The 114719-nt window shown below is 33.6% G+C and overlaps 11 protein-coding genes, 1 long non-coding RNA gene and 4 pseudogenes across 14 annotated transcripts in view; 9 read left to right on the forward strand and 7 right to left on the reverse strand.

Moving 5' to 3' along the window:
- LOC120280487 (aluminum-activated malate transporter 12-like) overlaps window positions 1-2779 on the reverse strand; it is a 5978-nt gene extending 3199 nt beyond the window's left edge. Inside the window, exon 1 of the mRNA XM_039287347.1 lies at window positions 2688-2779. Within this exon, the coding sequence (XP_039143281.1) occupies window positions 2688-2779 (92 nt within the window). The remainder of the gene's footprint in view (window positions 1-2687) is intronic.
- A 20694-nt stretch (window positions 2780-23473) lies between these two features.
- On the forward strand, window positions 23474-32646 carry LOC120280348 (multicopper oxidase LPR1-like). Its single transcript, XM_039287161.1, has 3 exons — window positions 23474-23521; window positions 24154-25608; window positions 32521-32646. Exons 1-3 carry the CDS (start codon window positions 23504-23506, stop codon window positions 32572-32574), a joined length of 1527 nt encoding a protein of 508 aa, XP_039143095.1. The 5' UTR covers window positions 23474-23503; the 3' UTR covers window positions 32575-32646.
- A 346-nt stretch (window positions 32647-32992) lies between these two features.
- Window positions 32993-36025, reverse strand: LOC120280349 (protein AAR2 homolog). Its single transcript, XM_039287162.1, has 6 exons — window positions 35888-36025; window positions 35324-35406; window positions 35081-35138; window positions 34557-34616; window positions 34191-34320; window positions 32993-33320 (listed from the first exon to the last, which is right to left on the reverse strand). The coding sequence occupies exons 1-6, from the start codon at window positions 35999-36001 to the stop codon at window positions 33076-33078; spliced, it is 690 nt and encodes a 229-aa protein (XP_039143096.1). The 5' UTR covers window positions 36002-36025; the 3' UTR covers window positions 32993-33075.
- Window positions 36026-38447: 2422 nt separating this feature from the next.
- LOC120280347 lies at window positions 38448-42087 on the forward strand (annotated as a pseudogene).
- Window positions 42088-44754: 2667 nt separating this feature from the next.
- Window positions 44755-47435, forward strand: LOC120280488 (annotated as a pseudogene).
- Window positions 47436-53914: 6479 nt separating this feature from the next.
- Window positions 53915-58188, forward strand: LOC120280489 (annotated as a pseudogene).
- A 2777-nt stretch (window positions 58189-60965) lies between these two features.
- On the forward strand, window positions 60966-64047 carry LOC120280490 (annotated as a pseudogene).
- Window positions 64048-67128: 3081 nt separating this feature from the next.
- Window positions 67129-71888, reverse strand: LOC120280122 (pyridoxal kinase). The gene is made up of 12 exons (XM_039286860.1): window positions 71697-71888; window positions 71489-71582; window positions 71223-71327; window positions 70429-70512; window positions 70277-70350; window positions 69957-70021; window positions 69084-69147; window positions 68703-68768; window positions 68291-68347; window positions 68027-68071; window positions 67868-67921; window positions 67129-67471 (listed from the first exon to the last, which is right to left on the reverse strand). The coding sequence occupies exons 1-12, from the start codon at window positions 71880-71882 to the stop codon at window positions 67331-67333; spliced, it is 1035 nt and encodes a 344-aa protein (XP_039142794.1). The 5' UTR covers window positions 71883-71888; the 3' UTR covers window positions 67129-67330.
- Window positions 71889-73258: 1370 nt separating this feature from the next.
- LOC120280110 (uncharacterized lipoprotein syc1174_c-like) lies at window positions 73259-76393 on the forward strand. Its single transcript, XM_039286848.1, has 8 exons — window positions 73259-73633; window positions 73730-73846; window positions 73930-74058; window positions 74673-74849; window positions 75069-75209; window positions 75345-75530; window positions 75963-76034; window positions 76131-76393. The coding sequence occupies exons 1-8, from the start codon at window positions 73274-73276 to the stop codon at window positions 76308-76310; spliced, it is 1362 nt and encodes a 453-aa protein (XP_039142782.1). The 5' UTR covers window positions 73259-73273; the 3' UTR covers window positions 76311-76393.
- Window positions 76394-76918: 525 nt separating this feature from the next.
- On the forward strand, window positions 76919-77546 carry LOC120280863 (MYB-like transcription factor 4). Its single transcript, XM_039287820.1, has 2 exons — window positions 76919-77069; window positions 77176-77546. The coding sequence occupies exons 1-2, from the start codon at window positions 76957-76959 to the stop codon at window positions 77504-77506; spliced, it is 444 nt and encodes a 147-aa protein (XP_039143754.1). The 5' UTR covers window positions 76919-76956; the 3' UTR covers window positions 77507-77546.
- A 3895-nt stretch (window positions 77547-81441) lies between these two features.
- Window positions 81442-84532, forward strand: LOC120280362 (tetraketide alpha-pyrone reductase 2-like). The gene is made up of 5 exons (XM_039287183.1): window positions 81442-81764; window positions 81855-82043; window positions 82112-82274; window positions 83527-83722; window positions 83806-84532. Exons 1-5 carry the CDS (start codon window positions 81480-81482, stop codon window positions 83951-83953), a joined length of 981 nt encoding a protein of 326 aa, XP_039143117.1. The 5' UTR covers window positions 81442-81479; the 3' UTR covers window positions 83954-84532.
- LOC120280365 lies at window positions 84095-84814 on the reverse strand. Its single transcript, XR_005542326.1, has 2 exons — window positions 84702-84814; window positions 84095-84607 (listed from the first exon to the last, which is right to left on the reverse strand). It is a non-coding gene; the product is annotated as an uncharacterized LOC120280365 (long non-coding RNA).
- A 2894-nt stretch (window positions 84815-87708) lies between these two features.
- On the forward strand, window positions 87709-90494 carry LOC120280363 (tetraketide alpha-pyrone reductase 2-like). Its single transcript, XM_039287184.1, has 5 exons — window positions 87709-88067; window positions 88158-88346; window positions 88416-88578; window positions 89734-89929; window positions 90013-90494. Exons 1-5 carry the CDS (start codon window positions 87783-87785, stop codon window positions 90158-90160), a joined length of 981 nt encoding a protein of 326 aa, XP_039143118.1. The 5' UTR covers window positions 87709-87782; the 3' UTR covers window positions 90161-90494.
- Window positions 90277-91671, reverse strand: LOC120280364 (ethylene-responsive transcription factor CRF3-like). Of its 3 annotated transcripts, none has more exons than XM_039287188.1 (2): window positions 91487-91671; window positions 90277-91292 (listed from the first exon to the last, which is right to left on the reverse strand). In XM_039287188.1, exon 2 carries the CDS (start codon window positions 91275-91277, stop codon window positions 90504-90506), a length of 774 nt encoding a protein of 257 aa, XP_039143122.1. In that variant the 5' UTR covers window positions 91278-91292; window positions 91487-91671; the 3' UTR covers window positions 90277-90503. The 3 variants fall into 3 exon arrangements, with proteins under 3 accessions (XP_039143122.1, XP_039143121.1, XP_039143120.1); XM_039287187.1 differs by having other exon boundaries at window positions 90277-91301; XM_039287186.1 differs by having other exon boundaries at window positions 90277-91392; window positions 91487-91670.
- Window positions 91672-94658: 2987 nt separating this feature from the next.
- On the reverse strand, window positions 94659-95489 carry LOC120280173. The gene has a single exon (XM_039286919.1). It carries the CDS (start codon window positions 95359-95361, stop codon window positions 94816-94818), a length of 546 nt encoding a protein of 181 aa, XP_039142853.1. The 5' UTR covers window positions 95362-95489; the 3' UTR covers window positions 94659-94815.
- Window positions 95490-103611: 8122 nt separating this feature from the next.
- LOC120280864 lies at window positions 103612-104022 on the reverse strand. Its single transcript, XM_039287821.1, has one exon. It carries the CDS (start codon window positions 103982-103984, stop codon window positions 103616-103618), a length of 369 nt encoding a protein of 122 aa, XP_039143755.1. The 5' UTR covers window positions 103985-104022; the 3' UTR covers window positions 103612-103615.
- Between the last annotated feature and the right edge of the window lie 10697 nt (window positions 104023-114719).

The raw sequence follows: 114719 nt of genomic DNA on the forward strand, positions 1-114719 counted from the left end.
ACAAGCACCAAGGAAGATGAAGTTTGATCGGAGGAGGCGTCATTGAAGAAACCAAGAAACTAATCGAAAGCTGGTTTTCATAAGGGAGGAAAAAGTACCCTAATTGGATTACCCGACATAGTGCACAGTCAAGAAGAAGAATGGGTCAGTCGAATTTGTGTGGACTTGAGGGACTTAAACAAAGCATGTCCCAAAGATGATTTTCCACTACACAGTATGGAAATCATGATTGATAACACTTCCTCTTATGAGATGTTTTTCTTTCATGGATGGTTTCTCTGGGTACAACCAAATTAAGATGGACCCGGAGGATGAAAAAGCTATCTTGCGTTCCGGACACTAATAGGCATCTCTGCTATAAAGTTATGCCATTTGGACTCAAGAATGCTGAGGGCAACATATCAAAAGAGCTATAGCGAAGATTTTTGATGATTTGATTCACGCAAGTGGTAGAGTGCTATGTAGATGATTTGAGTGGTGAAGACGCAATCAAAAGATCAACACCTTAATGACTTAAGAGCGGTGTTCGATCGTGTTAGGAAATATAACTTGAAGATGAACCCTATGAAATGTGCATTTTGGGGTATTATGCAGGAAAAATTCCTTGGATTAAATACGTGAGGCACGAGGAATGAGATTGATCCTTCAAAATTAAAGAGCAATCATAGAAATGCCACCTCCAAAAGACATTTGAAGCAGCTGAGGTCCTTTCAAGGGACGTCTAGCCTATATCCGAAGATTCATCGCCAATCTTTCGACGGTGCAAAGCCGTTCTCAAAGTTGGTAAAAAGGATGCTCCCTTTAAGTGGGACAATGAATGCCAAATTGCTTTTGAAGAAATCAAGCGCTACTTACTGAATCCCCCAGTGTTAGCGGCACCAATTGCAGGAAAGCCATTGATTTTATACACAACGGCCTTGGATAGATCCCTTGGAGCTTTATTAGCCCAAGAGAATGAAGAAGGAAAGGAGAATGCCCTATACTACCTTAGTAGAATGTTGGTGGAGTCTTTGAGAAACAAATATACACCAATAGAAACACTGTCTCTCCTTGGTGTTTGCGATGAAAGCTTGGCATTATTTGCTCTCACATAAAGTTATTCTTATCTCAAGAATAGACCCACTCAAGTATTTGATGACCAGGCCACTACTTCTTTGGAAGATTGGCGAAATGGGCGTTGATACTCATGGAGTTTGACAGTAACTTATACTCCACAAAAAGCAATCAAAAGGTCAAGCATTGGCGGATTTTCTTTGCGGCGCATCCGCTGCCCGATGAATCTCGCTTGAGATGTGATCTCCACGATGAAGAGACTTTGGCAATTGAAGCGGGAAAACAATGTTGGCGGATGTACTTGATGGAGCTTCTCGATACTGACCCGAGCTATCGGACCAAAAATTCCTCAAGTTAGAGTTTGGTATTGGACTCATCTTCATTTTCTCTGAAGGTGGGATCTAAGATACTCTCTTTCTTTTATCAAAGCCATGTACTAACAATGAAGCAGAATATGAAGCTCTTCTTCTTTGGATTGGAGCTAGCCCGATCGATGTATAGGGGATTCAAAGCTGCATATATATGGCGATTCACAACTCATTACTCGTCGGGTTGAAGGAAGTTTCAAGACTCATAAGCTAGAACTCCTTGATATCATCGAGAAAGTTATTGAATTGTTGAAGCAAATTCACGATGTTAAAAAGGTGGAGAGAGTTTCGAGTCGATTAATGGAAGCGAGATAGTTTAGCCAAATTGGCAAAAAGAGTTGGGTGATCCGGATCAAGAGGAGATCAAGTCACCATTCGAAACAGGCGAGTGCTAAGTTCATGCTTTGATGAAGAATTCGAAAACAAGAAGCTCAAAAAAGAAGAAATTCTCACAGTGGTTGAAGATGATTGGAGAGAGCCTTTCATTAAATACTTGAAGTATGGCGAACTCCCGGATGAAAAAGTCTCGAGCCTACGTGAGTTAAAGAAAAGGCGATGAGGTTTACCCTTGTTAATGATGTTCTCTATCGAAGATCATATGATCAACTCACTGCTAAGATGTCTCTCGAAGGAGAGTCGAAGAGAAGTCATGCATGAAGTCCATTACAGGTATTTGTGGAGCTCACCGGTCGGGGACCCGAAGATCGCGGTTGAAGATTAAACATATTGGGTACTATTGGCCGAGGGCATGATTAACGATTGCCTACAATATGCAAGGCAGTGCAAACTATGCCAAGCCCATGGGGTTTCATTCATCAACACCCCAATCCTTTACACCCTACAATCTCTTCATGGCCTTTCGAGATGTGGGGGACTGATGTGATAGGTCCTATTGAGCCACCATCATCATGAGGGGCATCGCTTTTATATTGGTGCCAGCGACTATTTCTCACGGTGGGGCGGAAGCCATTCCTTTAAAAGGAAGTAAAAGGCGAGAAAACATCATCAAATTCTTCAAAGATCATGTGCTATATAAATTTGGGGCGCCTAGAAGGATCATCTCGACAATGGGCGAGCATTGAAAGTTTCAAAGGTTGGAAGGTTTGCTCGACATCACAAAATAGATTGGAGGTATTCCTCTATCTATAATGCTAGAGCAAATGGTCTCGTGAAGCATTCAATAAAACAATATCAAATTGTTAAAAAAGCGAGTTCGAAAAGTCAAAGGGATTGCACGAAAGGCTTCACGAAGTTTTATGGGCATACTCGGACAGCGTGTCGAACACCGACTCAATCAACACCATACTCGTTGGTATTTGAGTGCGAAAGCTGTTCTTCCACTTGAAGTCAAATTCCATCTTTAAATTGCCTTACAAAATGAACTCACAAATGAAGATAGAGGTTAAACTGGCGCTTGGATGAGCTTGATGCTTTAGATGAAAGAAGGCTAGAGGCCCAACAAAAATCTTGAAGTCTACAAAGCAAGGATGGCTCGAGAGCTTACAATAAGATGGCTCGTGTTGAACTTTCGAGAAAGGAGAGATGGTATGGGTGTTAAGAAGACCAATCATCACCAACAAACATGCTGGAGGCAAATTCAAGTCAAATTGGGAAGGCCCATATATTATAGAGGTCGTCTACGAAGGTGGAGCTTATCAGCTAGTCGACGCCGATGGAATGAGACCTATGCCACCCATCAATGCGCGTTTTTTGAAAAAATATTATCCCTGATGTACATGTAATGCATGATTTAAAAAAAAAAAGTAAAATAAAAAATAATATAAAAATAAATGAAGAACTTGTGTTTGCCTATGACGGAATGTCCAGTGCTCTTGTTTGAGCAAGTTGGTCAAGCATAGTATATGCTTCTCGAGGCAAATTACGAGTTCTATTATCTTGTTTCTCTTTTGAATAAAAGCGCATTGTAGAAGGAAAATTTGTGTTTGTCTATGATGGAACGTCCAATGCTCTTGTTTGAGCAAGATCGGTCGAGCGTGATAGATGCTTCTTGAGGCAAAACATAAATTCCATCATGTTGTTTTCTTTATCAAGTTGAATAAAGATATGATTTCATGAATTTTGAAATTATTTTTGCAAATCCTATAAAAAGGCTATAAGATCAGGTAAAAAGAGAAAGGAAAACCAAAAAAAAAAATACAAAAAAGAAAAAGAAAAAAAAATCTGCAGTTTTTCATACGAATGCTGTTTTGATCAAGTAGCTCATCAGGTATCCAGATCAACTCTGATCGTCATGAAATTTTAACTATATTATAAACACATGACAATAGTCAATGTGAACGGTTGAAATTAAATTTGGAGTTCTGATGATTTTTGAAGAATTCTATACTTCAAGCTAAAATTCAGGAAAATTATTTTCAAATGACCAGAGTTGATCATAACTTAATCGGACTACGATGACTTCTCTGATTAATCTGAAAATTTTATTGAAGCTGTGAGACATCATGATGTTTCCTGTGAACGGTCATGATTTTATTTTTAGTTCCAAAAAGTTCAAAACAAATTCGTGACTCACCAGTGAAATTCATTGATGATTGTCATGGAAATTGTTTGTCATCAAGTTGGAGATCAAATAATTAGAAGCTCCGGCATCTTCTTGGGAATATTTTTAACATGTAAAAGATGTCTTTATATTTAATATGTGCGGTGGAGATTGAGTTTGAGGTCCGTTTACCTCCCACAGAAATTCATAAGTTCAAATCAAATTTTGTTAAATATTGCGGTCTCCATTGTTGACTTTTAAGTTGATGATTGGGTGGTCGAATCTTTCTTGATACTTATGAAATTTTTTATCTACACTCATAGATTATTTTTATTTGAGTTGGACGGTCAAGATTATGTATGGAGTTTAGTGCATTCGTAAAGAAAAAAAAAATAATAAAAAAAAGACAAGTGTGGTCAAAAAGAAATTTTTTTTTTTTGTTATTATTAAAAAAAAAGAGGTTGAGAAGACATGAGCTACACCAAGGTAAGGCTTAATGAATAAAAATAGCTATGGCCTAAAACTAAGCAAGGGAAATAAGGTAAGCTAGATTCAGAAACTAAAAAAATAAGGATAAAAAATAAGCTAAGCCTAAAGTTGAGCTTTCGCTCTTTCAAAGTTGGCAAGAGCTTCTTCAGCTGACAATGAAGGTTGTGATCCATCGCCGTCATCTCCAAGTGCTTCAATTTGTTGACGAATATCATCAAGGGACTTCCTCACTTCTTCAATGGAAGGTGCGTCAGATAAGAGATTCATTCCCGAGGAGATGATTTCTTCTTTTTCGTCCTCTAGGGCTTTCAATTCTTGCAATTTCTTTCTTATTTGTATGAGCTCCATGTTAGCCTCATCCATATGTTGGGACATTGTTGTGAGGGACAATATGGTTTTCTCTAACTTCTCCTCTTTCGCCACTAATTCCTTCTTTTTTGCCACCTTTAAGTTGCTTTGTCCATTATTTGTGTCATGGGCAAGTTTAGCAATATCAAGTGCTTCATATATCTTGTCTCTTATGACCGAGATGTTAGCTCCATGTGCCTTCAAGTTCTTGTACAATTTTGTGGTTTCATCCCTCAAAGATTCATGTTCATGAGGGCACGATGACTTCACCTTTTTTATAAGCTTATTTACCCAAAAAGACCCTAAGCCTGTGTCTTTTCTCACAAGTTGAGGAAGGGATGAGCTCATAGATGCAACCTCTATAGCTTTTGGAGTAGAGTCTTCCTTTGCATGTTGAGGAGAAGGGATGACCTGTGGTAACTTTGAGGCTTCTTTTGAGAAAGGGCTCTCCACGGGAGGGTTAGCGTCAAGGATGGGCGTGTAGTTGTCATCGTATGCAAAGTCGGAAGACGAAGAGTCATGTGCGGAGGGGTTCATCTTTGGAGAAGAAGCTTCATGGGGACATGTAATAAAAGGAAATAAAAGGTTAAAATAAAAAAAGAGTGACAATTGAGAAGAGAAAGGTTTATTGAGTGGCCTACCTATTGGGTTGGATTCCGGTTTTGAGACACTAGCTTGATCTTCTTCGTGTTCACTTATGTTAGGAATGTCACCTAAGGAAAAATACATATTTAATAGGCTCATAATATAAAAAGGGAGAGTTTGAGATCTACTCAAAGTAGAGTCTGAGATCTACTCAAAGATGAGATTTTAAAAAATTCGAAAACAAAAGAAAGAGAGAGAGTTTGAGATCTACTCAAAGTAGAGTTTGAGATCTACTCGAGAGATGAGATTTGAAAATTCAAACAAGAAAAAGGGGAGAGTTTGAGATCTACTCAAAGTAGAGTTTGAGATCCACTCAAAGATGAGATTTGAAATGAAGAGGAGAGTTTGAGATGTAAAAAAATAACTAAATGAATGATTGCGAAATAAATTAACGAAAATAAATAAATAGATCACACACACAAAAGTCACGAACCTTGAGGTGGCAATTGATGATGTTCATGTAAAGGCATCGAATGAGTTCGTGATGATGAAGTGGTTCGAGCCCTCTTAGGAGAAATTCTTGATTCCTCCGGTAAGGGCATAGGGGGCGTAGAAGTTCCGACTTGGTCTTTTCCCAACTGGATGTCATGGGTCGCTTCGCTTTCTTTTTACGGGAGGAGCCTCCTTTTTTCGATTAGAGCTTTGTCTTTTAAGAGTTGTACCCGATCGACTTTGTTCATTAAGGAGAGTATCAGTCGACTTCAAAAGTCGTATGTACCCTAATTGACCCGAGTGCTGCATCTGGGTATAGAAGTTTTTCCTTGGCGCTTGTGAGATGGGATATAAAATTGTGCTCTGTTTTTTTCTCCTACTATGGTGGTGCCCGGTAGCCTATCGGAAGGCGGTAGTTTGGGGATGTTTTGGTACTTGGATCTCGTGGGAAATCCTTGGTCATAACCGAGATTATCAGCAAAGCGGTGAGGGATTGTCTTGTTGAGCATGAAGGGTATTGCCTGAGGCCAGGAGGAATGATGCTCTGTCAGAGTGAGACGAAAGTGATGCGCTTGGGTCGTCCCCAATTTATTTTTGTCGCTTGGTTCTTTATGATCTTCATACAAAGCCTCATTTTTTTGAAATCGGAACAAGTAAGCAGGCGCCACTTCAAATATTCTTCCATCCTCAATATGTTGCGTGCTCTTTTAAGGGTGAAGATGGAAGCTTTTACACCTGATATGTAAGCCAAGCTTGGAATTTCTCGTAGCCCATTTATATTTCTAATATGGTCATCTGGCTGGTTGAGTCGAGAATAGGTTCCTTCAAAGTGTGCGTCGATCCAGCCATAAAAGAAATGACACGGTAAATAGGTCAGGCGTGGCATGGCCCTTTGGGATGTAAAGGCCATTGCATCTAAACTAGTGTTGATATATCCCGATCAGTGAGGGGCTAAAGCAACCCTCATCCCGCTAGCTAGTTTGGTCGCCATTAGGAAAGTTTCTGGGCGAATTAGAGATCCTTTGCGTGGCATTATGAAGCAGCATAACCACAAGGATAAAAAAGCGGCAAGTTTGCATTCATCTGAAGCATGTGGTATGGGATGAGCTGCATCCCCTACAAACTTACCCTTTCCATGCGACTCTTTAAAGAAGAATTCCACCCATGAGGAAAAAGGGACTTTTTTAGTCTTTCCTGAAGCATAAAAGTGTATCCATTGGTAGATTTTGAGTAGATCTTGCAAAGTCGAAGAGTAAGTGTCCTTAGAATAAAGATTTTTGTTCGGTGGGACATATTCCTCATAAAACTCCCCTATGATTGGTAATCCCCCAATGCACCTCAGATCCCATAGAGAGATCCCAATTTCTCCGAAAAGGGGTGATGAGCGTGTTGGTGTTTGGACACCACGCTCGATAAGTCCCTTTCACGGTGATGGGTCGAAAATTATATGTTCGGTAGAAACTGCGATTGCCCCAAGAATACCGACTTGCTTAAGTGCATCTGATGACTTCTTTATAACTTCAAAGGCCCACTGTTCATAACCTCTTTGGATGGGGAGCATACTTGTAGAACGGAATTAGCCCGATCCATATAGTGGTTGTGGGGTCGACATTAACACAGTAGCCAAGTGTGTTTAAGTTGAGATTCGTTGCAACGGACTCACATGGATTTAATAACATCACTTGGTTTTCTCCGTTCCTTTCAAAGCCATTTGGTGTGAGTTTACCAAGGTCGTAGAACGCCTTTGGTATACTAGTCCATTCATTGAAGTCGCTTCCACTGTACTTAATTGGCTTTCCTGAATCCTTAATGGGGTAGTGTCGCGGAATTGGTAGTCCGTCAGGAGCTTTACCACGATCATCATATGGCCCATAAAGGGGTTCTACTAGTTTGTCTTTGGTGGTGGGAGCCATAAAAAAAACTGAAAAAAAAAGAAGGGAAGAGAAAATAATTAATGGTAAGTATTGGTAAAAAAGAAGAGGGGGGATTATTATTATTAAAAAAAAATAATAATAATGATGAAATAATTACTATAAAAAAAAAAAAAGAAAAAAAGGGATTGTGATAATTCTCAGGGAAGTTTGTGTAATTAAAGCAAGCTATCTATAATTTTTTCTCCTAAAAATAATAATAATATAAAATAAAACAAAAAGGGACGGATTTTGTTGCAAATCAAGGGGAATATTCAAAGAAAGTGACATATTATTCATGGGATTATGGAATGAGTTATCATACGGTCATGATTTCAAGAAAGGAAGATAAGAAAAAAAAGCCTAATAGCCTATGCATGGAGCTATTTAGGAGTTTTATTACATAAAAAAAATGATGAGAGGAAAATTCTATAAAAGGAAAAGACAAGAAAAGCACACATGGAGTGAGAATTTTTGGTTAAAAAAAAATAAAAAGATAAAAAATAAAAATAAAAAATAAAAAAATCATCCAATATAGGATAAAAAAAAAAAGAAGAAAAAGAAAAAAGAGGGATTATTACCTCAAGTGAGTTAAGAGCTTTTGGAAGTGTAAAAGTACTTGTACCTTCCTCTCTCAACTATGGTGTGTGAGGAAGCTACAAGGGGGGCACTTGTTTATATAGAAAATTATTATTCCTAATCCCATTAGAAAATTAGCATTGTGCTTTGAATTCATATCAAACAAAAAAAAGAAGAAGATAAACAAAAATCATAGTGATAAATCATATTCTCCTACTTCAAACAGGAGCAAAAAAAAGGAGTTAAGGGGCATTATCCTATTCCAAATAAAAGTAGGGGGGTAAATAAAAAATAATATAATAATAATAATAATAATGATATAAAAAAAAGAGAGGAGAGAGAATATATGTATATATATTTGAAGATATATATACATGTCGTTTGAAATTTAAAAAAAAAATATACATATATATTTTATAATAATGAATAAAATATAATAATAAAAAGGAGGGAAATTCAAATATATATGAAAATATATATTATGGATAAGATAGGAAGTTTTGAATTCAAAAAATAAAAAAAATAAAATAAAAAAAATAGAAAATAAAAAATAAAAAAAAAAATCTCCTGGGAGTTGGAGATTTTTTCGGGGTGTTGAGGATCTTCGGGGCCTAAGGAGAAGAAGGGCAGACAGAAGAAGGAGAGAAAGGAGAAGACGAAAAAAAGAAAGAAAACAAAAAAAGCTTTTCAAAGGAAGGAAGAACTGAGGACGGGGGAAGAGGAAGTCGGAAAAAGAAACAATAGGGAGAAGACGAAGAGAAATTGAAACCATAAAAAAAAAAAGGTATTATGTGCCTCGGACTATATACATATGCTCATATGTACCCTTTTGATCATGATTTTGTTATCATGTACATTTAAATTGATAAGATGCATTCATGCTTTCACATGCACCGGGCCCCACTTCCTTCCTCATATTTTACATGCGTTCTCTTCAAACCTCATGCATGTGTAGAACTCCATTTTCAATGATGAGCATGTGCCTATTGTTAAGATAAGATGCATGCATGATTTTATATGGGGTCCCACCAGCCCATGGTTATGTTGATGTTCTTAATAATTTAAAGGCACGTACATGCATCCATGATAAAAAAAATCAGCATGAATTTCCATTCTTTTCTCCCTCTCGTGTTGTCTTTTCTACCCGTGCTCTTTTTCTCTCTCTTCCTCATCTGCGAGAACCCGGCTCTCTTTCCTTTCTCTCTCTTGTTGTGAGCTCCTACCCATGCACGTACATGCTTTTCTCTCATTCTTACCAACTCAAGCGAAGAAGAAGAAGAAGAGGCATGGTGTTCTGTGCGGCGATGGCGAAGATGATCCATGCCGACGACTTTCCTCACCATCCTAGCTCTCATGTTCGACGCTTACCGCCTCATCTCTTCGATGTTTGTCTCGGACGAGCCGGAGCCGCAGCTGGTGCAACTGCCGTCGCCGCTGTCGCCACTGATGATGGTTTTGGACCAAATCCTCTCCTGAAGGACTTCGAGTTGACGGGTCAATTCGCGCTTTGCTGCAGCTTCAATGAGTACTGCTTACCAGAAGAAATGGCCACTTTGTCTTAGCACTAAAGATACAATTCTCAAGAAATATGATGGGAGATTTAGAGATATATTCCAAGAAGTGTATGGAGCTAAATGAAAAAAAAAAAAAGTTTGAAGCTGCTGGAATATGAATGATTTCTTAGCTCAAGGCTTTGAGTCCCTGGGGTTTGATGACATCAATATTGGCTTGCCCTGATAAAAAAACTATTGAAGCTTGAAGCTGCCTGCGTTGAATGCGTGGAATCTAGAAAAAATGACTAAAGATCTTGGCCTCCTCCTTTATGGATCCAAGGTGACCCGGAGACCAATATTTGAATACCGAGGAGTTCATTGATGATGTTGTTGCAGAATTGAAAGGAAGACTTCAGCGAAATTCAAAGCTATTTTTCGATCGTATGGTGATGATGATTGTAAAGAAAAAAAAAAGAATATTTGGAAGGATGAACCCTTTTATTGATGTTGGTGATTGGGTAAGAAAAAGGAACATTTTTCATTTGAAAAAAATAGAGAAGGAGTTTATTAGTGAGGGGTACTTTTTGCATGAAGAAAAAAATGAAGGGTGAGTACAAAGAGAGGAAAAAAAATGGAAGGGTGAGTAAAAAGAAAAAAGAGAAGGGAAAAAAATGTAAAAAAAATAGAAGGGTGAGTAAAAAAAAGAGAGGAAGGAAAATATGAAGGATGAGGGGTAAAAAAGAGAAGAAATGAAGAATGAAAAAAAGAGACAAAAAAAAATGAGAAAAAAAAAATGATGAATGAATGAAGGATGAATGTGAGTGGGGGTATTTTGGTAATTTTTCTTCGCGGGCTTCTTCTAGAAAAATCCTAATGAAATTTCTCTAATTCCACCTTGACTTTCTTGGGGTAACGAGACTTTTCATAAAATTTTCTCTAATTCCACCTTGAGCTTTGGCTTTCTTGGGGTAACGAGAAAATTTTCATATTTTCTCTAATTCCACCATGAGCTTTGGCTTTCTTGGGGTAACGAGACTTTTCATAAAATTTTCTCTAATTCCACCTTGACTTTCTTGGGAGTAACGAGACTTTTTCATAAAAATTTTTCTCTAATTCCACCTTGAGCTTTGGCTTTTCTTGGGGAATCTGAGAAAATTTTTCATATTTTTCTCTAATTCCACCATGAGCTTTGGCTTTCTTGGGGTAACGAGACTTTTCATAAAATTTTCTCTAATTCCACCTTGACTTTCTTGGGGTAACGAGACTTTTCATAAAATTTTCTCTAATTCCACCTTGAGCTTTGGCTTTTCTTGGGAGTAACGAGAAAATTTTTCATATTTTCTCTAATTCCACCATGAGCTTTGGCTTTCTTGGGGTAACGAGACTTTTCATAAAATTTTCTCTAATTCCACCTTGACTTTCTTGGGGTAACGAGACTTTTCATAAAATTTTCTCTAATTCCACCTTGAGCTTTGGCTTTCTTGGGGTAACGAGAAAATTTTCATATTTTCTCTAATTCCACCATGAGCTTTGGCTTTCTTGGGGTAACGAGACTTTTCATAAAATTTTCTCTAATTCCACCTTGACTTTCTTGGGGTAACGAGAAATTTTCCATGAAATTTCTCTCATCCCACCTTGAAGTCTCGATTTTCTAGGGGGTAACGAGAAATTTTTTTTTCATAATTTTCTCTAATTCCACCTTAAAGTTTTGACACTTTTGGGGTAAAGAGAAATTTTTCATAAAGAAAAATCAAACCATTTCTTCAAGCTCACTTTGAGGTCTTTTGACACTCATTGGAGTAAAAAAGTGAAATAAAATAAAAAAATAAAAAAAATTTCCTTGAAGTGATAGAAAAAAAAATGAATGAAAAAAAAATTTACAAAAAAATATCTCTCGTCAACACTCATAAAAAAAAAGAGAAGAGTTGACAAAGATTTTTTTGAAACTCACTTGGATGTCTTTTGACACCCGTTGGAGTGAAAGGAGATGTAATAAAAAAAATGGAAAATCTTTTCTTGAAATGAAAGGAAGAGTAAAAAATGAAAATTTCACAGAGAGAAAAATGATGATGAATAAAAAAGAATGAAAATTTTCACAAAAAAAAATAAAAAAAATAAAAATGTTTCTCGTCAACACTCATTGAAAAAGTTAAGTTGGCAAAGATTTTCCTAAGCTCATTATGAGGTCTCTTTCAAAAAAAAAAAGATGAGTATGAGGTCCATTTTAAAATCAAGTCAAAATTATTAAGTTAATGACCTAACCATGTTAAAGGTCACGACTTAAAAAAAAAAAAAAAATCAAATGGTAAAGGCTCAAAAGCATTGAAGAGCTAAGACCTAAATGCATCAAGTAAACGACAAATGCAACTCTGAAGTTTTAAAGCACCAAGAAGCCAAAGACTTGAGGAGTTTCACAAGTCCAGGAGCTGGAGATTTTTTACAAGCGCAAAGAGCCAAAGTCTTCAGTGATAAAAGAAGCAAAAGTAATCAAGTAGGCAACTCGTAAATGTAGAGTGGCCGCAGCTTGGACTAAGCTATGTTTCAAAACACAAACCCATATAAAAAAAAGAAATTGAGGAGAGCTACATCCATAAAGCTAAAAGGATCTTCTGACACACTTTCAGTATAGGAGTTAAGAGCGCCAGCTAAAAATAAATTTTGAAGGGGCATGATAGGAATAGCTCCTTCTAAAAAAATCTCTTGTTAAGCTCTCTTAGAGAATAGCTCTATTCTTTTGTATTCTTGTCTATGATCATGTATTCGCATGCATCTTTGAAATTAAATATAAAAAAAAAATTATTATCATGTTTATTCAGTTACTTCTCATTCACACTTGTTTCTTAATCGGAGGTCCCCATGACATTGTCTGGGGTAATTAATATTAGGGGCTTGCCCCTAATAGGAGTTATGAACCCGCAATCATCTGAAATATAAAAAAAAAATTAATTTTGATTTGTGATCCATGCTTTTCAACCGGTCATACCCTAATTAAAGGCCGGGTGGAAAGAAAGGAGCCCACACTTATGTTTCATTTACTATATTATTATCGGTACATTATAATTAATTATATATTTAATTGGGAAGGTGAAAATCCACTTTTGTTAGCTTAACTCCATCACAAAAATTTGGGTTGACTGGTCGAGTTGAAAGAAATTAAAGTGAAAATTAAAATTTTAAATTATTGATTATAAATGCTTGATTGATTATGAATACAATTAAATTTAAAGGTAGGTTATAGTTACTTATACATCGATATTATCAACGATCATGTTTGTGGATTTTTTTAATTAATTAATTAATTAATTAATTAATTAATGTATTTGAAAAATGCGAGATATTGAACCATGAAGACAATGCCATGATGAGGCCACTGAAACTCCAACCATAGAGATCATCATCATCGAGCATCTATTGTACTCGTGATTGATATTTTGGGTTAATGATGTGTGTGAGTGTGTTCAAAGTGAAAACATATTTAAGCATTTTAAGCCACAATGGTTCCGTTGTTTGACATCCTTTACATATATCTAGAAAAAAAATAATAATGTTTTATATATCTATATTCGTGGTTTTTTTTTAATTTGATGTGATTTATTTATTTTTTTATATTTTTTACTGTATACAATTATACAAATGTTTATTATTATAGGTGTTAGCGCATGTTTTCTAGATGTATTCTTCCCTGATGCTAAGACGGAAAAACTCCATCCATTTTATGGGCAGTAGGCTGTGAAGGAGATGACAACCTTGAAAAAACTTGTACTTTAGCCACTCTATTAGAGTACACACACCCCAAATTAGCCCTAAACCCAACCAACCAACCTCCAAAAGATGGACTTATTAGGCCACCCACACCAACACTTCCTAGATAACCCTTTGTAGCGCCATTAGTGTTAAGCTTGACGAACCCCTCCATTTATGGCCACCATTGAGTAATGAATAATTCCTTCTTAGATCCTGTATTTTCAAGAAAGGCCTTTGCAACCAATGACCAAGTGGTTTATTAGTAACCTGATCCCTATTAAAATCCTTTACAAGTGGCCAATAACCAAATGGTCTATTGGTATGATCACCGATAGAGCTTTTCACCAAATAGTGAGAGTTCGATTCTCGGCTGAGGGCATATATATGGGAGATGTGAGCGGTGGTTGTGTGCGAGTGGTCTTAACGCCCATGCGTGCGCTGGCCCTGTCCCCACTTGCTCCACCGAGACTTGTGCACGTCTCTGAAGGTTTAGCAGGATCTTTGGGTTGTCTGTTTCTTTTGTCAAAAAAAAAAAAAATCCTTTACAAGTGATGAGAGTTCCAATCATGGATAGAGCACATTTTTAAGAGTATGAGTAGTAGTTGTATTGTGAGAGGTCCCAGCGCCCATGTGTGTGCCGGCCCCGCTCCCACCTGCTTCGTCTAGATTTGTGCATGTTTCTATCTTTTTTAACGGCCTAGCCGCTCATCTCGCAAAAAAAACTAACTTTGCAATTATCAAGCCACTTGCCCATAATTATTCATTTGTTGCACATCAACACAAGCATCAACTTATTCAAGAACTACATTGCACCTGTTTGTCTAAAGCCTTCAAGTAATCAACATAAATTAAGACACCCACTGGTCACCTCCCAATTTTGAAACAAATCTCTTACCTTATATGTTTCACAACCAACTAGTGTGATAGGAGCAGTTCAAAAAACTCTAACCATTTGTTAGAACTAATCAAACTCTCTCGAAGTCCATTTTGTGAAAGAATAGTCCTTTAAAATCATTGAGCATGTAATATGTAATATGCACTCTACGGAACCACTACAAAGCAGTAACAAATGATTGTGGTATGTCCATGTAGAGTCCACATAATTGTCCCTTAACTGCTAATTTATTAGCAGTTAGCTTATAACACAGAGCATTAGTTGGCAAATGATTGTGGAATACTAGCCAAAGCAAGTGCAGCCCCCGTTAATTGAATTTTACTTTATAAACTAACTTTGAAGTAAAGTGTTCGTGTGATCTAGATTGTACCAATAAATATTATCGTATCGCTAGATTTTTCTTTTCATGCATTCATTAAAAAAAAAAAAAAAATAGAGTAACATTTTTATTTTTATTTTTTTGAAAAAATAGATAAATCATTACTTTATTGAAAAAAAAAAGGAACACACCAAGAATACAACCAATAAAGAAAACAAAACAAAGATTTGTTGTACCCGGTCCAAATTTGGACCTACGATCTTCTCTTATTTTTGTGAATACATTAGGGTAAAATAGTCATTTTGTATTAGTAGATTTTTACTGGATTGCATAGTAGGATATGTGCGAAAATCCTGCCAAAATCCGGGGGCAATTCCGTCATTTGGATCCATTCTCTATTATTTTCTATTAGGAGGGCAATTAGGTCATTTTTTATTAAAAAAAAAAAAAAGAAAAAAGAAAATGAATGAGTGAAACAAACCACCTGGAACCTTCTTCTTCATTTTCCTTTTCCTTGCTTCTTTGTTCGGCCGATCCTTAACCCTAGAAGAAAAAAATTTTTCCGCGAGAATTTCCCAGCAAACTTAAATACCAAACTTATTCCTCTCTCAATCCCGAATCCGGTAAGCCTAAGATTCAATGTTTTTGTTTTGTATTTCTTCCGTATTTCCTTGTTTTTAGAATTGTATAAAAACTTTGATTTCTTCATGGATATGATGATTCATAGGCTTAAATTGAAGCCAATGATTTATAATGCATGTATGAGAATGTTGTAGAAGAAAAATTTTTTTGATTTAGAGTTGTAAATTGGGAGAAAACCATAGCATAAGGTTCGGGGTTTCATCGTAGCAATTCGAAAGTTACTCTGATAGACCGAAAAATTTTTGAGTCTTTTCTCGGTATTTCTTTTGGTTCACATTGAAGCTCTTCATACCCTCGAACTCATTGGAACTAGTTTTTACTCTATTCCGAGATCGTTTGGATCCAAAAATGACGATGTTTTTGCCCTAAAAACCCTAATGTTTTTGTATTAGACATGTATAATTGTATTTTTTTATACATTTTTCTTGTGATTATCATTATTATGTTTATTAGAATTTGGATTCCCCTGCTTGTATCTAGGTGGCGAAGCATCCTCCAAGGGAAGGAAACCGCTAATCGGTGTCTGGCGTCTCCACGCGAGGCAACATGTTCCGTGAGTGGGTTATGTTGAGTGCACAATTCTAATTGAGTATCGAAAAATATTTTTATTTGTTTTTTTCCGAAATGATTTCCATGGCTTTATCATGTTTTTCAAATCACCGGCTATAGGAGAAAAGAAAGTGTAGATGACCACTAGAGACTATGGTTTATTTAAAATGACTTGTGGTTTACTCTCTGAAAAATCATGAGAAAGCTTGTTAATGTTGTACTATGCGTTAGTTGAGATTGAACTTGAGGATATACATGCTTGGTGGATGAATGGAAATTGCTCGATTATTACAACAAGTTCATGGAGCTTATGGGTTATAAGTAAAATTGATTATGTATGTTCAATGGATTATTTAATCTTCCTAATGATGCATAATTTCGAAGTTTTTGAGGCATGATGTGATAAACATGGTACATGGAACCTGATGAAGTCTTGAATGCTAAGGTATATGACTACACTAGTATATTGGAATTGGAATAACTTGTGGAACCTTATATATGATTTTTGGCTAGTCGATGAGATTTATGCTAATATATTCTTTGTAATATCCCGAGAACCATGGGTGACATAATTACACTTATGTTGTAGGATTCTCACAAATTGATGAGGTTTGTTCTTGTGAGCATAGTGTAGGGTGCTTAATTGTAGTTTGATCATATCGGGATATACATATGTATATATATACATATATATATCGGGTGGATGCCAATGATTATGATTATTATTCTAAATGGAATTTATTTAGAAGGTTGATGATGAATAGCTTGAGCTATATATGTGACAAGTGTTGAATTGCAAAAGACCCGAATATTCCCGTGAATTTTTTTAATAATAGTTTGATTTAATACATCCTTAGAGGAGATAGTCAACTTGTGAGTATTTTTGACAATGAAATTATTATAGATGAAGTAAATATTAATGTTGAGGTAGTGGCACTATGATAAGGATCTAAGACATTGTTGAGTATAAGAGAGGCTCGAATAGTAAAAGGCTTGTGAAAGTAAATACCTAATGATGTGTAAAGTAGGATTTAATCAATGTATATTGGTAGGTGTAAATATATGTGATGAGATGAACATATTTTTCATGACTTGTAAAAGTATTTAGAGGTTGTGATAGACTAGACCTTGGGGATTAATCTTGTATTTGGAGGAAAACTTAGTGAGTCGAAGAAAGAAAAAAAGCTAGAATGATCCTAAGTAACTTGAGGTTTAACTAGAACAAAAGTTATGCTTGTTTTGATGCCTTTTATTGTATTTCAAAACTTAATGTTTCTTTTCTACACTGTTGGCATCAACTTTTAGAAATGGTTTGTAAAACCTTTCACTTGTATAAGCATGCTTTTGATATTTATGGTTATGAAAACAAAAGGGTTTTTATTTCTGAATGGCATGTTCTTCTAGATTGTGGATATTATAATGCATTTAATATTGGCTGGTTTTATTGTCTAAAGCAATGCTTCAAAGTTTCGCATATTATTGTGTTATTCTTGGCATTTGGACAGAAATGTTTTTGAATGTATTGGCATCGGGATTGGAATATTTTTTTGAAAGTTTACATGCATGGTTATGCTTTGGCTTTGAACTTGTGGAAATAATGTTTATTCCCGATATGTGAATGCTTGTCCTGGATAAGGACCCTGTGACATGAGTGATTCAGATTGTATTATTGCTACAGCTATATGTTGGTTTGGATGGTGACGGCGGGCTAAGGCCCGACTACTGCAGTAGTGGGTCCCAACGGGCCAGCCTTTAGAGGTGGCGTTGTGGACCTGGGTGTTGATTTGTCCAGATCAGGTGGGAGCGTAGAGCCCTGATTGGATGATACATCGGGATCCCGGAGTCACCACACGGGACCGGTGGGCCAACGTTAAGGGTGCGAAGACCTTGACGGCTCTCAACTTAGTCGCGACGGCGGCTAAAGTTAGAGAGAGTGTTTTTAGGCCATTGTTTATTTGATCGAGATGAAATTTCAATATTTGAAGAAAAAAAAAATTCTATTTTCTTGCAATTGGTATATTCGAAGTGTGATCTTTCACATAGCATGTTTGATATCTTAATGCTTTTCGAACATGTATCATGCAGAATTGAGGATTTGTGATTATCGAGGATTTTATTTATTTAAGTTGGTTTTTCTACTCATTTTGGGAACTTATATCCAAGCATTTGTTTTATACATGTTGATGTTTTGTCTATACTCGTGAGAATTTATGTTTTGGTTTATAAATACCGAGGTTTCTTATTCTGTATTTTCATTATGTTGCAAATGTGAACGTTCCAGTTCATTTATGTTATTGTAGAATGTGTTTATTGGAATTTCATCGATTTGTTTTGATATTCTGTTAGATTTGTGCTAACCCATTCACTGAGTGACTATGGTTACTCACCCCCTTATCCCTTTCAGGTTTTAGTGGTTTGGGTCGTCATAGCGAGGCGAAGTGTTAGCAGTTTGCATTCCAAGTCAGGTTGTTTATTTACTGTTAATCAGATTGCATTGTATGATTGCAGTGGATCCACTGGTGTTCTTAACTCTGTAACTGTGATTTGTATATCTTTCACTTTACGGTTGACTCTTCGAGTGAAAGTTTTGCTTTTGGTACCTTTATTATTGTGGTGTTGTTTAGCAGGAGTTTGTGAGCCTTGCGATGACTCGAGGGTTGAGTGGTGTGTGTCCCTCCTCGGGATCGTCGCGGCGGTTGTCACGTGGCGGGCCCGCGGGTCGGGACGTGACAAGATTCCTCTATTTTTATTAAATAAAAAGTTATAATTAAATAAAAAATTATAATAAAGTAACATTTTTATTAAGTAAAAAGTTATAATTAATAAATCATATTATTGTATTTTTTTCATTTATAAAAAAAAACGTTAATTAAATACTATTCAAACAAAAATTCCTTTTCCTTTACTTCTCTTTCCCCCTTTCTTTTTTTCTTTTTTACTTTTTTTCAAATTTTTAAACCAGATAGTATGTAATTAAGTTTTCATTATACAAAATTAGCAAAAGCGATATTATACAAAAAAAATCCTGAAAAAGAGTTCATACATAATACCATGTGAAATCTAGAACAACCAGCACCTCTAGAAATGACAGCATTCTAGAGGAGCCATATATATATATATATATATATATAGGAAGTGAATTCGGGCAAATTAATAATGGATTAGGATTCAATGAAAAATGCTATGATTATCAAATCCTTTTACAATTAGTCTTTTTTTAGATTTTAATTAACCACCAAAACTTATATAATTAGTGATTATAATCTCAATATCAAATCTTGCACGTTGTTGTTAGTTGTTAGGAAAGTACTTCCAGCTTTGATTTAAAATTAATTGATTTTATATTGAGAATAACTTATATTGCTATTATTAGTCTTGATTTATGGATTAATTGTGTGTTTTGTTATGAAAGAATTGATTAGGCTTCTAGTTTTTTTTTTAGCTAATTAGGAATGATCTAAATTAATTACCTTAACATGAACAAGTGATAAATTTATACGTATATCATCAATATTTGTTACCAAGAATTATTTGTAATTAATTAATGCTTCAATTATCTTTAATAAATGCTTGTGTGCAACTGTGTTGAGTGCAATCCACTTTTTCAAAAAACTGTGTTGAGTGCACGTACAGGTGTAATTTAAGGTTTGCAGGTCTGCTGAGTGCATGCGTATGAGTGGACAACATATAAGAAAAAAAATTTAGAGCTTGGATTAACACCATCCAAAAGACTCAAACTAAAATCAGCAGTAGAATGTCCTTATCTATTTATTTGTTTAATAAGAATTGAAGTAAAAGGGAAGAGTAGAGAGAAATAATAAAGAAAAAATTATAATAATAAATTCATTGAAAATGGATGAAAAGCGAAAGTTTCTACTTGGGAGAAGAAAAGATATATATAATCTTCTTTTAAGTAGTTTCAGTAGAAATGATGACAAATCAGTTAGGTCTAGGGGTGTATTTGAGCCGAGCTGTTCGTGAGCGGCTCGGTGTTCGGTTCGATAAGGGCTCGTTCGTGTTCAGCTCATATTGTAAACGAGCCAAGCTTGAACATCATTTTCAAGCTCGATTATTAAACGAGCCAAGCTTGAGCAGCTGAAAGCTCGGCTCGTTTTACCTCGTGAACATAGCTCAAGAACAAGCTCGTTTGTAAGCTCGGTTGTGAACTCGTTTATATATATATATATATATATATGTATATTAAGGTGTATATGTGACTATGTCATTGTTGTCAATTTGAGTCACACATATAGGGCTCTAAACTACTATTCAAAAGCTAAGCTCGTTAAAAGCTCGGGTCAGCTAGTTCATTAAGTTAAATGAGCTTGTAAGATAAACAAGCCAAACTTGAACAACACCAAGTTCGCCTCATTAAATCTTGTGAACAACTCATTTATTGTATAATTAAAAGCTCGTTTATAGTATCATTTACAATTTTATTTGTAATTAACAATCATTAATATAATCATTTATAGTGTCATGAACAAGCTTATTTACCGGATCGTTAATAATATTACAAAAAGAAAAAAATATTTATAGATAGTTACATCACAATGTTTATTTTTGTTATTATTGTAATTATTTGTTAACTTATTTAATGAATATTTTTAACAAGCTTGAACTCAAACCTTAATGATTCCATAAACAAGCTAAAATTATTCTTTTATTAAAATGATCCTCAAACTTAAATCGAGTTGAGCCACACTTGATAATGATTCATTAAATAAGGTTTAAATGATAATTTATTAAATAGAAAAATAGAGTATAAAAAAATAGTCAAGCCTTAATCAAGCTTACGAGCCAAGTCTAAGCTTCGAATTTTTTTTAACAAGTTGAGCTCGAGCATGAAGTTCGAAATAAGCTCGATTAGAGCTCGAGCTCGGTTAAAATAGTAACGAGCCAAGTTTAAACATGAAAAATGAAGCTCGAAGAAAGCTCAGCTCGAGCTCGAACTTGATTAAATAGTAACGAGCAAAGCTTGAACAAGGCAAAGCTCTGCCCGGCTCGGCTCGTTTACAACCCTAGTTAGGTCCCCGGATAAATGCATTAGCATCACTTGGGTTACTCTCATGGGATCACAAGAATTCTAAATTTCTCTTCTCCATATTGATTGAATTTTTTGATTTAATTCTTATTTGATATAGGTTACATGCACTTACATGATAAATGTATGTTAGTTTAGTTAAGATCATTCAAAACAATATTTTTGTGGATTTAAGAATATGTTCATTTCGCATAATCTATATGATTCAGATTATAGTATGAATAAAAAAAAAACTTAGAAATCTCCATAAACCCTTGAGAATATCGCTTCAAGTGTCCCAAACATCTTTAAGGGAATGAAAGAATTAGGCAACCACACTTAGATGGCTAGAGTCGGATGTATTTATTACTAAGAATTATTTGTAATTACTGCTCTTTAAATTTATTTAATGCCCTGCAATTTTGTTGATATATAAATTTTGGAATTTTCATATGATCTCTCCCCTTGTTTTGCCATTATTATAATGTTAACCCCTCGCCTGTACGCCCTGTGCATCAATAGAAAAAATTATTCTTCAATTGATATTAATTTATGAATAATAATATTTCAAATGTAATTCTCGATTATTTATTGAGTTTTATTAGAATATAGATGTAAATCAATTTATAAATAATAAAATAGTTATATATATAATTACTTATTTATATCTTTTTGCTTATTTTTATCATTAATCAAAAACACGAAAAGTGATGCGCAAAATTATTTTGTTACAAGATACTTCTTATTATTATGACATTCTAAAAAATTTTTTAATTAGAATTAACACGTCAGTAGCATGCATATATAAGCACAAAATTATGTCTTTAATATATTTGTGTTTTTCACCATATATGAAAAAAAAAAAAGGTTAAAACCAATTATTTTACGGGGACTCAAATGCCTTAAAACTGTACAAATATAAAATTACATTCTAATCACATTTGTGCCTTTATCCTACATAAAGGTGATTTGAACTTGCTTTTTCAATGAGATACAAACACTTTGGACATGCATAGACACATTAGTTACTTAATTTTTTATTATACATGTATCATTATTTATTTATTTTTTTGAGAAAGACGACAAGCGCCGGAATTCAGGGACGAACACATAGGGGAGCAGCGCTCATCACTAAACCGTGCTCTCATCTTGCGCGAGATAGGGATCAAACTCGGAGAGCCACACTCGATGTGAATACCTTACGCAAAGGATTTGATATCAATAGACCAAATGGTCCTTGACCATGTATCATCATTCTACGTAGAAGGAAGTTTAAACTAAACTTTTCAATAGAAATTGAATACTCTACTTACAAAATCTCATATCAAATAAGGCGCAGACTTGATATTGAAGAAAATAATATACTATATAAAGTCAATGATTACAAGAATTCATCACGTTCATTTGTACCTATGCAAAATAAATATATTTCTTTAATAACTATTAAAGAAATCAAAAATCATTTCCTTTATTTGTATATGACTAGACAAGTCGTTACTTTTAATTATTTATTAAAAAATTCAAAAACCATTTCCATTGTATACGGCTAAATAAGTTGTTAGTCCTAATTATTTAAAATCAACCATATAAATTTTTTCCATTCAATTTGTTTTAACTAAAAATTAAAGAACAAGATAAATTAAGTAAAGTTTCTTCTAGATGTTTTTTTGTTTATTACAATTTTTTTTAAAGATCCTATCCCAAAAACTTTTTTTAGCTTCTTTATGTAGCATCTACGAGTAATTTCAAGACATGTTCATATTGTTTTAAATAGTTTTCTCTTAATTTGTCAATAATAAGTATCATTCCTAATGTGTTTTGGATAAATTTATTTAAATTTTTTTTATATAGTATTTACCATTTATCTCAATAATCTCAATTTAACCAAGGTCATTTTTATTGTTTTTTTAACAAGAAAATATTCTTACATATATGTCTCGGTTCTATAGAAGTAAAATTTTAATTTAAAAGATATTTTATGATTAAAAAAATCTTAGAAAAAGCTCTCTTATTTCCGGCTATCAATCAAAATTTAAACTATTCTAACGTGTCAAAATAATAAAAATAATTTAATAATAATTTAAAATTATTAAAACGAATACATACTTAAATGTCAAATTTAGTTCGGCGGAGGGGGATTGCATGTTAGGTATATAATTAAGTTACACTATTTTTTAGTAGGGTTTGGAAAGTCGGATGATTTCCCATTAAAGCTTTCTCAACAACACGGAACGCCTATATAAACCCCTTGAGGGCTTCCACTTCTCTACATCCCTTCCATTCTCCCTCTCTCCTTCTCCTCTACTTTGGCTAAAACTCAGAGCCATGGAGAAGCTTCTAATTATCTTCTTGATGTCCATATTAATGGCAATGAGAAGCTCTTGGGCTATTGATAGCGAACTCTTAGATGCTTCCCTGCTCGAGAAGTTCGTCGACGACCTCCCGGTCATGCCCAAAGTGCAGGGATTTAGAGTCAAAAACGGTGCCATTCTCCCCGGTCACCTCGCCATTGGCATGTTCGACAAGTTTTGGGTAGTCTTTTTTTAGTGCTTCCATTGTGCTTTCTCTTAGTTTTTTTTATTGAATTTCTTATGTAGGGTGTTTATTTTCAGATAAACTTATAATCAAATTCTAAAACTCACATGGCTTAATTTAAAACATGTCTCTAATTTTTTTTTTTTTTAAATGGAGGAGTTAGTCATATTTTTATTAAAAAAAATTATATAAAATAATTATGGTGTTACATCAATTAAGTTTATTCAAGTTTTATAATTTTAACATGCAATATGATATTAGGGTGGAATTATAATAGTGTTAACGAAGACACATTAATATGATTGCATTGTGTAATTATTTTAAAAACCAATATATTAGTTTTATACTAAAATATTAATATATTTCTTTTATAAATTATCATACTATCAAATAATACTATTTCAAGTAGATGTTTCATATCATTCTCAAAAATTGAAAAGTTTCTGATTCTATCACAATTTGTCTATATTTAGGAAAAAATAGAAAATAGGACCAAAATCCTTGTCCGGTGTAATAAAAAATAGTTTGAATTTATCAATAATTCTAAAAAATCATAATTTTTGTTATTATTCTATCCTTTTAAAAAGTTAGTAAAAGAAAGAAATTCAAATACTTTTTATATTTATCAGAAATTCCACAGAGATATCCCAGCGACACGTGTCTTCGCGTACGGTCTCTCAAACGAATCAGCAACCGTACCGGGCCCCACTATAGAAGCTCTCCGTGGGGTCCACACTGACGTCACCTGGGAAAACTACCTCCCTTCTCACCACATCCTCCCATGGGATCCCACCATCACCAACGCCATGCCCTCCTCCGGCGGCGTCCCCACCGTCGTCCATCTCCACGGCGGCGTCCACCCTCCTTTCTCCGACGGCAACGCCAACTCCTGGTTCACCTCAGGCTTCCGCTCCACCGGCCCAACCTGGTCTTCTCCGACCTCCTCGTACCCCAATGTCCAATCCCCCGGCAATCTCTGGTACCACGACCACGCCATGGGCCTCACCCGCGTCAACCTCCTCACCGGCCTCCTCGGCGCCTACATCCTCCGTGATCCCTACCTCGAATCACCCCTTTTCCTCCCTTCCTTCCCCTTCGATCTCAACCTCATGGTCTTCGATCGCAAATTCCGCGTCGACGGTTCCATCTACTTGAACTCCACCGGCAACAACCCTTCGATCCACCCTCAATGGCAACCCGAGTACTTCGGCGACGCCATCATCGTCAACGGCAAGGTCTGGCCTCGCCTCCACGTCCAGCGCCGGCGCTACCGCTTCCGAATCCTCAACGCCAGCAACGCTCGCTTCTTCCGCTTCTTCTTCTCCAACGCTCTCCCCTTCTTCCATATCGGATCCGACTCCACGTACCTCCCCAAACCCGTTAAGACCACCGGCTTCCTCCTCGCCCCATCCGAGATCGCCGATGTCATCGTTGACTTCTCCGACTCGCCGACTGACTCAGCGATCCTACTCAACGACGCGCCGTACCCGTTCCCCTCCGGCGAGACCGTCGACGCGACCAACAGCAAGGTGATGAAGTTCGTGATCGAACGGCAGAGATCTCCTGATGAGTCACGGATCCCGAGGCAACTCTTTGTTTTCCCTAAACCCTCGCTGCAAAGCGCTGTGAAAACGCGATACATCACGATGTACGAGTACACGAGCCCGAGTGACCAACCGACTCATCTCTATCTCAACGGGAAGGCATTCGAAGAGCCGGTGACGGAGACGCCGAAGTCAGGGACGTCTGAGATCTGGTACGTGATCAATCTAACGGGTGACAATCACCCGCTGCACATACACCTGGCCCACTTAGCAGCGCTGGAGCAACGCGAGATTTTGGAGCTGGAGAAGTTTAAGGATTGCATGACGAGGTTGAACGATGCGATCAAGTGCCACGTGGATGATCATGCGGTTGGAAAAAAGGATAAGGTGGCAAAGTATGAGAGGGGTTGGAAGAACGTGTTCAAGGTTAAGCCAGGGTTCATGACCACGATGTTGGTTCGGTTCGAGTTACTTGGACCGGGGAATACAACGTACCCGTTCGATGCCACCGCTGAACCGGGTTACGTTTACCACTGTCACGTAAGTTTCCTTTTTCCCTTATCCTTATATACCATATAAATAAATTAATAAAAAATAATAATTATATACTTATATAATAAAAGGTATATAATTATTGATTGACAATGAATACAACTGCCAACAACCAAGAGGTCAATTGGCACTAAATTTTTTACATAGGGCATTTATTTTGAGTAGACCCGGGATTAAATTCCATTTTGCATAAGGTGAGTGCACAGTTCGGTGAGCAATGCTCTCACATGCAAATTCCTGACATACTTTTAAAAATTATATAGGTTACTTTATTTATAGAATTTTTATCGCTAATAGATTTGAAAATGCAGATGGTAGATCACGAAGACAATGCCATGATGAGGCCACTGAAACTCCAGCCATAGAGATTATCATCTATTGTTATGTGATTGGTATTTTGGAGTACTTTTGTTTAAGTCATAATCGTTCTGTTGTTTGACTCTTTTTAAGTTGTATTTGGAAAATAAATTATATTATGAAAAGTTAATGGTGTTGTTTATATGGAATTTTTAATTCCTAATTCCATTAAAAATTTATTATTAAAATAAAAAATAATAATAAACTATATTAAAAAAAGGAAAAAAGAGAGGAAAAAAATACGGGGAGTTAAAAATAAATAAATAAATAAAAAGATAAGAATTAAAAAAAATTGAATTTTGGAAAAGAAGAAATCTCCCAACATACGGGGAGTTAGAAGATTTGGTGGGAAAAAAGGGAGAAGACAAAAAAGAGGGGAAGAAAAAAATACAGAGTATTCAAAAAAAAATATGGAGGGTTTGGAAGAAAAGTGAGAAGGGAGAAGAGAGGAAGAATAAAAAAAAAGACAGAGGGAGCTTATACGAAAAAAAGAGAGAAAAAAAAACAAGAGAATTGAAGAAGGAGGAGGAAGAGGAGCGGAGAAGAAAAAAAAGGGAAAGGGGACAAATAACAGATTACTCATTGGGTGAGGGAAGAAATTGGAATCTAATTACACCATGCATGCATAGATTATGATAGATGCCATGAGCTATGCCATTACATGTCTCCATATTTATAAATTGTTGTCTATGTGCATATGTTGTGCATGTCTTTTTTGTCCTTATTCTATCAATTCATGCATGCATTATTATTATTATTATTATTATTATTATTATTATTATTATTATTATTTTAAGAAAAAAAAAATAGGAACTCATGCACGTTCATCCTTGCATGCATTCTTTTTAAAAATAAAAAATAAAAAATAAAAAATAAAAAGAACTCATGCACGTTCATGCCACATGCATTTAAAGAGAAACACATGCACGCACATGGCTGAGCATGAATTTCTTTTCTCTTTCGTGCTCTCTCTCTCTCACCAACTCAAGCGAAGAAGAAGAAGAGGCATGGCGTTCTGTGCGGCGATGGCGGAGATGATCCATGCCTACACGGGGCCCTCGCCGATTGCCTTTAAGATAAGAAGATTGGAAGAGGTCACCTGATCCAAATCATTATCTTGTTCAATTCTTTGGGACTTCGGAAATTGGTTTTGTTGCACCAGATGATGCTCAGGTGTTTGCCAATGAATACAAAGAGTAAGTACTAATAGCTCGATGTCAGTGTAAGACTGTCAAATATTTTGCTAGTGCTGTGGAGGAGATATGCAAAGCTTTTGAAGAACTCCAAAAAAAGGAAGAAGGCACCAATTAATAGTGGTACATGTATGCCAAGTAAAAAATTTTGCCCAAGTTGACCTCTGTCTCTTCTCCAGTAAAGGGAAAAAAAAAATCTCACAATTAATCCTTATTGTGGTCCAGATGATCAAAATTCTATGGATGTATATGCCCTGAAAAAGAAAGTAGAGAAGGTTCTCCCAAAACGCTCTGCTGCTAGGGGAATTCCATCTCTTTGTAATACTGAGAAGGCCATGAGGATCTGATTGACAATTAATGAGCCTTTAGCTTTAATTTTTGATTGTAAAAATGCGGGTAATGGGCAGAAGGCAGTTGAGGATAATGGCTATGTAAGATCAAGGGCAATTCTTGAATCATAGGGTGAAGCAGTCAAGGTTCTGAAAGCACACAATAATCACAAATTACAGTAATAGTTGAAGGAATATTTTACTGAGGGAAGGGAAATAGTCTGATGCTTCATTTGATGGTGTTAAAAGAAAAATCTCCAGTTACTGTTTCAAGAGCCGATGCAGATGTTGCTGAAATAGAAAATAAAAAATAAAAAATAAAGGATGAGTTAAAAAAAAAAGGAGAAGAGAAAAGAAAGGAAAAAAAATTAAGGATGAGGTCATCGGTATGATACCAAAATGTAAAGGGGAGGTCATGAGTATGATTAAGAAAAAATGAAGGATAGCCCAATGGTAGGACACCAAAGTGTAAGAGTGAGGTTATGAGTTCAAATTCCTCTCTCGATAGTACTGTTTTTGTATACTGTTCATACACTATTCACCAGAGATTCTTATACTGTACATACACTGTACATCTAGGTTCTAGTACTGTTGGTACTGTTTATATATATAAAAAAGGGCGCTTATCACCTATTATTTAAAAACAAAAAATAATTAAAAAAAATGAGAAGAGGTAAAAAAAAAATAAAAAAACTCAGAAATCTCCGTAAACCCTTGAGAATATCGTTTCAAGTGTTCCAAAAGGAAACGAGAGAATTAGGCAAGATGACTAGAGTCGGATGTATTTATTACTAAGATTTATTTGTAATTACTACTGCATAATTCTATTTAATTAATGCCCTGCAATTTTGTTGATATATAAAATTTGGAATTTTCATATGATCTCTCCCTTGTTTTGTCATTATTATAATGTTGACATTTAATAGAAACTCTTATATAATACTGCTTTCGCCAAATAACCCCTCTCATGTACTCCCTGTGCATCAAAAGAAAAAAAAATTATTCTTCAATTGATATTAATTTATGAATAATAATATTTCAAATGTAATTCTTGATTATTTATTGAGTTTTATTAGAATATAGATGTAAATCAATTTATAAATAATAAAATAGTTATATATATAATGACTTATTTATATTTTTTTTTGCTTATTTTTATCATTACTTACAAAACACAAAAATGATGTCTCATTTGAAATAGTAATTATTTTGTTATATGATACTTATTATTATGACATTCCAATTTTTTTTTAAAAAAAATAGACTTAACACGTAAGTAGCGTACATATATAAGCACAAAATTATTTTTTTTAATATATTTGTGTTTTTCACCATGTATGAAAAGATGTTAAAACTAATTTTTTCACAAGGCTCAAATATCTTAAGGCTGCGTATAAATATAAAATTACGTGTACATATATAAGCACAAAATTATTTTTTTAATATATTTGTGTTTTTCACCATGCATGAAAAGATGTTAAAACTAATTTTTTCAAGGGGCTCAAATATCTTAAGGCTGTGTATAAATATAAAATTACATTCTCATCACATTTGTGCCTTCATCTTACATGAAGAATGGTTTGAACTTGTTTCCTCAATGAGATATAAACACTTAAGGCATGTATAGACATATTAGTTATTTAATTTTTCATTAGATATGTACTCTCATCTTACGTGGAAGGAAGTTTAAACTAGATTTTTCAATAGATATCCTATTTACAAAATCGGATATCAATAATATAGTACTGTTACTTCTAAACCCAAACAAAACCGGAAATTTTTTTTTTAATTAAATCAATTAATTTAAAACCTTTGCCATTTTGTAAACATCACCCGTCAAAGCTTTCTTGCTTGCCTGCCACCCCACATATAACTTACTATTCTTTCTTCAATAATAAAAAATATATCATACATAGACATTATAAATATGGAAATAACCCAAATAAGGCGCAGACTTTCTTAGCACTTGCTAAAGATGATATTAAAGAAAATAATATAATATATAAACTCAATGATTACAATAATTCATCAAGTTCAATAACAGAAAATCATATTTGTACCTATGTAAAATAAATATATTTCTTTAATAACTATTAAAAAATTCAAAAATCATTTCCATTGTATACGACTAAATAAGTCGTTAGTTTTAATTATTTATTAAAAAAATTCAAAAACCATTTCCATTGTATACGACTAAATAAGTTGTTAGTCCTAATTATTTGAAATCAACTATATAAATTTTTCCCCATTCAATTTGTTTTTATAAAAAAATTTAAAAATAAGATAAATCAAGTAAAGTTTCTTCTAGATGCTTTTTTGTTTATCTCAATTTTTTTATAAAATCCTATCCCTGAAGTTTTTTTACCCTCTTTATGTAACATCTACAAGTAATTTCAAGACATGTCCATATTGTTTTAAATAGTTTTCTCTTAACTTGGTATCATTTCTAATTTGTTTCGGATAAATTTATTTTAAATTTTTAGTATTTGGCATCCATCTCAGTATTCTCAATTTAACCAAGGTCATCTTTGTTGTTTTTAACCAGAAAATGTTCTTACATATATATTATAATTGGTCTAATAACAGTTCTATAGAACTAAAAATTTTTAATTTAAGAGATATCCTCGGTTAAAAAAAATAGTACCGTAAGCTTTTTTTATTATCGACTATCAATCAAAAATTTAAACTATTCTAACATATCAAAAATAATAAAAAAATATTTTAATAATAATTTAAAATTATTAAAACGAATACATATATACTTGAATGTCAAATTTAGTTAGGCGGAGGGGGATTGCATGTTAGGTATATAATTAAATTTCACTATTTTTTAGGGTTTGGAAAGTCAGGTAAACAGTGGATGATTTCCCATTAACGCTTTCTCAACTACACGGAACGCCTATATAAATCCCTTGAGGGCTTCCACTTCTCTACGTCCCTTCCATTCTCCCTCTCTTATCCTCTACTTAATTTGGGTAAAACCCAGAGCCATGGAGAAGCTTCTAATTATCTTCTTGATGTCCTTATTAATGACAATGAGAAGCTCTTCGGCTATTGATAATAAGCTCTTAAATGCTTCCCTGCTTGAGATGTTCGTCGACGACCTCCCGGTCATGCCCAAAGTACAAGGATTTAGCATTAGAGACCACGCTGTTCTCCCCGGTCACCTCACCATCGGCATGTTCGACAAGTTCTGGGTACGTCTTTTTCTACATCTTCCTCTCTTATTACTGAATTTCTTGCATAGAGTGTTAATTTTCATATTGCTACGGAATCAAATTTTAAAACTCATGCGGCATAATTGTGTTAATATATTAATTTTTTTTTATAAATTAGCAGCAAGCACCTATTTATTATTTTTCATTATGTTTGAAAGGTTTGAACTATAATATATTAATTTCACACGTGTACACATCTCAATTTTTTTTTAATAAAATTTTTATTTATTTTTTTATTAAAAAAATGATCTTGATTGTTGATTATACAGAATAATTATGGTGTTACATCAATTAAGTTTATTAATATTTTATAATTTTAACATGCAATATGATATTAAAGTGGAATTATAATAGTGTTAAGAAAGACACACTAAATATGATTGCACTGTGGAATTATTTACAAAAACAATATATTAGTTTTACACTAAAATATTAATAATTTTTTGTATAAATTATAATACTATCAAATAATTCTATTTCAATAATGATGTAGTTAATATTTCATATCATTCTCAAAAATTGAGAAATTTTTAATTCTATAAATATGTTATTTACTTTCAGTCTTTTATTGTTAGTTGTTTTCTCTTTATTGCACTCTTTTATTTTTATTTTTTAATAAATTGATGATTTATCTATTTTATTAAAAAAAAATATCTATATTTAAAAAAAAAATAGAAAATGACACCAACATCATTGTCCGGTGTAATAAAAAACTTTGAATTTATCAAAAATTCTAAAAAAAAATCATCATATTTATTATTCAATCCTTAATTTTATAAAGCTTTGAAAAGAAAGAAATTAAAATACCTTTTATATTTATCAGAAATTCCACAGAGATATCCCAGCGACACGTGTCTTCGCGTACGGTCTCTCAAAGGAATCAGCGACCGTACCGGGCCCCATTATAGAAGCTCTCCATGGGGTCCACACTGACGTCACATGGGAAAACCACCTCCCTTCCCACCATATCCTCTCATGGGATCCCACCATCCCCAACGCCATGCCCTCCTCCGGCACCGGCGTCCCCACCGTCGTCCATCTCCACGGCGGCGTCCACCCTCCTTTCTCCGACGGCAACGCCAACTCCTGGTTCACCTCCGGCTTCCGCTCCACCGGCCCAACCTGGTCTTCTCCGACCTCCTCGTACCCCAATGTCCAATCCCCCGGCAATCTCTGGTACCACGACCACGCCATGGGCATCACCCGCGTCAACCTCCTCACCGGCCTCCTCGGCGCCTACATCCTTCGTGATCCCTCCCTCGAATCACCCCTTTCCCTCCCTTCCTTCCCCTTCGATCTCAACCTCATGGTCTTCGATCGCAAATTCCGCGTCGACGGTTCCATCTACTTGAACTCCACCGGCAACAACCCTTCGATCCACCCTCAATGGCAACCCGAGTACTTTGGCGACACCATCATCGTCAACGGCAAGGTCTGGCCTCGTCTCCACGTCCAGCGCCGCCGCTACCGCTTCCGAATACTTTCGTGATAAAAAAATTCATTTAATTGTGAAGGTGAAATCCAGGATTTATTTGGACAGTGGGAAGAAAATTCAAAATTAAATTTTACATCTCTAAAAAGTTATCCTCTATGTAATTATATTTATTATGCATTGTTTTGTTATTACCTGGATTTGGTTGTCTATTAATTTCTCTCTGGAGGTGGTGTGCCGCGCTAGAGTATAATCCTTTTCATATGATGATGATCTAATCCTTATTATATGATCTAATTTGTAGAATATAAAAATTATATGAGTCACTTTATTTATAAAATTTTTTGTCACTAATATATTTAAAAATGCAGATAGTGGACCATGAGGACAATGCCATGATGAGGCCACTGAAACTCCAGCCATAGAGATTAATTATCATCTATTGTTGTGTGATTAGTATTTTGGGGTATTTTATTTAAATTATAATCATTCTGTTGTTTAACTTTAACTTTCTTTGGTTATATTTGGAAAATAAATTATATTATGAAATGTTAATGGTGTTTATTTCAAAAATGTTAATGGTGTAATTTTTGTTATTTATGTAAAAGTCGTTTAGTTTTGTACGTTCTCCATTTTTAATGCATTCGTGGAAAAATAAAATAAATAAAAATAAAACTCATTTACTGTGTATGATTATACAAATGGTTTATTATTATAGGTTAAAACGCAATTTTTTTTGTTGTGTTTTGCCATGATATTAAAAAAAATATATATATTATTTATTTAAGTGCTTGTATGATGTAGAGACGAATCAATATATATATTGATCTTAAGTTTTTTATAACCACAAAACCATATAAACATTGGATCTGTTTCGAATGTTCATGAAATCAAGAAAAATATCATAGAATACTCAACTTTCAAAATTAAAGTAAGGACCTTACTTTGTCAAGGTTCATTGCAGTAAGCTCTTCACCAGAAATATCCTTACGCTTAACAATTTGGGAAATTTTTGTATAGTAGCATTTATGTCTGTGTGAATCTTTTGGGGTAGTCCTGGAAAACTTGCTGCTATTTAATTGCTCCATCAATTGTTTCTCCATAACTGTTCTTGGAACATCTGGGATCAATCCAGATTCACAAGCAATTGTAATATCTCCTCCAATAGGTTCTGTGATTAAATCAGGCATTAAGCGTAAATAGCAATATATACTTTCCAACTTTGAGTAATGAAAAATAACAAAGTATAGTTGAAGAAAAGAGATATAGCTAACGGTGTGATGATAATGCTGAATAATAAGGTGCAAGAAATACATTGTAAGTTAATACTCAGCCAACCCCAAATATTTGGGACTAATGGCTTCTTGTTGTTGTACATGGTATGATAAGGTAACAATCAATAAATTATCTTCAATGTTTGCTTCAAAAGCACTTATTATTACCACCATTTACAATGGTTGACGCACGAGGTGTTAGAGGGATGGCCTTTATTGCCTAAGTTTAACACTAAAATCTTGTTTGATGATCCCAACCAGAGGACGAGAATTATAGTCAAGAAAAACATGTTTTCCTATGATTCACAATAACCCTTTAAATCCACACCATGATCAACCTATTCCAAAATTTCTGATTGTCCAAATGAGTAGGTTCAATAGAAAGGTAAACCAATTTGAAATAAATAACAGCATATGCCCTTAGTAACATAATAATGTAGTGTGGCCATCGATCTCCAGGTGGCAACAAAATAACAGAAAATAACAATTACATCATACTATCCAAGAGAACAATCATTCAGAAATCAAACATGGAACATTCTCCCCTGTGAAGTTATTCAATGCAGAGTTTAAACCATTCATTTCATCCATTTATCAGATAAAAAATTACATGTAAATGTTGAGAGTGGAAACACATATAAACAAAAAAGATAGCATGACCTACTCAACATAGAACTTGCAACAAGGACAAAAGAATTGGTCCGAGACATAAACTAATGCCACTAAATCATATATGCCACAAAACAAAGGTAACATGAAAGCATTACCAAGCCGTTCAATAGCAGTATTCGTGATGTAACTAGACAGCCGCTTCCACTCTACAAAGTGATCCAAAGCATAAGGTCCAAGTTGGTTATCAAACTCCATATGTTTCACTGCTTCAGAATACCTACACTCCTATATGTTGAGTTGAGTTCAGGACATAATCTGCTTAACAGCTCATTGCTTTAAGATGCCAACTGATGATATTAGGATATAAATGTGGACAAAAAAAGGGAACGAATCAACATATCTCACAGAAATAAAACTCGGAGTTTCATTTTTCTTATAGTAAATTCAGGTATAAACTACAGTTCTCTCACTAATATCTCAAAGTAAAATTTTCAGATGGCATGTACTAGTAGGGAAATAACCTCATCCTCTGAAATTTTCACCAAGCGCTCATCTTGGCAATGCCATCTACGAACAACTACCTGCATGGATGATGTTGTAGCCATCAATCTAATCCAGCACATGAAAGAAGGTATATAGAAATATCATAATCACAACTGAGAAGAATCAATTCACAAGCCCCATATAGGGAAGGGAAAGTGCAAAAGAGGGGGTAAAAACCAAAAAAACCAGGTCATATTTGGATCTCCAATTATTCTAAAATGCTTACTGAAAACACACAAGAAAAAATCACAATATTATTGCTCAGATCAATATCTATTTTTCTGAACCTGGCATTTCTGACTTTAGAAAAGTTTTGACAGTTTTAACTGGAATAAGAATCTCCCTATCACGTGTTTCGGCAAGAAAATGAAATTACACACACAGCAAACAAGTAGTAAAAATTAGATGTACAGGTTAGCTAATCTAAAAGTTTATTGCGAAATACAAAAATGGATGGATAATTAATTAACTAAATCATGATAGAATGTTTGAAACAAAGTACCTCAGAGTAACTTGTAGTGATAAAGAAGCCAATTGTCGGAGAGAATTCATTTCCTTCCCTATAGGTAACAAAGGGAACAAGAAAAACCAAATGAAATCCAAAACCAGTCAACCATTCATCAGGCAATAAAATAATTATTAGCATTTAAGTCTTTATAAAGGCATAAAAGAATGGAAAGCATGTTTTTTTTAATTTAAAACCAAACAACAAAACTTTTAGTGTTTATGAGTGAAGGGGATTTACTTATTCGCTGAACTATAATAGACAAAATGTGGACCAGGTGGGATCATCTTCATGCCTTTGAAATTTGGACCCACAGAGAACATCTACCAGTCACATGTAGAGCACAAAAACACACACATCCATATAAATATAAAAAAACTAGAAATTGAATATAGTACACAGGAAATGAATACTCAGAACAATCACAAAAACATTGCAAATGATGACTTCATCTTTCAACAGCAATGTGAGTAAGTTTATAATTCAATTATGTAAACTAGTAAGTAAGAGAGACATCATTCAAGAATCCTACTAGGACTTCATATATAATGTCATTTGAAACCTACAACAATCAACATCTTTCTGATAAAGTTCACAGCATCCATGCTCAACAATCAAAGCGTGACATTCAAGAACATTTGATACTTTCTAGTAAACACATCAAGAATCCAAATCAAGAACAAAGTTTTTGTGATACCAACAAGCAAGAAAATACATTTCAAAGATTTCTTTAGGGTTAGGGTTTTGAATGAGATATTGGAGAGATTCCGGAAAGGAAAGCAACAAGGGTGAATGGAGGAATACCAGGGTGTCGATGCCGAACAGGGTGAACTGGGGGACGTCGAGGAGGAGGAGAGTAGCCCCCTTCTTCACCAGCTCCAGCGCGGTCTCTTGATCCATCTGAATCCCCGACGCCATTCCTCTCTCTCTCAAGCTCAGAGAAGAGAGCATTCTAGATGATGCTTATAAAAGGAAGCGGATCCGGGCGGGTTATTGTTTGGATCCGATGAAAGATGGATCCGCTATGAATGTCGGATCCTCTTGAGATTTTGATTAACCATTTGTGTTTGCCTAAAATAGTAATTTTATTTTTTAAATCTTCAGTTTTTTAAAAAAATTATCCATTTGTGTGTGTGCCTCCTGACAATGGTCTTCGTTGGTCCAGCTTTTCTTTTTATCTTATCTATGTTGTTTTCTTTATTTTTTAAACTCTGTATTTCTCACCCCTGGTGAGGATATTAATTTGTTTATTTTCTTTGTGTGGTTGTTTCTCTTCTATATTTTTACTATATTTTATTATATTTTTTTAATAGAATTGTGATTTATTTATTTTATTAAAAAAAATCAATGATGTTATTTTATGAGTTGTTTGTCCTTTTTATTATATATTTTTTTTTATTTTTTAATAAATATGATTTATTTATTTAAAAATAAAATAGAAGGGAGTTAGAATTTTAGATAATTAATTGAGATTATATTAAAATTTTCTTGTATTTTTGACACAAAATTTTCTGGTATTTCAATCAGCATTTCAAAATTTTAAAAAAGTCATTAATAATTTATAAATATAATTATCTAATTATTTGTCTTGTGTTGTGCATGTGTTCGCAAGTGGCCACGGAATGTGCGTACGTGTGGTGTTAGTCTTGGCACGAGCGTGTACACTCGTGCGGGTGTGCTGAGTGCACGTAAATGCGAAGAGAACATTAGAATTATTCTCAATTAATGCTCTTCAAATATCTTTAATTTATGCATACGATTTTCTTCATATATATTTTTTCAAAATTTTTATGTAATCCCTCTATTCATGTGTTTATTATTACCATTATTATTTTTAAATCTATTTTATCAATATTCAATAAAAACTTTTATCATTATATATTTTTTTACGAAATGTGACGAAGCCCTACATCACCAAGCTTGTATAAATAAGGAATTATTGTTTCAATACATCGTGCTTTCATTTTGTACGAGAAATCTAATGGCAATAGCTCAAAAACACCTCTCTAAAAATTTATATTAATTTATGAATAATAAATATTTCAAATACAATTCTCAAATATTTTATAATAAAAGCTTTTTTTTAAATCATGACTCAATTATTTTCTACTTATTTTGATCATTAATCACAAAAAAATATATGTATGGTTGTTAAAATTTTAATTATTTTATTAAAAAAAAATTATCTTTAATTTAGGTTGAGAATGAAATACAAACAAATTAAATTAAATTAAATTAATTAAAAAAAATCACATCACTTGCGGTTGTTTTCTCATCACCAACATCGGAACCCCACAGAAGCCCACTAAGAATTTAGTCAACTAGTGGTCACCACACACCTTAAAGTCTAGGTTCTTGCTTAGCTGCATGCAACCCCATTGATTTCATTTTCAAAATGCCATAGTAATACTTTTTTTGAAGTTTACCAATGACCAAGAGTAATATTTGTATCCAATTCCTTGTAAATTTTTTTTTGCCAAGTAATGAAAGTTTAATTTATAAATAAAAATATATTTTAAGAGTATAAATACTAATTGTAGAGCTATAATTCTGATGCCCTAGTGTACATAGGCCCAATTCTTACTTGGTTTAGATTTGCACATGTTATTATTTTAATAACGTAGTTACTTAGTTGCTCGGTCTAAATTTATGCATGTGCTAACGAACATTTGGTCTATTGGCATCGGGTCCCTTGCGTAGAGTGTTCACCTCGAGTGTCGAACGTGGCTCCCTGAGTTCAATCCCCATCTCGCGCAAAGTAAGGGCACGGTTTAGTGGTGAGCACGGCTCCCTACGTGTTCATCGTCCCTGGGTTCCGGCGTTTGTCGTCTTTCTTGAATGAAAAAAAAATTTATGCATGTTATTATTTTTTTAATAGTGTAATTGCTCATGATGGGTGTTGAGAGTGAGAAAAAAAAAACACTTTTGAAGTTTTCAAGTTAAATAATACATTTAAAAAAATTATCTATTTTTTTTTTCATGAAAAACAATAAACTCAGTATTTAAAAAAAAACTATAAAAATATTTCATACAAAGACATCAATAATGTGAACATAAGAATAGATCATAGTCCATCCTAAGGACCACATCAAAACATAAATACTATATATATAAATTCAATGATAACAATAAATAACCACCTTAAACAATACAAAATTATACTCGTATACACATTAAATATAAATTTTTTCCTAACAATAACAAATTTAAAAAATAAAAATCATTTCAACAATTTAATAAATTTTATATATAAATAAAATTATTAAAAAATTTATATTTAGTTAGACAGTGGAGCAATAATTAAAGAGGGACTATGACTTACAAAACTAATTTCATTGTGTTTTCAGGGATTAGAAAAAAAATCCCTAAAAAATTTTCGATTAGAGCTTTCTCAATGTGAGGCCAATATAAACCCTGGACGGCTGCCCCTTCTCCAAGCCCCTTCCATTCTCTTCGTCTCTCCCTCTCCTTCTCCACTTTGGCTGAAGCTTGGAGCCATGGAGAGGCTTCTTATCTTGTTGATATCATTGTTAATGGCGATGAGAAGCTCTTGGGGCGATGATAACAAGCTCTTAAGTCCGTCCAAGCTCGAGATGTTCGTCGACGATCTTCCGATCATGCCCAAAGTGCAAGGATTCAGCGTCAGAGATGATGGTGCCCTTGTCCCTGGAAACCTCACCATCGGCATGTTCCAGAAGCTCTGGGTCAGTGTCTCTGCCCTCTCTCTCTCTCTCTCTCTCTCTCTCTCTCTCTCTCTCTCTCTCTCTCTAACTTTTCCGGCGATCTCACGGGCAGTGTCCGTCTGGATTCCGATTTCATAGGATGATTGAAGAATATTTTGAATTAAAAAAAATAAAAATAAAATTTCGTTGCAATGTTTCGTCTTTTGATTGGATTTTGTGGGAGGTTTTTTATTTTTTATTTTTTGTATTTTTTAAAATTAATCTTGGAATTGGAGGTTGTTCTCAGATTTTTGTTTGGATTTTGATGCGATTTGTGGATAAAAGTGGAATACTAACATTGTTGCTTTGTTAATTCAATAGAAAAATTGTGGTGTTACATCAATCAATTTCAGTTTTTTTTTTTTTTGTAAAAAATTATATATATATATATATTTTGGTTTTAACATATATATATATATATGTAAAAAATTGTGGTGTTACTCACACTTTAGTTGTTGTTTTGTTTAAATTATATTTAAATATATTATTCTTAGTTAAATCCTTCGTTGACTGAATGTTCAAGTCTTGATTGACTAATTTAAAGTTGAATTACGCTACAGTTCGTATTGGGTGAGATTTAACATTAGTTCAAAAATTGAACTGTATTTGAATTTTTATTTTGTCCTTTTTACTCCAAAGAAAATGTCATTAAAATTTATTTTTGAGTCTCTCATCACATTTGGCAAATGCTGCAATAGTTAATCTCTTTGATACACTATTTAAAATTTCACTTAAATTAAAATATGAAAAATAAAGTGAATGTAAAAAGTCTCTTTGATACACTATTTTTTAGTCTCTCATCACCGTGGGATTATTGCATTTATCATTAAAAAGAAATAAAGGTATTTTAACTAATTTAATGTGTAGTTCATACTCCTAGTAGGAATGTTTTGTTTGATACACAAAAAGTAGTGCACTGTGTGATTATTTTATATTAAAATATTGATAAAATAAATAGTTTCTAAATTATTGATAATACAATCATGTCGTTTTTCAAATAATTTAATAAAAAGCTTCACCCCACACTCACGTGACAGAACAAACAAAGTTTGAATATTATAATAATTATTTTAAATAACTTTCTTTATTCTTTAATTCTTTAAATACTTTAGATAAAAAAAAAGTTTCGAATAAGAAATTAAGAACTAATTCGTTATTTTTTATAATCAGAAATTCCACAGGGATCTCCCAGCGACACGTGTCTTCGCGTACGGCCTCTCAAAGGAATCAGCGACGGTGCCGGGCCCCACAATCGAAGCTCGCCGCGGGGTCCACACAGACATCACTTGGGAGAACCACCTCCCTTCCCGCCATATCCTCCCATGGGATCCCACCATCCCCACCGCCAAACCCTCCTCCGGGGGCGTTCCCACCGTCGTCCACCTCCACGGCGGCGTCCACCCTCCCTTCTCCGACGGCAACTCCAACTCCTGGTTCACCTCCGGCTTCCACTCCACCGGCCCCACCTGGTCTTCTCCGACCTCCTCCTACCCCAATGTCCAACCCCCCGGCAATCTCTGGTACCACGACCACGCCATGGGCCTCACCCGTGTCAACCTCCTCGCCGGCCTCATCGGTGCTTACATCCTCCGCGATCCCTCCCTCGAATCACCCCTTCCCCTCCCTTCCTCCCCTTTCGATCTCAACCTCATCGTCTTCGATCGCAGCTTCCGAACCGACGGCTCCATCTACATGAACTCCACCGGCAACAACCCTTCGATCCACCCCTGAATGGCAACCCGAGTACTTCGGCGACGCCATCATCGTCAACGGCAAGGCCTGGCCTCGTCTCCATGTCCAACGCCGCCGCTACCGCTTCCGGATCCTCAACGCCAGCAACGCTCGCTTCTTCCGCTTCTCCTTCTCCAACGTTCTCCCCTTCTTCCATATCGGATCCGACTCCACCTACCTCCCCAAACCCGTTAAGACCACCGGCTTCCTCCTCGCCCCATCCGAGATCGCCGATGTCATCGTTGACTTTTCCGACTCGCCGACCGACTCCGCGATCCTCCTCAACCACGCGAAGTACCCGTTCCCTTCCGGCGACCCCGTCGATGAGATCAACAGCAAAGTGATGAAATTCGTGATTGAACGGCAGAGATCTCCCGATCCGTCACGGATCCCGAGACATCTCCTCCGCTTCCCCAAACCCTCGCCGCAAAACGCTGTGAAAACGCGCTACATTACTATGTACGAGTACACGACCCCGAGCGATGAACCCACTCATCTCTATCTCAACGGCAAAGCATACGAAGAGCCGGCGACGGAGACGCCGAAGTCAGGAACGTCCGAGATCTGGCACGTGATCAATCTAACGGATGACAATCACCCGCTGCACATGCACCTGGCCCACTTATCAGTGCTGGAGCAACGCGAGATTTTGGAGCTGGAGAAGTTCAAGGATTGCATGACCAGGTTGAACGACGCGATCAAGTGCCACGTGGATAATCATGCGGTTGGAAAAAAGGATAAGGTGGCAAAGCATGAGAGGGGTTGGAAGAACGTGTTCAAGGCTCAACCCGGGTTCGTGACTACGATGTTGGTTCGGTTCAAGTTACTTGGACCGGGGAATACGACGTACCCGTTCGATGCCACCGCTGAACCGGGTTACGTTTACCACTGTCACGTGAGTTTCTTTTTTCCCTTTTTCAAATATTTTTTTTTTTTTGCACTTATATACCATATAAATAAGATAATTATAATAATAATTATATAACTATATAAATTGTAGGTTAAACACAATTAATAATAATAGATTTTAAAAAAATGTGAATTTTAATTTACACGGCATGTAAATGCTTATATTTCATTTAATGTGTTACTATGGGAACATTATAATCAATTATTTATTTAATTGGAAAAGTGAAAATCCACTCTTGTTAGCTAAACTACATAATAAAAATTTGGTTTGACTGGTTGCTAGGAAGGAAAAGTCAAAATTAATAAATCTTGAATTATTGATTATAAGTGCTTGATTAATTATGAATACAACTAAATTTAGTGGTAGGTTAGACTTTGTATGCCTCACTATGTTTGTGGAGTGTTTGTCATTAATGTATTTGAAAAATGCAGATATTGGACCATGAAGACAATGCCATGATGAGACCATTGAAACTCAAGCCATAAAGATCATCATCATCTATTGTACTGTGATTGATATTTTGGGTTAATAATGTGTGTGAGTGTGTTCAAAGTGAAACATTTAAGCATTTTAAGTCACAATGGCCCTGTTGTCTGACTTTCTTTACATATATTTAGAAAATGAATAATGTTATGGTGTAATTTTTGTTTCCTAGGCAAAAATTCTTGATTACATAAAAATATACAAATACTAACGCCCAACCAATTTTCATGTATTCAAAATTTCAAGATAAAAAGAGACTAAGGCCTTGTTTGGATTGGCTTATAAAAAAGTGTTTTTTGTTTAAGTTTGGTTGAAAGATTTTTTGAAAAGAACTTCTCGGAGTAAATTAATTATTTTTTTGTGATTTTTTAGTTTGGCACAGCTTCTCACAAGTGCTTTTCCCAAAAACATTACACGACTAGCTTTTGAAAAAAACATTTTTTTTGTTTTTTTTTTATCAACTTCTGTTTTTTTAGAAAGACCAATATAAACAAGTTTTTCTGAACAAAAAAATATTTAATTTATAACAAAAATACTTCTGGGATTTTCAAAAAACTACTCCAAACAAATCCTAAACCACAAAGCTTATACTTAGGACTTGTTTGAATTAGCTTCTGGAAAACCCAGAAGTATTTAAGCAATTCTTAGTTCAAAAAAAATTGTTTATATTGGCGTAAAAAAAAACTGAAAAATAGTTTATTTTATAAGCTAGTTATGAACAACCCCTTCTCTACCCACTGTTGTCATCAAAAGAAAAAATAGTTCTTCAATCGATATTAATTTATAAATAATAATATTTCAAATGCAATTCTTAATTATATATTGATTATTATGAGAATATAGATGAAAAATCTAATGACTTATTTATTTATTTATTTTGCTAAATTTAATTATTAATCAGTATCTTCATTAATTAATTTGTTATAAGATATATTTTTTTAAATAATTATGACATTCTAAATAATTTTTTTTTTTACAAAGTGAATAAGCATCTATATACTCACTCTGTATGAAGGGAGGTTTAAACCCATTTTTTTAATGGGACACAACAACTTTACACAAAATTTTATGTCAAATAACATGCTAATATTCCAAGCATTATATAACATATGAACACGCTGTTATTTTTAAATCCAAAACGTATATTTGAAAATTTTCAATCAAATCAATTGATTTAAACAAAATTATGCCACTTGAGTCCTTTTGCCATTTCATGAATATCACGCATTAAAGCGTGAAGAAAAGTTTAAACCCATCTTTTCAGTGGTTTACAAAACTTTTACACAAAAAACTTATACTAATTGACATGCCAGTATTCCAAATATTATATAGCGTGCTACAAAATTTTTACGTAAAGAACTTATTTAAATTGACAAAACTTTTACACAAAAAACTTATACTAATTGACATGCCAGTATTCCAAATATTATATAGCGTACTAGTATTCCAAATATTATATAGCGTGCTACAAAATTTTTACGTAAAGAACTTATTTAAATTGACAAAACTTTTACACAAAAAACTTATACTAATTGACATGCCAGTATTTCAAATATTATATAGCGTGTTACAAAATTTTTACGTAAAGAACTTATTTAAATTGATATGATGATATTCCTGACTTTATATAACATATGAACACGCTGATATTTTAAATCCAAACATAACTTTAAAAAATTTAATGATTAATCAAATCAATTGCTTTAAACACAGTCAAATCACTTGTAGTCATTTTGTCATTCGGTGAACATCACGCATCAAAGCTTTCTTGCTTACCGCCCGATAACTCACCTTTGTTTCATTAAAAATATGTTTTTTTTTATTAAAAATAAAAGATATTTCATACATAGACATTATTAATGTGGAAATAATTAAGACGTAGACTATCTTAATAATATATTCTATGAACTCAATGATTAAAATAATTAATCACGTCCAATAATATAAAATCATACTTGTACCTATACAAAAAAATTATATATTTTTAATAATAATATTTTAAAATTAAAAAGTCATTTTTATGATATATACCACTATAAAAGTCATTAGTCTTATTTATTTGAAATTGACTATATGAATCTTCTTCAATGTTTTATCAAAAGCTAAAGGATTAGATAAACTAAAAACATACGTATTACTAAATAAAGTTTCTATGAAAAACATTTTACATTTACCTCTATTTTTTTAAGGTCATTTATCTAAAGTTCTTCTACTAACTTTATATGGCATTTACCTATACGATTTTATATGGCATTTACCTATAGTTCTTCTACTAAATAAGGTCATTTTTAATCTATTTCATGTAAACTTATTTTTTATTCAGTTATTTTATAATATCCAACGCACATCTCAATATTCCCTTTTCAATTATATGTGTTCATCCATTGAGTATATTATTTTTTAACTATAAAACTTTTTTACATGTACATCATAACTTTTCTAAAAACCATTCTATAAAACTAAACTTTGAAATTATAAGATATTGTACGATTATAAAAAAACTCCAAAAGCTCTCATATTTCTAGCAATCAATCTAAATTTATATTATTCTAACATATCAAAATAATGAAAATATTTCAATAATAAAATAAAATTATTAAAAAAATACTTACTAAAATGTCAAATTTAGTTAGGAACTGTGAGGCATATAATTTAATCTCACTATTTTGTTTGGTTGGAAAGTAAGTAAAACAATATTAATGATTTACTGTTAACGATTTCTCAACAACACGGAGGCCTATTTAAACGTCTTAAGGGTTTCCACTTCTCTACACCCCTTCCATTCTCCAACTCTAACTCTTTCATTTAGTTTATAACTTGGAGCCATGGACAAGCTTTTTATCTTCTTGATGTACTTGTTAATGGCAATGAGATGCTCTTGGGCCGATGATAACAAGCTCTTGAATGCATCCCGGCTCAAGATGTTCGTCGACGACCTCCCGATCATGCCCAAAGTGCACGGATTCAGTGTTAAAGACGGCTCCCTTGTCCCCGGTCATCTCACTATCGGCATGTTCGACAAGCTCTGGGTCAATCTGTATTTATAAGTATAATTTCATTATGACAAAGAATATTTTTAAATTAAAATCGACAGTGATTATAAAAAAAAATCATTTATAAATATATATAATATAATTAGATTTTTAACTTATAAAATTTATTTATTTATAATAAATTGGTCATTTTTGTTTAAGAGTTTGAATTCAAAATTTGTGTTCAAAATTAACACAAATGTATTAAAATATTAACACTATAAATATCACTTGATTTTTGTTTTTTAAATGGAGCTCTTCTCACTTATTTATTAAAAAAAAAAAATACATGGGAATTGTTTCACAGTGTAGCATTATAATTTTGAACAATGATATGTTTGATACAATAACATGATTGCACTAATAACTAATTATTTTCACTAATAATATATAAAATATTAATAAAAGAAATAATTTATAAATTAAAACCAAGAACACGCAAAACATAACGCCGCCACCTTAGAATAAAAAGTAGTTGATATTTTATTTTATTTTATTTTTTATTACCAGAAATTCCACAGGGATATCCCAGCGACACGTGTCTTCGCGTACGGTCTCTCAAAGGAATCAGCGACCGTACCGGGCCCCACTATAAAAGCTCTCCGTGGGGTCCACACTGACGTCACCTGGGAAAACCACCTCCCTTCCCACCATATCCTCTCATGGGATCCCACCATCCCCAACGCCATGCCCTCCTCCGGCACCGGCGTCCCCACCGTCGTCCATCTCCACGGCGGCGTCCACCCTCCTTTCTCCGACGGCAACGCCAACTCCTGGTTCACCTCCGGCTTCCGCTCCACCGGCCCAACCTGGTCTTCTCCGACCTCCTCGTACCCCAATGTCCAATCCCCCGGCAATCTCTGGTACCACGACCACGCCATGGGCCTCACCCGCGTCAACCTCCTCACCGGCCTCCTCGGCGCCTACATCCTCCGTGATCCCTCCCTCGAATCACCCCTTTCCCTCCCTTCCTTCCCCTTCGATCTCAACCTCATGGTCTTCGATCGCAAATTCCGCGTCGACGGTTCCATCTACTTGAACTCCACCGGAAACAACCCTTCGATCCACCCTCAATGGCAACCCGAGTACTTTGGCGACACCATCATCGTCAACGGCAAGGTCTGGCCTCGTCTCCACGTCCAGCGCCGCCGCTACCGCTTCCGAATCCTCAATGCCAGCAACGCTCGCTTCTTCCGCTTCTTCTTCTCCAACGCTCTCCCCTTCTTCCATATCGGATCCGACTCCACTTACCTCTCCAAACCCGTTAAGACCACTGGCTTCCTCCTCGCCCCATCCGAGATCGCCGATGTCATCGTTGACTTCTCCAACTCGCCGACTGACTCAGCGATCCTACTCAACGACGCGCCGTACCCGTTCCCCTCCGGCGAGACCGTCGACGCGACCAACAGAAAGGTGATGAAGTTCGTGATCGAACGGCAGAGATCTCCTGATGGGTCACGGATCCGGAGGCAACTCTTTGTTTTCCCCAAAGCGCTGTGAAAACGCGCTATATCACGATGTACGAGTACACGAGCCTGAGCGATGGACCCACTCATCTCTATCTCAACGGGAAGGCATTCGAAGAGCCGGTGACGGAGACGCCGAAGTCAGGGACGTCCGAGATCTGGCACGTGATCAATCTAACGGATGACAATCACCCGCTGCACATACACCTGGCCCACTTAGCAGCGCTGGAGCAACGCAAGATCCATAAGCTGGAGAAGTTCAAGGATTGCATGACGAGGTTGAACGATGCGATCAAGTGCCACGTGGATGATCATGCGGTTGGGAAAAAGACTAAGGTGGCGAAGAATGAGAGGGGTTGGAAGAACGTGTTCAAGGTTAAGCCAGGGTTCATGACCACGATGTTGGTTCGGTTCGAGTTACTTGGACCGGGGAATACAACGTACCCGTTCGATGCCACCACTGAACCGGGTTATGTTTACCACTGTCACGTGAGTTTCTTTTTTCTCTTACCTTAAATACCATATAAATAATTTAATAAAAATAATAATTATATACCTATATAATAGTAAAAGAGTTAGAAAATCTGAGTTTTAGATTACATGGCATGTAAATGCTTATGTTTCATTTACTATATTATTATCGGTACATTATAATTAATTATATATTTAATTGGGAAGGTGAAAATCCACTTTTGTTAGCTTAACTCCATCACAAAAATTTGGGTTGACTGGTCGAGTTGAAAGAAATTAAAGTGAAAATTAAAATTTTAAATTATTGATTATAAATGCTTGATTGATTATGAATACAATTAAATTTAAAGGTAGGTTATAGTTACTTATACATCGATATTATCAACGATCATGTTTGTGGATTTTTTTTTAATTAATTAATTAATTAATTAATTAATTAATGTATTTGAAAATGCAGATATTGAACCATGAAGACAATGCCATGATGAGGCCACTGAAACTCCAACCATAGAGATCATCATCATCAGCATCTATTGTACTGTGATTGATATTTTGGGTTAATGATGTGTGTGAGTGTGTTCAAAGTGAAAACATATTTAAGCATTTTAAGCCACAATGGTTCCGTTGTTTGACATCCTTTACATATATCTAGAAAAAAAATAATAATGTTTTATATATCTATATTCGTGGTTTTTTTTTTAATTTGATGTGATTTATTTTTTAATTTTTTATATTTTTTTTACTGTATACAATTATACAAACATATTTTAGCGCATGTTTTCTAGATGCATTCTTCCCTGATGCTAAGACGGAAAAACTCCATCCATTTTATGGGCAGTAGGCTGTGAAGGAGATGACAACCTTGAAAAAACTTGTACTTTAGCCACTCTATTAGAGTACACACACCCCAAATTAGCCCTAAACCCAACCAACCAACCTCCAAAAGATGGACTTATTAGGCCACCCACACCAACACTTCCTAGATAACCCTTTGTAGCGCCATTAGTGTTAAGCTTGACGAACCCCTCCATTTATGGCCACCATTGAGTAATGAATAATTCCTTCTTAGATCCTGTATTTTCAAGAAAGGCCTTTGCAACCAATGACCAAGTGGTTTATTAGTAACCTGATCCCTATTAAAATCCTTTACAAGTGGCCAATAACCAAAATGATTTCATTGGTATGATCACCGATAGAAACTTTTCACCAAATAGTGAGAGTTCGATTCTACCGGGAGGCATATATATGGGAGATGTGAGCGGTGGTTGTGTGCGAGTGGTCTTAACGCCCATGCGTGCCCTGGCCCTGTCCCCACTTGCTCCACCGAGACTTGTGCACGTCTCTGAAGGTTTAGCAGGATCTTTGGGTTGTCTGTTTCTTTTGTCAAAAAAAAATCCTTTCTGGTGATGAGAGTTCCAATCGTGGATAGAAAGACATTTTTTAAGAGTATGAGTAGTAGTTGTATTGTGAGAGGTCCCGACGCCCATGTGTGCTGGGCCCCGCTCCCCACCCGCTTCGTCTCAGATTTGTGCATGTTTATCTTTTTTAACGGCCTAGCCGCTCATCTCGCAAAAAACTAACTTTGCAATTATCAAGCCACTTGCCCATAATTATTCATTTGTTGCACATCAACACAAGCATCAACTTATTCAAGAACTACATTGCACCTGTTTGTCTAAAGCCTTCAAGTAATCAACATAAATTAAGACACCCACTGGTCACCTCCCAATTTTGAAACAAATCTCTTACCTTATATGTTTCACAACCAACTAGTGTGATAGGAGCAGTTCAAAAAACTCTAACCATTTGTTAGAACTAATCAAACTCTCTCGAAGTCCATTTTGTGAAAGAATAGTCCTTTAAAAGCATTGAGCATGTAATATGTAATATGCACTCTACGGAACCACTACAAAGCAGTAACAAATGATTGTGGTATGTCCATGTAGAGTCCACATAATTGTCCCTTAACTGCTAATTTATTAGCAGTTCGCTTATAACACAGAGCATTAGTTGGCAAATGATTGTGGAATACTAGCCAAAGCAAGTGCAGCCCCCGTTAATTGAATTTTACTTTATAAACTAACTTTGAAGTAAAGTGTTCGTGTGATCTAGATTGTACCAATAAATATTATCGTATCGCTAGATTTTTCTTTTCATGCATTCATTAAAAAAAATAAAAAAATAGAGTAATATTTTTATTTTTATTTTTTTGAAAAAATAGATAAATTATTACTTTATTGAAAAAAAAAAGAGCACACCAAGAATACAACCAACAAAGAAAACAAAGCAAAGATTCCTCTATTTTCATTAAATAAAAAGTTATAATTGAATAAAAAGTTATAATAAAGTAACATTTTTATTAAGTAAAAAGTTATAATTAATAAATCATATTATTATATTTTTTTCATTTATAAAAAAAACGTTAATTAAATACTATTCAAACAAAAATTCCTTTCCTTTACTTCTCTTTTTTTTTCCTCCTTTCTTTTTTTCTTTTTTTTTTAAATTTTTTTTTCAAATTTTTAAACCAGATAGTATGTAATTAAGTTTTCATTATACAAAATTAGCAAAAGCGATATTATACAAAAATCCTGAAAAGAGTTCATACATAATACCATGTGAAATCTAGAACAACCAGCACCTCTAGAAATGACAGCATTCTAGAGGAGCCATATATATATATATATATATATATATATATATAGGAAGTGAATTCGGGCAAATTAATAATGGATTAGGATTCAATGAAAAATGCTATGATTATCAAATCCTTTTACAATTAGTCTTTTTTTAGATTTTAATTAACCACCAAAACTTATATAATTAGTGATTATAATCTCAATATCAAATCTTGCACGTTGTTGTTAGTTGTTAGGAAAGTACTTCCAGCTTTGATTTAAAATTAATTGATTTTATATTGAGAATAACTTATATTGCTATTATTAGTCTTGATTTATGGATTAATTGTGTGTTTTTGTTATGAAAAGAATTGATTAGGCTTCTAGTTTTTAGCTAATTAGGAATGATCTAAATTAATTACCTTAACATGAACAAGTGATAAATTTATACGTATATCATCAATATTTGTTACCAAGAATTATTTGTAATTAATTAATGCTTCAATTATCTTTAATAAATGCTTGTGTGCAACTGTGTTGAGTGCAATCCACTTTTTCAAAAAACTGTGTTGAGTGCACGTACAGGTGTAATTTAAGGTTTGCAGGTCTGCTGAGTGCATGCGTATGAGTGGACAACATATAAGAAAAAAAATTTAGAGCTTGGATTAACACCATCCAAAAGCCTCAAACTAAAATCAGCAGTAGAATGTGCTGAGTGCATGCGTATGAGTGGACAACATAAAAGAAAAAAAATTTAGAGCTTGGATTAACACCATCCAAAAGCCTCAAACTAAAATCAGCAGTAGAATGTCCTTATCTATTTATTTGTTTAATAAGAATTGAAGTAAAAGGGAAGAGTAGAGAGAAATAATAAAGAAAAAATTATAATAATAAATTCATTGAAAATGGATGAAAAGCGAAAGTTTCTACTTGGGAGAAGATAAGATATATATAATCTTCTTTTAAGTAGTTTCAGTAGAAATGATGACAAATCAGTTAGGTCTAGGGGTGTATTTGAGCCGAGCTGGTCGTGAGCGGCTCGGGTGTTCGACTTCGATGAGGGGCTCGTTCAGATTCATTTCATATCAGTAAACGAGCCAAGCTTGAACATCATTTTCAAGCTCGATTATTAAACGAGCCAAGCTTGAGCAGCTGAAAGCTCGGCTAGTTTTAGCTCGTGAACATAGCTCAAGAACAAGCTCGTTTGTAAGCTCGGTTGTGAGCTCGTTTATATATGTATGTATGTATGTATGTATGTATGTATGTATATATATGTATATTAAGGTGTATATGTGACTATGTCATTGTTGTCAATTTGAGTCACACATATAGGGCTCTAAACTACTATTCAAAAGCTAAGCTCGTTAAAAAGCTCGAGTCACTTTGATTCATTGAGTTAAATGAGACTTTAGAAGATAAACAATGCCCAAACTTGAACAACACCAAGTTCGCCTCATTAAATCTTGTGAACAACTCATTTATTGTATAATTAAAAGCTCGTTTATAGTATCATTTACAATTTTATTTGTAATTAACAATCATTAATATAATCATTTATAGTGTCATGAACAAGCTTATTTACCGGATCGTTAATAATATTACAAAAGAAAAATATTTATAGATAGTTACATCACAATGTTTATTTTGTTATTATTGTAATTATTTGTTAACTTATTTAATGAATATTTTAACAAGCTTGAACTCAAACCTTAATGATTCCATAAACAAGCTAAAATTATTCTTTTATTAAAATGATCCTCAAACTTAAATCGAGTTGAGTCACACTTGATAATGATTCATTAAATAAGGTTTAAATGATAATTTATTAAATAGAAAAATAGAGTATAAAAAAATAGTCAAGCCTTAATCAAGCTTACGAGCCAAGTCTAAGCTTCGAATTTTTTTTAACAAGTTGAGCTCGAGCATGAAGTTCGAAATAAGCTCGATTAGAGCTCGAGCTCGGTTAAAATAGTAACGAGCCAAGTTTAAACATGAAAAATGAAGCTCGAAGAAAGCTCAGCTCGAGCTCGAATTTGATTAAATAGTAACGAGCAAAGCTTGAACAAGGCAAAGCTCTGCTCGGCTCGGCTCATTTACAGCCCTAGTTAGGTCCCCGGATAAATGCATTAGCATCACTTGGGTTACTCCCATGGGATCACAAGAATTCTAAATTTCTCTTCTCCATATTGATTGAATTTTTTGATTTAATTCTTATTTGATATAGGTTACATGCACTTACATGATAAATGTATGTTAGTTTAGTTAAGATCATTCAAAACAATATTTTTGTGGATTTAAGAATATGTTCATTTCGCATAATCTATATGATTCAGATTATAGTATGAATAAAACAAAAAAACTTAGAAATCTCCATAAACATCTTTAAGGGAATGAAAGAATTAGGCAACCACACTTAGATGGCTAGAGTCGGATGTATTTATTACTAAGAATTATTTGTAATTACTGCTCTTTAAATTTATTTAATGCCCTGCAATTTTGTTGATATATAAATTTTGGAATTTTCATATGATCTCTCCCCTTGTTTTGCCATTATTATAATGTTAACCCCTCTCCTGTACGCCCTGTGCATCAATAGAAAAAATTATTCTTCAATTGATATTAATTTATGAATAATAATATTTCAAATGTAATTCTCGATTATTTATTGAGTTTTATTAGAATATAGATGTAAATCAATTTATAAATAATAAAATAGTTATATATATAATTACTTATTTATATCTTTTTGCTTATTTTTATCATTAATCAAAAACACGAAAAGTGATGGGCAAAATTATTTTGTTACAAGATACTTCTTATTATTATGACATTCTAAAATTTTTTTAAAATAGAATTAACACGTCAGTAGCATGCATATATAAGCACAAAATTATGTCTTTAATATATTTGTGTTTTTCACCATATATGAAAAAAAAAAAAAAGTTAAAACCAATTATTTTACGGGGACTCAAATGCCTTAAAACGGTACAAATATAAAATTACATTCTAATCACATCTGTGCCTTTATTCTACATAAAGGTGATTTGAACTTGCTTCTTCAATGAGATACAAACACTTTGGACATGCATAGACACATTAGTTACTTAATTTCTTATTATACATGTATTATTATTTATCTTTTTTTTTTGAGAAAAACGACAAGCGCCGGAATCCAGGGACGAACATATAGGGGAGCAGCGCTCATCACTAAACCGTGCTCTCATCTTGCGCGAGATAGGGATCAAACTCGGGAGGCCCACACTCGATCGCGAACACGCTACGCAGAACTCGATGATCGATGGGACCAAAGATGGTCCCTCGACCATATGATCATCATTCTACGTAGAAGGAAGTTTAAACTAAACTTTTCAATAGAAATTGAATACTCTACTTACAAAATCTCATATCAAATAAGGCGCAGACTTGATATTGAAGAAAATAATATACTATATAAAGTCAATGATTACAATAATTCATCACGTTCATTTGTACCTATGCAAAATAAATATATTTCTTTAATAACTATTAAAGAAATCAAAAATCATTTCCTTTATTTGTATATGACTAGACAAGTCGTTACTTTTAATTATTTATTAAAAAATTCAAAAACCATTTCCATTGTATACGGCTAAATAAGTTGTTAGTCTTAATTATTTAAAATCAACCATATAAATTTTTTCCATTCAATTTGTTTTAACTAAAAATTAAAGAACAAGATAAATTAAGTAAAGTTTCTTCTAGATGTTTTTGTTTATTACAATAAAGATCCTATCCCCAAAAATTTTTTACCTTCTTTTATGTAGCATCTACGAGTAATTTCAAGACATGTTCATATTGTTTTAAATAGTTTTCTCTTAATTTGTCAATAATAAGTATCATTCCTAATGTGTTTTGGATAAATTTATTTAAATTTTTTTTATATAGTATTTACCATTTATCTCAATAATCTCAATTTAACCAAGGTCATTTTTATTGTTTTTTTAACAAGAAAATATTCTTACATATATGTCTCGGTTCTATAGAAGTAAAATTTTAATTTAAAAGATATTTTATGATTATAAAAATCTTAGAAAAAGCTCTCTTATTTCCGGCTATCAATCAAAATTTAAACTATTCTAACGTGTCAAAATAATAAAAATAATTTAATAATAATTTAAAATTATTAAAACGAATACATACTTAAATGTCAAATTTAGTTCGGCGGAGGGGGATTGCATGTTAGGTATATAATTAAGTTACACTATTTTTTAGTAGGGTTTGGAAAGTCGGATGATTTCCCATTAAAGCTTTCTCAACAACACGGAACGCCTATATAAACCCCTTGAGGGCTTCCACTTCTCTACATCCCTTCCATTCTCCCTCTCTCCTTCTCCTCTACTTTGGCTAAAACTCAGAGCCATGGAGAAGCTTCTAATTATCTTCTTGATGTCCATATTAATGGCAATGAGAAGCTCTTGGGCTATTGATAGCGAACTCTTAGATGCTTCCCTGCTCGAGAAGTTCGTCGACGACCTCCCGGTCATGCCCAAAGTGCAGGGATTTAGAGTCAAAAACGGTGCCATTCTCCCCGGTCACCTCGCCATTGGCATGTTCGACAAGTTTTGGGTAGTCTTTTTTAGTGCTTCCATTGTGCTTTCTCTTAGTTTTTATTGAATTTCTTATGTAGGGGTGTTTATTTTCAGATAAACTTATAATCAAATTCTAAAACTCACATGGCTTAATTTAAAACATGTCTCTATTATTTTTTTTTTTTTTAAATGGAGGAGTTAGTCATATTTTTATTAAAAAAAATTATATAAAATAATTATGGTGTTACATCAATTAAGTTTATTCAAGTTTTATAATTTTAACATGCAATATGATATTAGGGTGGAATTATAATAGTGTTAACGAAGACACATTAATATGATTGCATTGTGTAATTATTTTAAAAACCAATATATTAATTTTATACTAAAATATTAATTTTTTTTTTGATAAATTATCATACTATCAAATAATATTATTTCAATAATGATCAGTAGTAGATATTTCATATCATTCTTAAAAATTGAGAAGTTTCTGATTCTATCACAATTTGTCTATATTTAGGAAAAAATAGAAAATGGGACCAAAATTCTTGTCGGTGTAATAAAAAATAGTTTGAATTTATCAATAATTCTAAAAAATCATAATTATTATTATTATTCTATCCTTTTAAAAAGTTAGTAAAAGAAAGAAATTCAAATACTTTTTATATTTATCAGAAATTCCACAGAGATATCCCAGCGACACGTGTCTTCGCGTACGGTCTCTCAAACGAATCAGCAACCGTACCGGGCCCCACTATAGAAGCTCTCCGTGGGGTCCACACTGACGTCACCTGGGAAAACTACCTCCCTTCTCACCACATCCTCCCATGGGATCCCACCATCACCAACGCCATGCCCTCCTCCGGCGGCGTCCCCACCGTCGTCCATCTCCACGGCGGCGTCCACCCTCCTTTCTCCGACGGCAACGCCAACTCCTGGTTCACCTCAGGCTTCCGCTCCACCGGCCCAACCTGGTCTTCTCCGACCTCCTCGTACCCCAATGTCCAATCCCCGGCAATCTCTGGTACCACGACCACGCCATGGGCCTCACCCGCGTCAACCTCCTCACCGGCCTCCTCGGCGCCTACATCCTCCGTGATCCCTACCTCGAGATCACCCCTTTCCTCCCTTCCTTCCCCTTCGATCTCAACCTCATGGTCTTCGATCGCAAATTCCGCGTCGACGGTTCCATCTACTTGAACTCCACCGGCAACAACCCTTCGATCCACCCTCAATGGCAACCCGAGTACTTCGGCGACGCCATCATCGTCAACGGCAAGGTCTGGCCTCGCCTCCATCGTCCAGCGCCGGCGCTACCGCCTCGAATCCTCAACGCCAGCAACGCTCGCTTCTTCCGCTTCTTCTTCTCCAACGCTCTCCCCTTCTTCCATATCGGATCCGACTCCACCTACCTCCCCAAACCCGTTAAGACCACTGGCTTCCTCCTCGCCCCATCCGAGATCGCCGATGTCATCGTTGACTTCTCCGACTCGCCGACTGACTCAGCGATCCTACTCAACGACGCGCCGTACCCGTTCCCCTCCGGCGAGACCGTCGACGCGACCAACAGCAAGGTGATGAAGTTCGTGATCGAACGGCAGAGATCTCCTGATGAGTCACGGATCCCGAGGCAACTCTTTGTTTTCCCTAAACCCTCGCTGCAAAGCGCTGTGAAAACGCGATACATCACGATGTACGAGTACACGAGCCCGAGTGACCAACCGACTCATCTCTATCTCAACGGGAAGGCATTCGAAGAGCCGGTGACGGAGACGCCGAAGTCAGGGACGTCTGAGATCTGGTACGTGATCAATCTAACGGGTGACAATCACCCGCTGCACATACACCTGGCCCACTTAGCAGCGCTGGAGCAACGCGAGATTTTGGAGCTGGAGAAGTTTAAGGATTGCATGACGAGGTTGAACGATGCGATCAAGTGCCACGTGGATGATCATGCGGTTGGAAAAAGGATAAGGTGGCAAAGTATGAGAGGGTTGGAAGAACGTGTTCAAAGGTTAAGCCAGGGTTCATGACCACGATGTTGGTTCGGTTCGAGTTACTTGGACCGGGGAATACAACGTACCCGTTCGATGCCACCGCTGAACCGGGTTACGTTTACCACTGTCACGTAAGTTTCCTTTTTCCCTTATCCTTATATACCATATAAATAAATTAATAAAAAATAATAATTATATACTTATATAATAAAAGGTATATAATTATTGATTGACAATGAATACAACTGCCAACAACTAGAGGGTCAGATTGGCACTAAATTTTTACATAGGGGCGTTTTATTTTTGAGTAGACCGGGATTAAATTCCATTTCTGCATAGGTGAGTCTGAGATTCGGTGACGATGCTCTCACAGTACAAATTCTGACATACTTTTAAAAATTATATAGGTTACTTTATTTATAGAATTTTTTATCAGTTAATATATTTGAAATCGGATGGTAGACTAGCAAGACAATCTGGCGATGAGTAGCCGAAACTCCAGATATGTAGATTATCATCTATTGTTATGTGATTGGTATTTTTGGAGTACTTTTTGTTTAAGTCATAATCGTTACATTGTTTTGACTCTTTTTTAAGTTGTATTTGGAAAATAAATTATATTATGAAAAGTTAATGGTGTTGTTTATATGGAATTTTTAATTCCTAATTCCATTAAAAATTTATTATTAAAATAATAATAATAATAATAATAATAATAATAATAATAAACTATATTAAAAAAAGGAAAAAAAGAGAGGAAAAAATACGGGGAGTTATAAATAAAAATAAGAATTATTGAATTTTTGGAAAAGAAGAAATCTCCCAACATACGGGGAGTTAGAAGATTTGGTGGGAGGGAGAAGACAAAAAGAGGGAAGAAAAATACAGAGTATTCATATGGAGGGTTTGGAAGAAAAGTGAGAAGGGAGAAGAGAGAGGAAGAATAGACAGAGGGAGCTTATACGAAAAAAAGAAAAACAAGAGAATTGAAGAAGGAGGAGGAAGAGGAGCGGAGAAGAAAAAAAAGGGGAAGGGGACAAATTACAGATTACTCATTGGGTGAGGGAAGAAATTGGAATCTAATTACACCATGCATTGCATAGATTATGATAGATGCCATGAGCTATGCCATTACATGTCTCCATATTTATAAATTGTTGTCTATGTGCATATGTTGTGCATGTCTTTTTTGTCCTTATTCTATCAATTCATGCATGCATTATTATTATTATTATTATTTAAAGAAAAAAAAATAGGAACTCATGCACGTTCATCCTTGCATGCATTCTTTTTTTTAAAAAAAATAAAAAATAAAAAATAAAAAATAAAAAGAACTCATGCACGTTCATGCCACATGCATTTAAAGAGAAACACATGCACGCACATGGCTGAGCATGAATTTCTTTTCTCTTTCGTGCTCTCTCTCTCTCACCAACTCAAGCGAAGAAGAAGAAGAGGCATGGCGTTCTGTGCGGCGATGGCGGAGATGATCCATGCCTACACGGGGCCCTCGCCGATTGCCTTTAAGATAAGAAGATTGGAAGAGGTCACCTGATCCAAATCAATATCTTGTTCAATTCTTTGGGACTTCGGAAATTGGTTTTGTTGCACCAGATGATGCTCAGGTGTTTGCCAATGAATCCAAGAGTAAGTACTAATAGCTCGATGTCAGTGTAAGACTGTCAAATATTTTGCTAGTGCTGTGGAGGAGATATGCAAAGGTTTTGAAGAACTCCAAAAAAAGGAAGAAGGCACCAATTAATAGTGGTACATGTATGCCAAGTATAAAATTTTGCCCAAGTTGACCTCTGTCTCTTCTCCAGTAAAGGGAAAAAAAAATCTCACAATTAATCCTTATTGTGGTCCAGATGATCAAAATTCTATGGATGTATATGCCCTGAAAAAGAAAGTAGAGAAGGTTCTCCCAAAACGCTCTGCTGCTAGGGGAATTCCATCTCTTTGTAATACTGAGAAGGCCATGAGGGTCTGATTGACAATTAATGAGCCTTTAGCTTTAATATTTGATTGTAAAAATGCGGGTAATGGGCAGAAGGCAGTTGAGGATAATGGCTATGTAAGATCAAGGGCAATTCTTGAATCATAGGGTGAAGCAGTCAAGGTTCTGAAAGCACACAATAATCACAAATTACAGTAATAGTTGAAGGAATATTTTACTGAGGGAAGGGAAATAGTCCGATGCTTCATTTGATGGTGTTAAAAGAAAAATCTCCAGTTACTGTTTCAAGAGCCGATGCAGATGTTGCTGAAATAGAAAATAAAAAATAAAAAATAAAGGATGAGTAAAAAAAAAGAGAAGAGAAAAGATAGGAAAAAAAATTAAGGATGAAGTCATGGGTATGATACGAAAGTGTAAGGGGGAGGTCATGAGTATGATTAAAAAAAAATGAAGGATAACCCAATGGTACGACACCAAAGTGTAAGAGTGAGGTTATGGGTTCAAATTCCTCTCTCGATAGTACTGTTTTTATGTCTTTGTTTATATCTTATTAGCGGGGATTAACATAATGTACGTCGGGTTCAAAATCTTGTTGAGTCTTGTTTATATCGTAAAAAGCGTGACATGTCACTATTATTATTAAAAAATGAGAAGAGGTTAAAACCTCAGAAATCTCCATAAACCCTTGAGAATATCGTTTCAAAGTGTTTCAAAAGGAAACGAGAGAATTAGGAAAGATGACTAGAGTTGGATGTATTTATTACTAAGATTTATTTGTAATTACTACTGCATAAATCTATTTAATTAATGCCCTGCAATTTTGTTGATATATAAAATTTGGAATTTTCATATGATCTCTCCCTTGTTTTGTCATTATTATAATGTTGACATTTAATAGAAACTCTTATATAATACTGCTTTTGCCAAATAACCCCTCTCCTGTACTCCCTGTGCATCAAAAGAAAAAAAATTATTCTTCAATTGATATTAATTTATGAATAATAATATTTCAAATGTAATTCTTGATTATTTATTGAGTTTTATTAGAATATAGATGTAAATCAATTTATAAATAATAAAATAGTTATATATATAATGACTTATTTATATTTTTTTTTTTGCTTATTTTTATCATTACTTACAAAACACAAAAATGATGTGTCATTTGAAATAGTAATTATTTTGTTATATGATACTTATTATTATGACATTCCAATTTTTTTTTTAAAAAAAATAGACTTAACACGTAAGTAGCGTACATATATAAGCACAAAATTATTTTTTTTAATATATTTGTGTTTTTCACCATGTATGAAAAGATGTTAAAACTAATTTTTTCACAGGGCTTAAATATCTTAAGGCTGTGTATAAATATAAAATTACGTGTACATATATAAGCACAAAATTATTTTTTTAATATATTTGTGTTTTTCACCATGCATGAAAAGATGGTAAAACTAATTTTTTCAAGGGGCTCAAATATCTTAAGGCTGTGTATAAATATAAAATTACATTCTCATCACATTTGTGCCTTCATCTTACATGAAGAATGATTTGAACTTGCTTCCTCAATGAGATATAAACACTTAAGGCATGTATAGACATATTAGTTATTTAATTTTTCATTAGATATGTACTCTCATCTTACGTGGAAGGAAGTTTAAACTAGATTTTTCAATAGATATCCTATTTACAAAATCGGATATCAATAATATAGTACTGTTACTTCTAAACCCAAACAAAACCGGAAAATTTTTTTTTAATTAAATCAATTAATTTAAAACCTTTGCCATTTTGTAAACATCACCCGTCAAAGCTTTCTTGCTTGCCTGCCACCCCACATATAACTTACTATTCTTTCTTCAATAATAAAAAATATATCATACATAGACATTATAAATATGGAAATAACCCAAATAAGGCGCAGACTTTCTTAGCACTTGCTAAAGATGATATTAAAGAAAATAATATAATATATAAACTCAATGATTACAATAATTCATCAAGTTCAATAACAGAAAATCATATTTGTACCTATGTAAAATAAATATATTTCTTTAATAACTATTAAAAAATTCAAAAATCATTTCCATTGTATACGACTAAATAAGTCGTTAGTTTTAATTATTTATTAAAAAAATTCAAAAACCATTTCCATTGTATACGACTAAATAAGTTGTTAGTCCTAATTATTTGAAATCAACTATATAAATTTTTCCCCATTCAATTTGTTTTATAAAAAAAAAATTAAAAAATAAGATAAATCAAGTAAAGTTTCTTCTAGATGCTTTTTTGTTTATCTCAATTTTTTTATAAAATCCTATCCCTGAAGTTTTTTTACCCTCTTTATGTAACATCTACAAGTAATTTCAAGACATGTCCATATTGTTTTAAATAGTTTTCTCTTAACTTGGTATCATTTCTAATTTGTTTCGGATAAATTTATTTTAAATTTTTTTTTAGTATTTGGCATCCATCTCAGTATTCTCAATTTAACCAAGGTCATCTTTGTTGTTTTTAACCAGAAAATGTTCTTACATATATATTATAATTGGTCTAATAACAGTTCTATAGAACTAAAATTTTAATTTAAGAGATATCCTCGGTTAAAAAAATAGTACCAGAAGCTTTTTTTATTATCGAGTATCAATCAAAATTTAAACTATTCTAACATATCAAAATAATAAAAATATTTCAATAATAAATTAAAATTATTAAAACGAATACATATATACTTGAATGTCAAATTTAGTTAGGCGGAGGGGGATTGCATGTTAGGTATATAATTAAATTTCACTATTTTTTAGGGTTTGGAAAGTCAGGTAAACAGTGGATGATTTCCCATTAACGCTTTCTCAACTACACGGAACGCCTATATAAACCCCTTGAGGGCTTCCACTTCTCTACGTCCCTTCCATTCTCCCTCTCTTATCCTCTACTTAATTTGGGTAAAACCCAGAGCCATGGAGAAGCTTCTAATTATCTTCTTGATGTCCTTATTAATGACAATGAGAAGCTCTTCGGCTATTGATAATAAGCTCTTAAATGCTTCCCTGCTTGAGATGTTCGTCGACGACCTCCCAGTCATGCCCAAAGTACAGGGATTTAGCATTAGAGACCGCGCGATTCTCCCCGGTCACCTCACCATCGGCATGTTCGACAAGTTCTGGGTACGTCTTTTTCTACATCTTCCTCTTTAATTACTGAATTTCTTGCATAGAGTGTTAATTTTCATATTGCTACGGAATCAAATTTTAAAACTCATGCGGCATAATTGTGTTAATATATTAATTTTTTTTTATAAATTAGCAGCAAGCACCTATTTATTATTTTTCATTATGTTTGAAAGGTTTGAACTATAATATATTAATTTCACACGTGTACACATCCCAATTTTTTTTTAATAAAATTTTTATTTATTTATTTATTAAAAAAAATGATCTTGATTGTTGATTATACAGAATAATTATGGTGTTACATCAATTAAGTTTATTAATGTTTTATAATTTTAACATGCAATATGATATTAAAGTGGAATTATAATAGTGTTAAGAAAGACACACTAAATATGATTGCACTGTGGAATTATTTACAAAAACAATATATTAGTTTTACACTAAAATATTAATAATTTTTTGTATAAATTATAATACTATCAAATAATTCTATTTCAATAATGATCAGTAGTTAATATTTCATATCATTCTCAAAAATTGAGAAGTTTCTCATTCTATCATCATTTGTCTATATTTACCAATAATGTTATTTACTTTCAGTTTTTTATTGTTAGTTGTTTTTTTTCTCTATTGCACTCTTTTATTTTTATTTTTTAATAAATTGATGATTTATTCACTTTTATTAAAGTCTATATTTAAAAAAAGAAAATGACACCAACATCATTGTCCGGTGTAATAAAAAAACTTTTGAATTTATAAAAAAATTCTAAAAAATCATCATATTTATTATTCAATCCTTAATTTTTATAAAAGCTTTGAAAAAGAAAGAAATTAAAATACCTTTTATATTTATCAGAAATTCCACAGAGATATCCCAGCGACACGTGTCTTCGCGTACGGTCTCTCAAAGGAATCAGCGACCGTACCGGGCCCCATTATAGAAGCTCTCCATGGGGTCCACACTGACGTCACATGGGAAAACCACCTCCCTTCCCACCATATCCTCTCATGGGATCCCACCATCCCCAACGCCATGCCCTCCTCCGGCACCGGCGTCCCCACCGTCGTCCATCTCCACGGCGGCGTCCACCCTCCTTTCTCCGACGGCAACGCCAACTCCTGGTTCACCTCCGGCTTCCGCTCCACCGGCCCAACCTGGTCTTCTCCGACCTCCTCGTACCCCCAATGTCCAATCCCCCGGCAATCTCTGGTACCACGACCACGCCATGGGCCTCACCCGCGTCAACCTCCTCACCGGCCTCCTCGGCGCCTACATCCTCCGTGATCCCTCCCTCGAGATCACCCCTTTCCCTCCCTTCCTTCCCCTTCGATCTCAACCTCATGGTCTTCGATCGCAAATTCCGCGTCGACGGTTCCATCTACTTGAACTCCACCGGAAACAACCCTTCGATCCACCCTCAATGGCAACCCGAGTACTTTGGCGACACCATCATCGTCAACGGCAAGGTCTGGCCTCGTCTCCACGTCCAGCGCCGCCGCTACCGCTTCCGAATCCTCAATGCCAGCAACGCTCGCTTCTTCCGCTTCTTCTTCTCCAACGCTCTCCCCTTCTTCCATATCGGATCCGACTCCACTTACCTCTCCAAACCCGTTAAGACCACTGGCTTCCTCCTCGCCCCATCCGAGATCGCCGATGTCATCGTTGACTTCTCCGACTCGCCGACTGACTCAGCGATCCTACTTAACGACGCGCCGTACCCTTTCCCTTCCGGCAACCCAGTCGATGAGACCAGTGGCAAGGTGATGAAGTTCGTGATCGAACGGCAGAGATCTTCTGATCCGTCACGGATCCCGATGCAACTATTTGTTTTCCCCAAACCCTCGATGCAAAGCGCTGTGAAAACGCGATACATCACGATGTACGAGTACACAAGCCCGAGTGACCAACCGACTCATCTCTATCTCAACGGGAAGGCATTCGAAGAGCCGGTGACGGAGACGCCGAAGTCAGGGACGTCTGAGATCTGGTACGTGATCAATCTAACGGGTGACAATCACCCGCTGCACATACACTTGGCACACTTAGCAGCGCTGGAACAACGCGAGATTTTGGAGCTGGAGAAGTTTAAGGATTGCATGACGAGGTTGAACGATGCGATCAAGTGCCACGTGGATGATCATGCGGTTGGGAAGAGGGATATGGTGGTCGAGCATGAGAGGGGTTGGAAGAACGTGTTCAAGGTTAAGCCAGGGTTCATGACCACGATGTTGGTTCGGTTCGAGTTACTTGGACCGGGGAATACAACGTACCCGTTCGATGCCACCGCTGAACCGGGTTACCTTTACCACTGTCACGTAAGTTTCCTTTTTTTTCCCAATATACCTATATAATAAATTAAATGATTTATTAAAAATTTAAATCAATTAAACAATCATTTTTTTAATCCGTAAATATGATTTAGATATATATATATATATAACGTTCTTTACTTTCGTGATAAAAAAATTCATTTAATTGTGAAGGTGAAATCCAAAAAAAAAAAAAAAAGGATTTATTTGGACAGTGGGAAGAAAATTCAAAATTAAATTTTACATCTCTAAAAAGTTATCCTCTATGTAATTATATTTATTATGCATTGTTTTGTTATTACCTGGATTTGGTTGTCTATTAATTTCTCTCTGGAGGTGGTGTGCCGCGCTAGAGTATAATCCTTTTCATATGATGATGATCTAATCCTTATTATATGATCTAATTTGTAGAATATAAAAATTATATGAGTCACTTTATTTATAAAATTTTTTGTCACTAATATATTTAAAAATGCAGATAGTGGACCATGAGGACAATGCCACGATGAGAGCCATCTGAAACTCCAAATATGAGATTAATTATCATCTATTGTTGTGTGATTAGTATTTTGGGGTATTTTATTTAAATTATAATCATTCTGTTGTTTAACTTTAACTTTCTTTGGTTATATTTGGAAAATAAATTATATTATGAAATGTTAATGGTGTTTATTTCAAAAATGTTAATGGTGTAATTTTTTTGTTATTTATGTAAAAAGTCGTTTTAGTTTTTGTACGTTCTCCATTTTTAATGCATTCGTGGAAAAATAAAATAAATAAAAATAAAACTCATTTACTGTGTATGATTATACAAATGGTTTATTATTATAGGTTAAAACGCAATTTTTTTTGTTGTGTTTTGCCATGATATTAAAAAAAATATATATATTATTTATTTAAGTGCTTGTATGATGTAGAGACGAATCAATATATATATATATATATATAGTGGCGGAACTAGGAGGAATATGAAGGTGGTGTTTGATTCAAAGAATTAAAAATAAATTTTAAATGTTCCGTATAAAAAAATCAATATATATATATATTATATTATATTGTAGATTGGTCAAATGACATGTCATTACTGTTCGATCCATCCAATTTAACAAAAAAATAATAATAAAAACAATGAGGGCTATAAAAATTATAAAGACAGTTATAATTTTTTTTAAGATTGACCAAGTAAAAAAACAAAAAAAAAAACAATAAATTTTTGAAAATATTTTTAAAAAAATATTTTTATGTGTTATATCATAGTTACAAAAGCCAGTGTCAAATAAAAAATTTTAACAAAAGTTTTTAAAAATATAATTTTTATATTGTATAAATTAATTTATAAAAAAAACAAAGGGGATAAATAATAGATTTTTGGAAAAAAAATTTCTACTAGATAAACTAATAGGTCAAATAATAAAGTTTTTGTAAATATTTTTTTTTAAAAAAAATATTATATTATAGACTATAGTATTAGTTTAGAAAAAGAATTGATATTTTAAAAAAACTAAAAATAAAAATGAGAGAGAGAAAAGTAAAAAGGAGGGGGTGCTTCTACCACTAGCCTTATCTGCGGACGTTCGTAGGTGAGCACAGTGTTCATTACTGTGCTACAGTGAGGTGTAATCAATAGTTAACTGACGGCCCACAGCAACGTTTACAGATTATGAATTTGTGAACTTTCGTAGAAGGTTGAAGCTCTCTATATATATAGACATTATGAATCTGTGAACGTTTGTATGTATCAATGAATGTAATGATGCTTGAAAGATCATTTTACAAGGAAGTAAATTTTTCCCCCAAAATTATATTTTGGATATATTTTTAAAATTATTTTGAGTAAAATCTTGAAACACTTAATTTAATGTTTTCTAGTAAACCTATGCATGATTGCTAGAATTTTTTGTGGAAATTTTATATATTTTCTGCCCAATGGCTGTGCACAGAATGATGATGTCGGTGATATTTAAGAAAAAATTTATAACTATCACCATTACTTATATTACTGAAACCTCTAATAGAGTCTCATTATAAGTATATCGTTGTTATTATTGTTATTGTTATTATTATTATTATTATTATTCATCAAATATACGTATATAAATTACAAGCTAAGCAATTAATGATTTAATAAAAATCTAAACCGTAAATTATGGTCTCTTATCATTCAAATTTAAAAATATAATAGAAGTTTTTGTACTTTTAGAGAAATACAGAAAAGCCAGAACCTTTAACTTGCTTTTAACTCAAGAGGAGAATCAAATACTTACCTTTTTATTACAAAAACTATAATAATGTTTGAAAAAAATATAAATATTAATTTATATGGCATATTAATATATATATATATATATATATATATACAAATGACATGTCAGAATCTCAGATACTTAAATTTCATTTAAAATCTTGTTGTTGCTACAATAATAATTCATTATTAATTTAATAATGGAGGTGAAACTCATAAATCTTGTTATTGAAGTTGTTATTATTTATTTATCTTGAAACCAAGAAAAAAAGTCAAAAATTTAATTTTACATTATTAAAAACAAAACACTTTTAGCATTTATGTAAATTATATATTCGTTAAAAAAATATTGTTTTCTTCATTACTGGTTTATGAAAAGCCTACTTGCACCATGCTTGGTGCAACTCAAGTTGCTTTGCATCTTACAAGGTTTTAAGTTTTTTTTATTACAATGTGATCATTACTTATTCATTTAATTTCAACTTTCAGACTTTCCATTTAGATAAAATAAAAATAAACAAACCAATAATATTCACTCTTTAACTATGTGCGCATTTATATATAAATTGGAGAAGAGGAAAGAGCCAAGAAAGTGAGCATGGTTGTATCCCACACTCTTGAGTGCACTTGGGTGGATGTATCTGGATTTGGCCTTCTTTTTCTTTGTGGACAAGTTGTGCCGAGTGGTGAGTCTTTATTATAATTTAATTTAATGCTTTGATAGTTGTAGGTTACAAGAGTATATATTATATATATATTACCAATGACTTATTTCTTTCTTTATTTATTTTATTAAAAGCACATACACAGTTAAGGAGTTATTGAGGAGCCTATACATGGACAAAATATTAATCATTCAATCGATATGCTTTAATTCAGCAACACAGAATTTTAATTTATACCTATACTAAAAACCTGTTACTAACGATTAAATGATCAGAGTTCGAATCATAGGTGAGAGCATATTTCTAAAAGTGTGAGTAATAGTTATGTGCAGATGTTCTCAGTGCCCATATATATACAAATTTTTCTCCCACTTATTCCGCCAAGATTTATGCAAACCCTTACCTGATGACTATCATTGGGTATGAATTTTTTGGTCAATGACTTTGTATGTCTTGACTTTATTTGTGGAATTTTTGTCACTAGTGTATTTGGAAATGCAGATAATGGATCATTAAGATAATGCCATCATGAGAGACAAACCACTGAAGCTCCGGCCACAAACATCGGTAATGGTTTATTATATGTCTAAGTCCATTCATTTTGTTCCTTTTTATATGTCAATGCTTTCCAGATTTTCTAAATAGAAATATTAGCCATGCTCGAAAAGAGAAAATGTTAATAGGATCAGAAGAAGAATATTAATGCAATACTTTTATTACTATAGTCTCAAAATAAATACAATTTTACACAAACTTGAATCATCACATGAGCTTTTAGTTTTTCTTCTCCAAAAAGGATAAACTGAAATAAATGATTATGAAGAACAAGATGATGAGATTAACACTTCTGTGCTTACTAGACAGGTAATTTCTGCAATCAAGTTTCAACTGATTCTTCAAAGGAATTTTTCGGCTTTGTATTTGATTTGTGGATTCTTGATGTCATCTTGGCTCTGGATTAATCGAATCTCTAAACTACTTGTTTGCGGATCAAACCCGGCTTTTAAATAGTCAGACACAGTTCTTTGTAGTAAAGCCTGTAAAATGAGATAATAAAAATCGGCATATCAGTAATGCCTTATTATATCGAAAGAATCAACTGAAGCAATTTATAAAAGTAACGGTGTTTCCTTGCCATGCGAGGACCAAAATGACAGTTCCTAAGGGAAAAAAGAAAGAAAGAGCCTTGTGATAAACATGTGTCTAATCGATAAAAACTCAATGTAACGATCATGAGAAGTTTTTATGCTTTTGCCAAACTACTCTAGTTTCCAAATGTAAACTACCGAATTTTTTTTTTTTCTGGTTCAATATACTATTCATAAATCAGTTCGAGGAATGGTTAACATGAGAAAGAAAGACATCAATAACCAAGATATGCAAAAGTAATAGACAAATTAAATAAGGCATTAAAACAGATCAAATGAAGATACCTGCAAACTTGATACTGCAAGCTCTGATGCTATCTCAAGGTTATCAGGGTATTTCTGGTAAAACAGAAGTATGATGTTAAGATTCTAGTTGTTTGGGAAAAATCAATTTATTGGTGAAACTGATGAATTTAAGCTGGTTATAGAATCCGGTGGCCTTACATTGCTCCATCCTAGTAAAAGTGCAGTCGTTAAATCCCCGGTTCCCTGCATGTTTTAGCCGCACTCAAGATCCATAAACACCAAAAGAATACAGGATGTTATTTGACAGCATGAGTTCGAAACTAAGGATGTCGACATATTAGTTTTCTCTCTTTTGACATAAAACAAGATCAAGATGAGACTTTTTTTAATTAATGAAAACATTTAGGGAACAAAATGAAAAAAGAGGTGGCATAGTTCTGCTACTTATACTGCAACACGTACCGTGAAATATGTGGGAATCTTGGGTATTGCTATCTTAAATTGTTCAGGTGGATGATCCTGCAGGAAAAATGCCCTTAGTATGAATTAAACAAGGCTAACCTATGGATAAATTAATAATAGCAATATGATCAAAATAAACTACAAGGCTAAGAACCCAAGTCATATTAAAGTTATTAAAAAAAAAAAGGCTTCTTCATATTATAAGCATAATGAAGCAGAGAAGCCCATAGACAAACTGACTTCTTGTGGTTTAAAATTATAACAGAACTTTTACAGTTTCCTGAACTGTGATTATTTTTATCAAAATGACTGCATCTATTCTTTTAATCAAGTTGAATGGGGATGTGGAGATTCCAAATTTATGCAGCTCATAAAAGGTATCCTAATACAGATGTGAAAAAAAATGTATTACCTTTTCTTTCTGATGGCTGCCAATAAGAAGAAGAGTTCCATTCAAATGCAAACTGGTTATTACCACCTGAGGTGAAAACATATCCAAGATTAAGAAGAAACAATATAAACAAACAGTAGACCAGAAGCTCAAATTGAAAATGGCTGTAAAAATCAGGATTATGTCTATTCCAAGCACATCTCCTACCTAAATTTGTCTCAGCAAGAGAAGTACTTCTTAAGGCCGGTGACAATATTTATTAGTTAAAAAGGGTCAAAAATCATGCTAAAAATTTCAATATAATCCAAACATTGGAATGAACCAATGAAATCTAGCATTTCGGTGGATAAATCCTGCAACTTCTAATAACATTGACAAGCACAAATACCAAATGTGACAAACCTTCTTTGGTCCAGCTGCATGAAGAATATTGCATGCTTCCAAGCCATCTCTTTCAGAAGTGATTCTACAACACATTAAGTGATTTCTTTCAGCACAGATATTTCTACAAGTGCTGGACAATATGCAAAGAAAGAACAAAAATGGATGAAATGGAAAGGAGTCTCTACAGTTAACATGTGAAATGATTTATTTAACAGGTTACAACAAAAATTAAATAGATAAACAACTTCTAAGCATCAAAATTACACCTACATCTACATGGCAAGATAAGTGTAAACAATAAAAAATAATAGAGAAAACAACAAACAAATAAGAGACGTTTCAGTAAAAATCAAACAGTTCCCACGACAAGTAGAGAGGTAAGATCAAGCTTTATGCTCTATTTCTTGTATAAAAAAAATAAATTCTTATGCCACACTTCAACTCTAAACTCTAGATAGGCACTAATTAGCCTGGATAAGATAAGAACAAACTAACAAAACATCAAACTAACTATATTAACTAGAACTAGGATAATGTTAACTAAACTAACATAAACTCATTTTAACATAACGTTTATATGTCCTTCCACAATAGGAGCATGTACAGCATCAATCACAGGCAGTGTAATACAAGTTATCAACATGGAAAAAAACTGAGATACATATTCAAAGAACCATATTATAAAACCTATTGGTTCATTGGATATGATGGTGTATGACCAAATAAATTGTATTAAATTACTTGCCCATAGAATTGACCACAGCATTTGACCAAAGTTTAAGATCCACAGGTCCATTATATGAACAATATTTTTCTTCCCTAATAAAAGGCATGCAGAAAATGAAATAAATCTTAACAACGAAAAGCAAAAACGTAACGCAATAGAATTACTTCAATCCTGTCAACTGTTCAGCCTCAAATTGGTTTGGAGTAAGCATTGAAGCCACTGGAACAACCTGAAATTTAGAAAGTCAACATGGAAAATTTAGGCACCAAACATTTTGCCTGACCTAACTCATTATGCACGATATCGACATATTGATTGCTGGCTTTTTTCCACCAAAGTGTATGCAGCAGTCAATTATGCATCACATGCTCAAATATTTAATCTACAACCTAAGCATTAGTACATTAAAAAAAAGTATATGTGTCAATTAAGTGATTTGAAGGCAACTTGAGGAACAAAAAAAATCATGATGTAATATGTTTACCTTCTCACGGTATACTGATACTAGCTCTGGAGGAACATATAGCTTTCCTTCATCACCCATGACTGGGTCACAAACTGAATAAGGGAAAAACAATTAATGGCAGTGATAAAAAACAAAAAGTACAAAGTATAATGGCATAGCAACATAATTACCGTATATGAGCCCAGGATTGATAGAACGCAGTCTTTCTACAACTTGTAAAACAGTATTTAAAAATGAAACTGACCCAATATAACCTGAAACACAACAAAATACGAGAATCAAACTACGAACAAAGACAATAACAATGAGATAGAGAATGGTGTTCCTCACATACATCCAAATCTATAATCACTGCAAGGTGAAAACTGTGTATATGACTCCAGTGACTTCCAAGGTAAAGAATTCAAACAATAGTTGATGTGCAGAAGCTTATTACATGCATCACAAGATAACTTTCTTGACAGTAATATCAGGCTTACAGCACAACACATGATGCAAAATTATATATTCGGTGGCATAGAACAAAAGATTTATCACAAATAGGGTACTCTTCACATGCCAAATGCAGACCCTAGAGTTGAAACCACTTACAGACAGACGAACATGGCAATATTTTTCTGGCCCAACTGTCAATGTCCTTGGATGTACATCCCCACCCATTTACAAGTGTATTATCAATAGTTAAAAGGTACAGAAATTTGTCCATCTTAAGCTTTTTAATTCAATTATAGAAGAATAATTGAGATCGTTTGTAGTCTATGCTCATGAATCATATCAATTAATTCGAAGTATACAAAAACATAATAGTCACTTAAAATAATTTATTCAACATATGGTCTTCCAAGAGAAAATTAAAAAAAGCAAACTTCCGGGAAAATGCAGGCCCTTGTGAAGTTATTCTACAACATCCATTATGGCATCGTTTTGATCTAACAACAGCAAAAAGAATGACACGACGGCTCACCAGTTAGCAAGTGAGTGTAGTATAATAAATCATTCCCAGCAAGGCCTTCAATCAGATCCCACAATTGCTTCCCATCCAGAACCTGCCCCTTAAAACTTGGATATCCTGCAAATCAGGAAAAAAAAATCATCTTTTTAGACCAAAAAACATCAATGAATAGATTAAGAACAAATAAGTCATTCACCCAGCCAAGCGCTTGTACATTCAATGGTGAAAACGCACCGAATTCAAAGGCCCTTGCGAGGGAATTATATAAAGCATCTTGCCTGTATGATTAGAGAACTGCACTGAATTGATCGGATCCACATCATAGCCAAGAAGCTGCAAAGGAAACACCGCGGACTTGTTGCCAACGTATCCCTAGAATTCACAACCACCAATCCCACATTGAAAAATCCGAAGAATCAATAAAACAAACACCTTGCGTGCAAAATCCCAAAGAAAAGCGCAAAAAAGCTGGGATTTTTAGGGGACCTGGACGGTGTGGGACTGGATGCTGAGGACTCGGCCGGTCTCGGAAGGGAGAGCGAGGGCGAGGATCGGCGGGGGCGCCATGGATGATGATGAAGATGATGATGATGGGCTGGAGAAGAAGGGGTCGGAACGGCGAAGAAGCGGAGAAAAGAAGGAGAGCTTGGGGATGACAAGGCGGCTTGGCATGTGAGAGAAATCGTTAGGTTAACATGAAGACCATGTGGCCGTTGCGTTTGAAGTCAATGTGGACCCCACTTTATAATTATTATAATAATTATTATTATTATAATAATTGAAATATGACTTTTTTTTTAATGAATATATTTAAAAAATTATTTGAAATAAATATTTTTATTTTAGAAAATCTTCTTATTGCCGATGAAAAACAAAAAGAGAAATAATAAAAATTTTTAGAAACTGGTGGATCTTTACCTTGCTTGTGTTTTGAGAGTTCTTGAGTTTAAAATCTCTCGAGCACAATGCATAAGTTGTTTATCGTCAATTTATCAAATAATAAAATATTTATTAAAAAAAATAGATAGACCATGAAAAAAATAGTTTTCCCAACATATAAATAGTTGTATAAATGGTTGTGAGTTCATATTTTCATTATCATTGGTAAAATTTAACTCCACTTCATTAGCATTTAAGCAATATAAAGGTTAGAGGGAGGAGACAAGTGCAAAGAAGGGTAGCAATTAATAAATAGAATAAGTTGTGTTTGGTGGTGTTGGTTGAATTCTCAAACTTGACTATATATATCTAAAATATTTTAATCATAGTTTATTTTTTTTTTAAAATTATTTATTGAAAACAAAAAAAAGGGGATAAAAAACCGGGATTGGAGAGAGAGAGGAAGGATTGGATGAAACCGGGATACCATGTCGGTATCCCATCCAATCAAAGGATGCCACCTCATCGCTAAAATATATTAGGTTTCCAAATTAGTAAAAAACTTGAAATGTTTGCATGCAGTTACAAAACTCCTCCTCCTACATTCATGCTTGAAAAGTTTATTTATCAGCTTTTTTGGCCCGCCAAAATGAAAGAAAATTATTTCTCCCAAGAGCTCACTCTCATCTTCTTTGTTTGTTTCTTCATCTTCTTCCTTCTAGAAAACCATAATTCTAATAACTTCTATAGTTGGCATTTTAACAAACATATTGTGTGCAAGATAATTTGTAAAATAATAAAAATCTCCTTGTATTAGTAATAATTTCTAATTACAATCATTCACCAATGTTATTCACCATCTAAATATAATTTATTTATATTTTATTATATAATGTTTGTACTTGGTTTGAGAGTTCTTCCTCATGGTCGTCTCTTTCTTTGATGCTTCCCTGGCAACAATCCAGTCGTCCCTTTGCAACAATCCAATTGGAAGTTAGAAATGCTTTAGATATGAGGTGGCGTTTGTTTTTGAAAATGAGAGGAGAGAAATCTCAAAACTGCAAATCTACCGGCATAAATCTAGGAGTTTTGTAGTGCGTGTGCAAACATTTCAAGTTTTTTCTAGATTTTTATAAAAATACAAACTAAAATATTTTAGTAATGAGGTGGCATCCTTTGATTGGATGGGATACCACACCGACGTGGTATCCCGGTTTCATCCAATCCTTCCTCGATTGGAGATTGGAATCTCAAGCAGTAGCCAGTGGCTTGTTCTCAAAATGGAAATCCATCACTGCCGTCCATCTCACTGGCCAACGAAATCCATCCGTCCATTTCCATCACCAATCGCAAGCACCCGCCTTCCCTTCTTCCCCATTTCCGCTTCATCTTCTCCGAAGCTTCGCCAGCTCCGGCGACCGTATACCACGGTGCTCATCGTCCCAACCGGCGTCGGCGCCACCATAGGTGGTTTCGCCGGCGATGCTCTTCCTGTGGCTCGCACCATGGCTTCCGTTGCCGACTGTCTTATCTCCCATCCCAACGTGCTCCCTCTCTCTCTCTCTCTCCCTTCGCACTTGAGTTCATCTCCATCTCTGGATTTCCAATGCTGATACCCTTGATCTTTGGTTTGAATCCAGGTGCTGAATGCGGCGATGCTCTATTGGCCAATCCCCAATGCACTCTATGTGGAGGGATACGCTCTTGATAGGTTTGCAGAGGGATCCTGGGCTCTCCGACCAGTTCACCAAAACAAGGTATGCAGATCATATGTTGAAGAGAAAAAAGAGGAATTTTTTATTAGGGTTTGATGGATTTGTTTGAAATGGATGAGGAATAGGTGGGCTTGGTGCTTGATTCTGGGATGGAAACAGAGCTCAGGGTGAGGCATTTACAGGTTGCAGATGCTATGAGAGCTTCATTAGGGTTGCCTGTCATGGAATATGTTGTCACTGATAGTCCTTTGCAGGTGCTCTTCTTCTTCATTTGTCCATTTGCAATGTAAATGCAAATTTATGTGAATTTGGTGAAAAGTTAGATACATGGTATGATACTCTTCTTCTTTTTCTTCTTCTTCATCATCAACAAGGTGACAATTTTATAATGTTAAAGTGATTTTAATGTAGATTGATGTATGGTTTGATGAATTTTCTACTTTTTTGAACAGATTGATATAGTGCTTAAGTGATTTTAGTGAGACAGATGCATGCCATGATTCTCTCCTTATCTGGCAAAGTGACAATTATACAGTGTTGAAATAATTCTAGTGAATCTTGATGCATGAAAATGATATTCTCCTTCTTTAGCATAGTGACAATTTGTTAGTGTGTGAGTGATTTTTAGTCAAGATATATGTGTGGTTTATCGAATTCTCTTCATTGAACAAAGTGGCAATTACTTATTTGTTTGTTGATATAGTCGTTATAATTGTGTGTGTTTGGCAACAAGTTGAAAGGATTCAAAGTGATCTCTTTTTTGTCAAGGGAACCAAAATTGAACTTATAATTACCGGTCAAGAGATGAAATACTACCCATTGCATTATCCTGTTGAATTAATTTATGAGGTTTTGTGAATTTGTATAGGTTGAGAAATGGATTGATCCAATCACTGGTCAATCAACAGGGAGGATTGAACGCCCTGATTCATTATTAAGGGCAGTGCAATCTCTAGTTAATCATGCACAAGTAGATGCAGTAGCAGTTGTGGGACGCTTCCCGGATGAAGAAGTTGGTGACTTGGATGATTATCGACAAGGGAAGGTATTAATCTACACTAAGTTTCTTCTCTTATGTGATGCTATGCACTAATTATTCTATTAATTTCCCGGTCAGAGAAGCATTTACATAACCTATTTGTTATACGGCATAAGACAAATGAAATAAGTAAAAGATTGCTGCTAAATATAAGATCAATTTAGCATGAGTCTTTGATGATGTGATCTATTGCAAGGTTCTTACTTTTATGTTGATGTCCTGCAGGGTGTCGATTCATTGGCTGGAGTTGAAGCAGTTATCAGCCATCTAGTTGTGAAGGAGTTCCAGATCCCTTGCGCTCATGCGCCTGCAATGTTGCCTCCTCCTCTAACATCATCATTGGCCCCAAGATCTGCTGCTGAAGAGGTTAGAATAATCTTTCCTTCAAACTTTATCGCTTTCATGCCTGTGTGTTTTTTGCAAATTATGAAGACACCAAAAGACCAGTTTTCTTGATTCAAGATCAATTTCGTTGGTATTATATAACTTTTAATTCAACAGATAGGATATACATTTCTACCGTGTGTGCTTGCTGGGTTAAGTACTGCACCACAATATGTAGTGATAAAGCATGGATCATTGGATGATGGTTGCGTATTGGCTACCGATGTTGACAGTGTTGTTCTACCTATTAATGCTTGTGGAGGGGACGGTGCTCTCGCATTCGCAAAAAGATTGAAAAAAAAGGTTGCATTGCTGAATCTTTTATCCTTTGTTTATTTATTTATTTGATAAATGTTGACAAGCCACAATCTTTAACCATTGTTGTGAGCGAAAGTTATCCCTCAACCTGTCACTTATTGCAAAGGCCGTCATTTATCTTTGATTTATCAGTCTTTCTTCGTGTTTCCATCCTTTCAGATTTTCAAATTTCATATTAACTCTTGTAAGTTTTTGTACATTGTGCCGAAAGAGCTCTAGTTAAGATTAGGTACTAGTCACGATCTGAGCAACATGAAGAACCTAAAAAGTTGCCGACAGAATTTAAGTACTAGAAATAAAAACATAATCTCTATTGTCCTGCAAGTGGTTTCAGTAGGATGAAATGCAATTACTGTAATCAATGTTTCTCATTCTTGTTATCTATCTAATGAAATGGTACTGTTACTTGTCATGCAGCCTCTTGTGATAGTAGTTCAGGAGAACAAAACGGTTCTTGATGATACGCCTGAAAAACTCGGGATCGAAGCTGTAATACATCAATTTTACTCTAAAAATATTTCATCGCTGCTACTATTGATAATAAAACAGCAATTTTTTTTTAACTGTAAAACTGTCGTATTTCAGCTGCAGGTATCAAACTACTGGGAAGCGATCGGTGTAATGGCAGCTCACAAAGCAGGCATAGATCCAAAATCTCTTCGGCGAGGAGGAGTCAATAATATCAACTGCCTTTCTTCGCCGTCTTCCAATGTATCTAAAAATTCCTTACCTTCTCAAGAGCCACACCAATTTTACCGCACATAGTGCTAGTCTTGTAATTTGTTCTAGACGCGCACAATCACACATCGATGACAATGACAAATGAATTTGTACAAGCTTTGTGCCAATCTCTGAAATTTTCATTCAATTCTTTTGTTTGATAAAACTATTTGTTCGACATCCTTATCCAACAACCAGCGGAGAAAACAGGACAGATCGATATCATAAGTCAAAGAAGCAGCAGAGCCGAAAAACTCGAAAAGTCCACAACTCTCTAGCTACCATTCTAACATATTGAACTACTAACATTCTCAAATTTGATCTACTAATACACATCTGTGAACCAAATTCACCAAATTTTCACCGCCAGCCATGCATGATGATGCATGCATGCATGGGAGTTGGAATCAATGGATGCGGTGCATGGGGGTTGGAAGCTATCAGTCAACGTACAAGCTCCATCTCAATGTATACATCTATATATCTTTATCTATATCTCTATCTCTCTGGTGGTAATTAACTGAACAATGTTTGAATGGACACAGCCATTGCAAAGTTTATGCACAACTAACTAGCTTCTCTGAACCGCCAGTCTTAACTGTGACCATTCACCCTCTAATATCTCTGTCTATAAATATCACACCAACTCACATAATCTCCATACTTTACTCTCAAAAAAACCTAGTTTGCAATGAGGAGACCTTGTGATAATCAAAACCCTAGTTGCAGACTTAAATGGAGATGCAGCTTTGGAGAAGATGAAGAACATCTCATCATCAAGCTCCATGCATTACTTGGAAATAGGTATACACATACACATACATACATATATATATATATATATAGACACATGTTTAGGGTTTTGGTTCTTTGGTGATAAATAATTAGGGTTTGTTGTGATTCTAAAAAGGTGGTCATTGATAGCTGGGAGAATCCCTGGACGGACTGATAATGAGATAAAATACTACTGGAACTCACACTTGAAGAAGAAGCTCATAAAGTTAGGAATCAATCCTGAAAAACATCATGTCAACCAGAGTATAAATCTCAGGCTAGCTTCAAGCTCAAGTGGCCGGAAAAAGGACGATACGATGTCCGATGGCAAGCGGAAAACTCCTTGTGTGCTGCCGGACTTGAACCTGGAGCTCAGCATCAAGCCTATGCAGTGTTTTAATGAATCAAAAGCATCCAGTGGAGTTGAAGATGAATGTTCATCTCCTCCAACTCGCTTGCTTTTTTAGATATATGTTCAATTATGGTTTACTGGTTTGCATGCTGAAAGTTTATATATATATATATATATATATATATATAGCTGTTAAGAAAGTTGTATTGAGCATTGTCTAGTTAATTTAGTTTCTAGATGATTTGTGGTTTGATTAAAGATCATTTAAGATTAATAATTATAATGGCAAGTTTGTTCATTTTTCCATAAAATATAAGATAATTCAATACTATATATATCTATATTTCATGCATATCTAGAATTTCTATGGACTAATTAAAGTTCTTACAATTTTTTTCCATGTGATCGATCAAACTTTTAAAATGAAATATGTTGGGAAAAAAAGGGAGATCAAATATTAATCCCAACAACCTCACCACATTTTATGAGCTGTATGCAGGTAATAATCTCAGTCAATCAAACAATCATCAACAAGTTAAAATCAAAGAAAGAAGGACGCCAACTATAAATGATAATTGAATTTATTTGGAGACTCTAAAATAAAAATAAAACTATATAATATTGATGAATCTAGTATGTTGTAATAAGAGAATCAACAGTACAAAGAATTTGTGCCAAAAAGAGTACATCTCAAGAACACAAGCCATTATTATAAATAGTGACAAGATATTGTAATGGAGGTTTGAGCATGCAAAGAAACTCAAAACTTTCTTAAAGCAGAAAATTAATCTCTTATAAAAAGAATAAAGAAATCTTTATGTTTTGATTTCAATATTAATCCTAAAATGATTTCTTGAATGAAAATGAAGCTCTAGTTGTGTAAAAAAGAACTTCAATTCCCCTTTGTTTTTCTGCCCCCATGTATTTTTTTGTTTTCTCTTCATATTCTCAACCCTAATGCAATTATATAAACTTCATCTGGATAAAAATAACTTAATAAAGTCTAATTCCAGCTTTTCAAAGTTTTATAATGTGAAAAATAATCTTGCCTCAAATCATGTACCAACTTATTAGTGGAAAAAGAACAAAGCATTATCGCCATAATTGCAAGCACTAGTATGATAAACTCTTATATTATATTAAAAATAGTGAGAACGACTTCTTTGCAAAATATGGTTGGGAATTTGGGAAATGCATAAAGTGGTTTGTCCAGTGTGTCAAAAGCAAGAAAAAACAAATAGTCCATGGAACTTAAAACTAAACTGCATTATTTGGTTAACAATCTTTCATCTCAATTTTTTCTACTACATTATTTGGTTTCATCTAATTGGACTTGCTATATTAATGAAATTTTAGCAATTTACATTGCATTTATTCTTTTACATTTGCATACTGAGCGCATGATAATATTATACTATTATAGTATCCAAACCATTTGCATCTTGGAATTATGCTACATTTTTTTTTTGTTCTATGATAGTAAAAAAAACAGCTTATAAACAAGGCACATAATTAATCTTAAAAGTTACCTATAATCCTATCAAAAAATATTAAATTATCTTATCAAAAATCTTGATTTAAAAATGTATATATAAAATCTATCTAGTGAGCAAACTGCTATAATCCAAATTAATATATGAGATAAAACAGATCTAAACATGATAAGTTGATAACTCTAATTTTTCAAGCATAATACAAAAATCAATAAAAAAACCCAAATAAACACTCACTAATCAAATTAGAAGAGGTAAGAGATAAATTTGAAATACAAGGGATGAAAACAAGAATCACATACCCAAATAGAGAGATCAAGGAGGGTGAGAAATCATGATTTTTTATTTTTTTTATTTTTTTTAAACAGATGTTGCTGGAGGCAATACCAAGGGTTACAACCAGTGTTCCATATGAAGTTTTCTAGAAGAAGTCTAGATTGAGATTATTTTGGATAAATTGCTATAACCTCACACCCCAGCCCATGGTAATATCACTCTCCCACCCCATCTCCAGAGATTCACTTTCCCACATTCTAAAGGAATATAACTCTCATGCCAATGTAAAATTGCTATGGAAGTGGACAACATGGCTTGGCTTAAGTCCTTCTCTGGGTAAAAATTTATGTGAAAGTTTGAAATTTCCCACGTACCAAACACTCCCGAGATTTCTAAAACTAACTTGTCAATCTTTCTTGTTCATATAAGTCAATCCAAAATTTATATTTTCACAAGCTTCGTCAAAGGGGCAAGTAAGTATTGAATTGCACTAGGTATAATGGCTTAAAGACTTTATAGGAATAAATCCATCATATCATACATAGCCTTGTGAAGGAGAAAATACTATTCTAATAAGAATATAAGTTTTGAACCCTGTCTTTTGAACACCTTATAATGAGTTACTATTGAACTATCAGTAATTCTTAACCAGATATTTATAATAAAAATGTTTTGTTAGGATGTTTAGCATTGAAAGATAAAATATAGTATTAAAAGTAACTTTTTATTTTAGTTGACCAAAATTCAACATAAGTAATACCAATAAAAATATATATTTTTATATGAAAATTTTATTTTTGTAAAGAAAGGTAACTATTTACTTATATCAATAAAATTTTAAATTAATTATTAAAATATTTATTTTAAAATTCAAACAAGTACCCAAGCCAACTTGTTTAAATGAGTGAATTGTGAATAGGACTTTATTCTCAACCAAAGCATGTGTAATTTAGAGTTTAGTACACCGGACGTAGCAAACAAGAATGAAGAATTTTGCATACATTAATAATGTTAAGAAAACCCATTAATTAATTGTTAAATAAATAAACTAATTAGTAGTGAAGGGCAGCACCGCCGACCAACCTCCAACTGCACATTGATCCCACAAAACTACGTGACAAACAAAGTTGGTAAACCCTGACTTCGGCTCATCATGTTAGCCATCCCACAACATATATATATATATATATATATATATACACATCAACTGTAATAAACAACACATCAACAGTTAATAAATATTTTTTATTAAAATTTAAATAGGGAAAATGAATTATAACTCCTTCTAAGTTTCAAAACATCCTAGACTGACCATCTGACATTTAAATTTACCAGATAGTTTATCTTTTTTTTTAAAGTTTACTTTTCAATTGATGTAGCTCAATTCGTTAGTTTATTCTACTTTACAACATGTACTCCCTGCTTAAAATATATAGTTTCCCCGTGTTTTTATTTAACAACATAAGTTTTCACTTAATATATAGCACATTTGTGTTTAAAATTTGACTTTTCAGCATAAAATTATGGGTTTTTGTTTAAAATTTGGTTTTTTCGCTTAACCACATAAGTTTAACTTAACATGTAGCACATTTGAGTTTAAAATTTGACTTTTCCGTTTAAAATTTGGTATTTTCGCTTAAAAACTGAAAGTCAACCCAGTTAACATCAGTTACCTTTATGTCAACATCAATCACCTTTATGTCAGAAAGATCTGAAAAATAACCAGTCAGAAAAAAATGGGACCTTTTCGAGAATCACTCAAAGTCGTGATGTTTTTTCAGAATCACCGAACTCCCAGCGGGACTGTTTTTGTTCATTAACAGATTTAAATATAACAAATTATATGTATGTATATTTTTATATAAATACATATGTATCTTAATGCATGCTCTATATATACACACACTAATAAATATTTTTATATTAAAAATTTATACATAACAAACTACTATACATATGTATATTTTTGTATAAATAAGCACATACGTAGTAGATGTGTAGCTTAATGCATGCTATTTATATGACGATGTGTAACTTAATGCATGCTATTTATATGACGATGTGTAGTAATGCATGCTATTTATATGACGATGTGTAGCTTAATGCATGCTATTTATATGACGAAATGCTTGAGAGAAACCCGAAATATATATACACACACTAATAAATATTTTTATATTAAAAATTTATACATAACAAACTACTATATGTATGTATATTTTTTGTATAAATACATATATACGTAGATGTGTAGCTTAATGCATGCTATTTATATGATGAAATGCTTGAGAGAAACACGAGAACAAGAGCGAGAGAGAGATGGAGGCTATGGAGTACTGCGTGACGGGAGGGACGGGGTTGATAGGATCGTACCTTGTCAAGGCCTTGCTCGATAAAGGCCACAAAGTCCGGGCAACAGTCCGAGATCCCGCCGATGAGAGCAAGGTGAGCTTCCTCTTCACCTTCCATGGCTCCCAGGAAAGGCTCAAGCTCTTCAAAGCTGATCTAATGGTGGAAGGGAGCTTCGATGAAGCCATTGATGGTGTTGATGGTGTTTTCCACGCTGCCTCTCCTGTTCTCGTTCCCTACGATGAAAGGATTCAGGTAAGAGAGAGTGAGATCTGAAACCCTAATGCTAATGCCCACCAAGTGTTTGTTGAAATGCTCAAATGAGTAGAAAGAATGGATTTGTAGGAAACTTTGGTAGATCCGACTGTGAAAGGCACGATCAACGTGCTGAGATCTTGCGCGAAGGCGAAATCGGTGAAGAGAGTGGTGCTGACTTCGTCGTGCTCATCAATCCGCCACTTTGAGGACGCCACTCGCGCGTCGCCGCTCAATGAATCGCACTGGAGCGATCTGGAGCATTGTATTCGAAACAATGTGCGTTGATTCCTGATTTTTGTTGAGTTTTTTTAGGGATTTGATGGGGAATTTGGTTGGAATCGCAGTTGTGGTATGCGTACGCGAAGACGACTGCTGAGAAAGAAGCATGGCGGCTTGCGGAAGAGTTAGGGTTTGATTTGGTGGCGGTGAACCCTGCCTTCGTTGTTGGGCCGGTGATCTCGCCGGAGCCGACGAGCACTCTCCTGTTGGTCCTCGCCCTACTCAGAGGTCTCACTCTCACCCTTTGATTCCTTTTTTTTTTTTAATATTTATGAATAAAAATAATTTTAGAATATCTCCAATCCTGCGCTAGTTTTTGCTCAAGCACCGGCGCGCAAATAATTGTAGGCTATTTATTTATTGTTATTATTTTATTTTTTGCTTTTCTGCTTTTTTTTTCCTCGTTTTTTCTGTTTTCATTTTTTGTTTTTGTTTTATATTTATTTTTTTCCCTTATTTTTCTGTTTTCTTTTTTATTTATAATTTCATATTTTAATCAAATTAATAACTTTATGATTTAAGTTTATATTTTTAAATTAATAAAAAATTAAAAATTAAAAAAAAATAATACATAAAATATTAATTTATTAAAAAAATAAAAAATATATAAAAAAATAAAAATAAAATAAACATAAAAAAATAATCTTAACATAGAAAAAAAAAAAACCACACCAAAACACCGTTCTAAAATTAAAGTTGATTAAATTTGTTGAAACTAAGAATATATAAATTCTTAAGTGGGAATAATATTTTTTAGAATATTTTGTTTTAAAGTAAATAATAGAGTTGATTGTCGGAGAAATTTTCACTTTAGAAATTATATTTTTATGTGTTGAAGCTTCAAATATAGAGTTTTGGGTATAAATGCTGATAATTAAAAAAAGCTATAAAAAAATTAGAACTTTTTAGAGATGTTAAGTCATTTTATTTATTTGGGTTATAATTGATCCATAAAATAGCTCAATGGTATGGGACGAGATGTTAAGTCATTTTATTTATTTGGGTTATAATTGATCCATAAAATAGCTCAATGGTATGGGACAAAAGCTTCAAGGGAAAAAAGCACGAATTTAAATTTTTTCCCGGGAGAACTAGGGGAATAGTGATTTCATCCATTTAGGGTTGCATGGTAGACAAGCCATCGGAGCATCCTGCAGTACATATCTTATCCTTTGGACAATCATTTAAATGGGGGCATTTATGGTTTATTTGTCAAAAATTTATATATATATATTTTTATTTATTTATTTGGTCTCAATAATTATAATTTTCTTATGATATTTATAAAAGAACAAAGGTTTTTGGAAAGAAGTAAGAGTAATTTCAACATTCCGTAAGAACATAGGCAAATACTTACATTTAAATCTCTATATCTCTCTATTAAAAATAAAAAAACAAAAATTTAATGGAAGTTTTTTTGACTGTAATAATTAAGTATTTATTTCATGGGCATAAATAGTATGGTAATTTTTAAAATCAGGTGAACGAGATGACTATCCGAACAAAACAGTTGGGTTTGTGCACATAGAGGATGTGGTGAGAAGTCACTTGTTGGCAATGCAAGATAGCAGAGTCACAGGCAGGCTTGTTTGTTCAAGCAATGTGGCTCATTGGTCTGAAATTCTTGAAATGCTCAAGACCAAGTACCCTTCTTATGCTAATGCAATCCCTACCAAGTCAGTGCAATTTATTTATATGATTTATGTTTTTAATGTCTTATTTAACTGTTTAATGAAATTGGAAATTAATAAATATCCAGGTGCAGTGTTGTGCAAGGAGATAACAAACCACATAGCTTGGATTCCAGCAAGCTCATTAACTTTGGAGTTCCAGCATTGAAGACTATTCCTGAGATGTTTCATGACTGCATTAAGAGCTTCAAAGACAAAGGGTTTCTCACTCATTAACCTTTTCTTTTTTTAATGTCAAAAGTTTTACTTCAATCAATAAAGACCCATCTTATTTTAAGGAAGACACAAAGCATCAATGTTGTGAAGTATTGCCTGCCAAAATGTTTATCAAATAATTATCAACTTGTTATATGGTCATTAAAATAACCAATCTTAGAATTGACTTTAAACAAACAAACCAACAAGATTCATAAAACTTCTTGGACGGTGCTTAAACCCCGGAAAAACCCAAGAAATTTCTTACATGCCAATGCGAACAACCAAACACTATGACATAAATTGAGACATAATATTAATAATAATTTAACTAATTTTTGTACTCCCTAAACCCAAGAAATTTTTGTACTTCCGGGTTTCGTATTCGGGTTCATCCTCGTCGCTGGATGAATCCGTAGCGTCGGGGTCGGAGAAGACGACGCTGAGCTTTCGGAGCTACCGTTCGGATTCGGGTCGGGCTCTCAGTTTCGGATCCGGACTTTTTCCCCACTTCCTCCGCATCCGATTCTGATTCACCAGCTGCCGCTGCGGACCTGGCATTTTGTTTTTCTCTCCCTTTTTTTCCTCAAAAAAAAAAAAGGTTTTTTTTTCTAGGGTTTCAAAATGATATCTATAAAATGAAGAAATCCGAAGGATTTTAATCTGTAACCAGCCCTGAATGCATGAAAAATCAACATAAAATCTTCAAAAACAAAAGAAATTTCCAGACCTAAAGAAAGAACAAAGAAAAAGGGGAAAAAGAGCATACCATGAGGAATGGAAGGGCATAGAGGCTGAAACGGATCCTCTTTGCGAGCGGGGACGAGAAGAGGAAGAGAAGAGAGCGAAAGAGAAGGATTCAGAGAACCCAGAAGACATAAGTCCCAGCGCTACTCTGCTCCCCGGGTAAATTTTTTTAGTAGGTCACTAAACTTTGGCTCATTGTCACTTTGATCATCGAATTTCAATTTGCATTAATTTGGTCACTCAGCTTTAATTTGATTTCATTGGGTAGTAAATCAAGAGATTTTGGCTCGCAAATAAATAATGTGGCTCTTTTTCGATGACATGCACACTTATAATAGACTCAATAATGTACCATGGGATGGCTGATTCTAATTTTCAGACAGCTATGTAATCAATTGGGGGTTGAAATCATTGATTTATTATCCAACGAAATCAAATTAAAGTTAAGTGACCAAATTGATACAAATTGAAGTTTGGTGATCAAAATGAAAATGAACCAAAGTTTAGTAACCTACTAAAAAATTTATCTCAGCTCCGCCGCTCCCAGTCCCCCCGCCCAACCAAAAGAGGAACAAAAAGAAGCCATCTTTGAGAAGAGAGCCGCATTTAAAGCGAAAACAAAGCCCCCACCCACTCTCTAATAAGTGGATAGATAGATGAGAAATCAATGGTTGAGATTTCTCTGATTAATCTTTCTATCAATCTGCGCGAATCTTAAAGCCTTTAATATTAACTAAATAAATTTATTTATAAAATATTTATTGTATTATTTATTTATTTATTTGGGAAAAATAAATAAATTGGGTAACTAACTTGTCAACCTTTCTTGTTCATATAAGTCAATCCAAAATTTATATTTTCACAAGTTCCATCGAATGGCAAATAAGTATTGAATTGCAGTAGGTACAATAGCTTAAAGACTTTACAAGAATAAATCCATCATATCATACATAGCCTTGTGAAGGAGAAAATACTATTCTAGTAAGAATAAAGTTTTGAACCCTATCTTTTCAACACCTAATGATGAGTTACTGTTAAACTATTAGTAATTCCTCACTAGATATTAATAATAAAAATGTTTTGTTAGGGTGTTTAACATTGAAAGATAAAATATAGTATTAAAAGTAACTTTTTATTTTAGTTGGCCAAAATTCAACTTAAGTAATACCAATAAAAAAATATATTTTTATATGAAAATTTTATTTCTGTAAAGAAAGGTAACTATTTACTTATATCAATAAAATTTTAAATTAATTATTAAATATATTTATTTTAAAATTCAAATAAGTACCCAAGCCAACTTGTTTAAATGAGTGAATAGGACTTTATTCTCAACCAAAGCATGAGTAATTTAGAGTTTAGTACACCGGACGTAGCAAACAAGAATGAAGAATTTTGCATACATTAATAATGTTAAAAAAACCCATTAATTAATTGTTAAATAAATAAACTAATTAGTAGTGAAGGGCAGCACCGCCGAACAACCTCCAACTGCACATTGATCCCACCCAACTACGTGACAAACAAAGTTGGTAAACCTTGACTTCGGCTCATCATGTTAGCCATCCCCCAACTAGTTGTGTAAATAATACACCTCTACTCGCAAGCTACTCGGGCTCGACTAGGTGAAAACTCAAACTCGGTTCGGTCACAGTCGAGCCAAGCTCGAGCTCGAGTAGTCGAGCGAGCCGAGATCGAGTATTATGATACTTGGCTCGAGTGCTCGCGAGCATAATCAAGTATGTATGTATATATATATATATATAATATTAGATTTATTTGATAAAAATCAAGGGGAAAAACTTTCGAGAACGAGTCGAGCTCGAGCTCAAGCATAATGTTTATGGTTATTTTCAGCTTTTTCGAGCTTAATCGAGCGAGCTCGAGTAGCTCGATTTATGTACCGAGTCGAGCTCGAGCTATAAAATAAATACTCGATCGAGCTCGAGCCGAGTATCGAATACCGAACTTTCAGTCGAGCTCGAGCTCGAGCTCACTACTGCTCGGCTCGAACTCGATCGATTACACCCCTACCCCCAACATATATATATATATCTGCACATCAACTGTAATAAATAACACATCAACTGTTATAAACAGTACTGTTAAATTTCAATGCAATAATTATTTAAATATTTATCTAAATATTTATTGATGATACGGTTATAAATATATATTAATAAATATTTTTTATTAAAATTTAAATAGAAAAAATGAATTCTAATTCCATGAAAGTTTCAAAAGATACCAAATAGACTTCTGACATTTAAATTTACCAAATAGTATCTTTTTTTTTACAGTTTACTTTTCAATCATTACAGTTTACTTTTCAATTAATGCAGCTCACTCCGTTATTTTATTCTATTTTACAACATATATTTCCCGCTTAAAGCATATACTTCCCGTTTAACATTGCGTGTTTTTGTTTAACAACATAAGTTTTCATTTAACATATAGCACATTTATATTTAAAATTTGATTTTTGTGCTTAAAATTATGGCTTAAAGTTTGTTTTTTTTCACTTAACCACATAAGTTTCATTTAACATATAGCATATTTAAGTTTAAAATTTTATTTTTCTAGTTTAAAATTATGAGTTCCGTTTAAAATTTTGTATTTTCGCTTAAAAACTGAAAGTCAACCTATATAACATCAGTTACATTTATGTCAACATCAATCACCTTTATATCAGAAAGGTCTGAAAAATAATCTATCAGAAAAAGAAATGCTTTTTTGGGAATACTCAAAATAATGAGGTTTTTTTTGTGAATACCTAAACTATGGCTGGACTTTTTGTCCATATTAATAGATTTAAATATAACAAATTATATGTATGTATATTTTTATATAAATACATATGTATCTTAATGCATGATTTATATAGATATATCTACACACAATAATAAATATTTTTTTATTAAAAATTTAAACATAACAAACAATGCGTATATAAACTTTTCTTTGTATAAATACGTATATACGTAGATGTGTATCTTAATGCATGCTATTTATATGATGAAATGCTTGAGAGAAACCCGTGAACAAGAGAGAGAGAGAGATTGAGAGAGAGAGAGAGAGAAATCCGAGAACAAGAGCGAGAGAGATGGCGACGATGGAGTACTGCGTGACGGGAGGGACGGGGTTGATAGGATCGTACCTGGTGAAGGCCTTGCTCGACAAAGGCCACAAAGTCCGGGCAACCGTCCGAGATCCCGCCGATGAGACCAAGGTGAGCTTCTTCTTCAGCTTTCATGGCGCCCAGGAAAGGCTCAAGCTCTTCAAAGCCGATCTAATGGTGGAAGGGAGCTTCGATGAAGCCATTGATGGTGTTGATGGTGTTTTCCACGTTGCCTCCCCTGTTCTCGTTCCCTACGATGAAAGGATTCAGGTAAGAGAGAGTGAGATCTGAAACCCTAATGCTAATGCCCACCAAGTGTTTGTTGAAATGCTCAAATGAGTAGAAAGAATGGATTTGTAGGAAACTTTGATAGATCCGACTGTGAAAGGCACGATCAACGTGCTGAGATCTTGCGCGAAGGCAAGATCGGTGAAGAGAGTGGTGCTGACTTCGTCGTGCTCATCAATCCGCTACTTTGAGGACGCCACTCGCGCGTCGCCGCTCAATGAATCGCACTGGAGCGATCTGGAGCATTGTATTCGAAACAATGTGCGTTGATTCCTGATTTTTGTTGAGTTTTTTTTAGGGATTTGATTGGGAATTTGGTTGGAATCGCAGTTGTGGTATGCGTACGCGAAGACGACTGCTGAGAAAGAAGCATGGCGGCTTGCGGAAGAGCTAGGGTTTGATTTGGTGGTGGTGAACCCTTCCTTCGTTATTGGGCCGGTGATCTCGCCGGAGCCGACGAGCACTCTCCGGTTGGTCCTCGCCCTACTCAGAGGTCTCACTCTCACTCTTTGATTCCTTTTTAAATATTTATGAAAAAAATAATTTTAGAATATCTCCAATCAAGAACCGGCTCGCAAATAATTGTATGTCACTGTAGCAGTACTATTTATTTATTTATTATTATTTTTTTTTTGCTTTTCTGTTTGTTTTTTATGTTTTATATTTATTTTTTTCCCCTATTTTTTTGTTTTCTTTTTTTATTTCTAATTTCATATTTTAATCAAATTAATAACTTTATGATTTAAGTTTATATTTTTAAATTAATAAAAAAATTAAAAATTAAAAATTTAAAAAAAATAATACATGAAATATTAATTTATTAAAATAAAAAAATTACACAAAATAAAATAAAAACATAAAAATAATTTTAACATGGATTATCATTGATAGTAATAAAAAAAATCAAACCACAACCATGTCCCAAAATTAAAGTTGATTAAATTTGTTAACACTAGGAATATATATAAATTGTTAAGTGGGAATAATATTTTTTAGAATATTCTATTTTAAAGTAAAAAATAGAGTTGATGGGCGGAGAAATTTTCACCTTAGAAACTTTATTTTTATGTGTTGAAACTTCAAATATAGAGTTTTGGGTTAGAGATGTATAAATGCTGATAATTTAAAAAAACTATAAACAAAATTTGAACTTTTCAGAGATGTTAAGTCATTTTATTTATTTGGGTTATAGCTGATCCATAAAATAGCTCAATGGTATAGGACAAAAATGGCAAGGGTTGAAAAGCAAAGGTTTAAATCATTTCCCGGGAGAACTAGGGGAATAGTAATTTTTTCCATTTAGGGATGCAAGGTAGACAAGCCATCGTACCATCTCCATATATATCTTATCCTTTGGACAATCATTTAAATAGGTGCATTTAAGGTTTATTTGTAAAAAAAATATTTATTTGGTCTCAATAATTATAATTTTGTTATGATATATATAAAAGAACAAAGTTTTTTTTATTTTTTTGGAAAGAAATAAGAGTAATTTCAACATTCCGTAAGAACATAGGCAAATACTTACATTTAAATCTCTATATATCTCTCTATTAAAATAAAAACAAAATTTAATGGAAGTTTTTGGACTGTAAGAATTAAGTATTTATTTCATGTGCATAAATATGATGGTAATTTTTAAAATCAGGTGAACGAGATGAGTATCCGAACAAAACACGTGGGTTTGTGCACATAGAGGATGTGGTGCGAAGTCACTTGTTGGCAATGCAAGATAGCAGAGTCACAGGCAGGCTTGTTTGTTCAAGCAATGTGGCTCATTGGTCTGAAATTCTTGAAATGCTCAAGACCAAGTACCCTTCTTATGCTAATGCAATACCTACCAAGTCAGTGCAATTTATTTATATGATTTATGTTTTTAATGTCTTATTTAACTGTTTAATGAAATTTGAAATTAATGGATATCCAGGTGCAGTGTTGTGCAAGGAGATGACAAACCACACAGCATGGATTCCAGCAAGCTCATCAACTTTGGAGTTCCAGCATTGAAGACTATTCCTGAGATGTTTCATGACTGCATTAAGAGCTTCCAAGACAAAGGGTTTCTCACTCATTAACCTTTTCTTGTTTTAAGGTCAAAAGTTTTACTTCAATCAATAAAGACCCATCTTATTTTAAGGAAGACACAAAGCATCAATGTTGAGAAGTATCAAATAATTATCAACTTGTTATATGGTCATTAAAATAACCAATCATAGAATTGACTTTAAACATACAAACCAACAAGATTCATAAAACTTCTTGGACGGTGGGTGGGTGCTTAAACCCCGGAAAAACCCAAGAAATTTTTTACATGCCAATGCGAACAACCAAACACTATGACATAAATTGAGACATAATATTAATAATAATAAACTAATTTTTGTACTCCCTAAAGCCTGCAAAAAAAAATGTATTATCTCATATATCAAAGCTGAAATCCATCCACTCATCAAGATCAGCAAAATCCAGCCCGGTTAAATCAGAGACGCTTGATATATGTTCCCAAAATGGTGATTCTGGTTGCAACCCGAAACCCGGTAACGTCATTAACGGATCCTCTCTAACGAAAAACTCCGTTAACATCCTCGAATCCGCATCCGCAAACACGTCAAGCACTGAAGCAGGAGATGGGACTGAGAACAGATTCGGATTCGGTTGCTGATAAGAGGATCCGGAAACAGTGGCGGCGGCTGCGGCGGCGCGTTTCTCGGCGTCGATGCGACGGGAAGCGGCTTGGTAGGCGAGAGCGGCTTCGTGCTCGGTGTCGTACGTGCCAAGCCAGACCCGAACGCCCCTTAACGGGTCGCGGATCTCAGCCGCCCATTTGCCCCAAGGGCGATATCGGACTCCTTTGTGCTTCGAGGATCCGATAGAGGATGAAGGTAAGAGTTTTCCGTTTTTAGCCCTCGAAGCAGTCAGGGTTTTACGGGGTTTAAAGGAGATGGGGCCAATCGCGAGGGAGGGCAAGATGGGGATTTCACGCAAAACACGCTTGGCTTTCTTCCGGGTTTCGTATTCGGGTTCATCCTCGTCGCTGGATGAATCCGTAGCGTCGGGGTCGGAGAAGACGACGCTGAGCTTTCGGAGTTGCCGTTCGGATTCGGGTCGGGCTCTCAGTTTCGGATCCGGACTTTTTCCCCACTTCCTCCGCATCCGATTCTGATTCACCAGCTGCCGCTGCGGACCTGGCATTTTGTTTTTCTCTCCCTTTTTTTCCTCAAAAAAAAAAAAGGTTTTTCTTTTCTAGGGTTTCAAAATGATATCTATAAAATGAAGAAATCCGAAGGATTTTAATCTGTAACCAGCCCTGAAAGCATGAAAAATCAACATAAAATCTTCAAAAACAAAAGAAATTTCCAGACCTAAAGAAAGAACAAAGAAAAAGGGGAAAAAGAGCATACCGTGAGGAATGGAAGGGCATAGACGTTGAAACGGATCCTCTTTGCGAGCGGGGACGAGAAGAGGAAGAGAAGAGAGCGAAAGAGAAGGATTCAGAGAACCCAGAAGACATAAATCCCAGCGCTACTCTGCTCCCCCGCTCCCAATCCCCCCCGCCCAACCAAAAGAGGAACCAAAAGGAGCCACCTTTGAGAAGAGAGCCGCATTTAAAGCGAAAACAAAGCCCCCACTCTCTAAGTGGATAGATAGATGAGGAATCAATGGTTGAGATTTCTCTGATTAATCTTTCTATCAATCTGCGCGAATCTTAAAGCCTTTCATATTAACTAAATAAATTTATTTATAAAATACTTATTGTATTATTTATTTATTTATTTGGGAAAAATAAATAATTGGGGCCCAAGTCATGCCTTTTGGTGACTTTACCGAACTCCAAGTTATAATCTTCGCGCGTGATTATCCTTGTTTTCCCTTTTTATTTATTTATTTATTCTTTTCATGCCACTGAAAACTAATCCATTCTTTAATTGTATCTTGAGTTTTTGTTTTTTTTTTTTTGGTTTTATTTAATATCTTTTTTTGGAAATTAAGTGAAAATTTTATTTAATTTAATAAAAAATTATAAATGACGCAAGTGTCACGTGAAGAGCAAGTAAACGAAGACACCTAAAACACTCCGGCTGTCACGTGAGCACATAATTAATTATAAATCATCTTTCCATCAACGTCTGAATGAGTGAAGGGAATCTTGAATAATTCAATTTTTAATCTTGTGAATTGATGTTAAACCATTAAAAAAAATCGAAAATTGACAACTAAAATATTATTCTAAATATTTTAATTTTAATAAAAAAAAGCACCGAGTAAATTATATGAGTACCAATTCCGAATCACGTCTGCACGCACTCCCTGAACATTATTATTATTTTTTTAATAAAAGATTACAAATCTTGAGGGAATATTAAAATGATAAACATGTCATTACTGATACTTACCGGTCAAAATACTTGTCTAAAATGTAGTAAATATATTTAAAATATCTTATATATTTAGATGAGGACTAAACTGTCTTTGATTCAATTCAATGAATATCAGAACAAATTTAATAAGTATGGTGAGAAATCTGAATACAAGTATAAAGACATCTAAAAATTTTAAATGGAAAACTAAAATTAAATGTACGTGTAAATAAGCTCAATCAATAGCGTGCCAAAAATTGAAACATTTACATTTTACAGACCTTGACACAAGCATTTGTTAAATTGAGAACATATAAAATTGAAGTGCTGAAGACTAAGTAACAATATGGAAATATGGCCAAGAACTAGGGGTACTAAAAAAAATTTATTTCTGCCAATATTTTGAAAAAATTCAGCCAAAATAAAAATAATCATAAATTCAGTTACGATTCTTATTGAATTTCATTGGATTTCTTTTGGATTTATCATCTATAAATAACCAAAAATAAAAAAATAAAAAAATAGATGAAACTATTTCAATTATCAACCATGACATTGAGTATGTGTTTTGAATTTCAACATTACCATTTAACCTTGCAAGCGTAATGGTCTCTCTCTAAACAAAATAATGTCCATTACCCATACAAAATGATATTTATACCTTTTTTTTATTTATTTTTTAATATTTTAATAACTTAAATAAATATGATTATTATAAATATTTTTTAATAAAATAATTAAAAAATCCAAAATTATTATATGATTTATATGGTTAATTAAAAATGATTTAAAAAAATTAAATATTAAAGTGAAATGTGTAAATTAAAAATTAAATTATAACAATTAAAATAAAAATTATATTCGAATATTTGTATAAATAAAAAATATTTATTTAATATATTTTAATTTAATAAAAAAATTAATTCAAGATATTTGTTAAAAATTATTATCCATAATTCACTATTTATATATAAATATCATCTTTTTATCCAAATTTAATAAAAATAATTTTATCATATTTTTCACGACATATCGTTACCATTTCTATTACTTTATTTTTCATTCCCATTATCTCAATTGCCATTTCACAAACCAAACCCATTTGAATTTCTTAGTTCTCTAACATTCCAAAGATATTACCACTACTTAAAATATTAATTCAAATTTGTATAAATTACCCATGTCCCACGAAAGAGACGTTTAGTATCTTTTACCGTAGTTTCCTGGTTTTCATTGTTTTATTTTGGTGCATGTTATTCATCGTTTATTATTATTTTTTTAATAAACTAAATTTTTTTTTCCCTATAAATAATTAAATAAGTTTGAAAAGATACATAAGAAAGACAACAAATTTTAGAAAAATCACACATAAAACATGGAACTATGTAATCAAATTCAAAATGTCATAAAATATACCAACAAAATTTATTATTTTGTATAATTTTATAAAATATTAGTTATTTTTTCAAAACTATCTCTAATTTATATCTTCACATTTCTTTTTAATATTTTAATAATAAAAAAATTTAATAAAATGTTTGAATAATTTAAGAAAAAAAATAAATAAATAAATTATGATATTTAAAAATAACAAATAAAAAAAATGATATTATGACAAATAAAAAAAAATGAAGAGAGTAATTGACTAAAAATTGATGAATGTTTATTACTGTTGTCAGCCAATTAGGTCCATACATGAGTTTACTCATAATAAACACAAAGTAAAGTACCGTTAAAAAATGCGCCAATTTTTTTTTTTAGATATATCAGAATCCCTATCAATTTGCAACAGTGCTTTTACTTATGTTTACATATTAATAATACAATTTAAATGTTAAAAAAATTCAGATTCTCATAATTGAAGTGATATCTTTAATTAGTTTTCTAAACAAGAAAAAAAACAAGGTAATATTCGGAAATATAAATAAATTTTAATTTAATAAAAAAATTAAAAAAACGTGATTAAAAGAAAAGAGCATATTAGACTTTTTAAAAAAAAAAGATATTTGAAGGGATACATCAGCAACAACGCACCATCCATTCCGAGAAATCACAGCCGTCCATTCCTCATCAATATTAAGCCGTCCTTGATTAACGTTACTTCAGCTCCATTTTATATACATAATTTTTTAATGCATTTTCGCAAATAACCCCACTAATTTTTAAAAAATTTCCAAGACACAAGATCCAGTACTTTCACGAAACAAAACGAACGTTATGAAAACTAAAAACTAAAACGAAAATCCATCCACGTTTCTCGGTTCCAACTCGTTTCCCTTTTTTCCTAAAATTTACAAGCTAACGTTAGAAAAAGAAATTTAAAAAAAAAAACAAAAAAAGCAAGACACCCATCCGACCGTTCAACAAGCAAATCAAACGGCAGGGAGCGACTCCACACGCCAAGATCGATCCCCAAGATCCGACGGTCCACAACCAAGATCAGAGTAATCAAAGAGCCCACCATCAAACAAAACCCCATCGTCTCCGGCGACGTCCCTCTCCTCCATCCTCATCCCAAACCCTAACCCTCCATCAAAGATCTCATCATCAAACCCCCAGATCTGGTCTCCATAACCACCACCCTCCGCCTCCAACCCACCAATAACCACATCCACATCCTCTCCATCCTCCTCCGACCACACCGGCGCTGGCGGCAACCCTAACTCATCATCCGACGCCCCAAGAAGAAACCCAAGATCCGGCTGGGCTTCCTCCACTGCCGGCGCTGGCGCCGGCAACCCGATTTCCTCCTCTAAACTCTTCATCACAGAGGCCAAATCCTGTACCATCGGATCCCTATCGCCGGCATCGACATCATCATCAAGCATATCAAGAAAGAGGTCATCTCGCAGCCGTTTCACTTCCGGCAACTCGTCGGAGTCCTCGCGCTGCCTCTTGGAACTTGGTATGTCCTCCATCTCTCTCTCTCTCAAACGAAGAAGAAAGATAAGACTTTGGGTAGATTGGGAACGAACAATATTTATATAGTTTTAAAGGTCGGTTAAGTTAAGTACAAGTCTGGGAAGAAGGGAAAGTGCGAGGGCGTTTTGGGCAGGGGTTGGGTTTTTATAGCAGCGTTGGGGGGTTTCCGAGGATTTTGAATTTTTTTTTTAATTATTTAAATAAGTGAAATAAGTAAAAATAAATAGAAAGTTGTTGGTGGGGCCCGGAGACAGACGCATGGAGATCCGGATGCTTCCCTCCATCGAAGACACCTTTTTTAAAAAATAAATAATCTTTATATTTTATTATTTTACTTTTTTTTCAATGGGTTTTGGAATTTTCCGTTTTATTTGGTTTTTGCTATTAAATTTGATTTGGAGTCCGGCGCTTGGAATCCGGGACCACCGACCATGTTCCCCTCAGCTCGCCTCGGCTCGGCTAAACTTTGGGTCGGCTTAGCCGGCTGGTGAGGATTATTTAATTAAATTATTTTTTTTATTTACCTTTCCAGTATAATTAAATTTGTATCATAACTAAATAGTTTGGTAATTTCAAATATAATTAAAAAATCCTTTAAATTTTAAAGGTTACTTGTTGGAAAAAGTTGATTAAGAGTTGGAAAAAGGAACAAAGAAAAGATAAGAAAACGAGGAAAAAAAAAAAAAATAGGAAGACAATGACTTTTTCTAGTTTCCAAACTAGAGAGAAAGAGAGAGAGAGAGAGCGGTTGCTTATTAATAACGATAATAAATCCATCCATAAAAAACAAAACAAAATCAAAAGAAAGAAAGTATTAGCTCTACCAAAAAAACATTGTAAAACATATGATTAAAAAGCTAATTAGGTTGTCCTTGATTACATCCTTTTGATTGAGTGGCTTAAATTTATCCGTATGATTCTTGACCAATTTAGAGTCCACATCAAATGGCCCACATCTGTCCTTTCACTCACAAGCATCCTGCTGTCCTTGTGAAACCGTTTCCCTCCCGCCAAAAAAATAAAATAAAATAAAATAAATAAATAAATAAATAAAGAGAAAAGTAGATTGGACCAAAACAAGGTCCACAACCTCTTATCTCTTTGCCATTCATTAGGGTCGTGTCAAACTCCATTCTTGATTCTTTGCCCTGAATAACCTAGACAATGCCATGGCCTGATGTAACGCCCCTTCCAAAACTAGTCTTCTTCTTGTTTGTGAAACGTTTCACACAGACGTATCACGTTTCACAACTAAAGTTTGTTCTTTTGGAGTACGTGTCAGCGTTCTGGCAGTGGGCCAGTGTTTGCTGTTCAGAGGTTAATAGTTGTCTGTTTCCCGCCAAAGCTATTGGTAGTAGGTGGCCCCTATGCTTATCTCTTGGCATGTACTGCCGAATCCCGTGACACTTTATATTATTTTATTTTATAAAATCAATAATTAATAAATAAATATTAACTGGCGATGAGATCCAAAACCAACGCCGACCCAGCCGATGATTTCAGCAGCGGCGCCACGTCATCATCGATATCGACACGTGGCGGTTTCAGACAAAAGCGCCGGATGAGTCACGAACCTTATCCCCCGCCTCGTTTAAACCGCGCCGAACACCGCTTTAGGCTTCCACGCTCCGCACGTGCCACAAGAGTTGAACTAAGACACGTGTGAGGCGCGCTCCAGGCGGTGCTCGCCACCGTTACGGGAGAGGATCTGGTGACACGTGGCGGTTGTCACGTGAGTTTCGTGGGTTGTTTCACGGTTCTCGAGGACGAGAAGGTGCTGTGGGCCCCGCGTGGACGTGACGATCCGGTGAAATTATTGGTGGTTGTGGGGCCCTCCGCACCAGGTTCTCTCCCGCTCACCGGGGGTCACTATAACTAAAAAAAATAAAATTATCCATGTGATATTTTTATTCTTAACAATAAGTGGTGAAGTTTGTATGCGGTGAGAGTTTGATAAGTATCACCGCGAAGGAGAGATGGGTTTGGTTGCGTGGGCGTAGGGGATGATAGGACTCGAGATTCTAGAACTCACTTGAAAATACGAGAATACCCTCGCTTTTTGAATAAAGAAATATCATCCTCATGACTAGAATACCCTTGGAAGTGTTCCTTAATTACAGCGAACAAACAAAATATATATAGTGGGGTTGAGAAAGGGTATAAAAATCATAAAAAGAGCAAAAGATCTAGTGGGGACCACTTCCACATGATATGTTCTCGAGGAACACGAGGCAAAAAAGCGTACCATAAATCAAGGGTCGTACGAAAGGAATTGATAGGGGTATTTTCGTAGTTTCATCTGTATGATAAAATAATAATAATAATAATAATAATAATAAAGCAGGGTGTTGACTTGTGGACCAACCACCTCCACGTCAGCATTCACGTTCTCACTGCTTTGCTGACGTGTCCTCAATTACAGGAAATAAATAAATTTATAACATATTTAAAAAAAAAATTTGAATTCTTTTATAGATCAATAACTTACGCTTATTCCGAAAAACGAAAACAAAAACAAAAACAAAACCATAAATAAATAAAATATATAAATATTCATTAAAGTAAATGTAATACTTGAATCAATAATTTAAGTGTTCTACGTTATAAACAAAATCAATTATTTATGTTTTTTGATAAAAGACAATAAGAGGGTGTTCATTTCGGGGGAACTGAGCGGAAATGGGAAGAAATTGTCTGATTTAACCCACTTCTAGTGTTCATTTGTACTAAAATGACATTTTCTCTACTTCCGATTGAAGTGGATTTTAAATTAAACCCAGTTCAGTATATTTTTTACGTGGGAAAAAGTGAACCAATCTATCAAAACTTATTTTTTTCACTCCTAAAGTTATTTTTGAACTCATAAAATTCATCCAACACCTAAATTTTTCAGTTTTATTTTCACTTCATTACAAATGAAAAACATAACTATTAGAAATGATTAGTTCCGCCTATTCAAGAAAAATTGCACTTCTCCACTTTCACCTAGTTCGCTTAAAATGAAAGCACTCTAACCTCTCTTGATTGTGTCGAGTCTAAACCTCTGGTGAGTGTATTTTTACTAACAAAGAGCATATTCAACTATTATATACTTTTATTTTTCTTAAAAGCAGATAATCGAATTTATAATTCATTTACAAAGATAAAAAACCACTAAACGAAATGGTTTTTTTGTATTAAACAAATATTATATGTATTTATAAATTATATCATATTTTTTAATTTTGACATTTTGGAAAAACTCACATATACCTAAATATATTATAATAAATAAAAATAATACATTCCTGAGTGTAAAGATTTTTAATGATGATCCGACAATGGGATCAAAAAGAGAACATTAAACAAATTAAGGAAATAATAATAAGCAAAACCAAGTGGAGCATGTTAATAAAGAACCAACTCATTTCCATATTTGTTTGACCACAATCATGTAATCTTTCTCTTAAAATAATCTAAGCACAAAAGCTAACCTTCCTTTCACTAACATGGGCTCCATTAACAATGATAATTATATATTTTTTTTTAATTTCAAGGTAAAGTGTTTTAATGGCCTTATTACTTTGCTTGTGGATGCTCCAAATGGTTGATTAATAAGAGCTACTTACCTTAAACTTATTTAATTAACTTATCTCACTTCACCAACTAATTGACTAAACTTATTTGATGGATTTGCCTTCTTGTTTCATTGCAATTGTCATCATATTCTTTGTCCCAACGTTGGCACATTATTGTTCTTTCTTTTTCATATATAGGTTGCTCTAAGTTTTAAGTTTTCGTTTGATATTCTAGTCAACAGTCTTTAACATTTTTCAATACAATATCTATTTTTATTTAATTAATTAAATTATTCACTAAAAATGATTATATCTTTTTGTCTCTTTATCATAAAATTAAGTTAAAATAGTCACCTCTAAAATTAAATTTATATACTAAAAGAGTAAGAACAAAAACATGGACCATAAAATTACAAATCATACATTTAACAATAATTTTTTTAATAAATTGAGTATATACCTCATCAGGACCTATATAATCTTGAAGTCAATTCCTTAAAACATATATAACTCTGTGTCAGTTGAGGTCCAAATCTCTCTATCTCCTTAATAAAATATGAACACCTTATATTAAAGACTGAATATCAATAAATTAAGTAATCGTTGGCTACATCAAACAATACGATAACCTTAATAATCTAAATATTCTTTAAAGCAAATTAATTCATTTTTTTGATTTTTTTTTTTCCAATGTTTTTCACAAAGAAAGGGTGATGCAAGTCACTCTCTTGGAGAATTCGCACTCTTAGGACAAAAGCAAGTTAATGGGCACCAAAAGAAAGTTATTAATTTCCAGGAATCTTTTCCTTCTTCCCCTTTATTCCTCCATAAAAAGATATTGTGAAAGCTTAAGACCTTCTCCCACTTGATTCAATCAAACTCATTATTATATTTATATACTATTTGAATTCTTCTCTAGGGCTTCACCATGTGTGGCATGCATGTCTCTATCTATACCCACATTTACATTATCAATATATATCCACCATGAAAACAATCAAAAGTGTGTGATTGAGGATTAAAGTTTATAACAAAAAATATCTTTGGATTCATTTTTCCTAACCCTATCTTCATTGCATCGCATTCTCTCTATTGTACTCCACCCATGCATGAATCATATTTGTTTCCTTTCCTTGTTGGACTAAATGACTTGAATCTCATTAATTAGGAAAATGACATGCCCGCTAATTAAGATCTTACAAGTTTGGTCCTATTCCATTTAAAATATTGGTACATACTTTGAGTAAGATGATTGATTAATACATAGGTAGACTTATTATAAAGATAGATACTTGTCATTAATAGACACTTAACCATTCTTGTGAGTAATAATAAATAATCTCACCTATATATAGTACTTGGTATTAATTATTTTGTGGACAAGATGAAGATTATCAAAAACAAGTAAGGACTTAAAAGATCGATGATTTTAGTTAATTTTGAAATCTATGCAACTTTGTAGATGACTTCAAATTTTTTTTTTTTTTTTTTGGGAAGTGAATCATTCTTCGACGGTGAAACCTAATAGCTTAACCGTTATTTAATTTGTCTTACTAATTTTTGTTAAAGTTAAATTTTTAGATATATGAGCGTATTCTTCTTATGTTTTGAACATGTAACTCATGATTCTGAGTGAGTATATTCTAATATACGTCAGTTGTGATCATTTCTAAATTGATAACTTGAAAATAAGAGTGAATACACCTACAATCTACGCAAGTAGCAGACTATGCTAGTAAATTAAGTGATTCACTTTTCCTATATTATAAATAAGTAGAGCATAATTTATAGTAGGTAACCTTACAATCTGAGTGGGGTGTAAGTGCTTTTAACCAAGTAACAACTTATTTTCCTTCTTTAAGAACTTAAATATCTTCTATTATGAACTTCACTCTTATTTCCTTTCTCATTCTTCTTCTTCAACCACTTAACCAACAAGCTATCTTAAACTCATTTTCATTTTTGTCTATACAAAAATATGTTGTTGATAGTATTTTGCAATAAATATTAAAAAGAAAAAATAAATAAATAAAAGAGAGGGCAAATCATTGAAATCAGAAATAAAAGGAGCACCATGCCCCAAAAAATTAAAAATCAACAACAATAAAAAGAAGAGGAAAATGTTAAAAAAAACAAAACAAAAAGAAGAAAAATATAAAAATAAAAATAAATGAGAAAGGAAAAGAACGAGAAGAAATAGAGGTAATTTTGATATTATAGGAATGAAAAATATTGATTTTATATTAACAGAGACCACTTAAAAAAATTTAAACAAAAGTAAGAATTAATTAATCACTGTAAATTTAGGGGAACATATTAATGTGCATGACCTGTAGATCATTTTCCTTAAAAAGGACAAGACAAGGAACAAGAAACACTGAACCAAAGGACCTATAAATATCTTCATATATCTCCCTTGGCATGCATGCATGGTTTGAAAATGACAAAGAAAGGTTCAAGGTTCATACAATGAACTCTTAGGGCTACGTGGCAATTCCAAGGCCATTGAAGGGTTAGTTGTAGGACTATCAAATGGCCTCAATAAGGACATTATTGGTCCCATAGCTTAAATTTTAAGGCATCCCATTAATTGAATGTGCATGTGTGTGTGTGAGTGGGACATGCATTGCATGCAATGTTTTTTTTTCACTCATTTGATGCAAACCATTTGGAACATGATGGTTAGGTTTATGTCCATTTGGTGTATGGCTTGACTTAGCATTAGCACAACTAAGCTTCATTATATCTAGGGTTAGGGTTAGGTTTTCATTCAAGTACATGCTTGACATTCCATTCAAGTTTGCCTCCTCATTATGTCAAACTAATAGTTGTCTGACATCCATTTTGTGCTGTGATTATTTGACTATATTCATCATATCTTTAATATAAGAACTACTTCTTTGTTTAAATTTATTATTTTTATTATTATAATCATTGTTTGACTATTAAACATATCTTGAATAATATTGGACAAGTTTTCTATTTTAAATCGATATCACAATCCTTCACAATTATAAATAATAGTTTATACTTTTCACAAATAAAAATATTTATATATTTTTTTAAAAAATATGAACAGGTCATATTTACAAAAATAAAAATATATGGATCACTATATCAACACATCTGTGCACTTATCTTACATGAGTTGCATTTTTTAACACATCTCCTCCTTAGAACACAAATGCCATATGCAAAAGCCATAATTCCTTAGAACACAGATGCCACATGCAAAAGCCATAATGCAAATAAACCATGAAGTTATTTGTGAAAAACAATTTTATATATTTGATTATTTTTTTTTCAAATCTCTAAAATTTAAAATTTAAATTAATGATATTATTGTTGAACAGATATATGGAATTAATAACAATATAATATAAAAATATGTTATTTGATTAAATAATCTAGTTGCTCAAAAGAGTGATTAAATACACGGAAAATTTAATATTGTAAAAAGATTTAATAAGTTGTATATTACTGATTGAGATTGATAAAGCTTGGAATTAAACAATATTTATTTTATATTTCACTCCTAAGTAAGCCATTAACCGCAAACTAATTTTACAATGTGAATTTCATTTTGCATATATATTAAAAAAAAAAAAAACATCATACAGAGATACATGAATCATGAATGAAATGTGACCTAAGAGATACATAAACTTGTTGACTAACTACTGTTTTGTAAGATTGAAATTTCAGTATTTAATATCGTTAATAAATTAATTAATTAAGTTCATAAAAGTGATCACAGAGGTTATTAGTGGCTTTTAAATTCAGATTAAAAAGCTGATTAACTTAATCTCTTTCAATGAAACTCAAGCCCCAACAACATTTATTAAGATTCCTACAAAATATAACCATTAGAATCAAACAATGCCGCAAAGTGAATCCCAAAGTACTTCTCTCTCATCTCTGGACAAAAATGACCCCAAATTTCCAAACAAATCCATAAAACTTAACACTCTTCACCCACCATTCTGCTTTAAATGTCAAAACCATTACCCCTTTAAGTAAATAAATAAATAAAGGCATAAATATCAAAATAATCATTCTATTTTATGTTTTACGCCTTTAAATCCTCTAATATAAAAATACTGCGATTTTAGTCCCTCAGTATTTACATATTTTTTATTTTTTTAACTGTAAAATTCATCCTTTTTAGTTTTTGTATTCTAAATTTTTCACTATTTTTCACTATTTTTTCGATCCCTCCAGTTCATCAGGACCAAAAAAATATTTTCATCAATAAAAAAAATCAATAAAAAGAATAAAAATGAACTAAAAATGATAGAAATTTATAAATATGAGAAACAAAAAAACAAATTTTATATTAGAGGGATTAAAAGAGAAAAAATAAAATAAAATAAAAAGCTATTTTGATATTTTTGACAATAAATAAAAGATCTCAAATTGCAGAAAAAAATCTATTAAATAAATAAACAAATACGAGAGAGAGAAAAAAAGAACACAGCATTGCATGATAATACTCTTCTCATTGAACTTCAATTAATCAATAGAACACTGAAAACGTTTCCCAAACTGTGTTGTTTTCACTCACAAGCTACCACCTTTTTGTACAAAAATACAAAAAACGAAATAAAATAAAAACGCTAACTTTTTTTGTTTTTCATTTTTCCACAATCTTCATTCATCTCTGGCTCTCAAAACTCTGAACTTTTCATTTTTTTCAAGCATTGTTTGCAGAGCTTGGGATTTCATGGATGTGTTGAAGCTGCCAAATATCATGATAATCTTCCCAAAATGCCCCTCCAACTCTGTTTTCAGACCAGAGGAAGTCTTCTTCTCCAAATGGAAACCATCCAAGAAGCACTTCATCTTCAACTCCCCACCACCACCCACACTCACCGGAGAAATCCCACAAGCTCTGCTCTTCCTCGGCCGGCGGCAGCGCCGGAGGTGGTGCTTCGAGGGGAGCTTCCGGTGAAGTTCTCTTCTCCTCTGGGCTCTCCTTCTTCACTTTGGCTGGAGCTTTGGTGGAGTCTCTGGACTTCTTTTGGGGTTTTGAGAGAGTGTTTTCAGCTCGGGTTCTCTTCATCGTTTTCGTTTCCGTTTTTCTATTTTCACTGTGTGTGTGCGTGTTTTTTTTTATAAATTTTTGGGTTTCTGTTTTCTGTTTTCTGGTTTGGTTTTTATAATAAGTAACACAGGGTTTGGACTTGGATGTACGAAACGAAACCACTGGCGTTCCACTGTTCTACTGTCTCTTTTCTCTCCTTTTAGCTTAACGTGGACCACCATCTCGGTATTTTTAAATATTATATTTTTATTATAGGTGTATACATGTATGACCTTGAAAATATTGGAAATTTATGCAATCACGTACCCCTCGTGGCGTTTGGTTGGCGGGCAATTTGGGTTTGTTTTCTTGAATTAGTACACCAGAGAAAAAACTCATCAAAATTTAATGTACATCTTCCGTTGAATTAATCAAATTTATTATTTTTGTTTGCCACGTAAGTCAAGACATCTCGAGGCCAGAAAGAGCAAGCACTCAAGTGGCAACTCAACCTAATCGGCTTTCTTTAATGCACTTGTAATTATGTATTTTTTCTTTTTAGTCTTTTAATATTTTTTAAGACTGATTAAGTTTTTCGTATTTAGTCAATTGGATCATTCTGGTCCAGATGTGTAAATGGATGAAAGTGTAAAATTCTGATGAGCTAATTATCGTAAAAATATTACGAGTGGATTAGAGCAATAGCGATTCGACGTAAAATATGAGAACTAAATTATACCAAAAATATTAAAAGGACTAAGAAGACAGAAAGTACATAATTATAGGGATGGCAATTAAACTTATTTCTTTTCATATTTTACCAATATATTTAATTATAAATATATTTTTATTAAAATACTCATAACCAAGCTTTCTATGACCTTATTAAGGAAAATAAAAGTGAGATAATTCTAAAAGTCTCGAGTTCTCTTTTCTCCGGTTTAAAAGTACGTAGATTGGACAATTAATTCCCAACATTAATTTTTTTCATCTATATTTTTTTGTTTCATTTTTATAAGTGTCAAAAATGATGAATAATATAAATTTATTTAAGGGAATGAAACGCTGTTCTAGAAGGATCGTTGGCTCAATGGTAGAGCCCCGATGTTCCAATGGCCTAATCTTTTAAGTGAAAGCAAACATCATAATGCCTTCTTTCAATGAACTTGCCCATTTGTTGGAAGATTCTCCTTTTTCTGAGGATACTGATGTTGCCTAGCTTCGGGTTTTGCTAAGATCAAGCGATTGGGAGGCGATGGACATTAAATGTTGGTCATTTTCAGGAAATGGTTCATTCACGTTAAATCCGTACTATAACTTTCTTAATGATGGTGGGTTACGTTGTAAATTAATGAAGTGTTTTTGGAGAAAACATTGTCCATTGAAAATCAACATTTTCTATGGCTTGTTTGGAAGGATAAGATCCTAACCCTTGAGAATCTTAAAAGCAGACGCTATAACAGACTCGACAAACGAACTGTGTGACGCGTGTCGCGATATTGAATCGAGTGGATCATTTTGTTTCTTCACTATTCGTTTTGCAAAGGGTGTGTGAGTTTTTCTTTGGAAGGTCGCTGTGCCCTGCTCTTTCAAAGATGATGAGTACTATCTGGTGTTCTTGGAGATGGAACATGAGTCCGACGGCTAGGGTGGTTACGGACATAGTGATCAAGGCGCTTGTTTGCCATATTTGGCTGGCTAGGAAGGCTAGGAATGATAAAAAATTTTAATGCTAAAATTCTTCATGTTCATTGCATTGTCCTGAATATTACTCGGATGATTTTATCGTGTCTCGATGCGCTTGCAGATAACGTCAAAGGGAAGCTGGAAGACTCTATTTCTATGATTCGGCCCAATCTCAAATTCTTGGGGCCATGGGGACAGCGCCACTTTGGGTAGTGCCACTGCTCGAGGAGGCACCCGGATCCCTGCCACGGGGTAGTCTATCATCTTTTGAATGTGGGCTCGAGGGAAGCCGTGTTGTTTTCTTCGGTGGTTTTTAGTTTGTATCTCGCTCGTATCACGTATTGTGGTGTGGGGGTTATTTTATGGGTTCTTGTGTTGCGTGTTCTCGTGTACTTATGTTTTTGTTTTTAATTTAAGTGGTTTTATCTACTTATATTATATATATATATATATATATATATATAAATTTTATTTAACAAAAAATAAAGAGTTACATATATAAAATTCTTGTAATGTAATATAAACATACATATATATTTACATATTTCTTTGTTTTAAATAAAAATTATTTTTAAATCCAACACAAATAATTAATTAATTATGGAAAAATTGGAAAAGTAAAATTTATATAAAAAAAATTAATAATTTTATGGAGTGTCGTGGCATGTCAAGTAATAACCCAACATTTCAGTTTTCTGTGCTTCATCAAGGGTCCAATCCAATCCACAGTCAAACAGTGCTGACAAACCCTCACCTTAGCCGTCCAATTCCAACCAGGCCCCCTTCACTTTAATTTTTTTATTTTTATTAAAAATAATATATATATATATATATATGTTCCAATATCAAACACTATAAAAAGATATAAATATAGATATCTTATCCACTGTCTCCACTATGTCTCATGTCTCAATTAATAGACATGCAACAACATAGCTGTCCTTTTTTTTTTTTTTCTAATCTTAATTAATTAATTAATTAATATAATTTTTTTTTTAAAAAAAAAGTACTAATTGGTAAATTAATCTAAGTAATGTCGGCACCTGGAAGGTAGCTGGCAGTGATGGCAGGCATGAAGTCAGTGAGATGGTGGCCTAACTGGCTAAACAGCACCACATATCCAGCCAAATAACAACTGGTCAGCCACGTTAGGTCTAACCCAACCCAATGTAACACAACTTGTTTGGACTCTCTCTTTCTTCTCTTCCTTTTCAATCAATTAACTTATCACTTTCTCAACTTTACCTGATAACTTGGTCTGTCTCCTCTTGTTAGTTCTGGACCACACTTGTGCCCACTACCTATATTTTTCTTTTTCTTTTTTTTTTAATGATTTTTTTTCAAATATGTTTTTAATAACTGTGCCTGTGTGCCTATAGCACATAGAGTGTCTGTAGTCTATGAATAAAAAAAATCCATTTCAACCGTATGTTAAAAAAACCAATTTGAATTGAGATTTGGTGGGAAAAAAATATGCCTATAACATAAATATATATATATATATATATATATATATATGGGACTGATCATATAAGAATATTCTTAGATAATTATTAATCATTGGATTTGAACCTAATGGTTTCAGATTATTCACTCTAGTAAACAATGATTTATAAACAAAGATATCAATGAATCAAAGTAGAATAATAAAAAAAATAATATATACAGTATTTCCATTTTAACAATTTGAATCCAATGGTTTTAAATTATTTATTTTAATAAATAGTGATTTATGAACAATGTTGTCCATGGTGTAAAGTAAAATAAACAGAGAACAACTGGATACATAGTATTTTAATTTCACTTGTTCAATCACGATCACAATAATAATATAATAAATCACACTAATTCACTCTTATTTGTACCATCACCCCTCTTAGATGTGGACACCATGGAGTTATATATATATTTTTTTGTTAGAGCAAGGAGTGTTATGGCCATAGCTATTTGAAGACCAAGTTATTTAAGGACAAATATATTTGAAAGACATAAATTTGGAGTGTTATGATGTGAGAAAACAAACTAGTTATTGGCAAAAAGAGCTATGAAGGAATTGAGTGTATCAACTTGGACTGGCACAACGGGAAGAGTTGGATGCATGACATGCATCATAAGGCCACGTTGCAACAAAAAACTGAACTCGACCAAGCATGTAACAATGATCACTTTGGTTGCAAAGTTCGAGTCACACATGAGTCAGAACTATATTTTGAATGTTAAGACGCTCATATGTTAAAACTCATGTATGAGATTTATAATTTGACATCGAGAGAGATCCAAAATGTGAACATAAACGTGAGTGTACATTGACCAATCTAATTATAAGGTTTTTTTAAACATTTTTTTAGTGAATTGTTATTTCTAAACTCGATCGTCAAAAATATTGATAGATTGTATTGAATTAGATTATTAATTTATGTGTTTCTTATTTTTAATTATTTAATTGTACACTAAATATTTATAATTATATTCCAGGAGAAATTGAGCGAAAATCATTGAACCAATGCTCTCTCAAACTAAAAATATATATATATTTATATTTATATAACATACACACAAGTTACGTGTGAGAAAGGAGGTGGCGTGCAACACGTCAGATTCCTCGTATCAGATGAAATTAATGAATGAATTAATTAATTAAGAAAAGGGCCAAAAAAAATGAGAGGTGGAATGTGGGTGGCGCAGTGGATACTAAATATAAAAAGAAAAAGAGAGCACGTGAGAAGGGCGTGGGGGACTTTTGGGTCAGGGGAAGGGGACAGCCTTGCAAGACGTGGGGCCCTGGTTTGTTGGGCCATGCGTTCATCATGTGTCCTTTGTGTGGGGCCCACGACAACTAAGACTAGTCTTGTCAACTTGTGGATTTTTTTCTAATAAAAATTCTTATATTATATATATATATATGTACGATTTTTTGGAGGTTGATTAGACGGTGGGTTTCTTTGCATGTCGGCCAAGTTGTATTAAATGTCCTCTTATAATGATCCGCAAGACCACGTTTAGTCTTTTTTTATCATTTTCATGCTTAGTCTTCGTTACGTGCATCACACTTGCGTCTGTTTTCTCTCTAATAATAATAATAATAATAATAATAATAATAATAATAATAATAATAATAATAATAATAATAAGAGTTGCAGTTGAAAGCCCAACTCGAACTGGGCCAGCCTAATAAAATATGGGCCACTAACCTTCACATGAGAAAGTTGAATATTTCATATTCAGATATAAAATCAATGGTTTTTTTCAAATTTATATCTGATTCTTTAAAAATAGTTATTACATTTCACCCCACCCAACCCCCCTAATACTGTAACAAAAGAGTTTGTATTTCATTTAACAATTTCATAGTAAAAAAATGCCAAATAATATTTCTCTTTCACAATAGTTTAGTTGAGGCTAATGATTTGTCCACTTAATTATATATATATATATATATATATATATTTCATTTACCTTTCAATTCTAAAATTAAAATGCCATCTCATAATTTATATATATTTATTAAAAAAATATCAATATTAAACTACTTTTTTTATTCCTTTTCATTCTTTTTTTATCCCGTCACAAATTCACGATATCCGTCTATTTTCAACATCAAGAAGATTTATTATTATTTTTTTCAAAAATTACCCTTAACACTCGATTCAGTTTTCTTTTTGGATTTAAATATGAGATAGAACTGTGAAGATATAAATTAGAGGTAATTTTAAAAATAGTGGCAAATATTGGCTCGATATCCCTTGGGATGAAGCTCAAATCTCGATCCTTTTTAATCCAACCGCTTAGATTGCTCTATTGCTTATATAGTAGCTTATGCTTTTGTCGGGTGTTTTCTAACGAGAGAAGAGAAAGAAAGATAAAGAGGGTAAGTTCTCTCAGTATTTAGAGAGCGAAAAGAGTGAAGGTGTAGAGTGAGAGCTCTTGCTCTGCTTTTATCTCATTAAAGCAAAGATAAAACTCTTGTTTTTTTATGGTAAGACTAGTTTTTAGAGTTTGGTAATTCTCTGTGGCTTACGCCTATTTCTCAGACTCGTTATTCCTCCACGATATAAATGAAACATCGTTCTCCTGCACGTAGGCTTGCTTTTTAGCTCACGCTAAATCGCGTCTCTTACTTTATTCTCGCGAGATCGGTCAGACGTTATCCCTCAGATCGCCCATTCATCAGCTGCATCACAGGTGATTGCGATATCGCACACCAAGTCGTTCAACGATCACACATTAGTTCCAGCTGCTTCACTACACAACAAAAAAATAACTAATTTTTTTATAAAAATTTTGAAAATAACTAAGTTTTTTAAGATACGAGATTCTTGCTAACCAAACAGTATAAAAACGAAAAGGAGGGAGTAATGTTTTTTTCTTTGCTAGAATTATACAAAAATTTGGTAAGAATATTTTATATATTTTACCTAATCAAAGATCAATATTGCCAGATCTATTAATTTTTTTGCTTTTTTACGTGATGAAAGAATACTTTTTTCAGAAAATATGGACAAACTATAAAAACCTCAAATCAACCTTTAATTATGGACAAAAAAATATAATACTAAACTCTCCTATCGTATGGCGGTAAGATAATATAATATTAAATTTTTGAAATAAATATAGCTCATTATCATACCCTAAAGAATTATATTTCTTTTACAAAAACTTTCAAACGACTAAGTTGTCTCATGCTAAATTTAAGTTTTTGCTTTTTACCCAGTATCTTGTTTGTTTATAATGAAGCTTATATACATTACTAAAAATATTTAGATACAAGTAAATTATAATTAAACCCATCTTGATTCATTGATTTTTTAATAAAAAGATAAAACTATTATTTTATTATCTTTATTAGCTGTGCTGAATTACTTTTATAAACATTTCATCAACTTTCGGTGATTAAGAACCTAATTTGTGGAAGTTAGTAAATAAATCATTCTTCTTTTTCTTCACACTTTATTCATGTTTTTGCAAGTAAAGTGGTCAAAAAGAGATTTAACAAAAAAAGAAAAAGAAAAAAAAAGAAAGAAAACCATCAAGGAAAAAATAAAAACAGCAAGCATTAACAAGTCTTCACCAATGCTTCTTTTATTAGATGTTGAATTTTGCATAGCAAAGCGGCAAAGAATGCATTAAACTTAAGTTACTTAACCAATAAATAACGCCAAAGAATATTATTTTAAAATTTTAATTGATAATATTGACCGAAAGACTCATATTACATGTGATGTCACCACGTTATGTCATATTGGCCATCACATTACACCGACTTCTCTTTATATTATATATATATATATATATAGTTTTCCTAAAGAATATAAAAATTTTTTTCATGAATGGTATAAATAAATCGCCTAAATAAATGCAACTAAATTCATATCAAATAAAAATTTGAGAATCCCTGTGAGAATGGGAGGAAGAGTCTTAAATTTCAAAACTACTTTTTTATTTTTATTTTTATAATTCTACATTTTACTTTCACTGTTTAATGGGTTGGTTTTAGCCACACAAAGAATTAATAAGTGAAAAAACTAAAATTAGATAGCCATTAATGAATATAAGAAAATATCAACTAAATAAATGGTAACCTAAATTCATGCAAATAAATCCACATCAAAATAATTAAAAAATATAAAAAAAAAATGTCGGAGGAGTTTTGCCATAACAATAGAAAGCTTTAACAAGTTTTTTTTAATAAATTGGTGATAATTTTTTTTTGTTGCATTGTATTTCAGAGGTAAAGTAAAAAAATCAATAGACTATGTCTTAACTCTTAAGCTTTAACAAGCCTTTTTATATATATATATATATAGTTGCATTTTGCAGACAAAAGCGACAAAGAAAACTTTAAACTTGACTAACAAGTAATGGCCAAGATTATTGTTTTAATTGATGATATTGACTTAAAGACTTACATTACATATGATGTCACCACACTATTTCTTATTAGCTACCACATTACACCTACTTTTCTTTTCATATTATATATTAGAAAATAATAACATATTCTATTAAATAAATAAGATTTTCAGGTATATAGTTTTTTGAAATATTATAAATTTTTCATGCATTGGTATAAAAATTACTTTTTTTCAAATTTTGGGAGTGAGACTTTTCACCATTTTACTTTTCACCATTTATTGCGGTTTTCACAAATAACTAGTCAAAAATGATTAAAAAGAAGAGATAGTCATCAATGAATATCGGAAAAATATTAACTAAATAAAAATAACTTAAATAAATACAATTTAGAAAACAAAAATTAAGAGGGCTCCACCTCCCTACGTGATGTCCCAACAATTTATTTTTGAAGTATTTTTAAACCAATCCAAAAACTATATTGTTTTTTGAATTTACCAATGTTGTCGACTAGTTTCTGCATTAAATCGATCAAAAGCCGTGAGTTTGAATTAATGTGTTCAACTGGGTTGAACCATATCAATAATAAAATATTAAAAATATATTATAATAATTAATAAATATAAAAAATAATATAATTTCTATTTTTCATAACTAAAAAAGTATAATTAATTAAATTTAATATTTTTATTTTTATTTTAATTTTAATTTTAATTTTATATACAAATTTTAACTCCCTAAAACTATAAAATATTGTAAAAAAATAAAAATCTCAAATTCACTCGTGCCACTCGGAACCTCAAAAACCACTCACTTCTCTTCTTTCTTCCACCATTGTTTTTCCCTTCTTCTTAGTAACCTAATGAAACCCCCCTCTATCCCCCGCCGTTGCTTCTCCTTTGTTTTTTCTCTATCACAGTAATCTATCTAACCACTCTTTCGCCAGTCATTACTCATCCTTCACTAGAGATGGCAACAACTAGGGTATAGATGTGGTATATCAAAAACTTTATTCTTACCTGTAACCCCTACCTTATACCTATACTATTACCTGTACCCTCAAAGACAAAAGAAATAATATCTTTATCCTTACCCGCATCGTGACTCCACTTTTCACCTATTGTTCAAAAATACCAAATTAACATTAAATAATAATAATAAATAACAAATAATTCATGAATGGAAATTTCATGAGACAATCTGTAAGAAAGGAAAAGCCTCACTTGAGGGTAGGATACATCATTGCCATCTTTTATCCTTTACTCTCGCCTCCTCTTAATCGATCACCCTTAGAATCATCCACTCAAATCGCCTCCATTGCTGGCCGGGTCATCGTGTACTTAATCTGGTCAATCAGCCCGAGCTTAAGGGCATGCCTCGAACAATGCTCATGACCTGTCTCCCTGTTAGACCCAATGCCTGTGTTTAATTACATACATTGGAATTTACATTGCAATTGTATAAACAATGCTTGTATCCTAACCATAAATACTATTCAAGAACATGGCAAACTTACATTTTAAGAAAATGTTAGGTTTAGTTTTGAAATAGTAAGACCACATCTGTTGTGTAATAAAAGTCAGAATGAGTTTATATATAGCATAGAGGTTGGGAGTCACTAAGTCTTGAAACTTTTGTGTGAAAGAATTCTAAGTCCATATAGAGCCCATATAGAGCCCACTAAGATCAAAAATATAAAATCTAATTGGCTCCGCCACGCAACTATAGAAATGTTAAAATGGAAGCACCATAACAACGATAACGCACATCGCGATCGTAGCAATGTTATTATTCACATATGTGGCCTCTTGTGCTCGGACATGTTAAATATTGGCTTGATATCCTTGGGATGAAGTCAAATCTGATCTCTTTAATCCAACGCGTCGGATTGCTCTCATTGTTTATATAGGCTATGCTCTGTTAGTGTTAAGTGAAAAATGAGAAAAAGAGAGAGAGATAGAAATGGTGAATTTCTCTCAGTATTTGGAGAGTGAAAAGAGTGGTGTAGAGGAGAGCTCTTTGTTTTGCTGATCTCATTAAAGCAAGGTAGGACCCTTGTTTTTGAGGTAAGGCTAGTTTTTGTAGCTTGCAATCCCTCTTGCTGGTTTTATGTCTATTTCAGGCACTTGTACTTTTTGTTATTCCCCCATGCTATAGCGAAGCATTGTTCTCCGTGACGTAGGCTTGTCTCTTTATCTCGAATCCATGTTAAATCGCGTCTCTTTACTTTATTTTTCCTCGAGGTTGCTGTATGTTATCTTTCAGCATTGCTTCATTCTATTGTGTGATCGCGTTACATGCGAGCATTACACACCGTGTTTAACGAATCGCCACTACTAGTCCCTGGGCGTGCCTCACATACCTGACAACACATACCATCCTCGCACACCCTTTTGTCACACTCCATCGCTGCTCTCTCATCGCTGCGCACACCGCCCACTATCAACCTTCCGCGAACAAAAGATTATTGTTGCAAAGACATTGTTTACCAACACTGTATTAAAATTTTATGTTTATGTACAAGCTTTGTGCAAGCTCGCACAACTCTTCACCAAGTCGTGGGTCTCGCGGTGGACGACACTACCCGTACACCTTTTCTCGCCAAGCTTTGCATAACCTCTCATCTCGTAAATGGCTTCCAAATAATAATATAACTTTTACAAATTAGAAAATAACCCTCTTGTAAATTCATAATGAGATAGTAACTCTAAAAACCTCGACAAATGCACATACAAATTTTCTAATCGAGAAACCACGTGACTCTTTAGAGTCACTTAAGAATGCTTCACTACATCAATAATGGAATACAAGACGATGTTCTTCTAAATATAACTAGAGGATCGCAACCAAAGATATAACAAATCAACAACTCAAAAATAGATAACAATAATGACATAAAAAGAGATCAAAGGATCATCAAATCACGATGGGTTGTAGAGCTACTTGCAAGGATCGACTCACCGTAGATTTGTGACAAAATTCAGCACCATTTTACCATCTCGACTTCTCTGCCAAGCTCACCCTAACCCCTTCTTCTCTTCTTTTCTTAATTTCCTTGCTCATTTTTCTCCAACCCCCGATTCATCTCCATGTGTCACTCGATTTCTAATCCCAAATGGCAAATTAGCCACTTTGCCCTCAAATTGTTAGGAACTACTACTGTATACAATCAGATATCTATTATTCAGATAGCCACCTTATTTATATAACTCGGTATCTATATATACCAGTATCAGAG

Source organism: Dioscorea cayenensis, chromosome 17 (assembly GCF_009730915.1).
Source record: "Dioscorea cayenensis subsp. rotundata cultivar TDr96_F1 chromosome 17, TDr96_F1_v2_PseudoChromosome.rev07_lg8_w22 25.fasta, whole genome shotgun sequence".
In the NCBI taxonomy this organism is placed as follows: Eukaryota; Viridiplantae; Streptophyta; class Magnoliopsida; order Dioscoreales; family Dioscoreaceae; genus Dioscorea; species Dioscorea cayenensis.

Coding starts and splice junctions, on each gene's coding strand:
- LOC120280173 (XM_039286919.1), bottom strand. CDS start 95,361: ATGGAGGACATACCAAGTTCCAAGAGGCAGCGCGAGGACTCCGACGAG.
- LOC120280349 (XM_039287162.1), bottom strand. CDS start 36,001: ATGGCGTCGGGGATTCAGATGGATCAAGAGACCGCGCTGGAGCTGGTG. Junction 35,407..35,887: donor TGTTCGGCATCGACACCCTG/GTATTCCTCCAT, acceptor TGTGACTGGTAG/ATGTTCTCTGTGGGTCCAAA. Junction 35,139..35,323: donor TATTATAGTTCAGCGAATAA/GTAAATCCCCTT, acceptor TGTTACCTATAG/GGAAGGAAATGAATTCTCTC.
- LOC120280863 (XM_039287820.1), top strand. CDS start 76,957: ATGAGGAGACCTTGTGATAATCAAAACCCTAGTTGCAGACTTAAATGG. Junction 77,070..77,175: donor CATGCATTACTTGGAAATAG/GTATACACATAC, acceptor GATTCTAAAAAG/GTGGTCATTGATAGCTGGGA.
- LOC120280348 (XM_039287161.1), top strand. Junction 25,609..32,520: donor GTTACGTTTACCACTGTCAC/GTAAGTTTCCTT, acceptor TTAAAAATGCAG/ATAGTGGACCATGAGGACAA.
- LOC120280122 (XM_039286860.1), bottom strand. CDS start 71,882: ATGCCAAGCCGCCTTGTCATCCCCAAGCTCTCCTTCTTTTCTCCGCTT. Junction 71,583..71,696: donor TCCAGTCCCACACCGTCCAG/GTCCCCTAAAAA, acceptor TGTGAATTCTAG/GGATACGTTGGCAACAAGTC. Junction 70,022..70,276: donor TATCAGTATACCGTGAGAAG/GTAAACATATTA, acceptor TCTAAATTTCAG/GTTGTTCCAGTGGCTTCAAT.
- LOC120280864 (XM_039287821.1), bottom strand. CDS start 103,984: ATGAAGAGAACCCGAGCTGAAAACACTCTCTCAAAACCCCAAAAGAAG.
- LOC120280110 (XM_039286848.1), top strand. CDS start 73,274: ATGGGATACCACACCGACGTGGTATCCCGGTTTCATCCAATCCTTCCT. Junction 73,847..73,929: donor GACCAGTTCACCAAAACAAG/GTATGCAGATCA, acceptor GATGAGGAATAG/GTGGGCTTGGTGCTTGATTC. Junction 74,059..74,672: donor TCACTGATAGTCCTTTGCAG/GTGCTCTTCTTC, acceptor GAATTTGTATAG/GTTGAGAAATGGATTGATCC.
- LOC120280363 (XM_039287184.1), top strand. CDS start 87,783: ATGGCGACGATGGAGTACTGCGTGACGGGAGGGACGGGGTTGATAGGA. Junction 88,068..88,157: donor CCTACGATGAAAGGATTCAG/GTAAGAGAGAGT, acceptor ATGGATTTGTAG/GAAACTTTGATAGATCCGAC. Junction 88,579..89,733: donor GGTCCTCGCCCTACTCAGAG/GTCTCACTCTCA, acceptor TTTTAAAATCAG/GTGAACGAGATGAGTATCCG.
- LOC120280364 (XM_039287188.1), bottom strand. CDS start 91,277: ATGCCAGGTCCGCAGCGGCAGCTGGTGAATCAGAATCGGATGCGGAGG.
- LOC120280362 (XM_039287183.1), top strand. CDS start 81,480: ATGGAGGCTATGGAGTACTGCGTGACGGGAGGGACGGGGTTGATAGGA. Junction 81,765..81,854: donor CCTACGATGAAAGGATTCAG/GTAAGAGAGAGT, acceptor ATGGATTTGTAG/GAAACTTTGGTAGATCCGAC. Junction 82,275..83,526: donor GGTCCTCGCCCTACTCAGAG/GTCTCACTCTCA, acceptor TTTTAAAATCAG/GTGAACGAGATGACTATCCG.